At 44.4% G+C, this 144,179-nt stretch overlaps 3 protein-coding genes across 5 annotated transcripts in view; 1 reads left to right on the top strand and 2 right to left on the bottom strand.

Moving 5' to 3' along the window:
* Nucleotides 1-7,086: 7,086 nt before the first annotated feature.
* Nucleotides 7,087-12,451, bottom strand: LOC137419348 (inhibin beta A chain-like). The gene is made up of 2 exons (XM_068105439.2): nt 11,450-12,451; nt 7,087-8,447 (listed from the first exon to the last, which is right to left on the bottom strand). Exons 1-2 carry the CDS (start codon nt 11,829-11,831, stop codon nt 7,705-7,707), a joined length of 1,125 nt encoding a protein of 374 aa, XP_067961540.1. The 5' UTR covers nt 11,832-12,451; the 3' UTR covers nt 7,087-7,704.
* Nucleotides 12,452-46,417: 33,966 nt separating this feature from the next.
* Nucleotides 46,418-122,261, bottom strand: LOC137434969 (tubulin alpha-1A chain-like). Its single transcript, XM_078773463.1, has 3 exons — nt 122,094-122,261; nt 68,438-69,682; nt 46,418-47,327 (listed from the first exon to the last, which is right to left on the bottom strand). The coding sequence occupies exons 1-3, from the start codon at nt 122,259-122,261 to the stop codon at nt 47,028-47,030; spliced, it is 1,713 nt and encodes a 570-aa protein (XP_078629589.1). The 3' UTR covers nt 46,418-47,027.
* Nucleotides 122,262-143,769: 21,508 nt separating this feature from the next.
* The window catches only part of LOC137433904 (uncharacterized), a 13,169-nt gene continuing 12,759 nt past the window's right edge, over nt 143,770-144,179 (top strand). The window contains exon 1 of one of the 3 annotated variants that reach the window (XM_078783436.1): nt 143,770-144,077. The gene's annotated coding sequence lies outside the window, so the exon portion shown is untranslated. Of the gene's footprint in view, nt 144,116-144,179 lie in introns of all 3 variants that reach the window. The other 2 variants (XM_078783448.1, XM_078783440.1) reach the window with 2 other exon arrangements.

Raw genomic sequence — 144,179 nt, 5'->3', positions numbered from 1 at the left:
TGTGTTTGTGGAAGGGAAATACATCCGACATGTTACTTCCTGAAGCTTTCCAAATAGTTCATCAGAGACCTCCCAGGACCTTCCGAACTCTCTGAATGTGTCTTGACAGGTCTTGTTAGTCTTCAGTTGTTTGAACATGGCCGACTTTCCATGCCCAGTGAAAGCACTGACTGTATCACAGCCCGTAAATGAGTGCATTCCAATCAGAGCATCACAGACATTATCTCCTAGTGCATGACTTAGCTTGCTGATGTCAGTGAACCTTGTGCGGTTCTTGGTGCCACATTTCTGGAACATGGGACATGGAATTCTCTTGCTGACTCCAATGCTTATAATCATTACATCTGTGTCCTCTGCTGTGACTACTATACCCTTGTAACCTGATTCAGCTGCATGTAGAGCATGGAGTAGAAGACGGGTGTCTGCTTTTACCTGGGCACTTGATAGCTCCGGAACCTCCTCCCATCGTTCCCTTGTGAGTTTGAAACAGACATCCTCACAGGTAACATACAGATCTTTGTCCTTGATCTTCTCAAGTTGACCTTTCCATTCTCCCACAAAGAACCTGATGAGGTGTGTTTTGTTTTTAGAGCGACACAAAAGCTTCCTCCACTGGTGTATATTGTGGCCAGGCACAATGCTCCATAGCAAAATACCTGAATCTGCGCCTCTCTTTGCTCTCTCCAAATCTTTGATGGACATCTCTCTATATACATCAAAGATAACATCAATGCGCTTGCTCTGACCACCTTCATGGATAACTTGAGCCTATACTGATTCTGCCAGTTGGGAGAACGTTTTGTCTTTCCCCTTCATCTTTTGGACCAGGCTCATTCCATCTATCAGAGTGGCTGAAGGTTGAGGGATTATTTCTGCTGGTGAGTCATGCTTCTCCAACACCCTGGCAAGAACAGCCTTGTTGGTCTTACGAAGAGACCCATCAATGTTGGCTAGGGCCCAAGGCAAAGGTCCAAGCGGGTGGGCTAAAACTTCACCCATGCGCAGCTGCCTGCTTTCTGCAACAAGAATCATCTGCCCAAACAGCTTCCTATCAGCCTTGAGGATAACTTCCTTTCTGTTGCCAAGGGTACGTGATTTCTTGCCAATGTCTGAGAATGTTTTCGGCTTCTTCTTTGTAATCCTGTCATGAAACTTTATGGCTGGACTGTCTGACTCCATCCTCGCTTGTTTGAAATCTTCATAAGCGTCTTTACCTATTTGGTGGGCTTCAATGAGGTTTTCAGCAACATCTGGAGGTGCAGCAATGCCAGTCGACAAACTGACAATGTCTTCATGGTCAGGATCGAAAGGACTGATCCAGCTGGACTCCATCATTTCAACAAGTGACTGAATATAAGCTTCATCCTTCCTGATTCTTGGTAATTGTAGATCAGGATGACTAAAGTTGGAGTCATTCTCACCAATCATGTCCTGATCCTGCAAGATCCTGCAACATCCTGCAAGGAAAGCAAGGCATAAGACATATTTCATTTAGCATTTACTAGTCACAATATTCTTTTAGTATCATAATGCTCTATTTAAAGCAGGTTTCACATTTGTACAGACAATGACAAAAATTTTCGGAAATCGAAGAAATAATGCTTGCATAAAAAGGGTTAACATAGGGTTAATTGTTGAAGTTTTGTGAATGATATGTTATTTTAAATCATCTACAATGTCTTATCTATACAGTATGAAATAATTTCAGCATCTACATATCACGAAATCGTAATCAGATCAGTTGAAAATAAATACACTCTTAATTTTCGATTTTGCAATTGAAACGTTACCTTTTGACCTCTGAGAAAGTCACCTGATAACTAAAGATGAAAATATAATACAGTTGTGTAGATATATGATGTAGCTTCACCATGAATTATGATTTGTTAAAGTATGTTCAGTAGAACTGAAGTTATTCAGCAAAAATGCTACCCCTCTCTCCTAAAATTCAACTTCCAGATTATATGGAGGTGGGTTTGTTTACAGAGTGAAAACTATCATTAAGCTACTAGATAGGCAGGGTTATCATACCAAAATATAAACTAGAGACATGTAGGAAGACAAAAATACCAAAATTATTTGCTGACCTTGGGTGGTACCAAAATCTGTATTGGCCCCTGTACTATTGAGCAGTCTCAGAGAAAATGATGTCAATTTTTTTTCCTTTAATCCAATATGGCTGCCATACCATGTGACCTATGACATCAGAGTTAGCAATAAAATATTCTCCTTGTGGAATCCCTCCTATGTTTCCCTTTAATCCAATATGGCTGCCATACCATGTGACCTACGACATCAGAGTTAGCAATAAAAAATTCTCCATTGGGAGTTCCTCCTATGTTTAAAGTTTCACATCGATCGGACAAGTGGTTGCAGAGAAAACCGTTTTTAGATAAGGATTTAAATTCAACCTATTATGGCTTGAATACCACTTCACCGATGACATAATCTCTATCACCTCACATGGGGACTTCATGACATGTCTTTTTTTTCATTTAAATTTATGAAATTTTTTCAAATGTTTCAATTTTTAGCCGCGTCGCAGACGCTGGTCATAGAGTGCGCTCTGCTGTTGTTGTTCTTCTTGTTGTTGTTGTTCTTCTTCTTCTTCTTGTTCTTGCAGAGAAGACAAAACCTCAAAGCTCCACCCATTCTGGGAACCATAGCTCCACCCATTCTGGGAGAGGCTTCATATAAACAAATATCCACCATTTTATTAACTCGCATAGCTTTGAGGCCTGTTTTGTAGGCCCGTGGTGTCTTCCTCTCTCACACAGTTTTATTTCAAAAATCAAATTCGATATATCATTTCATTTTTCACAGTCGCTAACATAGTTTTAGACTCGGTTGAAAAAAAACGGGAAGAAAATCCGATGAAAGTTGCCCTTTATAGAACGAAATGAATTCTCAAAGGCCTGTAAATTCAAGTCCATTGAGATTTTTTTTTTTTTAATCACGGCATGGTTAGTCATACACCACCCGAAATAACAGACGGGAAAATGCCGAGATATATATATTTTGTTTAAATCGCGGCATGGTCAGTCATACACCGCCCGAAATAACAGACGGGAAAATGCCGAGATATATATATTTTGTTTAAATCGCGGCATGGTCAGTCATACACCGCCCGAAATAACAGACGGGAAAATGCCGAGATATATTAAAAATTGGTCCATTTGATGACAATCGTCACGATGAAATATTTAATTTATACGTCGTCACAATAATGTGGAGAGAGGAGCATAGCTTCGTTCACGTGTCGGCACACACGGGAAATTGCCGAGATATATATTTTTTAAATCGCGGCATGGTCAGTCATACACCGCCTGAAATAACAGACGGGAAAATGCCGAGATATATTAAAAATTCGTCGCCACACACGGGAAATTGCCGAGATATATTTTCACTTTGCACAAAAATAACATCAAGTAATCGAATCAATAGGAATGTCCTGTGCCTATAACATCGACGTTATAGGCACAGCTGCATCTGGGCATTGTGTAACATCGACGCGGCTTTTGTTTTAATTAAAACTTTTTGTACTTGTTTTTCAATGAGTGGTTTCAGAGAAAATGATGTTTATATATTTATGTTTAAACTAATACAGCTGCCATACCATGTGACGGATGACATCATAAATTTAATTCTTCACTCACATCGGGTCATAGATCATGTATGTGAAGTTTCAAATTTTTCGGATAAGGATTTCAATTCCACCAATTATGGCTGGAATACCACTTCACCGAAGATAGCATCATTATCATCCTACTGTATATACCCCATGGGAAGTTGATGACATAATGCCGATTTTAGATTTTATTCATCGAGCGGTTTCGGAGAAAATGACCAATGTTTCCTTTTTTCCAATATGGCTGTCATAACATGTGACCTATGACATCAGAGTTAGCAATAAAATATTCTCCTTGGGGTTCCTTCCTATGTTTAAAGTTTTGCATCGATCAGACAAGTGGTTGCAAAGAAAACCATTTTTAAAGCAAAAATGTATAGACGTGGACACAGACACAGACAGACACACACGGACAGTGGGCACGGCAATTGTCTCGTATCCCCTTTAGTGCGAGACTAATAATAACATGCTATAAAGAATCAAAGTCTGTGTGAAAGCTCTGTCGAATTAACCTTTGTTTTTAATTATGATTTGCCCTGGTAGTGATTTATCTACAAGCTCATCCCCAGGCCTAAGATCAACACAAATAAACAAATAAACAAAAAAAACAAATAAATGGCTGAAGTGATCTAATTCAAACTTGGTACAGGTATGTATAATGATGTAAAGAACTTGGTACATAGTTGGATTTGAACGCAGAACCTCTGGGATGCGGAGTTCACCAACTTCAATTTTCATAACATAACAATGTGCAGAGTTTTTGCATTTTTATGCCTCTACCGACGAGGTCATTATGTTTTCAGGGTGTCCGTCCGGCTGTCCATCCGTCCGTCCAGCCACGATAGGTTTTCGTTACCGTGATAACTTGAGAACGGCTGAATGGATGTGGAATCAAACTTAGTGCAGATATGTAGAATGATGTTCAGATGAACTGATTAAATTTTAGGGTCAAGGAAGCAAAGGTCAAAGGTCAAAGGTCAAAGTCTGTAATAGGTTAAATAACTTGATAACGGCTGAAGTGATCTAATTTAAACTTGGTACACATGTACATGTATGTATAATGATGTAAAGATTAACTGATTAGATTTTTGGTTCAAAGGCCAAAGGTCAAAGTCTGTAATAGGTCTATAGCTTGAGAACGGCTGAAGTGATCTAAGTCAAATTTTGCACAGATATGTATAATGATGTAAAGATTAACTGATTGGAGTTTAGGGTCAAAGGTGAAAGTCTGTAATAGGTGTAACTTGAGAACAGCTGAAGTGATCCAAGTCAAATTTTGTACAGATATGTATAATGATGTAAAGATTAACTGATTAGAGTTTAGGGTCGAAGGTCAAAGTCTGTAATAGGTATAACTTGAGAACAGCTGAATTGATCTAAATCAAATTTTGTACAGATATGTATAATGATGTAAGGATTAACTGATTAGAGTTTAGGGTCAAAGGTCAAAGTCTGTAATAGGTATAACTTGAGAACAGGTGAATTGATCCAAGTCAAATTTTGTACAGATATGTATAATGATGTAAAGATTAACTGATTAGAGTTTAGGGTCAAAGGTCAAAGTCTGTAATAGGTGTAACTTGAGAACAGCTGAATTGATCCAAGTCAAATTTTGTACAGATATGTATAATGATGTAAAGATTAACTGATTAGAATTTAGGGTCAAATGTCAAAGTCTGTAATCTTACTATAATTCACCAAATGTCTGTCCGTCTGTTCGAAGGTACCGCAAAAACAGCTCAACAGATCGAAACGATATTTTGGGTGGGTAATCCTGGGATCTCCAGGAGTAAAATAGGCTATTTAGTTTTTCCAATTTCAGCTTTGGTCTCAAGTATTCTCAGGTTTGGACTCCCGCATAACATTCACGTTCACATTACATCCATTGTTCTCATTGTGACGGTTGTTTTCCTGGGTGCTGCACAAACGGCTGCACCGATCGCTGCACAGCTGCACATATCGAACTCGGTGACCTCGGACAAAGACCTTTTATTATTCCTTTAAACCTTTTATTAAATTTAAATTTAAATTTAAATAATTTGTTTTTAAATATTCCTTTAAACCTTTTATTAATTACTATAATTCACCAAATGTCTGTCTGTCTGTCTGTTCGAAGGGACCGCAAAAACGGCTCAACCGATCGCAAAGATATTTTCGGTGGGTAATCCTGGGATCTCCAGGAGTAAAATAGGCTATTTAGTTTTCCCAATTTCAGCTTTGGTCTCCAGTATTCTCAGGTTTGGACTCCCGCATAACATTCACGTTCGCATAACGTCCATTGTGACGATGTTCTCATTGTGACGATGTATTTGTTCATGGTAGTGTTTGACGTGACGGTGTGAACGTAATTTCGTAATGTTTTTCGTTTCGTATTCCTTTAATGAACGTTTAATGTTTAATGAACGTTCAATGTTTAATGAACGTTTAATGCCCTTCGATGTCCGGGGCCGCACGCGCGCTACACTGGACGGGCCAGCGTGTACCTTGCCTTTCGCCATCAGGCTCGGGTAAACCGCTGAGCCCCATCCGTGATGGGGACTGGGGCTTGAGACAGTGTCCTTCATTAAAAGTATAATAAACGCTGTCTCCATTGATCTTGCCAAGGCCGTAACAGCTATCGGCTCAAAATCATTTTAACTGTTGATCTGGTACAGTTACACGTATCGGGAATTTGGTACACGTATCGGGAGTACATACGACATAGCGATTGTGAACACGATTATCGATCACGATTCACCATCACGATCATCACGATCATAGTGTATCGATCATGATTTGAAACACGATGGAATAATATTTACCGATATGAACAGTGATGTGGCTTTTATTGAAATTCTACAAATACTGTTTAGATTTTGATGATTTGCGTGTGATATGATTTAACGGATGTTTATATAAATCGTTTAAAATAAAAAAAAGCCTTCAATTTCTGATATTTTGCCTTTTCATTTGGGCCTCCCAATCGAAGCCCCGCCCATAGGGCGGGTACCGTTGCTAGTAGGTCTAACTTGAGAACAGCTGAATTGATCTAAGTCAAATTTTGTACAGATATGTATCATGATATAAAGATTAACTGATTAGATTTTGGGGTCCCGAGTTCAAAGGGCAAAGGTCAGAGGTCTTGTCAGGTAAAAATGTGATAACTTGAGAACAGCTGAATGGATTTAAATAAAACTTGGTGCAAGTATTATAATGATGTAATAATGTGGGCGGAGGCATATCAGTTGACGTTGTGACGTCGAAGAGTGTCGTTCTAGTTATTCATTGTCTTTCGATTCCAGTTTAACCATTTGTTCCTGGCAGTCTCTATATTACGATAATAATTAAACTCAATGTCGTCCCAGCAAAGTTTGGAACCCAGCTTTTATTTGGGTGCTACGTGATAGATAGGGTACGAGTTACAAATGTGACAGAGACGTGGCAACCTGTGTGTCAAAATACAAAACAGACACAAAAGGTTAATCTTACCTTCAAGGTGAATATTTAATAGCGAAGGATACAAAAAAAGAAAAATGAATACACAACCATTATTTGAGTATAGTCAAGAAATACAAAATAGTGACAAAGTGTGAGTTTTATGAATAGGTCGTCGAAGAAAACAAAAAAGCACCTGTTAAAACGGATTTTAAAAAGTATCTTTGTATATACAGTACATGTGTTTTACGCTCAAACTTTTGGCACCTGCCTCTCCAACCTGCTCAAGTGCTGCCACTGATCACTCACTCATCCCTGCAAATATATGCACCAAGAAAAAACAAATGAGCAGCCCTGAAGTTAACCCTTAACAAGTCAGGGCAATGTTTAAATATTGCTGTAAAGTGCTCAAGTTGAAATCGCTTCCATCTCGTCTCGTTCGTCATCAAGGAGAACTCGATGTTGAGGGGTTCGCACCGCAGATGAAGCAGGAATAGCTTGAGAAAGAAGTTAGACAGACTTACTTTTTTTTTAGGGGAACGGATATTAAAAGTTGGGACCTGATCCTCATCGAGAAAGTCTACACATTTGAAGAAGTCTGTGGAATGGAGACAAGGAGGGTCGAGAAACAGAGGGAGTGTGGGCGAGTATCGTGTGGGCCATTATGCGCAACCGCAGGCCTCCACTACCATGTCCGGTATGTCCTTCTTTATGACGTTCTGTTGCTCATCGTAGAAAATGATGGACATGGGTTTCAACTTCGTGGGAATGCAGCAAAATGGTTTCGACGAGATAGGTTCGATCCCCTGGACACGGTACTTGTTGAGCACCGCTGTGTGGAAGGACGCAGTAGTCCCGGGCATGCCGGTAAGATGAGTGGGACAATTTCCACGGCAGTAGTTTGCGTAAAAGCCTTCAGGTTTGATGATCCAGTCAAAACCGATCTTGCTAAACTTCACAAAGAATTCCTCAACACAACACGAAGTCAACGATCCATAGCAATTGATTCCGCTTCTTCGCACGCGGTGCCCGGACGTAGATGGTGAGGTGCGCATGGCCAGGTATGCGCGTTTCTCTGCATCCTCAGGCAGTATAGGGGTCTTACCGATTGCAGAACACCCCTCACACTCGATCCAAACTTCGAGATGACTCTCCTCATCATTGTCCATTAACGTCTGCACAGCACCGGCCACCGGGAGGGACAACCAGACAGGACGATCTGGTAATGAAACTTGAAGCTCAGCGAGCTGTTTTCCATCCTTCACATCCCACAATCGCAAAATCACAGGTGATGGGAGTCCCGGCATGCCTTCCGTGGCTCGGGGGAAGAACCAGAGGTCAGCGCTGTGGACTCTAGTGTTTCTGCCTTTCGAGATGTTGAATGAAATGCTTGTTTGTGTGTGTCCTGGGAAAACAGAGGACAGAAAATGTCAGTTTCACTCACTGGCTTACATCAGCCACGGCAGACTTTCGCGACCATTTCAGCATCTGTAAATGATATACCTCTATTTTTTAGTGCAGGCTCATATAATGTCATACTATTGCATTCATTACGCCTTCCCTCCAATCTTTAAAAATAGAATCCTTTATTACTTGTGAAAATCAAAGATTTTCAAGTTTATTGGTTGGTCTTGTACATTATTCTGTCTGTTTGTCTGTCAATTGCCGACAGATCACAATTTTAAACCGATCTTTACAAAACTTTACCAAACGGGAGAGTTGATCATAAGGAAAAAGTGTATTGATTTTGAGGTCAAAAGGTCAACATAAGCCAAAGGTCAACAACTGTGTCGAATTTCTAAAATCCTCAATTTTCATCCGCTTGACTTGAAATTTGAAGAGGATTTGCATATCAGGTCACTGAATTCAACCACCAATTATTTGAGGTCAACATAGGCCGAAACGTCAACATAGGCCAAAGGTCAATGTAGGCCAAAGGTCACAACCTAGGTGGAATTTCTAAAATCTTCAATTTTCATCTGATTTATTTGAAATTTGAAGGGGATTTGCAGGTCAGGTCACTGAATTCAACCACTAATTATATTTGAGGTCAACTTTAACCAAAAGGTCAACATATGCCAAAGGTCAACAACTTGGTGATATTTCTAAAATCATCAATTTTCATCTGATTGACTTGAAATTTGAAGAGGATATGCATATCAGATCACTGAATTCAACCACCAATTATTTTAGAGGTCAACTTAGGCTAAAAGGTCAACATAGGCCAAAGGTCAACAACTTATTTTAGAGATTTCACAAGTATTGTGCTCTGCATGACATATTTCTTGTTTATTTATTTGTTTGTCTTGAACAACTTTTTTTTGCAATATACCTATTGCCATTACTGTAGTGAGTACCAGGAAGCAAGTGTCACACCAGCTATTGCTGCATACATCCTGACCATCAGGAAATGCCTGCCACACTATAACCTGTCATTGGTACACAAACCAGTCTGGGAGCAGCCAGAAAATCTAAATTTAAATAGGTTCTTCTGGCAAAACAGTTGAATGGGCTCCACCTATTGGGCATGAGATTAGCAGAGCTACAGCCCCCTACGTCTCCGTAGGATCGCACTGCAATCTCAACATTATTGTCTCCTCCATTATTCCATAATTATTTTCCTTAGTGTCCAAATTCCAAGGGAGAGATTACACATCTGTACTATAAGAGCCATTTGTCTATGTCTGTGTGGCACCATTTTTTGGCAGAGATGGCCGAACGGATCTTTGTCAAACTTTCAGAGGTTCATCAGTGAGAGCCAGCGAGTGTTTTTGGCAAAATTCTTTGAAAGTTTTGAAAAAAAAAGTTGCATTTTTTTGGATTTTGTTTTAGTTGCTCTCTCATGATTCCGACCCCATTCCTTTGTGTGTGTAGGGAAGTGTTTTTGCCCCCTCCCCTCCCCCAAAAGATAGAAAAAAAACTAAAATTTGATTTCTTCAAAATGCCAACAGGAATAGAACAGCCCGGGCAACGCTCGGTACCCTGCAAGTACTTTTTAATTTTGATATTGCATTCTGGATACAAACATTGTGAGACATCGTCATGCTTTTTCATGACAATAAGGGCATTGGTTGACAATTGACAAATCAATGAAGGGAATTTGACCATGGGATGTGCTCATCCCATGGTCAAATGGTGCTCCTTGGTCATCCCATGGTCATCCCATGGTCATCCCATGGACATTATGGCTAAATGCTCAGATGGGGACGTTGAATAACACAGTTGAACCAGATGAAGAACCTATTCTTATGAAAGGTATATCATGAGACAGTTTGTGTCTGTACTGTTTGCAGGCAGGATAGCTGGCTTAACATCCTACCAGGAACGGTGTGCTCCGTGATGCAGCTTCCATGGCTGGGATTTGACCCTCTGGACATAATCCCAGTTGAAGACGCCTCAAGCATTATACCAACTGAACTATCCTTCCGTGACCACAAGTCATCCAGGAGTTGTGTGTGTGATCTTGTGTGTGAGGGAGGAGGGGAGGTGGGGAAAGAGGGGGTTAAAAAAAATTATTGGCCTAAGAAAACTATCCATCTCGTGTATTGTAAGACTGATAACTTTTTAAAGGCATCATCGTATAGCCTGATGCGTTATCCTTTGTGTTGGCTTTTAATATGAGAAGAAATGACTGTCCAACATTACCTACACATCTATTTTTAAAGCTGTAGAAGCTCATTTGGAATATTTTATATATATTTATTTGTTGTTGTTGGCGTTCAATACTATATATACACATATATATATTTTTTGGTTCAATATTTTAAATTTATTTATTTATTTTTTGTTCAATATAATATATATATATAGTTTTTTATTTATTAGATATTATATATATATATTTATATGGTTCAATATTTTTAATCTATTTATATATTTTTTTGTTCAGTATCATATATACATATATACATATACAGTATATATATATATATATATATATACACGTGTTTAAATTTTTTTTGGGGGGGGTGGGGGGGTTATTTTATATATATATATATATATATATATATATATATATATATATATATATATATATATATATATATATATATATATATATACATATATATATATATTTTCTTTTTGTGTTTTAAACACCACAATCTCTTATCACTACATTGGACAGTCCATGTAATGTGTAATGATCCTAAAGCTGTTGTGCATGTGCAATTTATGGATGTTTTATCGGAATAAACGTCATTGTTTAAACATTAATGATGGCACAGCCTTTGGAGGGCAATGGATGTTCACGAACCGTATGCAGTGATCGGAGGTGCAAAAGCAAGTTCTAGTGGAGGTATATATATAAAACGTACGAGTGTTGGGTATTTATAGTGAGACTTTCACATCGCCGAGAGGCGTCAATGCACGGCCCACAGGAGGGGTCGAAAGAGAGGGACATGTCACCTGACTGCGCGAAGCTGATGATATCTGCGGTTTCGTGCTCAGCTTGCCACGAGCTCGCTATTGGACCTTGGTCGTGCTCCGTCGTCTCGAACCGGCGAAGAGCGTTCAGCACGATGTCCCGGGATAGTGGGTTCGAGTTGGACACGTTGGGCGCTGCACGCAGGTGCAGTTTCTCAAGCACGTATGCCTTGACCGTGGCCACCAGGAGCTCCTCTCGGAGCGCCGTGTCGAGGCAGCTCGGAGCGCAGGAGGAAGAAGAGCGCGGATGACGGATGGGAGAACTTTGCGTACGCTCGGGGAGCAGCACCAGGAAGATGAGCGCGAACGTTGAGAGCAAGAGGAACGTGGAGGTAGTTCTGCGTGAGCGGTCCGGGGGCCCCATGGTGCCTGCGCGATATTGACCTGCAGAAGTTTGTGAGTCCCGCGTGGCGAGAACCACCGGAGTTTGGAGTTGCGCTACTTTATGCTTGGCGATTCCATGGGAGGGAGGTGCTTGCGTCTTGCCAAGTTTTCCCGGTGTTCAATTTCATTGCGAGTCGGATCGGCGACTCTTCAGGCCGGCGATGACATGTTTTACAAGCTGCTGCCGCGAAAAGGAACACTTTGACCCGCGCATTGTTGTTATTGCTTTGTGACGTCACTCCGGCCTCGTGACGTCATTTCGGCCACAGATTTCATGGAAACAGAACGCACGCGCTGATCGATATCTCAATCACGTTGACCCAATGGGTGGGGGGGGGGGGGGGGGGGTTCATTTCATGGAAACCACAAAAGTTTCCAGTTTCAACCACTTGCATCCAAAGTTATTGCGGAATACAGGGAAAGTATGAAGTGTCGACATCGAGACTATACTTTCAATACATCGGAGGATTATAGAAAAGTGAATTTAAATAATTGATAAATATCTTAGAGCGGATTTACACCCTATATATTCCCATATCAATACACTGCCCTTAGATCCTGCTCCTCTTCCCTTTATTCACTTCCAACCCGCCACCTCCCAGGATCGTCATGTGGGGCGTACGTACTATATAGATATCACCCGAGGACACGCCCACTGGTTGATGACAATATGCGTGGTACGTTTCCACGAGTCGTATTGACTAACGCGCCTTGGGACGTTTCCATCGCTGTCCTTGGTGCTGCAGGAAAGCGAAAATACGATGTGAAAGTCGTCAGGATTTACTTTTTAAATTTTGATGAAAAGTTTCTGGGGAAGAGTAAAACCCGGCATCGTCATTCGGAATGAGCTTCTAATTCTATAAATGAGAGGGAAAAGGCGATGGGGAGGGATTCGGCAGCGTAATGGATGGAAGGATCATCCGCTCCGAGTCGCGGGGGTCGACGGATAGAACTCCGAACGAGTCAAATAGACATAGCAAACACTTTTAAAATGGTAAGTGCTGCTTCCGTTGCAACCAAAATGATAATGGGGAATGGTGCGAGCCCCCAGGTGTTTATAAAGACAAAAATGTCTTCGTGCTCTTCACCACACCATGGCGGAGTAGTGCTTTGGCCGAGTATTGCTAATTGAGGACAGCTGTCAATGAAGGAGTCATGTCCCATCGGTCCTGTAAGCCTGAGGGTCCTCCATCTGTGATAAGAACGGCTGATCTTGCTTCAACAGTTTATCAAGTATTGCAAGTGTAAATGGATGAAAAAGACCCCCCCCCCACCCCCGACGACGACGACGACGACGACGACGACGACGACGACGACAGCTGCACGGATATGGAACGACAACGAAATGATCTCACGGTTGTTGTTTTTTGTTATTCCGGCAAGTATGTTGGTTGGCTTGTCTGCTTGCAGTACTACGTCTACATCGTTGCACGGAGAATCACTAAACTTTACACATAGTCCTTGTGCCCACCGTCGAATTTTGAAGTTTGACTACCAAAAAAGAGGGCAAGTCGCCACTATATTTTTCAGTTCGAATTATATATTGCCGGTATGAAAAAATGTGATGGACATTTGAATTCTGTAGCTAAACCCATTTTGGTGGCCATTTTCCAAAATGGCCGCCAATTTCATATTTCATCAATTTTCATATTTCATATCTCATAAATTTGGCCGTAACTTTTAATCGGCTGGTCTGAGGCACATGCTCCGCGACACAAGATATTGTTGCGGATATGAGATTGGCATCCATCCATATCCGCTTGTAAATATTCCCCTATTTCCTCCATACTTCCCAACTATCCCCAATCCCCCATTCCCTAGTCCCATTTCCTGTAAACAACACTCTGTAGACCCGACCTCCCCCTATTTCCCCCATTAAATGTCGCATCCAGGTCCACCGCATCTCACGTAGACAACTATAGGACATCTTGCTAGTTATTCTTAGTCTATGTCAGTTAAGGACTCGTTTCCATTAATTCTGACTCTTCGTTGCACCAGAATGTGATTGTATGGCACCGTTAGGAAGTTTAGGACCTCCCAATACCTCCCCGCAGCTCTTCCTCACGGTTCAACAACAACAACAACAGCGGCGGCGGCGCGGGGAGTGCGCGTCCTCACTCCGGCTTGGTTGGTAGGGGGTGTTGGGAGGGCACCAAGCCTTTCCAACGAGCCGCCATCGACCATGTGCTCGACGGGGTTACCAAGTAGGGGCTCGCTGTCAGCTCCTCGTCAAGGGCGGAGCCCGGTAACCCCCGCACCCAATAGAAGCGGCGGACCGATCCCATCTGGGGCGGAGCCAACGAGCCGAGGGCGTGTCACTCCCTGCTGAGCATGCGCAGGAAGAGGGAGGTGACGTCAGATGCGCGCTGAGCTTGGAGAGAGAAGGACGCCACCAACCGAGCGCTGTGACACCTCCCTGCATCTTTTGGACCGTGCTTTATCCTGTCCCTGAGCCAAGGTGCACCTTGTGCTATCGACTGCCTGTCCTTCCCTGCCATCAATCCCTGTGTAAGTCAGTCTTGTGCCGTTTGTCTGTGGTCTGTCTGGGCTAGATAAGATTGTGTCTAAGTGCCTATCTCTTCTGTGTCTTTACCTCATTACCTTGTAATCTACCCCTTTTCTCCCCCCACTAATTATATCCTCCTCCGGAGGTCTTGAGAACTGTACCCCTTGCATCGTTTCATCTATCCCAGTCGTTGTGTCCTTTCCAATCATTGATTTAGCATAGCGCGATTTGGTCAACGTCGGGTGGAATCGGGTAAGTTGGGGAAGAATCGGGGGAACTGTTAGGTCGCGGCAATACCACCGCTCGGTAAATAACATCCAATCCGCGATCCGTAACAATTGGTGTCGAGGAGTGAGATCGGACCCGAAGCGCGCTTAACGCGCTCAAAATTACAAGCAGTTGGAAATTGTTTTGTTTTACAAAAAAAACCCCCGAATTTTGAAGGTCGCGCTATGGCAGATCAAGACGGCTGGGTTCCGGTAGAGGAGAGTGAGGCAGGGTCGATCCAGGACCAAATTGAGGGACAAGAGGAGAGCGAAGCAGTGAGGGTGGCAGGTTCGCAAAATGGCGTCCTCGCGCACGAGGCTTCAGGCGCGCAAAGTGGCGTCCTCGCGCACGTGGGTGTAGCGGCACCAAATTTTGCCGCGCCCGTGACCGTAGCAGCGGCCGCAGCACCAATGAACTGGGGCCTATTCATGCAGCAGATGCAGGCCTTCATGGTCAAGGCGGATGAGGAGAGGGAAGAGAACAGGGGGATGAGAAACCAAATTTTAGGAATGGGGAATCGGATGGATGCTCAGAGTGAGCAAATGAGGGCTGATAGTGAGCAAATGAGGGCTGATAGTGAGCGATTGGGTGAGCGATTGGAGGGCCAAATGGGGGTAATGAGGGACGAAGCGAGGGGTACCGGTGAGGCGTTAGACAATGGGATAAAAGAGGTAAAGAATGGGTTAACGGGGGTAGAAAACAGAATGGCCGCTCAAGAGAATCAAATGGAAGGGATGAAAAAGGGGTTGGAGGGGTTAGAAAACAGTATGGAAGGCAAATTGAGGGACATGAGGGACCAAGCGGAAAGGGAAGTTTAAAAAATGGGGCAGCAGATAGAGGGGGTCAGAATGGGGGTAGAAACTAAATTGGATGCTCACAGGGAGGAAATGGAGCAGATGAGGGTGGCATCTGGGCAGGAGATGCAGGTGATGGGAGAAGAGATCAGAAGAGGTGTGAGTGAGGAGGTCGGAGGAGTGCGCGAGGAGGTGAGGCACTGTAAGGAGCGCATGGAGAAGGAGGTGAGAAAGGGGACTGTAAAATTGCAAGGTGGTATAGAGGAGTTGACGCTGGGAGTAGAACAACTGACAGTGGGACAAAAGGAGTTGGGGGACCAGGTAAAGAAGAACACAGCGGTAATAGAGGGTTTAAAATCGACACAGAAGGAGATGAAAAAGGACGTAGGGGTAATTAAAAAAGAGTGTCAGACGGTACATGAGGACCTGACGAGGAAAATGAACAAGGTGGTAGAGGTGATGGAGGTTAAAGAGCGGGAGGTGCGGGAGCACATAGAAAAAAATAAGGTGGAGTTAGAGGAAGAACTTAAGGGGGCGCACGAGGAGATGAAGGAGGTGAAGCAGAAATTAGAAGAAGTGGAAGAAGGGGTGAGCGAAATTAAGAAGCGACGGAGAGAGGATAAGAAAGAGATAAAGGAGGAAGTAAAAGAATTGGTCCAAAGTCTGTGTTCGGATCGTGATGATGTGCTCATTAACCGGATGAGGGATTCGCAGGTGATGGAGGAGAAGCGAAGAGAAAGAGGACCCGGTGTAAGTGGTGACCAATATGGTCGTGCGTATGATGCGCCAGGTGATTTAATAAGCTTGGGGGTCGAGATGGACCCGGGTGTTCGTGAGAGGCCGTTGGTGAAGTGTGCGACAGGTCTGGTGTGCTAAAAAGGAGGTGTGCGAGAAAGTCCGACTCTGGGGTGCATGGGGAAAGAGTGCGCTGTCAAAAGTAAGGAAGAGTGTACACCTGTGGTGAGTGTTACAGAGGGTGTAACGGGAGAGTGTGCGCGAGAAAGGTGTGTAACGGACGGGTGCATGAGGAAAGAGTGCGCTGTCGAGAGTAAGGGTGAGTGCGCGACCGAGAGTGGAGGTGAGAGTAGTGAGAGTGACATGGAGCGTGAGTTAGTTGTGACAGGTGAGCGAGGATGTACACCTGGAATGGAAGGATGCACACCTGGAATGGTAGAGCGTGTGTGGGAATGCACACTTGAGTTGGTCGTGAGGCACGTGGTTGGGTGTGCGAGTGAAAGCACACCTGTGATTGTCACAGAGGAGGTGACCGAGGAGAAGCGACGGAGAGAGGATAAGAAAGAGATAAAGGAGGATGAGGATGGCGAAGAGGTGTGTTGGTGAGGTGTGCGAGCGACGAATGTGTGCCAAGGTGTTCGGTGGTCAGGTGTGTGACCAAGTCGGTGAGCGGAATGAGTGTACCGAGGTGTGTAAGGAAAGGTATGAGGAGCATGGGAACAGCTGGAGGTAGTAGCAAGAAAGGGGTAGCGTATGCATGTAAGCATGCAGGTGAGGCATCGACGGTAACCGGGTTAGCGGTTAGAGCGACTTTTAGCCGAATCGGGCCCTCGGTGCGTGCCGGGCTTCGCGTGCCGCGAGAACCAGCGGGGATCCGAGCCACGGCGGGTTTGAAAGGACCGCCGTACGCGATCCACGCTGGGCCTCGCTTGGAACGGCCGCGTCCGGGCTCCACTAGGCGGAGCGGGCAGCCCGATAGGAAGGGTCATCATGGCGACCACTTTTTATTGAGACGTTCCGGCAGGTCGAGATCGGGCAATTGGATGGCTCCGCGCCGAGGTGGTGCGTGGGATCTCGGCACGGGTAAGCCCCCGTCCCTGCACCGAGTGCCGGACGCATCCAGCCGCTGGCACAAAACAACCCGCATTCATTGCTCGGCTGTACGAAGCCGAGCTTTAGAAGGGAATTGGCGCACCGAGAGGATCTAATAAGTAGACGGGTGATGAGGTTAGTGTTTTGGACCCAAAATTAGAAAAAAACGAAATTTGATGATTGGCAAAGGATTGGCAGTAATGATTGGCAGATGATGGGTAGTGATTGGCAAATTTTTGATTTGTTGAAATTTGATGTGCAAAATTGGTAGTGGGAGATGCCCGATGTGGTGGGATGGCAACTCTGTCATCCCTCACAAACAGGGGGCAAATGCGCAATAGTTTATGGGGTTGATGGCAGTGAAAACGAGCCCGGGTGGGTTAGGATATCATGTGTAGGGACCTAGAAGATGACATTAGGTGACGTTAAGGTTTAGTTAGTGACTGATACCTGTAGTGGGGACGCAGGTAGTTTAGTGTGGATGATAATGACGAGGGAGCGCAATAGTTTAAAGGGACGACTGGGAAGCGCAAGTTTCAGAGGGGAGTAGTTAGATGAGATGATGCTGTGTGAGAACTGGACAGGTGTGTGGAGCAGTGTATGAGTAGTGAGTGTTGTGGATCAGCGCAAATGCGCTTGGGGGAGAGAAGGGTGCAGGCGGCACCAAGTATGAGAGCACAGGTGTGCAAGTACAGGTGTGTGGAATACATGGAGTATTGGAATGAGTGGTGTGGAGAGAGTTGGAGTAAGTGGTACGGAGTGGTGTGCATGGTGCGAAGGTGTGGATGGGGGAAGAGTGGACCCCTTTCACGAGTACCCGGGGCGGGTAGTGTAAGTGTTAGGTAGAGGGTATAGGTAAATTGTGGTTGGATATTGGCATTTGTGGTGCGGTTGCAGAATGGTATTGTGGATGGTTGCATTAGTGTTGTGGAAATGGCTGGGCGTGTAGCCTGTTAGTGTGTGTAGTTGGTTTGGGCACTCCACCACTGTGAGGATGTCGGCCAGGTGAGGCCGCAGGTGGGCTCTGGGAGCCGGTAGTTGTGGATGGGGCCCGAGGATCCGGAGGACGGACCCGGGTAGCCCAGTGCCAGAGGGCACCGAGTGGGGTGACAGAGCCAGGAGGGGCCTTCCCAAATTAGATAGGTTAGGTAAGGAGCAGGTAAACTCGGGTGGCAACTACAGTGGTGGGTTATTGAGACGTTCCGGCAGGTCGAGATCGGGCAATTAGAAATTTCGCAGGACATATTTACTAATGTAAAGTTGTTAAAGTCATTTAGGAAATAGTTAGGATTGATGAACCTGTCGCACCATACGCAGCCACTTACCTGAGGTGATGATGATGACTCCACACCTGTGTTTTCTTTGTTCTGTGTTGCAGGAAAGGAGAATTGCTGTGTGGATTTGTGAGACGCATCACGACGTGGATGAGACATTGGGGTGATTCCATCTCTCCCTCCCTAGGAGGGACTGATGATGAATTGGTGATGGCAAATTTTGATGTTGAGTTGGAGATGGCAAATTGAGATGTTGAGTTGGAAATGGCAAATTTGATTGGTTAGGAGGGAGAGAAGAATTTGGTTTATGGGAGGAACGGGGAAGACAGTAGGGACGTTTGTTGATGTGTAAAGTAGATGTTTATGGGTAGTGTTGTGTTTTGTGGATCCAGTAAGGGGTAAGGGAGGGGCAATGTAGGTTACCTGGTGGGGGGGGGGGCGTACGGTAGGAACGTACCTGTCTCACCTGGTTCCCATGTGCCCCCAGTGTGCATTACCTTACATTGCATGCACTTTTGCGCCCTTACCACCTTACTCACTTGTTTTCTTTTGTCTCCCACCTCCGAGGATCTGGCTTTGGGGCAGAGAGAGAGGAGAGAGAGGTGCTGGCTCCGCAGTTGTGGGCCTGCACTTCCGCTGCTTGCTGCCTGGATCGATACACCATATGGACCGCAATTTTGGTGGCCGCCCACAATGGACCGCAGTTCTTTTGCGGTCAAGCACCACCCGTTGATGGACCTCTGGGTCAACGTGGCACCTATGCCATACAGGTGAACCACTTGTAGTTGGCCCCCCTGACGGCCACAATTTAGAAATGGACGCGGTTGGCGCCTTTCTTTATTTCTAAAGAAGCCAGAACACCAAGTGGGCTCCAAGGCAAGACCAGCGGCAGAACATCGGCCGGCTGCGACACCACCGGTGACCATGGACACTTGATTGTGCATTTATTGTTGAACACTTTATTGGTGCACCGGATGGTGCTGACTGTGTGTATGGGGTGGTGCTTTTGGTGCTTGGATGGGGTGCTCTGCACATTATTAAAGGCCGTAGGGCCACAGGGCACTCATGGGTTGGTGTATCGATGCTGGCATGCGTGCTCTCTCTCTATGCATAACATCTGCATGTGTTCCTCAAAGAACAGGTCCTGGATCGTAGTGTAAATATCAGTCTTGTGTAAATAATGCTCCCTACCGGCTGTATGTTTAGTTTGAGGATGCTTTCCGCGATTCGGTTATCCTGTGGGTGTGTTTCTGTGAGGAGAAGGGTGCAACGTCGCAGGGGGACATATTTACTCATTTGTGAACATCTGTAAAACTGTCGCACTCAGGGTTGAGTTAATAGTAGAGGGAACTACATCTGAGTGCCACACTAAAGTAAGTAAAAATTTATCGGGTCGGAACGCCCCGAGGTAGAGAAGGGTGCAATGTTGCGGATATGAGATTGGCATCCATCCATATCCGCTTGTAAATATTCCCCTATTTCCTCCATACTTCCCAACTATCCCCAATCCCCCATTCCCTAGTCCCATTTCCTGTAAACAACACTCTGTAGACCCGACCTCCCCCTATTTCCCCCATTAAATGTCGCATCCAGGTCCACCACATCTCACGTAGACAACTATAGGACATCTTGCTAGTTATTCTTAGTCTATGTCAGTTAAGGACTCGTTTCCATTAATTCTGACTCTTCGTTGCACCAGAATGTGATTGTATGGCACCGTTAGGAAGTTTAGGACCTCCCAATACCTCCCCGCAGCTCTTCCTCATGGTTCAACAACAACAACAACAACAGCGGCGGCGGCGCGGGGAGTGCGCGTCCTCACTCCGGCTTGGTTGGTAGGGGGTGTTGGGAGGGCACCAAGCCTTTCCAACGAGCCGCCATCGACCATGTGCTCGACGGGGTTACCAAGTAGGGGCTCGCTGTCAGCTCCTCGTCAAGGGCGGAGCCCGGTAACCCCCGCACCCAATAGAAGCGGCGGACCGATCCCATCTGGGGCGGAGCCAACGAGCCGAGGGCGTGTCACTCCCCGCTGAGCATGCGCAGGAAGAGGGAGGTGACGTCAGATGCGCGCTGAGCTTGGAGAGAGAAGGACGCCACCAACCGAGCGCTGTGACACCTCCCTGCATCTTTTGGACCGTGCTTTATCCTGTCCCTGAGCCAAGGTGCACCCTGTGCTATCGACTGCCTGTCCTTCCCTGCCATCAATCCCTGTGTAAGTCAGTCTTGTGCCGTTTGTCTGTGGTCTGTCTGGGCTAGATAAGATTGTGTCTAAGTGCCTATCTCTTCTGTGTCTTTACCTCATTACCTTGTAATCTACCCCTTTTCTCCCCCCACTAATTATATCCTCCTCCGGAGGTCTTGAGAACTGTACCCCTTGCGTCGTTTCATCTATCCCAGTCGTTGTGTCCTTTCCAATCATTGATTTAGCATAGCGCGATTTGGTCAACGTCGGGTGGAATCGGGTAAGTTGGGGAAGAATCGGGGGAACTGTTAGGTCGCGGCTATACCACCGCTCGGTAAATAACATCTAATCCGCGATCCGTAACAATATGTTCAGTATGTCATTTGGCATATTTTAAAGTAAACTAAATGGAAATTGGTTAACTAGCTGTCGAGATAATTGAGAAAATATGTCACAAATGTGCAATTTCAACGCAAAAATGCCCAACAAAACCTGATATCATTGCAATATATATTACATTTTTTCATATACAAGCAACATGTAAGACTAGCTGAATAATATAGTGGCGACGTGCCCTCATTTTTGGTAAACAAACTTCAAAATTCGACGGTGGGCACAAGGACTATATCTATATATTTAAATATAAATGCATCTATCAAACCAGCAAAATATAATAGATGTGTTGTTTGTGTATTCTCATGTATTGAGTGAATCCCAAGCCAACAAGACAAACCATGGCTGAAGCAGAATTGAAAGCGAAAAAAAGGAAATTGTCTCTCCAAACATGCATTATATGCACGAAAGCGTCACCACTGCATGAACTATCATCACCACAAGATGAACAATCGTGGGTCGTATTGCAGGCAGCCGCAAGGGTAAGGCAATTTGAACCAATTCTTAATTTGAAACATGATTCAACTGGTATACCCACACTGCATTACCATAGACAATGCAGAGCACAGTTCACCCACAAAAAAAACATTGGCCAGTTTGTCAAAACAGGAAACATCCACAAAAGAAGACAATACCTCAAACCCAAGAGAATCATCACGACAAGTGCGCACCACACATACGAGAGTCGATGACAAAATATGCATTTTTTGTCAGAAGACAACAAAGTATATGAGAGGTTCAAAGAGTCGTGAACCTTTGAAACAAGCTGTGGAACTTAGAGCAGACAAAACACCGCGAACTTGCAACCCAACGCCGAGATGAACGAATTCTTTCGATAACTTCACAGGACATCGTAGCGGCTGAAGCCCAATTCCACAGGACCTGTTACAGGGCATATACACGTCCATAGGAACAAAAACCTGCCCCAGATGAGAACCCTTAACAAGAAATAGAGAAAGCCACCCTTACGTCGCTATTTGCTCATATTCGGGATGATTTGTTTTCCAACCCACGCATTGTTCCTTTCACTGAACTTACTGCGCATGTAGTATCGGTCATAAAAGCACGGGGAATAGGAGAGGTCACAGATGCGACAAGGAACCACCTACGTAGAACTCTTGAGACTGAATTTGGAGAGTCCTTACATTTCTTCACAGTAGGTCGCCGAGTGTATGTTAGACCAGACAATTTGACGGCTGAATCAATCATGATTGACTACATACAATTGAAAAACAAACTGGACGCATGCGACGAACAGCAAACATACAAATCTTTGCTCAAACGCGTTGCCTTGTACCTGCGTGAACAAATGAAACAAGACAAACAAGAACAACCCTGGCCCCCGCACCCTGAAGAACTGAACACTGCATATTATTAATCACCTGATTGTTTAGTACAGTTCTTGAATGTGTTATTCAGTGGTAAGCATGATCCTTCAACCCGTATCTGCAGACTTACTTGGTCTATTGCCCAAGACATTGTCAGTGCCGTGACCCTTGGAGAAGTTTTGACCCCAAAGCACATTCTCCTTCTGTGGGTTATCAAAATGCTCACGGGTAATGTTGAACTAATCAAAACAATGAACAGACTAGGCCATGGGTGTTCATATACTCGTTTAGAGGAGGTAGATACAGCACTATGTATGGAAAAACTCGAATCTGCTGAGGGAGGTGGAGTGCCTCTTCCCAGCAGCATACACCCCTCTGTCCCGACTGTACTCGCCTTCGATAATATCGACAGACAAGAAGAAGTCCTCAGCGGAGAAGGAACTTCCCATCGGGTCAATGGTATCATTGTCCAACCAATGTCCTCGTCCTGTGCCCCACCAACACCAGCCACATCTGTCCATGCAGACCTTGGGAAGGCACGAATAAAGAGAGACGAGTCTGATGTTGCTAGTTTGGTTGATCTCATGGATAACAACTGGACGAATCCCTTTGGCAGAGATCCATCAGATCTTGTTAGTATATCTACTGAGGCAGTTGCTACACCTGAGGTTTCCAGTAGCCTGCTGACGGCACGCAAACAGGGAGAAGAAGCTTACACAGTATTCCAGGAGCAACGGCTTAAAAAGGGAGAGGGCTTCCATGACACGATCAAGAAGCTCAAGTTGAAAACATTCAGTGACATGAAAAATAAAACTGATAAAGGTCCAACTAAAGAAACAGTCTTGAAAGCTGACCGACAGTTGTTCGCGAACATGGTTCTCATTGCCCAAAACCGAAAACTGGAGATGCGTGATGTCCTATGTCATCCTCTTGGCCCATTACCCTGGGCGCTAGCAAACATGGATGGCACTATGAAAAAGACGAATAAAGCTGTTTTGTCGAAACACCTAGAGACCAAAGTATCACCAGTGGAGGAAGTCCCTCACCCATCTGCTACCCTCATCGATGCAATGGGACTCATCCAGAAACTTCATGGTGAGAATCACACATTCAATGAACTCTCTGATCATGTATTTGCACAAATGATCCATGCCAGCGAGGGAAGTGAGAGGATCGATGTGGTATTCGATATCTACCAAGATCAATCAATCAAAGCCGCTGAGCGCGCTAATCGTGGTTCAGAAGATGGGGTTGCCTTCATCAAGATAATGCCAGGCCACAAGATACAAAATTGGAGGCGGCTGTTGTCATGTACCGAGAGCAAAAACCAGCTCACTTCTTTCCTAGCTGAAAACTGGAAAGACCAACAGAAGAGAGAGAAGCTTGGAAACCGAGTGATGTTTGTGACGTGTGGTGATCTCTGCCTGAAGCTTACCCACGACAGTTGGCAAGAAGTTGAAGATCTCAACTCAAGCAAAGAAGAGGCTGTTGCTGCATGCCAAACATGTCGCAGACAGCTATTCATCCCTGATCTGTGTCACCGAAGACACTGATGTCTTCATCATTTGCCTCGCACTGAGTAGAGATATCAACAGCAAACTCTTCATAAGACGTGGAAACAAATCATCAGTCAGGCTTGTCGACATCACAAAACTGGCTGCAGCACTGGGACGAGATGTTTGTACTGCCTTATTGGGACTTCATCCATGGACTGGATGTGATACTGTCAGCTCACTTGCTGGGCAAGGAAAGTTCAAAGCGTTGAAAATTCTCCTACGCGATGAGAAGTTCAGAGAAGCCTTTGCGTCACTTGGCAACAACTGGGACATCTCAAACGAGTTATTCAATGTCATTCAAGATTTCACATGCCAACTTTACTGCCGCAACACTAAAATAAGTGAAGTAAACGAGATACGATACCAAATGTTCCGTAGCAGAAGCGCGGAAATCGAGTCCGGACAACTTCCCCCATGTGAGGACACACTTCGACAACACACACTTCGAGCAAACTACCAGGCTGCTATCTGGGGACGTAGTTTGATTAACTCCCCAGACATTCCCAATCCTATCGCAGGTCATGGATGGACATCAAGTGGAAACGGCATTCCAGTTATAAAGTGGATGACAGGTTCCCCAGCTCCAGAGGTCGTGATAAGTCTCCTGTCTTGCAAGTGTGCTCGATCTTGCCGGCCATCTGACTGCACATGTATTATCAATGCACTCAAATGTACAGAAGCCTGCAGGCTGTTGACATGCTCCAACATGGTGAATGACAAAGAAGAATTTCTACAGGTTGAAAACGTTTCGTCGGATAGCGATGATGACTGAACACACATTATTTACATATAAAGTCTGCAAGAACATCAGAGGCCTATACATATTCATCAATCAAAGGCGTGCCTTCTAGATGGATCTACGTGGGAGATGCAGGTGGACTTGCACCAGAAGCTAGCCTTTCCAGATATTGTGCATACAACCCTTAGGCCAGATGTTGTTATCTGGTCAACTCAGCGAAAGATCATCATCATGATAGTTAGCAGTCCCATGGGAAGAAGGCTGCGAGGAGGCCTATGAGAGGAACAGTGCCAAGTACACCGGGCTGATGGAGATGTGTCAACAGAGGGGCTGGAAGACATGACTATTCCCTGTGGAGGTGGACTGTCACGGATTCCCTGCGCAGTCATTTTAGAGGATGTGCCAAATGCTAGGTATTCGAGGAAGGCAGAGGAGGACAGTGATACGCAGACGAGGAGAGCAAGCAGGGAGGGCGTCATGCTGGTTATGGTATCGTCGCGAAGATCCCCATTGGAAGCCGCATAAAGACAAATGGGTCGAAACGTCCAGTGAGAGTTGGCAACCATCTGATGATGTCAGTGGTGAAACAACAAGGGTAGTACGACGAGCAACTGGGGGCATACAACTCCCAGAAGTCAGACGATACAAGCCTGACCAGAGTACGAACAGACACCATCATCGTTAAGTGGATTATTATATTGTAGCGGTTACCGGAAGCATACACAATCACTTTGCACCGGCCTATGATGCAACCGGCGAGCGGTGACTTGTCCGGACTCGCCCGGACGTGTCCAGACTTGCCTTTCCCGGGCGAACACTTGATTTGTATACCACGCCCCTTTGAGAGGCGTGGCTTACCTATTTGCATACCAGGCCCCGCCTGCGAGGCGTAGCTTTTGTGTGTTGAACTTGACTTATAAATTGCCGCCCGTTCGATCGGCTGATTCAGTGCTTTTGAGTTCTTTCGAGTGAGCTGGAAATAAATAGCTCAGTGAAACTTCATTCCTGGCGTCGTCCATTTTGTCCGGTTTTATCGTGCGAGCATAGCTCCCACAATTGGTGACCCCTTTTCAAGAACACGGCGATGGAGTCATCTGCAGCTTTGAAGCTTCCTGGCTTTTGGGCAGCACACGCAGCCGTCTGGTTCGCCCAGGCGGATTCTCTCTTCGCCCTGCGGAACATTACGGGGGACTCGACGCGCTACCACCATGTGGTCTCCGCGCTCACCGCCTCCACTGCTGCCCGGGTCCTGAACTTCCTACAGAACCCGCCGAACGCCGACAAATACGGCATGCTCAAAGGCCTACTCCTCGGTGCGTTTGGACTCACGGAGACCGAACGCGCGCGACAGCTGCTCGACCTCCCGGACCTGGGTGAGGCCCATCCATCCGATAGCGCTACTCGGCGACCACAGCCCGGATTTCCTCTTCCGCAAGCTGTTCCTCCGGCAGCTACCCGGGCAGGTACGATTAGCTTTGGCTAATTCGCCCATCACGGACCCTCGCGCCCTGGCCAGGGAGGCCGATAAATTTTTCTCGGCCGGGCGACACGTCGGAGCGGCCGCCTGGGACCCTGGGCCGACCGAGGCAACGCCCGCGCCACGACCGGCGCCACCACCGGCCGAGTTAGCGCCACTGGCGGCAGCGGCCGCCGCGACGCCCCGTCGACCGAACCCGACGCGACCTCCGGAGCCTCCACCAGAGGACCATGTGCTACTACCACGCCAGGTTCGGGCAGAAGGCCAGAACGTGCCACCCACCGTGCACTTTCAGCAGGTCCGGAAACGACCAGGCCGGCGCTCCCTGCCTGCCATGAGCGTCGGCCATTCTGGCAGCCTTCTGTTTATTACAGACACAGTGTCCGGGCGGTGTTTTTTGTGCGACACCGGCGCTCAGCTGAGCGTGATACCTGCCTCGGTGCAGGACAAACAGACCGCGCTTTGCGGCCCCGCATTGGTCGCCGCAAACGGCTCCTCCATCCGCACCTTCAGTTTGCGCAGCATCGCATTCTGCTTCGGGGGCCAGCGCTTTAGGTGGGACTTCATCACGGCGAGCGTGCCCATGGCCTTGCTGGATGCAGATTTTCTTTGCGCGCATGGGCTTTTGGTCGACGTCAAATGGCGTCGGCTCATCAACGCGGAGACCTTCAGCTCGCTCGCTTGCTCATTGAGCGGCTCCGCTCCGACCAAGCTAGCCTGCGCGCTCCCGGCCACGGACGATTTCACCCGCCTACTCGCCGAGTTTCCCGCCCTCACGCAGCCGACGTTTTCGGCCGTCGCCGTCAAGCACGGCGTCGAACACCACATCCCGACCACAGGTCCACCAGTCTACGCCAGGGCTCGCCGCCTCGACCCGGCCAAACTCGCTGTGGCGAAGGCGGAATTCGACGCGCTGGAGCGATTGGGCATTGTGCGGCGCTCCAATAGCGCGTGGGCCTCGCCCCTGCACATCGTGCCCAAACCGGGTGGCGGATGGCGACCATGCAGCGATTACCGCCGCCTCAACGACGCCAGCACCCCCGAACGGTACCCGATACCACATATACAGGACTTTTCCGCCCGTTTGGCGGGGCGGGTGATCTTTTCCAAGGTCGACCTCATTCGGGGCTACCACCAGGTACCCGTCCGGCCGGCCGACGTGCCGAAGACGGCGGTAATTACACCTTTTGGCCTCTTTGAGTTCCTTCGCATGCCGTTCGGCCTTAAGAACGTGGCCCAGGCCTTCCAGCGGGTGATGCACAGCGTGCTGCGCGACCTCACCTTCCTTTTCGTCTACTTGGATGACATTCTCATCGCCAGCACTTCCCGGGCGGAGCACCTCATCCACCTGCGCATGCTTTTTGAGTGCCTCGGCCAGCACGGCCTCATCATCAACCCGGCGAAATGCCAGTTTGGCGTAACGGCCATCAACTTCCTGGGGCACCGCATCACGAAGCGCGGGGCCGTTCCGCTGCCGACCAAGGTGGAGGCAGTCACAGGTTTCCCGTGCCCCCGCTCCATCAAGACCCTGCAGGAATTTTTGGGGATGGTAAATTTCTACCACCGGTTCGTGCCTCGCGCCACCCAACTCATGCGCCCCCTGTACGAAGCCCTCCAGGGCACGCCGGCCAAGCAGGACGTCGCCTGGACCAAAGAAATGGACGAGGCGTTCACGGGCGCTAAGCTGGCCCTCGCCAACGCGACCATGCTGGCGCACCCGGCGCTCGACGCACCAATCGCCCTCACCACGGACACTTCCGACTACGCGGTGGGTGCCGTGCATGAACAGTGGGTGAACGGGGCTTGGCAACCGCTGGCCTTCTTCAGCCGGCAGCTTCGCCCTAACGAGCGCAAGTATAGCACTTTCGACCGCGAGCTCCTCGGCCTTTACCTGGCCATTCGCCACTTCCGCCATCTTTTAGAGGGCTGCCCGTTCACGGCGTTTGTGGACCACAAACCCCTGGTCTTCGCCATGGCCATGGTTACGGCGCCGTGGTCGGCCTGCCAGCAGCGCCACCTCTCTGCCGTGTCAGAATTTACGACGGACATCCGGCACGTCGTGGGCAAGGACAACGCTGTGGCCGATTGCCTCTCCCGGTCCGGCGAGAACTCCGTCCACCTGGGTGTGGACTTCGCCCGCATGGCGGCCGACCAGACCGCCGACCCCATGGTGCAAGCCCTCCGGACAGCCGACACAGGCCTGCAGTTGGCCGACGTCCCCTTCGAGGATACAGGCACAGTTCTCCTGTGCGACGTTTCCCTGGGCCAACCTCGCCCCATCGTGCCCACTGGATGGCAGCGGCATATTTTTGACGCCCTCCACGGCCTTTCCCACCCGGGCCGGAAAGCATCACAGAAGCTCGTGGCAGCGAAATTCTTCTGGCACGGGCTCCATAAAGACGTACGTGACTGGGCCAATGCCTGTGTCGCCTGCCAGCGCGTGAAGGTCCACCGGCACACCCAGGCCCCGTTGGCACCATTCGACGTGCCCGTGCGGCGCTTAGACCACGTCAATGTGGACCTGGTGGGACCCCTTCCCTCCTCGCGGGGCTTCACCCACCTCCTCACGATGGTGGACAGGACCACCAGGTGGCCGGAGGCCGTCCCGCTGGCATCAACAACATCCGCCGACATGGCGCAGGCCTTCATTGGCACTTGGATTGCCCGTTTTGGCGCCCCCTCAGACATCTCCTCCGACAGAGGCCCGCAATTCACCTCCGAGCTTTGGGGCGCGGTCGCCCAGGCCTTGGGGGTCAAGCTTCACCGCACCACGGCCTACCACCCCCAAGCCAACGGCTTGTGCGAGCGGTTCCACCGCTCGATGAAGGCCGTTCTCAGGGCCAGCTTCCAGGACGACGGTTGGGCCGACAGACTCCCGTGGGTCCTATTGGGCCTCCGAACGGCCCCTAAAGAGGACCTCCAGGCTTCCACCGCCGAGCTGGTCTATGGCCAGCCACTGCGCGTGCCGGGCGAGTTCATCCCTGACGCCACCGGCCCCTGGTCCGCGGCTCGCCAACGCTCGGTCCTCCAAGAGGCCGCCAGGAGATTCGCCCCCGTGCCCACGTCCCATCACGGCTGCCCCCAACCCCACGTCCCCCCGGCACTTCGCACTGCGGAGTACGTTTTTATCCGCAACGATGCACACCGGGGACCGCTTTGGCCGCCGTACAATGGGCCTTTCCGGGTCCTGAAGAGGGACGACAAGTCGTTCATCGTGGACATCGGCGGCAAACCAGACCACATCTCCGTAGACCGCCTCAAACCGGCCCATTTGGACCTCGACCAACCTCCACGGTTGGCCCTTCCTCCACGGCGGGGCCGTCCCCCGTCAACCAAGCCCCCCCCGCCTGACCATCCACCGCCACGCCACCTACCACACCCACACGAATCACCAGGGGTCTTTTCGGCCGGGTCATCAAGACCCCCCTCAAACTGACTCTCCCGGTGCAAGTTAATTCTGGGGGGGGGGCACATGTAGCGGTTACCGGAAGCATACACAATCACCTTGCACCGGCCGATGACGCAACCGGCGAGCGGTTACTTGTCCGGACTCGCCCGGACGTGTCCAGACTTGCCTTTCCCGGGCGAACACTTGACTTGCATACCACGCCCCGTTGAGAGGCGTGGCTTACCTATTTGCATACCACGCCCCGCCTGAGAGGAGTAGCTTTTGTGTGTTGAACTTGACATAAATTGCCGCCCGTTCGATCGGCTGATTCAGTGCTTTTGAGTTCTTTCGAGTGAGCTGGAAATAAATAGCTCAGTGAAACCGCATTCCTGGCGTCGTCCATTTTGTCCGGTTTCATCGTGCGAGCATAGCTCCCACAATATCATGTATATGAAATGACTGCAATCAAACGTATATCATTCTTCACCTGAAGTAACATAAAATGGCTCTACGTTCAAATTTCTGTTTGCAAATGTCCCTATATATAACACACAACTTATCGATTTTATTCTTCATTCCGTTTTTACGGATTTGAAGAATGTTTTTTGGGTGTAAATTACCCTCAAAATGCACTGGCACAGGGAAACTCTCCACAAGCGCACAGCCTATTAATTAAATAATTAATGACAGCCAGCAATGAAAAATATTCAACCTTCCCCAAGCTGGGCAAGTTGAGCATTTTTGCGTGAAAATTACACATTTTTTACATATTTTCCCAATTATCTCGACAGGTAGTGAACAAATTTCCTTTTAGTTTACTTTGAAATATGGCAAATGACATACTGAACATATCTTATGTAGGGTGCATGTGCCTCAGACCAGCCGATTAAAAGTTACGGCCAAATTTATGAGATATGAAAATTGATGAAATATGAAAATGGCGGCCATTTTGGAAAATGGCCGTCAAAATGGGTTTAGCTACCGAATTCAAATGTCCATCACATTTTTTCATACAGGCAATATGTAAGGCTAACTGAAAAATATAGTGGCGATTTGCCCTCTTTTTTTGGTAGTCAAATTTTATCTGGCTCATGGACTAACACATATTTCTCTTGCCCTGGAATAGACTGCCCAATTTTTAACTCTCTTGAAAAAAAGGTCAACATAAGCCAAAGGTCAACCACCTTTTTCCACATTTCTAAATTCCTCAATTTTCATCCGATTGACTTGAAATCTGAATCGGATTTGCATATCTGCTAGCTGAATTCAACCACCAACTATTTTGGAGATCAGCATAGGCCAAAAGGTCAACATAAGCCAAAGGTCAACCACCTTTTTCCACATTTCTAAATTCCTCAATTTTCATCCGATTGACTTGAAATCTGAATAGGATTTGCATATCAGCTTACTGAATTCAACCACCAACTATTTTTGAGGTCAACATAGGCCAAATTTCTAAAATTGTCAATTTTCATCCGGTTAACTTAAACTTTGAAGACGATTTGCATATCAGATCACTGAATTCAACCACCAATTATTTGTCAGGTCAAAAGGATGCTCTACTGAGTGCCATTCTACTTTGTTCTCTTTTGCCAAGTGTCGATCTATGAGTGATTTCTCATTACTTGGAAAAAAAAGGAAAAATTTTTTTGCAAGCATGTTGATCACTCCGGTTTGTGTGTGTTTGTTTGTGTGTGTGTTTATGTGTTTGTCTGTCTGCTCACTTATACTTGCCTACAGGTCACAATTTTAAACCGAGCTTCACGAAACTTCACCAAATGGTAGAGTTCGTGGTCCTACAAAATCTTATACGTTTTTTTATTTCAAAAGGTCAACATAGGCCAAAGGTCAACCACATTTTTTCAAATTTCTAAGACCCTCAATTTTCATCCGATTGACTTGAAATTTGAATATGATTTACATATCGACGAACTGAATTCAACCACCAACTATTTTTCAGATCAGCTTAGGCCAAAAGGTCAACATAGACCAAAGGTCAACCACATTTTTTCAAATTTCTAAGACCCTCAATTTTCATCCGATTGACTTGAAATTTGAAAAGGATTTTCATAGCAGCGAACTGAATTTAACCACAAACTATTTTTGAGATCAACATCGGCCAATAGGTCAACAAAGGCCAAAGGTCAACAACAATTTCAAATTTCTAAAATCCTCAATTTTCATTCCATTCACTTGAAATTTAAATGTGATTTACAAATCGGCTCACTGAATTCAACCACCAACTATTTTTGAGATCAGCGTAGGCCAAAAGGTCAACATAGGCCAAAGGTCAACAACCATTTCAGATTTCTAAAATTCTCAATTTTCATCCGTTTGACTTGAAATTTGAATAGGATTTTCATATCAGCAAACTGAATTGAACCACCAACTGTTTTTGAGACCAACATAGGTCATAAGGTCAACATAGGCCAAAGGTCAACCACTTTTTTGAGATTCCTATAATCCTCAATTTTCATCTGATTGACTTGAAATCTGAATAGGATTTGCATATCAGCTTACTGAATTCAATCACTAATTATTTTTGAGGTCAAAAGGATGCTCTACTGAGTGCCAATCTACTTTGTTCTGTTTTGCCAAGTGTCGCTCGCTCTATGAGTGATTTTTCATTACTTGCCGGAATAGATTCCGGCAAGTATGTTGGTTGGTTTGTCTGTCTGTTTGTTTGTTTGTGCGCAGTACTACATCTACATCGTGCCCATAGCATCGCCATACTTTACACACATATTTTCCTTGCCCTGGAATAGACTGTGCCCAATTTTTAACTCTCTAGGCCCAAGGTTAAGCTCAAGGTCACCCAAAACGATGGTCACCCAATCATTTGCGCCTCCCAATTGAAGCCCTGCCCTTAGGGCGGGTACCGTTGCTAGTAATATTGTTATGAATTTGGGGTAGGGGGAATATCTAGATTTAGGTAGATCTGCATAGGTAGGTGTCCGGCTGTCGTGCGAGAGAATCTCACCTGTAATAAGTCCTGTGTTTAGCCCGAATGTGGGAGTAAGCTGCGTATCTGTGTCCCCGCCACGAGGAAGCGGGGCTTGGTAATTGGAATGAGGGAATGTGCTAACTCCATTGTGTGTCGTTCCTGCTGTGAACATCCCGGTGTCCCTTATGGCAACGCACTCTTATAGACACTTAGATAGCCTTTAGTAAACCACCTTTAGAGGCCATTTTTCCCCGCAAGCGGGGGTTGGCCTTTTTCGGGAACTGTGGTTGTTGTTGTTTTTCGGTCCCCTTTTTGAAGCAATGTTTTACGGCCGGATGCCCTTCCTGACGCCAACCCTTTTTGCCGCCTTTTACGACAAGCAGGGAATTACCAGTGAACTGGTACTCAATTTGCCGACCTCGGAAGGATGACAGGCTGAGTCAACCCTCCTGGCGTTAATTCAGCGATTGACCGGGATTCGAACCCCCTAGGATCCTAAGCCGGCACCCTAGCCGCCAGCCCAACACCAGGGCTAATGTTGGTTGTTGGTTTGTCTGTAGTCGCCTTTAGTGCCTTTAGTGCACCACATTAATTAACCCCCCCCCCCCCCCCCTTACAATGACTGACCATAAGGACTGACCGGAAAGACGAACATCGTGCCAGGCAGGAGAACTAGTGATTGGCCAGTGGAGGGGCGAGCAACAAGCAGGGCACTGATTGGCAGAGTAGGGGAGGACGTGCGATTGGTCAAAGGAAGGGCAGAGAGCTTCCCCATAATTGGAGAGTAAAGAAGGACTTGTGGTTGGCCACCGACCAATGGCATGGAGCAGGGCGCCAAGCACTCGGCCAATGGGAGGGGACGGAGGAGATCAGAAGATTCGGGAAGGTTAGAAGCGACGCACTGGTTGGAGGGGAAGCGAGCTGACGTCAGAAGATCGCCAGTAAAACCGCTCGCTCGCTGGCATTTTTGCCTCTCTTGTTCCCTTGGCCTTCTCATTCCTGGATTCCTTCCTGCATGAACCTCTTTGCCTTTCTCTCCCGTTTGGACCATTTCCCTTGCGATCCACAAATTGTTGACTATTACGAAGGACGTTGGAGAGGCGGTGGAGCGCCGACTCGTGTATGATCCGCCATAGAATTGGATAACGCCTCATTGAAGCTCGATTCATCCGTGGTGACGCTTGGTGTTAACTGAGCAACCACACGGCAATATATAATGGCGATACAACAATTTTTACAAATTTGCTTTCAAGCACGGGAATGAAGGTGGAGGAGTGTGCTAATATGTCTGGTTGAAGGCTTTGGGTGGTGAGGGGGCTTGAAGCCAGATTTTAATCTTACAGCCGCCATGTTGGTGCTCGCCGTCACTGTGATGCGAAGCGAAAGACGCCTCAGAGCTGTCACATTCACAAAGGCTATGTCGTATGCACTCCCGATACGTGTTTCCTTCATTGTAAAAACTACCAAGTCAACAGTTAAAAGGATTTGGAGCCGATAGGTGTTACGAGGGTAACATCTTGGACAAGATCTTGCCTGGTCAAGATCGATGGAGACAGCGATCTGTTAGCTATTTGGGCGGTGTATAAGCTATGTGGAATTCTCTCATGTAGAGATTAAATCCACGTCGTTTGAACTTTGGCAGAGGTCATTATTTACTTTTAATGATCCAAAATGGCCGATAAAAAAGTACATTCCGGCAAGTCCTTGGTCTCTGATTTGTTTGTTTATTTGTTTTTCCGCACAGAATAAATATGATTTTCTCTGCAACCGTTGGTCCGATTGACAGGAAATTTTCACCATCGATACATCTACACCTGTAGAATTTTAAAAGAATAATTATGACGTCATCAGTCACGTGGTTCGGCCGCCATCTTGGAAAAACCGAAAAAAATTGCACCTCGATATCTCCGAAAGCCCTGCATCGAAAAAATTGATACATGGCTCATTGTGAAGAACTCTCCACGTGGAATAACACATGTTAATTATGGTCATAGGTCCCTCCATTATTACGTCATAATTCGACAAGTACAAAACTTCATCTGATGAAGATGCAATTTCTTGAGCATCATCTCGGGATAAATTGGTGGAGAAAAAAATAATGATGTCATCAGTCACGTGGTTCGGCCGCCATATTTGTTTTAACACAAAAGCCTTAAAACCACTAAAACACGTCCTAGTGAGGGTCTGCAATCACTGATTGCTCTTTCTTGTTACCCTCGCCAGAGAGGGTATTGCATTTGAGTCCGTTTGTCCATTTGTCTGTTTGTCCGCAAAGAATAAATATTATTTTCTCTGCAACCATTGGTCCGATTGACAGGAAATTTTCACCATAGGTGCAACTCAACAACAACAACAACAACAACATGCATTTTAAGGCCATTTTCCCTGCTAGAGCGGGGGTTAGCCTTTCGGTCCCCATGACAATCTTCTCCATTTTGCCCTATTTTCTGCATCTCTCCTTGTTAACCCCCTTGCCCGCATTTCTTCTTCCACCATCTTTAGCCAAGTCTTTCTCGGTCTTCCCCGTCCTCTACTTGCTTCTACATTCATTTCCATCACTCTTCTCAACCAGTCACTTTCATCCTTCCTCAACACATGACCAAACCATCTCAACCTGTTCCTCTTCACAGCATCAATCACAGGGTCTATTCCCATCATCTTTCGCAATTCATCATTTGTCTTCCTCTCTCTCAACGATACTCCGCACATCCACGGAACCATTCGCATTTCCACCCTTTCCAGCCTTCGTTGCTGCTCTACGTTCATTACCCATGTCTCGCTCCCATAAATCATGACACTTCTCACACATGCAGCATACACCTTTCCCTTCAGCTTCAACGACACTCCCCTCCTCAACAGCACGCCACTCAGTTCCCGAAACTTCTTCCATGGACATCTCACTCTAGCAACCGTTGCCGAGTCTGATCCACCTTCTCCATTCAGCATGTCTCCGAGTTAGCAAAATGTTTTCACACCTTCCAGCTTCACGCCGTCTCCAAGATCCAACTCAACATTTCCTCCATCTGCAGCTCCCTCTGTGCACACCTTACATTTGAATGTAGCTGCCACACTGGTTAATGACCCTCTCAGACCACTACATTTTTGATGAACCCACTCAGCGCACATTGTACATTGAATGGAGTTCACTCCGACACCCTTCCTACACACAGCACATGGCCACTTCCCAGTTCTTTCCACCTCACCACATGCTTTACCACTTGCCATTACCTTCGTCTTTCCGATATTCACCTTCAGACCTTTTGTCTCCATACATTCCTTCCACTTGTTCATCTTTTCCTTCAGTCCAACCATACTTTTGTTGCATCGGTGCAACTCCACCTGTATAATTATTTAATGATAATTATGACGTCATATGTCACGTGGTTCGGCCGCCATCTTGCAAAAACCGAAAAACTTTGCACCTTTATATCTCCGAAAGCGCTGAATAGAAAAAAAATTGAGATATGGCTCATTGCAAAGAACTCTCCATGGGGAATAAAATATGTTAATGATGATGTCATAGGTGCCTCCATTATGATGTCATAATTCGACAAGTACAAAAGTTCATCTGATAAAGATGAAATTTCTTGAGCATAATCTAAGAATAAATTAGTTTAGAAAAATAATAATAATGACGTCATTGGTCATGTGGTTCAGTCGCCATATTTGTTTGAACAGAAAAGCCTTAAAAACCACTGAAAATACATCCTGGCGAGGGTTTGCAATCTCTGATTGCTCTTTTTCTTGTTACTTTTGTTATGAGAAGCAGCTTTTGAAAAATGCTACGACAACATGTAACAATGCTCAAACTGCTAATATGCACCTTCATACACCTCAATATGGTGTTTTTCCAAGGTGTAAAAAGGCAATAAAAATTCCTCTGTATTCTTTGCAGTTGAATCGAAAGCAACATTAGATGGGTCAATTTTTGGAAAAGAAAACCATCCTAACCCCAAATAAATTGCTACAAAAGGTTTTTCAACGGTTGTTGGTACTATTGGACATCAGGAATAACATTAAAAATCTCATAAAATCGGACCACTGGAAAGCTGTTATTTTCAAGATGGCGTCCGAGATGGCCGCCAATACTCTAAAATGGCTACAAGTCATTTATAATTCACCCTAGAGTTGTAATTTTGGTGTCCACCCCTGGGTTTTAAGGGGTCAAGAATCCCATTAAGACCATTTAAAGTATCATTGACAAATCAGTTAATCAATAAATTCAAGAAGATAGCATCTAAGATGGCAGTCAGACATTTTATTAATTAGTTCTCATTAGCTACCCATGTGACACTCAGTAGCCAATCAGAGCGTGTGTTCTTACCCACTTTTTGTACATTTCTTTCAGGTTTAACAATGAGTGCAAGTAGCGTCAACCCAGAAGTTTGTCCCATCTGTTCGGAGAAATTGGATGATGGAGGTGATGTAACTCACATTCGTCAAAAGGGTGCTGATGGAACCAACGCAGCAAGTGTGCAAAGAGGTGAAACCATTGTCGTCACGGCTGGCACGAAGGTGCACACACACTGTCGTAAACGGTATACCAACCCACTTGGCATAAAGACTCAACAAAGAAAGAAAAGTGGATCTTCCAACTCAATTAAGAGAAGTGCCAGAGTATCTGAAGGTCCTTTTAAAAGCAAAACTGATTGCATTTTTTGTGGAACTGGTGTTGTGCCAAGAAGTAAGGACCAGTTATGTAAAGACTGATTCCTTCGCAAAGACAATATTGGAATGTTGTGATGATCGTTCTGACAATTGGTCTTTCACCGTGAAAGGGTCTTGCTGGCGAGGGTTCGTTTATTCGCAGCTCTACACGCTCTCCATCGAAATCGAAGTTAAGTAATTGTTCCCATTTGTATTTTCGTTATAACTGTATTTATTTTATGGTGTATGTACATATATTGTCCCGACGAAGATTTTCGGTGCAAATCTTTCATACCTGTATTGAAAATCGTGTTAATTCGTGTCGTGTCTTGAGGCCTTGTACAGTGAACACTGTACAACCTTGAGGCTTTGTTTTTCTCTCAGCGGTCCGTCGTTTGTGATCCAATAACTTTCGTTCTCTGTTTTCGCAGTCTTTTCACCCCATAGCCTACTTCCTTATGTAAATCTCAACTAAAAAAAACCAAAAAAATAAGACATTACCTTCTCTGTGCTCATTCGTTTATTCATTCTTATTCGTTCGTTCGTTCTTCGACCACGTGTTTCTCCCCCATTTCCCCAGATAGATTGTCAAATTTCAACTCGTTATTTTATCGTCCATGCGTTATTGTTTGATTATAGTTAGTTTTGGTTTGAATTTCCTGTAACTCGTAATTAATTAATCGTGTTCTGCTCCTCGTGTGTGGCCTTGTAGTTGTACCCCCGTCGGTGTTTTGTTAACTTAAGCGTGTTTTGCTTGGCTCTTAGTTTTTTCCCTTCTACCCCAAACATAATACTCTGTCTAACGTTCTAAATCCCCACCCCCCCCCCCCCCCCAAAAAACAAACAAACAAAAAAACAAAAAAAACCCCAAAAACATTTATTTTCCTTTCTCCACGTGTACTGTTGTCTCATCCTGTATTTTCTGTCCAGGTGTGCTGTTCGCCCCGCCCCCATTATTTCCTTGCCATCCACCGTTTGCCCTGTTCACGTGACTCGTGGTGGTCCCTCTCGGCTCTCCCCCCGTTGGTATTTTGTGCATAGAAGATTGTTCACAGTTCTGTTTAAATATTATTTAAATATGTTTAACCTTTCCCCTTCTGTGTTTATTTCAGTGGTATATTACAACACGCTGTTTTTCTTCCTATTTAAAAGGCTTTTCTCAATTTCCTCTCCAACGCATTCCACTTAAAAAAAAAGAAATTCAATATCTTATACGTCTCCCTCACTACATGGTCTAAATTCACATTCATTCCATCCCTCCTCCATCGTTCTGAATCGGATTGCTAACTTGAAAATCACAACAATCCCAATTTGTTATCAATGTTCGTCTTTCATTAATCATCCACTTTCTAAACTCCCCTCTTGCCCCTCCCATCCAAATCCCCCCCCTTGCACCTCCCATCCAAATCCCCCCCCTTGCACCTACACTCCTAAACTCCCCCCTTGCCCCTCCACTCCTGAACTCCCCCCTTGCCCTTCCCCTCCTAAACTCCCCCCTTGCCCCTCCCCTCCAAATCCCCCCCCTTGCCCCTCCACTCCTGAACTCCCCCCTTGCCCTTCCCCTCCTAAACTCCCCCCTTGCCCCTCCCCTCCAAATCCCCCCCGTTGTCCCTACACTCCTAAACTCCCCCCTTGTCCCTCCACTTCTAAACTTCCCCCTTCCCTCCAAAACTCCCCCCTTGCGCCTCCCCTCCTAAACTCCCCCCTCACTCCTCCCCTTCAAAACTCCCCCCTAACCCCTCCCATTCAATTCTCCACCCTTACCATTCCTCTCCAATTCTCCCTCCTCCCCCCTCCTCCTCCAAGCTGCCTCCTCCCTACTTCGTCTCCCTTCTATCTCATACCTCCACCCCCCCAAACCTTCTACTTTCCTCTGCCCCCCCTCAAACAACCCCTCACTGTGCCTCATCCCTTCACCATCAAACCTTTCATCCTCCTCATCCTTCCCTTTCTTGGAACTCTTCTGCAATATCTGACACACTATCAACTGCTCTCCCTACCTCCCCCTCTCATCCTTCATCTTACCCTACTCCTCCCCTCCCCTGTCCTGTACCTGATGCTCCCCTCTCTCTTCATTAACGGTATGGACCTCAAACATCCGGGGCCTTCGCTCAAACCTGACTGATCTCTCCATACAGGTTGCTTCTGACAATCCAGACTTGATCTGCTTAACAGAGACTTTCCTCCCTCAAGATGTCTCTGATTCCTTAATATCTCTTCCTGGTTACTCCCTCCTCTGGTATGATAGACCTGAGCCTCGGCCTGGTGGTGGGGTGGCTATCTTTATCAAAAACTCTCTTCCTCACTCTCCTTGCACTGCCCTCTTTCCTCCTCACCCCCAGGAGTACCTCTGGCTACGGCTCCCTCTCCGCTCCCACCTTTTGTTCATAAGTGTTCTGTACCGTCCCCCAAACAGTGATGACTCCATCTACATTTCACTGTCTGACAACATGGACCAACTTCTATCCACTCATCCCAACTCTCTCTTCCTCATATGTGGTGACTTCAACTGTCATCATGCCACCTGGTTGGGTGTGGGTTCCTCTCTCACCAGTCATGGCACCTCAGCGAAGGACTTCTGTGACTCACTGGGATTGACACAATCTGTCAATTTCCCGACCCGGATCTCAGCCAATGGAGTATCTTCTCTTCTAGACTTGATTATGACAAACTTCCCTGCTAATGTCTGCTGCTCTTCTTCTGCTCCAATCGGTTCTTCTGATCATGTGCTTGTCAAAGTGGACATCTCTCTGGCCATTCTCAGAGAGCCTCCTCAGCGTCGACGAGTCTGGCATTTCACTCAGGCCGACTGGGACGGTCTTCAAGCAGCCATCAATCGTCTGGATTGGTCTCCCATCTCCACTGCCTCTGACATCAATTCTTCCTGGGAATTCTTCCAAAGCAAACTGATCTCTCTCATGCACAGATTTATCCCATCTCGCCTTCAGTTGTCTTACCCTTCCTCCCGTCCATGGTACACTGAATCTTGTGGGGAGGCAGTTGCCCTGAAACAACTTGCCTTTGCCTCTTGGAAGGCTAATCCAACTGAAGGCAATCTCAGTTCCTTCCACCAAGCTCGGAACAAGTGTGTGTCTACCCTCAGGAGTGCCAGGAAGCACTATCTCTCCTCACTCAAGAATGAACTCTCAAACCTGTCTCCTTCCTCCAAATCCTGGTGGCGTCTGGTCAAATCCGTTTCTGGTGTTTGTTCCCCCTCCATCCCCTCCCTTACCTCAAATGGCCACACAGTTGACATCGCATGTGACAAAGCCGAATGCCTCAACTCTGTGTTTGCCTCAAAATCCTTAGTCCCAAACCCATCTCTCTCTGTTCCCACCTTTCCCAGTCGAACCCAACTGCTCCTGAACTCTGTGTCCTTATCTCCTGACAAGGTGGAGGAGTTTTTGTCAAACCTCGACTCTGATTCTGCAACTGGACCAGACGGCATCAGCCCACGGCTCCTAAAATCCTGCTCTGCCGCTCTATCTCACCCTCTCTCTGTTCTTTTCACCCTATCTTTTGCTCAAGGTCATCTGCCAGCATCCTGGAAATCAGCTAACATTACCGCTTTACACAAAAAAGGTGCAAAAACAGATCCTTGCAACTACAGACCAATCAGCCTGCTCCCAATTATCAGCAAAGTCATGGAATCCATCATTGCTTCGGATATGAAATCTTTCCTCTTCTCCAATGGCTTGATCTCTGATCATCAATTTGGTTTCAGACCAGGTCACTCTACTCTGGACATGCTGCTTCTGCTGTCTCAACAATGGATGGAGGTCCTCAATGCCAAACAGGAAATCAGAGCTGTCTCCCTTGACATATCACGTGCCTTTGATACGGTCTGGCACCCAGCTCTGCTCACCAAACTCTCCTCCTATGGTATCCATGGAAATCTCCATGCATGGCTTGCGGACTTCCTCTCTGGTCGTAGTCAACGTGTGGCCCTAAATGGATTTCTCTCATCTGTATGTCACATATAGTATCGTCACATATAATCTCCCCTTCCTGTTCAGGCTGGAGTTCCCCAAGGCAGTGTGCTGGGCCCTGTGCTTTTTCTGGTCTTTATCAATGATCTCTCCGACTCTCTGGAAAATCCTCTCTATCTCTTTGCTGATGACTCCACTCTCTGCCGCTCCATTCCTCTTCCCTCAGATCGGCAGTCTGCAGCCTCCTCACTCTCTGAAGACCTGGACAAAATCACAGACTGGTCAAACAAGTGGAACATGTCTTTCAATCCTGACAAATCTCACTCTCTTACTAGGTCTCTCCGAAAAGATCGATTGGACAACCCTCCCATCTACTTTCTCAACAATCCTCTCCAAGAAGTTCTGTCGCTCAAGCGTTTGGGTCTCACTATCTGCCATGATCTTTCTTGGGAAAACCACATTTCCAAGCTGGCCTCCAAAGCCAGTCGCCGACTGGGCATCCTCCGTCGTGCGAAGTCCTTCCTCGGCACACCTGAGCTCCTCACCACATACAAGGCTTTCATCCGCAGCTCAATGGAATACTGTTCTCCCCTATGGGCTGGTGCTCCTGCCTCACACCTGGCCCGGCTTCACGCTGTTGAATCCAAAGCTTTCAAAATCATTGGAATCTCCCGCGATGAATCTACCTCTGAGGGCCTTTCACTCACTCACCGCAGGCAGGTAGGTGGTCTTTCTGTCTTCTACCGACTCCTCTCCGGCCTTGCTCCCCCAGCTCTCTCTGTGCTCTGTCCCCCAAATATTCCTACAGGTCGCACAAGATCTGCCAGCAACCCTCTGATGGTTAAACTGCCGAAATCTCGGCTTTCTGCTCACCTTCACTCTTTCATTCCTCTTTTCTCCTGCCTCTGGAACAAACTCCCACACTCCCTTCAATCCCACTCCTCCCTCCAGGTCTTTAAAACAGCTGTTCACCACCATCTCTTATCTTCCCCCATCCAAAACCTTGATCTTTTCTACCCCCACTAATTCACCCCAGATCCACCTTGTTTGAAATTCCAACTTCTTTCCTGGAAGTCCTGGCAGTGTCCATATGTTTATACCTCTCCCACCCCCCCCCCCTTCACATGCCTCCCCCCCAAAGCCCTCTCCCTCCCACAGATCTCTCGATGTCTCCATGTCTCTCGGTCCCTGCTCTCAAATGTTGTGTTTGTGTCCTGCCCCCTCTCTCCCCATCTTGTCTACCGCTCCCGTCGTTATTTGTTTTTTGTGTCTGTTTGTCTTTCTGTGTGATTAATGTTCGCTCTTTCACGAGCCTCGATCTTGTATACAAAAAAACAAACAAACAAAAACAAAAAAAAGGTCGCATTGAATACTATGGTGGTGATCTACATGCTGCAGACTGTTTGTATCACCATTCATGTAGTGGAAATGTCCGGTCTGGGCTTGACGTACCCCTGCAGTTTCGGAGTGGTCATTAAGCATAGCATAAAAAGTCCGTACGACCCAAAGATCAAGACCAGGAGCAAGCATTCTTCAAAATGTGCTCCTACCTTGAGATCAATGATGAACAACAATTGACTATTTCAGACCTTAGAGATAAAATGAAAGAGTTTCTGACTGGTAAAGATTCAGTTCCAGGTGGCAATCAGTATCTCAAAAGCCAACTGAAGTAACGATATTAAAACTCTATTTATATCGCAGAAGGTGAAGGTCTTCTTGATATAGTGATAATGAAAGAAAAAACATCTCGGATACTTAGGTCGTACTTCAAACGCACATACCAGGAGGGTGATGAAGAATCACAAAAGAAGGCAATCATTTGTTTTCTACCGACTCCTCTCCGGCCTTGCTCCCCCAGCTCTCTCTGGGCTCTGTCCCCCAAATATTCCTACAGGTCGCACAAGATCTGCCTGCAACCCTCTTATGGTTAAACTGCCAAAAGCAAGACTCTCTGCTCACCTTCACTCCTTCGTTCCTCTTTTCTCCCGCCTCTGGAACAAACTCCCACACTCTCTTCAATCCCACTCCTTCCTCCAGGTCTTTAAAACAGCTATTCTCCACCATCTCTTGTCTTCCCCCATCCAAATCCTTGATCTTTTCTACCCCTATTAATTCACCACAGATCCACTTTTTTGAAATTCCGACTTCTTTCCTGGAAGTCCAAGCAGTGTCCATGTTTTTTTTTACCTCTCCCACCCCCCTTCCCACGCATCCTCCCCCAAGCCCTCTCCCTCCCACAGATCTCTCGATGTCCCTGCTCTCAAATGTTGTACTTGTGTGCTTCCTCCTCTCTCCCCATCTTGTCTCCCGCTCCCTTTATTTCCTCTCATGTGTCCGTTTTTTTTTTTTTTTTTTTTTTTTGGCATTAATGTTAGCTCTTATATGAGCCTCGATCTTGTATACAAAACAAAAAAATTGAAACAGCAGCTAGGCTCATAAAAAGTGGCATTAAAACAAATGTGCTGTCCGTCACCAATCAGTACACGAGTACCCAGATGCTAAAACTTGATTCCGCCCAAACCTGCATTCTTGCAACACTTCGTACATTGTTAGATTCCCTGTTTGTGGGTAAAGACAATCGACAAAAAGTTGCCAGTTTTGGGAAGCAATAATTCAGGTCGTTCAAACACGGGCTGTTCTTGCGCCATTGCAGACACATCATTTGTATCGCTCCAAGTTCATTGTAGACACTGTGTGAAGAATAATTGTAATAAACTCGAGGATAAACAATAGGTATTCCTCTGCATGAACCTAATAATAACGATTCTGGGGATAAGACTTGCATTCTTTCCATGTTGAAGTTCCTTTACAATCTGGCAATGAAACACCACGTTTCACCAATAATAACACTTGACCAGCCCCTCTATTGGAAGGTTGCTGAGATCATTAATGATGCACCGCAGAATAGCCACTTGAAAGGGATCGTCTTGCTGCTGGGTTGTTTCCACACATTCATCAATTTGCTCGGAGCGATAGGTACACGAATGCAGGGCACAGGACTTAAAAACATCTTCGAAGCCATTTATGGTGAAAATGCCATGGTGCATATGATGACAGGAAAATCGGTCCAAAGATCATTCCGTGGCCATCTGCTGGTAGACAAATGTCTTAACCACATGATTGTATCAGACATGGTGGGTGAGAGTCGCGAGTTCGCAACACTGGTGGATCAATCTGAGGAAATGTACTCTTCGTTGTTGGCAGGTGAGACGACTTTGGAGAGTATCGTCACATATAATACAATGGCCACAATCAAACTAGAACTTGGCAAAAGGAAGACTGAACTTCAAGCTAGGTCAAAGACGAGTGAATTGTGGCTAAATTATCAGAAGATGTTAAAGAGGACAATCAGTTGGTTCCAATAATGTCAGAAATGAACGCTGCCCCTGATAATCTCTTGAAGATGATACATTGCAACTGCTCAACTGCCTGTAGAACACCCCGTTGTAGCTGTAGACTCTACAGTGTAGAGGATACGGATGACCTTGTCATAGAGTCTGTGGACCGTGCCAACTTGAAACATGTGACAATCCATAAAGCCAGTCTATAGAGGAAGAGCAAGAGTGCAAATGAATCATTGATTACCTGATTACTCAATGGTACTAGGGGTAGACACCAAAATTACAACACTAGGCTGAATAATAAACCACAAACACGTATGCTTAGCTTTTAAACAGTCGCTAATGCTCTTTATAACCCTAAATTAAGAAATTTGGAGGAATCCCAACATCCGTGAAGTAAGGTTTACTTACAGAACTGAGCGAAGAACTACTGTACTCTATATACCCCACAAATGTTGGGTTAATAACATGGCCCTTTCTACCTCTACCATGGCATTTTTCGTAGTGAACTTTTGAAACTCGCTCCTGATGTTTAACACAAAATTGAAAGGGAGGAAGCCCAGTTGTGCTCATTTACCAAGCAGCTAGCTAGCGCTTACCAAGCCAGCCGTTCCTTAACGGTTTTGAATGGAGTGCTTGCTCGAATGCTTAAACCACTTGGCAATCTCTCCACAAGAAACTTTGTAAATGAACACACCCAATGTTCTTGAGACCCGACCATAGATCGACTGTAATCTACATACCCCAAAGAGGAATGACCATTTTTTCCGCTCCCGTAGTGAGCGGGTGTACTAGTCCTGAAAATAACAGCTTTCCGGTGGTTAATTTTATTAGATTTTTAATGTTATTCCTGATGTCAAAGTACCAAAAACCGTTGAAAAACCCTTTGTAGCAAATTTTTTGGGGTGAAACTGTATATTGACCTGACTACATAGGCTAAGGGTCTGTGAAAATAAGGCAAATGCCTCCCTCTACTCGTGATGTAATTAAGGTCTCTGAAGTATCACTTGTAACACCTTCTCCCATCAGCACCAGGAGCGGCGCTACACAGTACACATTTAGGTGGAGAATCTGTGTCAGCCTCACCTTGGGAACTGGGGCAAACCTAGTAGCTTCAACCATTCTCTTTTGACCCTGAGTCCCCCTGGCAAGTTTGGTTGAGATTGGATAAGTGATCAGCCACAGGCATGCAGACAGACAAACAGACACCCAATTGTATATTTTAGTATGATTATACCATGGGAGCTGACAGGATGGCCGAGAGGTACGCACACTCACTTCTAACCTGTCGAGCTGGGTTTGAATCCCGACCCAGCTATAAACAATCATCCTGGTCCTCCACAGGCAGGATGATTCATCAATGTGTGTGCTGTCCCTCGGATGGACTTTAAGCCAGCGTATGGTCTGCCAGCATTCATTGGTGGACGTTAAAGATCCCATGGTGTCCTTCACGAAGAGTATGTGAGCTAACACCGGCACCTTGGCCAAATTCCAAATATCTGCCCTAACTAGTCGGAAGTTCGGCCTGGCCATCCGTTCGTGAAGACTTGGGACAAACTTCCCAAGGCTGACCCCACAAGAAATGTAGGATAATGGCAGCCATTAAGGAAGAAGATGCCATGGGGATGTTTTCTCTTCACACCCTCGGCCTATTCAAAGAGTGGAAGCCGTTACAAAAGCAGGTGAGTTACCATTTTCATGCTCATGGTTTCAAATTCAGCCCATCACCATTTCGCTAACCCCACATGCACAAAGTGGTGTGTGAAAAACGTTTGCACATGGTAATACAATTATCCTAAGACTAAGTGGATTTCCCAAAGCCTAAAGTATGTTCATTTCCTGGCACAGGGCAAATATTTCAGAAGACCATTGGGATGATTGTCCCAATTGGGATATTAAGTCTAACAAATCCAGTACTAAGATGGAGTTACTTACCTTGCCCAATAATAAATTAATAGACCACCAACAGAAATTTGACCACTTTATTCTTTCTTTTAGAAAAAGTATTTAAGTATCATAATTACTGATTAGAAGACATTAAAAAAAACAAATGCCTAATTAAAACAGAATAAGACGTAGGAAATATATGTATCAATGAAGGTTCATTTGCATTGCCCAGTAATGCTAATGAATGATATCGTTACTGCAAAATTAACCTTAAACTAAAATAACCAGATAAAACAACTTTCCAACACAACAACCATTATCTGCATGACCACAAGTTAAGAGAACCAGTGAATCCTCCCAGAATTAAAAACACGATAATCCCACAGATTTACAGCTGGGTCCATTCCCCTAAAATTCCCATATTTTAGCATGAACTGCAATACCCACACCCACCAGGAGTGGTGCTAGAGATACACTTTTACATCGAAATAATTGGGATTTATCGCCCTTTTCTCGACCCCAAACCTCAAAGACTATGTATTTCTGTTATTGCCCAAATGACCTTCATGTGCACACCCCGAGTACAATCACCAGTTTTCAACTAATTCCCTCCAGCAGTTCAGGACTGCATGCAAGTCAAACAAACACACGTACAATTACACCCACAAACACACTTCTCAAATTGTAGTATGATAGATCAGTACTCTTCTCCTTCCTCTTCATCATAATCCTCCACAGAGTGGACCCCAACCTCTTCATAATCCTTCTCCAAGGCGGCAAGGTCTTCTCGTGCCTCTGAGAACTCGCCCTCCTCCATGCCTTCCCCCACGTACCAATGCACAAAGGCACGCTTGGCGTACATGAGGTCAAATTTGTGGTCGAGGCGTGCCCAAGCTTCGGCAATCGCTGTTGTGTTGCTGAGCATGCAGACTGCACGCTGGACTTTAGCCAAATCCCCACCAGGTACCACTGTGGGTGGCTGATAGTTGATGCCAACCTAAAATAAAACGGGTAAAAAACATAAAAAGGCAGTAAAATGGAGCAGAGGAAAAAAGGAGATCGGGTTCTGGTTGGACTTAAAATGCCGCACTGGTGTTTAATATCTCAGTGTGCCACCATCCAGAGGGTACAGCAAGCTTACCATCTTTATTAACTTGATAATCAAGATCTCATGTTATTTTGCCCAACAATCGATTTTCAAGCTTTTTTGTCAATAGTCTTCCAGATAATGCTACAATTATTTGTTGCAATTATCTTCAGAGAATCCATACAAAAGAGATTTTACCAAATAGTCACACTGATAGAGAAAGCAATGATGCTCTGGAATACAATGCTGATGCACCCTCACTTGGAAAGAAAAATTGAAACCCAGAGGTAAAGATACGACATGGTATCTTACAAGGTGACAGCCTTTCCCCCCTCCTGTTTTGTCTGGCTCTGGACCCACTGAGTAACCTCATCAATAAACAAGGACACCGATCCAATTTAACGTGCAACAGAAAAGTGACCAAAGAACCTGGAAAGGTGACACATGTACACATCATGGATGATCTAAAACTCTTCACACCGAATGATAATAAATTGTCAGATCAACTCAAACTAGTAAAGCGGTACTCAGAGGACATTCAAATTGAATTTGGTCTTGATTAATGTGCCAAATATACATTTCTATCTGGTAAAACAAAATAACACACAATATCTCAATCGATGAAAGTACAACAATACAGGAACTAGAAAACGAAGCATCCTATAAATAGCTCGGAATAGAAGAAGGCTCCCAGGTACAACACAAAAAATGCGTAAATCATCAGCAAAGAGTACCCACGCAGAATAAGACTAATGCTGAAATCAGCTCTCTCACCAATGAACAAAATCAAAGCTATAAACCAACTTGCAGTACCGGTATTCCAGTATAGCTGTGCAATTACAAACTGGTCACAATCAGAGATAAACAACTTAGATACCAAAACAAGGAAACTTCTAACTATTCACAAGATATTCAACAAAAACTAACGCATTACGAGGTTTTACTTCCCGAGACGAGCAGTAGGAGGCGGTCTGGAGCTTAACCACGTGCACAGAACTGCATGTGTTGGACCAGTGGAGTATGTGAAAAGCTCAACAGACTATTGAATGAGATTTGTACATGAGCAAGAAAACAACAAATCAGAAAAGGTATCCTTAATCCTTTTAGCAACAACCTTCCAAAAACAGGTGCAAGTGTAGGATACTACACAGGAAAACGAAACAGCAACAAAATACAGCCCCAATTATTGCAAATAAGAAAAAGGAAAACTACAAAAATAAATATCAGCAGATATTTTCTGACAAATGGGGGAATGACAAAAGAGCAGGAAGATTCAAAAAAGAGCTCGACAGACCATGTATCGACAAGGAAGGCTGATTGGAATGGCTAAGAAGAGGTCAAATTAATAGGGACGGAGAGCGAGTCATCACAAATGCGCAAGACCAAGACATTACATTAATGGCTTTAAGAAAATGGTGGGATTGAGCCAATCAGACAAATGCAGGTTTTGTGGTGTAAAAAGAGAAAGTACCACTCACCTCCTTTTGGGATGTAAAAAACTCACGTCAGAACAGTTGTACACAGAAAGACATGACAGCGTATGCAGAGTAATCCACCGGTACTCTACTGTCGAGTAATCTACAGTAAAGTAATCTGCAGTAGATTACTGTAGAGTAATCTGTAAACATTTCGACATTCCGGTTCCAGAACAATCATGGGGACACAAACCAAATCCAATCATGGAAAATGAACATATCGTGGTCACGCATGACAAGCTGATCCCATCACGTGCAGACATTGCAAACACAGCATTGCGACCGGACATGCTCAAACACAAAAAGGAAAAGCAGGCACTGTTGATTGAGGTTTCAGTTCCCAATGACTTTGGACTAATTGCTTCAGAAACCAAGAAAACGCTCAAATACCAGGAGCTGAAAAATGAGGTCTGGAGGACTTGGAAATTGAAGAAAGCTGAAATTTTACCAGTGATAGTTGGAGCAACAGGAATGATCAGGAAACCCCTTACTGGGCACTTAAAAAACATTCCGGGGAATATCACGACAAACGAGCTACAAGTGGAGACTGTCAGAGGTTCAGGGAGGATTTTGAAAAGAGCACTTGGAACAAAGCTATGAGAATGAAGTTTCATAATCTGGTTCATGAATAATGCAGGAGCTGGAGATTTTGAATTCTGGGAGAACTTCCTCCCACCTCCTTAAACCCACAAATGGAGATAACAATTTATAACCATTATTGTCCCCCGCCCCCCCCAAACCCCCCATTGGAAAGGCGAAAGGGTGGAAAAGGCTGGAAAGGGTGCAAATGAAAACCGAGAACGGGGAAGACCGATAAAGACTTGACTAAAGATGGTGGAAGAAGAAATGCGGGCAAGGCGGTTAACAAGGAGAGATGCAGAAAATAGGGCAAAATGGAGAAGATTGTCATGAGGACCGCAAGGCTAACCCCCGCTCTAGCAGGGAAAATGGCCTTAAAATGCATGTTGTGTTGTATTGCCCCCCCCCCACCACCACCACCACCACCACCCACCCACCTAAGTAGTGTAATAATGTTGCTTCTGGGACACCTCCGTTTAACATGGGAAATCCCTATCTAATGTCATTTACCCCCTTGTCTTTTTCAAAAATCATAAACACCTCTATTTCTCCCACCCTCATCTTTATGAACCTTTTGTCTGTAGTACCTATCCTTAATGTTGTTCATTAGACCACTCAAACACTACAAATATTTGTTTTCTCTTATAGACCTATCATCCTTCTTCTACATATCATCTGGCAGATTAATCTTTGACCCATTCACTTCCATATTAATTCTTTCCCTCCCTCATTGCCCCTAAAGACCTCTATTTCTCTCACCCTGTTCTTTACGAACCTTCTAACCTTTTGACATGCTATCCTTATTCATTAGACCACTTAAACACCTGTGATCCTTCTGACCTTATGGACCTTTTAACCTTTTACTCTTAATATCATCTGGTGAATATAACCCACTCAAACAACGACCCTACAAATATTTGTTTATGTGTGGGAAATAATTTAATTCTCTTGCCACTCTCTTCACCATCTAATATATTAACAAAAAATATGTTTGAGTTTGGTTCTTTATCAAGATATTTTAACTGAGATAAAATAAAATGATAAACCTCCCTCAATGTTCTTGTCTGAGCACCTCCAGTGCCACATACCATTTTAAAATTAAAGTATATATTTTCCTGACAACCATCAAAGTTTTCCGTCCACTCAAAAATATTTCCATCTTTTTTACCCAATTCACCGGTATTTAAATTAATTCTCTTATTTGTTTTGTGAATTTTTTTACCAGTTGCCTTTTCAATTATACCTATTTGATATTTTTCACATTCATTATGTTTTCCATTTATATACCAAGGTTGATTACACCTCCACTCTTTAGTCTGGTTGATACTTGGTTCTATCATTTATATAATAGTAAAAAAGGCGGCGGTAGCCCGTTAAAATCCCCAACCCCCCCCCCCCTTTTTAACTTATCACTTATATATATCTTATCACTTATATATATCTTATCACTTATGTATATCTTATCACTTATATATATCTTATCACTTATATATATATCTTATCACTTATATACTTATATAACCATAAGGGAGACTATCAATTCCATTTTCTAAAATAAACCTCTTATCATCAAAAGCCCCCAATGCTTTCTTATTTATCTCTTCTGAATATAATTGATGTTTATAACTTCTTATTCCATTAATCTTTCTAAACTCTTCTTTCTTTGTTGTTAAACAGTTATAATAATCCTTAAAGTTTATTGTTTCTTTAATAACATTTTTCTTTACACCTTTTAACTTCTTATCAGTCTTTTCAACGTTATTCACAATGTATTTATAAGCATAAGCCTTTGACCTCAATCCCACAAATTCACTCATAACATTTCCTCCTAATTCATCCTTGAACTTTCCAATCACCTTTTTATTTTTAGAAGAGAACAACTCACTCTCTGGACTGTAATTACTCGTGTCATAGATATTAATGTCTCTTTTCATGTCTGAATAAACATCGTTGGTATTAATTTTCAAAATAAAACTATCTGTATCCATATAAAGTAGATTAACATCATTTTGATATTTCTTCCTCAAGTTATTATAAAAGTAATCATACATTAATGACTTTGATAAATCAAGAATTGTTGTTCCAATATAAATAGGTTTGTTCATTTCAATACTCTCTTTAATCAAATGGATCGCACAAAAGTTCTCAGTAAAGACCTCAGCTCGAGTAAAACTCGGTCTATTAATTAATTTTGATGCTTGTTCCCAAGATGTTGATAGTCTGATATTTTGTCTTTTCCTCACATTCTCCATAGTCTTACCAAAGACCGCATTATTCATCAATTTATAAAAGTCTTTCTCAAAATCTGTTTTTGACTCTGTTCTTCTTTGTGTATTAAAATCAATGTACCCCTTTAACCAATGACTTTGATTGAACTTTAGAACCCTATGGATCTTCTCTACTCTTAGACCTTTTGATAAATATTGTCGCAAATTTCTTTGGTGTAGAACATAATTTTTCTTGTTATATAATGTAGTAAGTAATTTTTCTGTTGATTCACCTATATCAAACGATCGTTGATAATCACTCAACCATTCTTTCTTTGGACTTTCTTTCTCACAAGCAAATGGGAGATCTTTGTGTAGGTTATGGAGTTCCTCTGGATATTTTAAATCAATTTCAAAATAATAACCAACTTTTTCTTCATCCAATTCTTTTTGTGTAGAGATACATACATCTTGTAAAACGTTTTTGTAGTCTTTTTCCTTTACCCATCTAAGTTTTCCATAAGGAAGAGCCTGAGACATTGCCCAGCCATACAGGTTGTTCGCGTCATAGTACATCAAGTAAGAACTCTCTTTCGTTGGATCATAATTTGGAAGATATTTGTTATTTGCTTTTGCGTATCTACTCGAGCAGACTTGTGAAATTCCACCTCTTTTTGCCTTTTCAATCATCAAAAGCATATCAACATCGGTTATCAAATCCAAATCTTGTTTTGTCATTTTCAACATCGCACTCCAGGCCAATCCAGGTGCTGTGTAGTAGTGAGCAGGATCCAATCCATATCCAGTGCGACAAACAGATCTAAAGGCTTCAAATACATCGGCCAATAAAAGCACATCAGTTTTGAGATACAAATCGTGATACTCGCCAAGATTCTTGATGTTATATTTTTCCCAAACATTTTGTGCGTGTACATAATCTTTATCAGATATATGACTATTATTTAATTTGTTATAGAAATTTTCTTTTGAAGGAAGTTGTGTTTCATTGAATCTCTCAAATGAGTCCATATAGTCATAGGGGTAAATTCCCTTTTGTGTTAGAAAATCTTTATCTAAAAAATACTCTGAAAGACATGGAAACTCTTTTAGATTTTGAACCAAGTTAACCAATGGACTTGCCATGAATTTAAATGTATCAAGAAATCTGATATGAGTAATAGGAGATGTGTGAATTGTTTTTGTGAATGAAATGTATTTCTGATCCGTGTTTGGAATTGCTGAGATACTTCCAGAAGTCTTTGAGAGTTCCTTGATAAATAGATGTGTATCATAATGAGCGTTGTTATGAAGAAAGACAGGAATGAAAGAGGGGAGTTGATAATTAATATTACAACTTTGATGAGCCGGACCTCTATATTTACCAGTGAGATGACAATGGTCTCTAACCTTTAGACCTTTACCAATTTTCTCCTCACAAATATGACAGACATTGTTTTTTATAAATTCCCTTTTTTCTTTACTTGTTAAGGACATTGGTTTATTGGTTTCTCTCATTATCTTGGTTAATCGAACACAGTCTTTTTCTAGTCGTTTCACAAACTCCTCTGGGGTATTTGAGCCTCTATACATCTCTAACTTGTTATATTTATCACCAACGGATGATTTGATATAATAACAAAAACCACAAGGAGTATGTTTTTGATATTTATTTGTGTATGATTCTTTTGGATCTTGAGAAGCAGTATCAATTTTTTCTAAAATACTTTCAAAATCAGCATATATAACAAATGGATGTTTGATCTTTTTATTTTCATCTTTGAATGTGATCTTTGAGCCTTCTTTAGGCATATTGATTACCGTTGATTTATGTTCGCCACAATAATTTGAATGTTTATCTAATCTTTCTTGTGAATTGAAGAAGTTAAGACAACGCAAACAAATATATATTTTATTTGTTCTCTTACAGACTTGTGGTTTTATTAATTTAGCAATATCTTTGATGTATGTATAATGTGAATTTTCGTCTGAATTAAAATATAGAAGATTAATATGAGTTTGTTTACAATTGTCAGAAAGCTTTAAAACCTGAATGTTGTTTGTTTCTGTTAGACCATAAACATTAACTGATAAATTATTCATCTTTTCAAATTTAGGAATATCATTTAAAGTCATCGGAAACTTTAGATCTTTCGTATTTAATGTATTCTCATATTTTTTATAATGAGATACTCTTTCATCATGAAAATGTGGAGGATGTAAGTGTGCTAAAATAGACCAGAGAAAACATTTATTGTCTTTATTTTTGATATTGATAACTGCTTTTCTATTTTTGATAACACTGGGTAAATCAATGTAAGAAGAAGCTTTTAGAGGATCTGATTTAAGAATATGAATGTCTATGTAAATAATTTTTCCTATATTGAATCCACTTCCTACGATTGAATTATCCACATCTTGCTCTTGTTTAATAAGTTCATCATAGACTCCTGATGTTTTAAAATCTTGATATGAAGATATAAAGTGTGGCTCAGTTCTCATGTATGGTGCATCTATAACTCCTTCATCCTTTGTCATTTCTAATTTTACTCCCATATAAAATTTAAGTGGTTTCATTTCCTTTAGTGTTTTTTCAATCAACGTTTGAACAGCAGGTTTAACTATTTCTACAGCATCAACTATAGACTCTGGTTCAGGAGGTTTGAAGTTAAAGACTCTTATTTTAATATGTCCTTTGAATGCTCCATCAGAGTTTTTAGTTGTGATAAAATTTGATAAATGTAGATTTGTTTTAAGATGTATTTTGAAGCCTTTCTTGAGGATATTTTTATTACATGTAGAACAGTGTTTTGTTTCAGGTGGAAGAGGGGAAAGTTTGTTTAAAATGTTGTATGTATGTTTTGCGGTGAGAATATGTTGTTTATAATATTTTACTTCCTTCTCGCAAGTATCACAATAAACCATATTTATAGCGTGAGAAAACGTGGTGTTTTATATATATCACTGTGCTTAAAATAAAACACTTTTGAGCTTTACAGCTCCGTTTTATATATATCACTGTGCTTAAACTAAAACACTTTTTCACTCAGAATCATCTAAGTCATAACTATCACATGAATACTCAGAATCATACTCAGAGTCATCAATAAAGCTACTCTCATAACTATCATTTGAGCACAAACTATTAGTATCATAACTATCATCTGTGTTCAATGAAATACTATCATCACCATCATCCAAGTTCAATGAAATACTATCATCACTATCGTCCGAGTTCAATGAAATAGTAAAATCTTCACTGCTGTATTGACTCATATTTAATTAGCAAGAAAAATATTCCCATCAATATCTATATACTTTCTTTCATTAACAGATTCAATCTCTACAATTTTTATATCAAAAGTTATCTTTAAATAATCTCTAACTATCATAGAACGAAATGACATTTCACCAGAAATATTAACATCATTCATTTTACTTAGATCTACACCCTTTGGATTATTAAAGAAAATACAAATGTCTCCTCTAGAATTATTAATGGTCTTATCATTCTTTTTCAAAGTATCGTGGTCAATCACTTTTTCAAGCTTTGAATAAATTGCCAGGAGTAGAGGAGAAACTTTTGTTAGATTTACTTTAATGGATGTCTTTCCAGGTATAGTTAGAGCTCTTCCTTTAAATGAAATAGAGGGGCTCATGTTATTTTCCATAACTGGTTTTACCCAAAAATTTCCATATTTATCTTTGTTGAATTTAACATCTTTGACATATTTTTCTATATCTTCCACAGAAGTAGAGATTGATTGAAATTTGTCTTTTGTGCTTTGAAACATTGTATTTATTAATGAATAAACTTGCGTTTAGTTTAAGTAAAAATTTACCACATAAATATGATAAGTTCTGAAGGATATTTAGAATTTCCAGACTCTCCATATGATAAATTAGAGAATTGTCCGGCTTGTGATAGAGTGGGGCTTAATGATGAGGATTCATATAAACAATGTTTATTCTGTGATTATATTCTAATTAATGATAATAAGAAATATAAAAAAACATATAACTCTTTTAAATTAGAACCAAAAATGAATTACTTTACAAGATTAATAAGAGAGATGAATGTTAAGCATTATGGTGATAATACACCATTTCTTACAAGGAAAGAGACTCTTTGTATTGAGGAAATGTATAAGGGTTTAATGATATTTATTATTCAAAATAATTTTAATGGAAATGTTAATACAAGATACTACATAAATAAAATAATGAATTATTTTGAAATTAAACCAGAACTCAGGATAAAATATAGAGTTTCTAAAATAGCTCAAAAAAAGTTGGATGACTTGTTTTCCAAATATATAAATGAATGATTTTTTACCCGTTTGGGAAAATAAGATAAAATTTAATAACCATAAAAACATTCCAAATTCATTGAGATGTCTAATAGTTGGTTCAAGCGGATGTGGGAAAACCTGTTTACTTTTAAAGATGCTCCTTGGTCCTAATTTTTTAGATTATGATAATTTAATAATTTTTACAAAGTCAAGTTTTCAACCCGAGTATCAACTACTCTCACAAGGTTTTAATGCAGGTCTTAAAAAGGAAGACATTATCGGTTTATTTAAACTTCAAAACAAACTGAATGATTATAATATTGAAGATATAATACAATTATTTTGTGATACACAGAAATCAAAATCGAAACCCATAACTTGTATTCTCAGTGATAATACGGATGATATACCTTCACCTCAAGATTTAGATAAATCAAAAAAGAACCTCGTCATCTTTGATGATTGTGTTAATGAGAGAAACCAAACAGTAATGGATAGCTACTATACAAGAGGGAGACATTCTTCTTGTAATTGTATATATCTTAGTCAATCATATTTTCAACTCCCTCGACGCTCAATAAGAAACAATGCCAATACTTTTATTTTATTTAAGTTAAATTCAATAGATGTAAATAATTTTTGGAGAGATAATTGCTCTACGTTATGTAGTAAAAAAGAATTTGAAAATTATATGAAACACACGATTGGAAAATATAAATATATTGTTGTGAAACAAGATGAGATACTAAATGATATTTTTCAATAAATAAATACAGAAAATGAATACTGAAGAAAGAGAAAGAAAGTTTAAGGAACATCAACAATTAGTTTCAAAAGTTGTTAAACAACAGGAAGAGATAAAGAAGAAACGGAGACAGAAACTAACTGGTGAAGAAGCCTTTGAAAGAAAACAAGAGAAATTCTTTAAACCACTTTTGAAAACTCAACACTCACCTACAGTACCCACGGTAGAATTTACTCCGAAAAAACTTCAAATGCTCAAAGATTTTAGTCAGATAACAAAACAAGAACTTGGTGAATTAGAATATGATGACGAGGGATTATTTCGGAAACTTGAGGAGGTAAATCAACCCCCTAATTATGTTGTGGAAGCTCTTCAAAACAATGAATATTCGGCGGGTTCAAAAACCAGAGCAGGTCTCATTCCAACAGAAGAACCAGCAGTGTTTCATCTTGTGGAAGAAAAGGTATTGATATTTAATGATGAATTGATGTTCTTGAGTTCTACTCAACCAAATGTTAAATTAACTCCAAGATTAATGTTTCTTCTAACAAACCCCGGATTCAGCGGTTCAAAATATTTTGAGGAACCACTTGATATGGAAAGAGAGGAAGATAGGGTATATATTGAGTTGTTAAATGCACTTGATTATGGAGTTTCTGTTGCTGGTAAAAGTAAGAAGAATGAGAAGGAGAAACATATTATTGATGCTTTAAGTAAACTTGGTTCAGGTGTTAGTTTTCTTCCAAATGACCCATCACAATTAGTTAATAGGCTATTATTGTTGTTAGGTAGTAAGAAGGCTGGAAACAACAATTGTTTTAATGAATCCTCAGCCATTTTAGATCAGTTGATGAATATGAAAATAATTAATAAATGTCAATACAAAGATATTTTATTAGATATTAAATAAGATGAGAAGCACAATTCTTAGTTTTAATTTCACAACGAGCGATTACACAGCTTCATTCCCTTACCCACTACAACTTGACCCCCTTACCTCATATGAGGCATCTTTATTGTCGATGGAAACTTATAATACCTTGTTTAATATCACAGAGAAAAACAGCAAGTTTAGTTATAATCCAGGAAGTGGATATAAAACTATAACTGTTTCACCTGGAGCTTACGAGATTTCTCAAATATCTTCAGAAGTCTCTCGCCTTATGAAAGAAAAAGGTGATGAACCAAAAAATATTGTAATAGATATTCAAAAACACACTTCAAAATCAACTATTAAACTTAAAAATAATTATAAAGTTGATTTCACGATTGAAAATTCGTTTAGAGAGCTATTGGGTTTCTCTTCAAAAAAGATTGAAAATAACGGGACGTTTTACAGTGATAATGTTATCCAAATATCCTCCGGTATAAATTCAGTATTAATTCATTGTGATTTGATTGATGGTGCTTATAACGATGGAATAAGAACAAATACAATATTTTCATTCAGTGCATACTCAACCCCGATTGGTTATAAATTTAATATGGAACCAAAAAATCTTGTCTATTTACCTGTGTCAGGAAAAACCATATACAGAGTAAATTTTAGGATAACCGACCAAGATAATCGTATGATATCCTTTAATGATGAAATTATATCCATCAGAATTCACCTACGTGAAGTTTTTCAATAAATAAATAATGGTTATTGTGAGAAAACACGAGTTGGGAAAATATAAAATAATTACAGGGGAGGGCATGTTCCTTTCACCAGACTATACAAGGTATGTGGGTAGAGGATACTATAAACCTAAGAGACAACGAGGTGTAGGTCATCAATTTCGAAATAAAGGAGATGGGATAATTGATACTCTAATGGGTATTGGTTCAACCATCCTTAAACATAAAGACCTAATTGGTTCAACTGCTTCTGCCGTGGGCTCCGTTGCGGGTGCTATAAAGAGTATAAAAGATGCTCAAAAGGAGTCTCATAAATTACAAGCAATCAAAGAAATAAAAAAAGGTAAAACTCAACTATCTTCACAAGAACGACAAAAAATCATTAAAATACTTGGGTCAGGGTTTCAACAATTTTAATGCTATATAAATACAAGTATGGAAGCGATTGATAGTATCTATGATTTGGATGATACGATTATCATTTCAAACTCCACTAAAAAGGAAGACTATTTTAAGGTAAATGCTATAACAGGAACAGACTGGAATTCAAACGGAACAAAAAGTTTTGAAATAAATAATCAACAAACTTACTTGAATATAGCTGATAGTTTCTTGCTGTGTAAATTTAAATTCACTAAGGCTGCGAATAATACTAATGCTACACTCGTAAATGATTTCTTCTGGAAAATGTTTGACAGTGTCCGCCTGTATATTGGAACACAAGAGGTTGAAGCGGTTGATTATGTCTCTGCTACATCTGAAATGATGAAATTTACACTATATTCGTTTAGTGATAGAATGGGTAAGGGAGCTGTTGAAGGTTTTATTCCTGATATGTCAACGGGTACAAACGCAGACCCTGGTTATAGTCAAAGGAAGTCAATGTATAATGATGAAACAAAAGCAGTGAATAGTTTTACCGTAGCAGTACCTCTTAAAGGTATATTTGGATTTTGCGATTATGATAAAGTTTTGTATGGTCTTAAAATTAGATTTCAACTACAAAGGAATGATAATGTAAATAGGTTGCTTTTTGGGGATGAAAATGCTTTTGGAGACAACAATAAATTTGTTATTAATGATTTGTGTTGGTATATCAGTGAATATACTCCTAATCTTAAAACGGAAGAGATGTTAAATAGAAGACTTAACTCAAAGAAACCGCTAAATGTATCATACCTTAAAAGAAGATGTCAACACGTTAAACTGGAACACACTACCTACACTTGGAATTTGGGTGTTCTTCAAGGAAAGCCACGATACCTCTGGCTCATTTTTAAAAAACCAGATGGAGAGGACGGTACTAATAAGAATAATGCGCTGAGTGATAATGCTAAGGTGAAACAACTTCGGGTTTCTCTTGATGGCACATTTTATCCGCGAGATAGATTGGAAATTGATTGGGAAAAAAATGATTATGCGGAAGCCTACAAGTCCTACCAAAAGGTGTGTGAAAGTAATGGTAATAATGATCCTATTTTGGATATGGTTGCGTTTCAAAAACTTTATACAATCTACGCAATTGACCTGAGTTCTCAAAAGGAAACTATAAAGTCTAATCGAGTGGATACTTCTCTATACATTGAAAGAGGGGAGAGTGAAGAGGTTAATGCATATTGTTTGCTTTTGGAGGAAACAGAATTACAGATTAATACAGATAATGGTGTTATGATTAATATCACATAGGTTTTTTCTCATAAATAAATGGTTGGGGTATATGTTAATCAAATCAATCTTAATAAATTAACATCTTGTATTCAAAATCAAAAGCCTTGTATTATTAATGTTAATACAATTCAAAGAAAAGGAGCTGTAAGAATTGATGTTTTACTCACACACACACAAGTAAAAACACTAAATGATGTTGGATCACTTAAAATTAAAATGACGAAACCTATGTTAAAGAAATATTCAATAGATGAGTCAAGAGGAGGATTTCTCCCGTTTCTAATTCCTTTATTTGCTGGTTTAAGTGCGGCGGGAGCATTGACTGGTGGTATTTCAGCAGCGGTAAAAACTGCTAACGAAAGGAAGGCACAACTAAAAGCTCAAAAAGAATTGGAAAGACATAACAAGGAGTTGGAGAAACAAATTAGTGGAAGTGGTGTAATTGTAGATTTTGCTCAAAAACTTGAAAGTCTACCTGATAAAGCTAGATTGTTGGTTGGAGATATGCTTTCCTCTATCGCTCAAGCGGGTGTTAAACTAACTAAACGGGGTAATGGATTGTATCTTTCTCATAAATAAATGGATAAATGGTTTAAACAATTTGGAAAGAATACAACGTCAAATATAGAACTAGCTAAGTATTGTAAAACACTAAAAATTGATAATGTGGTTATTTGTATGAGAGATGAATTAACACATATAAATAAGAATACAAAGAATATTATTATGAATTTAGACACACAGAATGGTTCTCATTGGGTTTGTATTCATAATAGTCAGGATAAATATTATTTTGATAGTTATGGTATGCCACCACCTGTTGAAGTAATACAATTCTTACAGAATGGTGTTTATCAAACATTCCAAGTTCAAGAAATTAATTCTAAATGTTGTGGCCAATTATGTTTATATGTATTATTTCAACTCAACAATAATGAAAATTTTTATGATATCATTTTTTATCTAATATAAATGACCTATGTTGGAAAAGATGGTTCTATCTTTGGAAAATCCTCTCAGGATATTGATTTATCAAATTATTATACAAAGGCACAGGCTGAACGACAAAAATATAGTGTAAGTAAAAATATTAATATGAAGAATACTTATAAATTAATCAATTATCCAAACCCTACAGATGCGAATGACTTGATTAGATTCAGTGATTTATCACAATATATATCTTTAAAGAAAACAGCACGTTTTGTGAAACAAGTAAAATTTACAACCACAACACCTGGTTATACTGACCATACACCTTTCCTCATTGAATTTAACTACCTGCTTACAATTAAATTTTATAAAGAAGGACATTTAGTTAATATGCGAATTAATAAATGGGGGTATGATATGCCTGATTTAGGGTATAATTGGTCTTTTTCAATAAACATAGAAGACCTACATGATTTAAATCAGTCTCGTAAAGAAGAATATTATCCACTTGGTGAAGATAAGGATTTATGTGGAAGTACAATTAGTAAACAACAAATACGTGATTTTAAGAAAATAAAAATATATGATAGTATAGCGATGGTTCGCATGACAAAGAAGGAAGGTAATGAGATAAGGATAGAAAGCCGAGGAATACAAACCGATTTGGTAGTGGGAAGATGGGGTGGTATTACCTGTCATAATATTAATCTCACATATATTTCTGATACATAAATGGCAGGAAGAAGACTACAAGAGAATTATAATTTTTGTATTCAAGGATACCTACAAGAAAAGGGTGCTCGGTATTACATACCTTATGATTTGGAGCATATACATGGGAATTTTGTCATAAAAAACTGGCCTTATACTGATATTGTTAAACCCACAAATAGAGACTTGTTTAAAATATTAAATAAAAATGAACTTCTCAAAGTTATGAAATATAAAACTCTTTTAGAAATCGTCAACAAATCTTATTGGTATCCTATTATGAGAAAAATAATTATAGATACAAGAATATCTCAAAATCCAGATGAGTATATGTATAATATTCTTTGGGGTTCAAACTCAAGGGTAGCAAGGGATGAGGAAGGAGTTGAAGAAGAGAAGGAGGAAAGAGAGAAAAAGGAGAAGGAGGAAAGGGAGAGGGAGGAGAAGGAGGAGAGGGAGAAAAAGGAGGAGAAGGAGGAGAGGGAGAAAAAGGAGAAGGAGGAAAGGGAGAAAAGGGAGAAGGAGGAAAGGGAGAAAAGGGAGAAAAAGGAGAAGGAGGAGAGGGAGAAAATGGAGGAGGAGGAGAGGGAGCAAAGAGAGAGGGAGGAAAAATATAAAAAGATGGAAATCACTGAGATTCATAAAAGATTGAGTGTATTAAAGCAAATAAATCAATCTCAACGCACCGAAGAGGAAATTAAAGAATTAACAACTCTTATGAAGATAATGGTTTCAAAAATAAGAACGTCAATGTCTTCAATTTCAGAGATTTAAACGAGAAAGTGGTGAAGAAGAAGAAGAAGAAGAAGGAAAAGATTATGTGATTGATGATGTTGGTGTCATTGACTTTAGTTAGTTTTTATTTGTAAATAAATGGAGGAGAGAGTGAAGGCATTCCTTAGGATTCTTTATGTTTTAAAAATAAAGATTGAAATGTATATGTTGAAAACCAAAAAGGTTTTGATACTCTGTCGGAATTTTTCTGATAAATAAATATGAGTTATTGTCTCAAATGTAAAAAGAAAACTAAATCTAAAAATATCTCTTATGTTAAAGCTAAAAATAATAGAGTTTATCAAAAAGGAATATGTCAAGTATGTGGCTCTAAAAAGTGCCAATTCATCTCTCCTAAAAGAGGAGGAGACATACAAAAGTTTCTGTCAGGAAGTAAATTTACAACAACTGGAATTCCAGGGGAATTACACCTTCCAGGGTATTCTTTCTGTGGTCCAGGAACAAACTTGGATAAAAGATTAGATGAGGCTGACAATCCTAAACCTTGGTCTAAACCTACAAATAGGGTTGACGAAGTGTGTATGAAGCATGATATTGCTTATGGGAAAACCACTACGTTGACTGAAAAACATAAAGCCGACAGCGAAATGTTGTATAATTTGTCTTTGATACAAAATCCAACGTTGAGAGAGAAAGTTGATAGGTTTATTGTGAGAAATTTGATAAATGCTAAATTGAAACTTGGTCTTGGTTATTCCTCAAAAAACTATTAGGCTCTAATGATGCCATCAAGACTGAGGAGCTTTTGGCTGAAGAATTACACAAACCTATAATCACAAAGTTTAAAAGAAGGAAGGTTTATTCTAAATACACTGACCACATATGGTCCGCTGATTTAATTGAATTGAATAATGACAGGGGATACAGGTATGCTTTAACCGTTATTGATTTGAGGAGTAGATTTGCCTGGGTTGTCCCTTTAAAAAATAAAAGGGGTGATACTTTAATGTTAGCCTTTAAGCTAATATTTGATCGGGATAAAAGGAAACCAAAGAAGTTATGGACTGATGAGGGAACAGAGTTCTATAACAAAATATTCATGAAATTTCTTAAGGGGAAGGGTATTAAATTATACAGCACCTTTAATGAAGGAAAGGCAGTTGTTATTGAGCGTTTTAATCGTACTTTAAAAGAGAAATTATATAAAAAATTCACACAACTCGGTTCTCAAAAATGGGTGTATTTAATTCAGGATATTGTAGATAATTACAATAATACAGTTCATTCATCAACACAATCAAAACCATCAGAAACATTTACAAAATTAGAATATGAAAAGGAGATTAATTTGAGAAAGCCCAAGTTTAAAGTTGGTGATATTGTAAGAATATACAAATGGAAAAGTCATTTTGAGAAAGGTTATACACAAAAATGGACTCGTGAATTATTTAAAATCATTGATGTAATGGATACAGTCCCTTGGACCTACAAATTATATGATTTAAATGGAGAAGAAATCTTGGGTTCATTTTACTCACAAGAATTACAAAAAACACAAGTAAGCAGATAATACCCTTGAAAATAATAAATAAATAAATAAAATGTAATGGGGATACGTTTTTAAATCTGTGAACCCCAAACACAGAATCCCACAACTTTTTAGTTGGGGCTTAACTTTTGTGTGTGTATAATGGGGATACGTTTTTAAATCTGTGAACCCCAAACACAGAATCCCACAACTTTTTAGTTGGGGCTTAACTTTTGTGTGTGTATAATGGGGATACGTTTTTAAATCTGTGAACCCCAAACACAGAATCCCACAACTTTTTAGTTGGGGCTTAACTTTTGTGTGTGTATAATGGGGATACGTTTTTAAATCTGTGAACCCCAAACACAGAATCCCACAACTTTTTAGTTGGGGCTTAACTTTTGTGTGTGTGTGTATGTGCGAGTGAGTCATAATAATATACAAACCCTAACCCAACCCCATCCCTAACCCAAACCCATCCCTAACCCAACCCATCCCTAACCCAACCCCATCCCTAACCCAACCCCATCCCCAACCCAACCCCATCCCTAACCCAACCCCATCCCTAACCCAACCCCATCCCTAACCCAACCCCATCCCCAACCCAACCCCATCCCTAACCCAACCCCATCCCTAACCCTCACATTCAAAATCCCAACCTTAACCCAATCCCATCCCTAACCCAACCCCAACCCTAACCCTCACATTCAAAATCCCAACCCTAACCCAACCCATCCCTAACCCAACCCCATCCCTAACCCAACCCCATCCCTAACCCAACCCCAACCCTAACCCTCACATTCAAAATCCCAACCCTAACCCAACCCCATCCCTAACCCTCACATTCAAAATCCCACCCAAACCCTAACATAATCTTTCTTTTCTTCTTTTTTAAATACGTATTTTTTTTTTTTTTTCCTCTTCCTCCAATTCTGTCTTTCAAGGCTTTTAAGTTTGAAGAAGTAGAAATGGGAAGAAAGAATTTTCCAGCATTTTCTTCCTCGAACTTTCTTGATATTGCTTAAATCAAGCGTCATTAAATAAAGAACATTGTTCATTGCTTTAGAATCCAAAGAGTCTCCAAGAGGAACCCCACAGGTAGAGTCTCCAAAATAAAACCAACTTTCCAAGTTCCCAAGGTATAACCACATTCCTGTTGAGCCTCCAAGATAGGTATCACATTCCGAGTCATCAAAACAAAACCCCCATTCCGAGTCTCCAAAACGAAACCAGTTTTCAAAGTCTCCAAGGTAAAACTCTTTTCCTAATTTTATGAAATTTAGTGAGTCTCCAAGGTAGGCTCCACAGTTAGAACCATCTAGGCAAACCTCATAATTTGTTTTTCCCAAATTTAGTGAGTCTCCAAGGTAGGCTCCACAGTTAGAACCATCTAGGCAAACCTCATAATTTGTTTTTCCCAAATTTAGTGAGTCTCCAAGGTAGGCTCCACAGTTAGAACCATCTAGGCAGACCTCATAATTAGTTTTTCCCAAATTTAGTGAGTCTCCAAGGTAGGCTCCACAGTTAGAACCATCTAGGCAGACCTCATAATTTGTTTTTCCCAAATTTAGTGAGTCTCCAAGGTAGGCTCCACAGTTAGAACCATCTAGGCAAACCTCATAATTTGTTTTTCCCAAATTTAGTGAGTCTCCAAGGTAGGCTCCACAGTTAGAACCATCTAGGCAGACCTCATAATTTGTTTTTCCCAAATTTAGTGAGTCTCCAAGGTAGGCTCCACAGTTAGAACCATCTAGGCAGACCTCATAATTAGTTTTTCCCAAATTTAGTGAGTCTCCAAGGTAGGCTCCACAGTTAGAACCATCTAGGCAAACCTCATAATTTGTTTTTCCCAAATTTAGTGAGTCTCCAAGGTAGGCTCCACAGTTAGAACCATCTAGGCAGACCTCATAATTTGTTTTTCCCAAATTTAGTGAGTCTCCAAGGTAGGCTCCACAGTTAGAACCATCTAGGCAAACCTCATAATTTGTTTTTCCCAAATTTAGTGAGTCTCCAAGGTAGGCTCCACAGTTAGAACCATCTAGGCAGACCTCATAATTTGTTTTTCCCAAATTTAGTGAGTCTCCAAGGTAGGCTCCACAGTTAGAACCATCTAGGCAAACCTCATAATTTGTTTTTCCCAAATTTAGTGAGTCTCCAAGGTAGGCTCCACAGTTAGAACCATCTAGGCAGACCTCATAATTTGTTTTTCCCAAATTTAGTGAGTCTCCAAGGTATAACTCTTTGGCTGGGTCATCAAGGTAGAACTCGTTCAGTGGGTTTTGTTTTGATAACTCACAATAAGTATCATCATGGTAGAACTCTTTTTCAGGATTTTGTGGATCTCCAAGGTATAACTCTTTGGCTGGGTCATCAAGGTAGAACTCGTTCTGTGGGTCTTGGTTGTTCAAAAGATCTTCAAACAAAAAAATAACTTTATCCCAAGTTGTGTTAAAAGTAGAATTTTCATTTCGTAGCTCAGATACAATTTCCTCCATCGACAAGAGGTTCGAGTCCAGTTCATCAATCTGAAGGTTGAGCGCTACACAGGTAGTAGGACTCCAAGGAATAGCAAAGTTATCCCATTCCATTTCGGCATAGGAGTCCATTCTCAAGTGAAGCAGAAAGCGTGTTTGAAAAAGCCTGTGTGGTCGGTGCCTTTTATAAGAAGGGCTGGGTGTGTGTCATTTCCTGTGGAAATTCCCTGGGCGTGTCTTAACTGGAAATGATGTGATGGAAATTCCCTGAAAATGATGTTATGTATTACCTGGAAATGATACAATGCTGAAGAGTTTATAAAGTGGGTGGGACTTAGCAAAAGTGGGCGGAGCTTAGCAAAAGTGGGCGGGGTATAGCAAAAAGTGGGCGTGGCTTAACAAAAAGTGGGCGGGGCTTAGTAAAAGGTGGGCGTGGCTTACCAAAAAGTGGGCGGGGTTTTTCCAAAAAGTGGACGGAGCTTAACAAAAGGTGGGCAGAGCCTACCAAAAAGTGTGTGGCACTGGAGGCGCTCAAACAAGAACATTGAGGGAGGTTTACCATTTTATCTTAGCTCAGTTAAAATATCTTAATAAAGAACCAAACTCAAACATATTTTTTGTTAATATATTAGATGGTGAAGAGAGTGGCAAGAGAATTAAATTATTTCCCACGCATAAACAAATATTTGTAGGGTCGTTGTTTGAGTGGGTTATATTCACCAGATGATATTAAGAGTAAAAGGTTAAAAGGTCCATAAGGTCAGAAGGATCACAGGTGTTTAAGTGGTCTAATGAATAAGGATAGCATGTCAAAAGGTTAGAAGGTTCGTAAAGAACAGGGTGAGAGAAATAGAGGTCTTTAGGGGCAATGAGGGAGGGAAAGAATTAATATGGAAGTGAATGGGTCAAAGATTAATCTGCCAGATGATATGTAGAAGAAGGATGATAGGTCTATAAGAGAAAACAAATATTTGTAGTGTTTGAGTGGTCTAATGAACAACATTAAGGATAGGTACTACAGACAAAAGGTTCATAAAGATGAGGGTGGGAGAAATAGAGGTGTTTATGATTTTTGAAAAAGACAAGGGGGTAAATGACATTAGATAGGGATTTCCCATGTTAAACGGAGGTGTCCCAGAAGCAACATTATTACACTACTCACCTATTAGCCAAGGATAAGTAATCAAATGCACTAATTATAACTTGTTACAAAAAAGGGACACACTCTCTAAGGTGGAAAGGTCTTCACCTGCCTCTAATAACTCTCCCTCCTCTATGCCTGCCCCCACCTAACAATGCAGTAACATGTGCATGACCCCAAAGGGTAAGCCTGGTGTTGGCTTAACGGTTAAATTGGCTGGCTTGAGATCTTAGGGTCTTGAATTTGAGCCTCTGACGTGCATGGAATTAGCACCAAATGGGTCGACACAGACTGTCATCATTCCAAGGTTGGCAAAATGCGTACTGGCTTACTGGTAATAGGGGGCACTGCATCAGCGGCACAGAAGAGACACCAGAAAATGATGCAGCCAAGCAGCCACATGCTCTATACGAACCACCCCTAGGGGTCAAATACATGTTACTGTACATGTGCCACACCCCATTGTTATATTTAGCGCGTCTTATACCCTCTCTTCCCGTATCCTATCAACAACCCTTATCATCTGCCCAACCTACATTCATTTGCTCTCCCATTCTTCCTTATTCCCTCCATTTTCTCAATTTAACTACCTTCCCCTCCCTAACCAATGACATGTTAATTGATTATCCTTAATTTCCATAATTTGTGTCCATACCAATTCGCATGAAGATGTGAAAAGTGATTACCAACAAATCACCTGTGACCTCCCGAGCACAGATGCATACATGTATAGAAATTTTAATCGAACAAATATGGCTGCTAATAAACAATGCATTTAATTTTCCAAAAACTCCTTGTCCTTGTTTCTGGAGGTAAAACTGGATCTTTCAGCATTCACAGAGAAAGAAAGAAAAGAATGTTGTAATGGATATGTGAAGTGACTTTAAAATATTTCTCTGATGTACATATCGATACCTTAAAGCCGGTTGGACACCAGTCGACAAACTGAATAGTTCGATGTGTCTTGATGGCAGCGATGGCGGAATTTACATCCTCGGGGACTACATCCCCACGATACAGCATACAGCAAGCCATGTACTTCCCGTGGCGAGGGGCACACTTCACCATGTGGTTGGCAGGCTCAAAGCATGCTTTGGTGATCTCGGCTATGGACAGCTGCTCATGATAGGCCTTCTCAGCTGAAATAGCAGGTGCGTAGGTAGCTAAGGGAAAGTGGATGCGAGGGTAAGGCACCAGGTTAGTTTGGAACTCCGTCAGATCCACATTTGGTGCACCATCAAAGCGTAGTGAAGCCGTGATAGAAGAGACAATCTGCCCAATGAGACGATTGACGTTTGTGTGGGTAGGTCGCCCGATGTCCAGGTTGCGGTGGCAAATGTCGTATATCGCCTCGTTGTCCACCATGAAGGCACAGTCGGAGTGCTCAAGAGTGGTACGAGTTGTGAGAATCGAGTTGTATGGTTCCACCACGGAAGTAGACACCCGTGGAGCCGGGACCACACTCGGCTCAAACGGGACCACACTCGGCTCAGACGGGACCACACTCGGCTCACACGGGACCACACTCGGCTCAGACGGGACCACACTGGGCTCAGACGGGACCACACTGGGCTCAGACGGGACCACACTCGGCTCAGACGGGACCACACTCGGCTCAGACGGGACCACACTCGGCTCAGACGGGACCACACTCGGCTCAGACGGGACCACACTTGGCTCAGACGGGACCACACTCGGCTCAGACGGCACCACACTCGGCTCAGACGGCACCACACTCGGCTCAGACGGGACCACACTCGGCTCAGACGGGACCACACTCGGCTCAGACGGGACCACACTCGGCTCAGACGGGACCACACTCGGCTCAGACGGGACCACACTCGGCTCAGACGGGACCACACTCGGCTCAGATGGGACCACACTCGGCTCAGACGGGACCACACTCGGCTCAGACGGGACCACACTCGGCTCAGACGGGACCACACTCGGCTCAGACGGGACCACACTCGGCTCAGACGGGACCACACTCGGCTCAGACGGGACCACACTCGGCTCAGATGGGACCACACTCGGCTCAGACGGGACCACACTGGGCTCAGACGGGACCACACTGGGCTCAGACGGGACCACACTGGGCTCAGACGGGACCACACTCGGCTCAGACAGGACCACACTAGGCCCAAACGGGACCACACTCGGCTTCACCCCTCATATACTGAAAGATTGCCTTATTATGTTTAATAAAATGGAATGCATGGAAGGAAAAAACAAAAACAAAAACAAAATAACCATTGAAACATATTATATTAGTATTAGTACATAATCATAATAATAATAATAATAATAATAGTAATAATAAGAAGAAGAAATGTTATCGTACAATTCATAACTATATACATGATCACTGTGAAGAGCCATGCTTTTAAGACAATTTGTGTGTACCAAGTGAACCAGGAAGTGTTATTACACAATGAACACTCTTGGTCACATCCTATTGTGCACCTGCTTGAAGATATCACATCGCACTAGACATTCTATCGTGGACAGGCATGAGCCATCTCATCTGCAACAATGCAATGTGATCTCCCCTAGACAGGTTACCCTTTACCACACCCTACTCTTATTCTGATCCATTACAAAAACCTTTTCTCTCTGTGAAATAGTAATCCAGGCACAAAGAGAAAAAGAGAAGTACGTGTGTAAGGAAGTGATACAGCAGGGAGTGATGGGAGAGAGCATTGGAAACTGATGGGGTCTGGGTGGCCAGGGGAGGGCTTGGGGGCTTTGTAGCTCCCACTTTATGCCAAACAAACATTCTTCATCTTTTGCAACAAAACTACAGATGCAAAATTAACAAGGAGTAGAGGGAATAAACGAGTGAGATAAAAAAAATTAGCCAAGGAGGAATATCAGTGAAGCAGAGCACACAGACTATCCCTTTGCATGGTGAAAAGTAGTTGGTGGTATGGCCGAGAGGTACGCATACATCCACAGGATTATCTTATTTATTTATAATAATAATAATAATAATTCATTTATTTTGTATAGCGCTTTTCCAGAAGCCCAAAGGCGCTTTGACAGAGTGGCAAACATAATGCATAACAATACATGAAAACAACAATTGCAAAAAGACAAGAATCAATAGGGAAATATTTAAAGCAAAAGGAGGGAGAAGGAGAAGAGATAGTCAGGGGTTAATTTATTTACAGAGATAGAAGTTCACGGAAGAGCTGAGATTAGGAAGAGGAAGAAAAAAGAAAAATATGTGAGAAAACAAAGAACTTGGTGAAACAATGGTCAAAGCTATCTCCCAAGGACTACACCCTAGGCCTAGATCATCATACCCACCTGACCGTGTAATGGTCAAGTGGGCTTGATATAAATTTTTTAAAGGGCACAACATTTTTTCAGGACATGCATGTAAAGCAAAGTTGGAGACAAATTATTGTCCAAATGAAACAACCCCAAAGAGGAAGTGTGCAACCTCAGCAATTTAATCATCAGCCTTGGACACATTTCTACTTTCAGGCATCATGGGCAAAACAAAATAGGGTTAAAAACGCAGAACCGACAGGTGCGCACACCGTTTGATAGAACGTATAGCCCATTTGATACCAGGAAGCAAAGTGAAGGAGGATGTCTCATTTGCATAACCAATAATATCACAAGGGGCATCGTTTGCATCAATTTGAATTGACCAGTCAATAGAAAAGTAAAACCAGATGGGAGAAAACATCAACCAAGCTGCTTTCACCATCCTGAGGCAGATCTTTCAAAAGGCAACAACCACTAAAAGGGAAGTGTGCAAGCTGAGCATTTTAATTATCACACTGGGACACATGTTGATTCCTTCTGGTGTAAAATGCAACAAAATAAGTCATCACAGTATACTTGCGCTCAAATTAATTGGCAAAATTTATTCGCTCTAGAATCAGGTTTTGTGACAGAGCTAACAACTCAAATAACCAAATACACATACAACACATAATAAATACTCTTATTACTCCTTGTCACAAGCTTGTTGGTCCATGGTGATTCCAAAAAGACAAAATTTACGACGAAAACGAAGAGTAAACTCACCAAAATCAAAAGATTAATGATTTGGCAAAAGCAAAAGAATGTGCAACGAGACAGTCGACGAGCGCACAAAGGATATAATGGAGAATGCATTCAATTGGAGGATGAGAATGTCGAAAATGAACGAATACAAATAAAACAAGAAAAAGAGCAATCAGAGATTGCAAACCCTCACTAGGGTGTATTTTCAGTGGTTTTTAAGGCTTTTGTGTTAAAACAAATAAGGCGGCTGAACCACGTGACCGATGGCGTTATCATTATTTTTTGTTCACCAATTTATGCCTACATGACGCTCAATAAATTGCATCTTGATCGGATGAAGTTTTGTACTTGTCGAATTATGACGTCATAATGGAGGCACCTATGACATCATCATTAACATATTTTATTCCCCATGGAGAGTTCTTTATAATGAGCCATGTATCAAATTTTTTCCATGCAGCGCTTTTGGAGATATAGAGGTGCAACGTTTTTCAGTTTTTCCAAGATGGTGGCCTAACCACGTGACCTATGACGTCATGATTATCATTAAAAATTCTCCAGGTGGAGTTGCACCTATGGTGAAAATTTTCTGTCAATCGGACCAACGGGTGCAGAGAAAATCATATTTATTCTGTGCAGACAAACAGACAAACAGACAAATGAAAAATCGGTCAGAGACCGAGGACTTGCCGGAATGTTCTTTTTTTAAATCGGCCATGTTGGACAAATATAGCGGCCGAACCACGTGACCGATGACGTCATCATTATTTGTTTTCTAAACTAATTTATTCCTACATTATGCTCAATAAATTTAATCTTGATCGGATGAAGTTTTGTACTTGTCGAATTATGACGTCATAATGGAGGCCTTGGGCCGAGAGAGTAAAAAATTGGGCACAGTCTATTCCAGGGCAAGACAAATGTGTGTAAAGTTTGGCGATTCTACGTGCAACAGTGTAGACGTAGTACTGCGAACAAACAGACAGACAAACAGACAAACCAACCGTTCAACATACTTGCCGGAAAATTCCGGCAAGTAACAAACGGACTCAAATGCAATACCCTCTCCTCTGGGGAGGGTAATAATTCACAAAATGTAAATAGAATACACAATTTATTAAGGACAACCAAGTTGCCCGTGCCCGTACACGATTCTAACCGGGGTAGGGTTGGAGAAAACAAAAATGCAAATGACGTCTTGTGTCATCAAGCCGGCAAGCTGGGAATGACAATTCACATTTATTGCCACATCTGATGCAATTTAAATGCTCTAATGGTGGTGAGGTGCTCCATTTAAAAGTGTTTATTTGATACATGTAGGTTTTCGATGCCCAGGGTCTGTAATAGAAATTGGTAATGGTGTCAAACATGGTGACCAATTCCAAATTAATAGTAGGATAATGTTTTTCAAAAATGGAAGACATAGTCAGGTTCAGTATGTCCAGATTTAAAGTTTCGTTGGATTTTTTGGGGGATTTGGAAAACTATATATTTTTGGAAACTATATTGTATAGTCAGTCAGAAAACCAATGTTGCTATTTGCACAGACTCCTGTATGGCGGCCATCTTGGATTTTCAAAATTTCCGCCGTATAACTAATTTTTCTCAATATCTCAGCTTCTAAATAACATAGAGCTTTGATTCTAACGGCTAAACATACATTTTCAAGGGCCCCGAATCCAATGGTAACAAGTTCGATAAGCTAGACATGACCATAGAGCTCCTATGTGGCGGCCATCTTGGATTTTTCAAACTGGCCGCCGTAAAATTGATGTTTCTCAATATCTCAGCTTCTAAACAACATAAAGCTTTGATTCTAACGGCTAAACATACATTTTCAAGGGCCCCGAATCCAATGGTAACAAGTTCGATAAGCTAGACATGACCATAGAGCTCCTATGTGGCGGCCATCTTGGATTTTTCAAACTGGCCGCCGTAAAATTGATGTTTCTCAGGATCTCATCTTCTAAATAAGACGGAGCTTTGATTTTTCTAAATCCCAAAAACAATCCAACGAAATCTAAAATCTGGACATGCTGAACCTGACTGTGTTGACTGTAATGAGAAATACTATTCTACTGCGAGTGTTTTGCCCTTTGTGGGCCTTTGTGGCATACTGCCAAATAACACACAGAGACTCCTAATGTTCATGAGAACTTAAAATCTGTTTACGGGTGGACAAGCTACTAAAGTAATAAGTTTGATCCCCAGGGTACAGCTGAGGAAAATAATTAGTTTACAGCGTGTGTTTTTGTATTATTTATATACTGAGCAATATACCTGATATTGTGGTGATGGTGGTTGTGTATTTGTAGCCTATTATACATCAATATGTCTGTGGTGGTGGTTGTATATATCGGTGACGGTTCCCTTTGCTTTGCTGTCTTTGCAGGTTCTACATGTCACATTATGAGTGAGATGCAACAAGATGGTGAAGGGGCGGGGCAAGCCCAGGAGTCCACGAACTGTAAGCAGTGCATTTTATGCAAGGCTGATGATGTCAAGAAAGGATCCTTGGTGTTAAACCCCAGAATAGATTCCTACCAACATTTATTGAAGACAATAGAAGAAAGGGCCAGTTTGCATGATGGCATCTACGTTCAAGTCCATAAACGACTCCAAAACAGCACAAAAGAAACACTCTCTACAGAGAAGGCAGTTTGGCATCGCACTTGTTACTCCAGTGCAACTAACAAGAGCGAGATACAACGTGCCAGAGACCGCCATGCGCATGCAGTAACAACTGGACACTATACTGCAAAAAAACGCGGACAGAAGAGAGAAAGCACAGAAATGGACGAGCCAGGCTCATCAACATCTGATGCAACATCCCCGTTCACACGCTCGTGTACAGTGCCACTGGATAAAGAGCAGTGTTTCTTCTGCCAAAAAGATGATGGCCAACTACTCTACCAGGTTAGGACTGAAAATGCTGGTCAAGAGCTTAGAGAGGCTGTAGAGAAGTCCCAAGATGCATTATTGAAAACACGATTCAACACATGTATCTCACCAGGTGATGCACACGCAATTGACCTTCGGTACCACAAATCTTGTTGGAGAAGACATGTGTTCCATGTAGTATGAGACAGACCTAGCGCAAACAGAAGCAGCGCAGACAAAGAACTATTGCTGCAACGGGCAAGTCTGATTGAGATGATCAACCTGATAGATGTCAAAACACAAAACCAAGCTTATCTCTCCATGGATGACATTGAAACCACTTATGTCAATATGATTGGCGCAGAACACTTGGAAAAGCATGTACCTACATTCAATAGAAAGTGGCTGAAAGAAAGAAGCGGTCTCTCCGTGCCCATATATATTCATATGTAGCACTTTATGAAATGGTTCTGGAAGAGTTCTTGAAAGACAACCCACAAGTAAAGGATGTGTGTTTCGAGACAACAGAGGGAGTAGAAGCTGCCTGTGCTGAGACGAACAAGTGCACGAAAGCTGAATCTGTAAAACAAGCAAACACCAAACTCCTTCAAGTCTTGACATCTGATGGGGTGGTGACGGCACTCGAGGAGTGGGAAGCACGGAGATCCAAGAATGCAATGTTCAAGTCAATGATGAACTATCTACATCGGGTGGAGACAATCCTGTTATTCGTGGCAGCATCACGGAGTGCTGACCTGGTGCTTCACCTCCAAGCTGGAGAAGAACTGAGCAAGTTATTCTTTGCCATGGACCGGATCAAATACAAGCGGCTCTGGCCCCGATACATCGCAGACATGTATGACCTAAGAACCAATCACCCTAGGACCTGGGAAGAACTAGGAGCTGGCAATCTATCAGTAACCAAGAATGACATCCCGTTTGTATCCATTGGACCAGATCATGCATGTGAACATCTGAACAAGCTGATGAAGATTCACTCTGGACTGATTGGCATCTCTAACAATGCCAATGCTAGACAGAGATTCTTCATGGTTACACCAGAATTATCACGCCTGTCAAAAGACTTCAAGAGTCAGTTTGGCCTGGAAGGTGACAAGATCACAGAACATCATGACCTTGGTCCAAGTGCAGTCAAGAGGGAGCATGAAGCAATCAACAAGATCAAGGCTGCGATACGGAGTCACGGGAATCCATTTGACACTGAAGGTGACAAGCTGCACAATGTGATAACGAATGCTTACATCCCAGACGAGTATGTACCACAGATCTTGAACATTGATGTCACTGGTCAGAAGTTGTATGAAGACTACGTGTCAGAGCGTATCAATGGAGATGTTAGCCTCTGGGCACCAGTCAAGAAGGAGAACAACAAGATGTTCACGTCTGGGAACAAGAGAACCACAGTGAAACTCAGAGACAGGACTGTGGATCTGAAGGAGACTAAGGAACTGTATGGAAGGCTCATGGTCCTTGCCAAGTCAAACAGAGACGTCAACCAGAAATATGCCATCGGAAATTACGAGTTCACTGTGACACCAAGAGCACTACCAGATGGGACAATTCTTCCATGCACTGACAAGTCGAAGTTAATTCATCTCCTCGACAAGTTAGCAAGAGCAGAAATTCACCCCGAAGATCAGCAGCAGACACCAGCTGCAAGTGTTCTACAAGAAGATCCAATGGACACAAGAACTATGGCATCCACATCTAGTAAACCTACAAGTCGGAAGATTGCACTGGTGGATGGGATGGTACTTGTGCATAAGCTGACAAAGAAACCAGCCACTGTAGTGAAAGTCAACGATCTGGGTGAATGCTTCAATGACAGACTCATGTCTCTAACAAAAGATTGTGATGAGATCATACTGGTCTTTGACACATACAAAAACGATTCTCTGAAGAGTGCTACCAGGGCTAAAAGAAGGCAAGGAAAGGATGCAGTACAGTATCAAGTCAGAGATGACACCAACATCAAACACATCCCAATGAGCAGATTCCTTTCTCATGACAAAACAAAGGCTGATCTGACTGACTATCTGGCAGCGAAAACTCTAGAATACAACAGTCACTCATCCAAGTTGATCATCACGTCTGCTTCAGGGCGTACTAGGAGCAACAGTGACCTGCTCTTCGAGGACAACAACCATGAAGAAGCTGACACCCTGTTGATCCACCAGGCCGTGCTGGCATCCCAGCGAAACCCACATGATGCGCAGTTGGTGTTCTTCTCTCCCGACACAGATGTCCTGGTACTAGTCATAGCAAACTATGACCTACTGCTGAGGAATACATCCATTTCCATGGCCTCTGGAATACTTCAAATAGAGCCACTGTGGACAGCTCTAGGGGTCGAAAGAGCAAAGGTGTTGCCAGCCTTTCATGCTTTCACAGGGGCAGACAACACTGGGAGGTTCTCTCGAATAGGCAAAGCAACCTGGCTGCATGTCTACCTCAAAGCAAGTGAAGATGTCATAGACACCGTGCGAATGCTTTCAGATGCAACTGAAGTGACGGAGGTCATGTTGTCCACACTAGCTAACTTTGTATGCGCTGCTTACTCTCCAAATGGCATCCACATCGACAGCATCCCCGAACTACGATGGTATCTCTTTTGCAAACACATGGCAGAAAGTGACAGGCTTCCTCCTACTCTTGGAGCTCTCAAGCAGCACATCCTTAGAGTCCATATCCAAGCCAGAGTGTGTGGTCAGGCAAGCATTGCTCAACAGGATCCTCAGCTGAATCCCCTGCAAAACGGCTTTTACAAAGACACGGATGGACAAGTGAAACCAACCACAACTGAGGAGCTTCCAGCCCCCCAAGGCCATCATTCAAATGGTTAGATGTCAGTCAAAACAGACTGTTCTTCATCTAGATGTTCCTGCAGAACAAACAACTTGGCTTGTACAGACCTTTGTCAGTGTGACATCCAGTGCCAAAATGATGAGGACTCTCAAGATGTGATGAACGAAAGCGATGATGAGGATGATGATGACTTTACTCAATGATGAATCAAAGCTCTGTGCTCTTTAGAAGGTGAGTTACATCAGTTTTATGGCGGCCAGTTTGAAAAATCCAAGATGGCCGCCACATAGGAGCTCTATGGTCATGTCTAGCTTATCGAACTTGTTACCATTGGATTCGGGGCCCTTGAAAATGTATGTTTAGCCGTTAGAATCAAAGCTTTATGTTGTTTAGAAGCTGAGATATTGAGAAACATCAAGTTTACGGCGGCCAGTTTGAAAAATCCAAGATGGCCGCCACATAGGAGCTCTATGGTCATGTCTAGCTTATCGAACTTGTTACCATTGGATTCGGGGCCCTTGAAAATGTATGTTTAGCCGTTAGAATCAAAGCTTTATGTTGTTTAGAAGCTGAGATATTGAGAAACATCAAGTTTATGGTGGCCAGTTTGAAAAATCCAAGATGGCCGCCACATAGGAGCTCTATGGTCATGTCTAGCTTATCGAACTTGTTACCATTGGATTCGGAGCCCTTGAAAATGTATGTTTAGCCATTAGAATCAAAGCTCTATGTTATTTAGAAGCTGAGATATTGAGAAAAATTAGTTAAACGGCGGCAATTTTGAAAATCCAAGATGGCCGCCATACAGGAGCCTGTGCAAATAGCAACATTGGTTTTCTGACTGACTATACAATATAGTTTCCAAAAATATATAGTTTTCCAAATCCCCCAAAAATTCCAACGAAATTACATAGTGAACCTGACTAACATGTTACTCACAGAGTTATGGACAATCAGTGGTTGGAATTTTTTTTTCACTTTTCTCACTTTACCAATATGCAGTATATGTAATATATATATATATATATATATATATATATATATATATATATATATATACATATCTATAATTCCAGTAATCTCTGTGTGTGTGTCTGTGTGTGTGTCTGTGTGTGTGTCTGTGTGTGTGTCTGTGTGTTTGTTTGTCTGTGACCGCTGTTTCTCGACAACCACGGGTCCGATATACTTGAAACTTGCCAGGTATATTGCTGGGGACCTGAGGATGTGCCTTTTCAAGGTTTCATATTAATCGGAGAAGTAGTTACCGAGCTATGGCGATTTAGCCGTTCGCCGTTCGCTTTGGCTTTGCGAATGGACCAAACCATTTCATGTAAATAGAGGGGGGGGGGGGGGGTTCTACCGTACTCGCAAGCCGTTCGCTTTGGCTTTGCGAATGGACCAAACCATTTCATGTAAATAGAGGGGGGGGGGGTTCTGTGGTCGTTACTGCCACGTGGTAAAAGTTTTTTTTTGTTGTTGTTGTTTGCACGCATGTTTTTTTGCACCCACGTACGGGCACGCCCTAGTATATATAAAAATAAATAAATAAATAAATAAATAAATAAATAAATAAATATGTATATATATATGTATGTATATATATATATATATATAGATGTTCAAAACACACCTGGTCACAAGTGTGCCGCACTGACCCAGGTCCTCAGTCGAGGTCCTCAGCATCATCCCGTTTCGGCCCTTCAACCTCGATACGGTCAGCTAAGGTGGGCCAGCAGGGGCACATACACATCCACATCCACATGCAGCAACTACACCTGGATGCGTACATACCCCCACCCCCAGCCAGTGCGAGCAAAGACTACAACAACAACACCTCCACATCCAGAATCCACAGCACCAAACAAGCATGGTGGAACACTCCTTTATACCCTTCACCACTCACTAACAAAACACACCAGATCATTCATACACACATACACACCCACAAAAATATATATATATATATATATACTGTATATACAGACTTGGCATTTAATATGGAATATTTTTTTGTGGGGGTGAACTTACTTTTCAAGATGTCTTAGAACCAAAAGTTCATTGGAATTATGTTGAAATTATTCTAGATTTTGTTAATGTGACCTTTAAAAGAAACAAAAACCACATTTGACATTTCGAAACAAATAAATTGATCCTTGAAAGTGATGTAAACTGAGATCGAACTCAATTCACGGACAGTACTGTGTTAAACTTCTGTACGTTTTCCAGAAGTATCTCTTTATTTTGCACATTAGCCAATTTTTTTTTAACCAAAACAAAAGTTAAATTACGACTGGGATTACGGACAGTAAAATTACAGTTCAGTACTTCGTGTGACCCACACGAGCATTCAGGAGAGCACGTACACGTTGAGGCATGCTGTTCACGAGATTTGCCAAGGTTTGGACAGGAATCGCTTGCCATGCAGTGACAATAGCTTGCTGCAATTCACGCACAGAGGTCGGCTGCTGGTCCAAGTGGTCGATTTGACGCGTTAATTCTGCCCACAAGTTCTCTATCGGATTCATATCCGGGGACATGGCAGGCCACTCCATATGCTCTACACCACGGTCAGCAAGAAAGTGTTGGATCATGTGAGCACGATGAGGCCGTACATTGTCATCTTGGAAGACAAAGTTTCCTCGAAAGGCTGCACGAGCAAATGGAAGCAATGTTTCTTCCAGAATGGCCCTGTACTTGAACTGGTTCAGGTTTCCATTCAGAACAACCAGGTCAGTTTTGCCCCCTGCATGAAAAGCAGCCCATACTGTCACCCCACCACCTCCAGCTTGGACTCTTGGCACTATACAATCTTTGTTGTAGGCTCCATGCACTTGTCTGCGCATTCGGACGCGGCCATCTTGACGACAGACCAGAAATCTAGACTCGTCACTGAAGATCACGTGATTCCAGTGTCCTGGCTGCCATTGGCGGTGCTCTCTGGCCCACTGCAATCGGCGCTGGCGATGTTGTCTGGTCAAGCGTGGCTTTCTCAGGGGACGCCTGGCACGACAGCCTGCTTGAAGCAGTCGTTGGTTGACTAGCCATCTGGATACAGGCACATTTGTCAGTTGCTGCCACTCAGCCCTAAGCCGATTAGCTGACTTGGTACGGCCATTGCGGACTAACCGGTGCAGCTGGCGATCATCCCTCCTTGTGGTTCTGCGGGGACGTCCTGGCCTCGGTATTGGAGTAGGGACACCCCTCTGAGCATTTCGTTTCAGGATCTTTGACACCTGACCTTGAGTGATGCCATACTGCCGAGCAATAGCACGCTGTTTCATGTCGTAATTTCGTAAAGCCACCACTCCATGACAAACAGCATTGTCGAGTTGACGGACCATCTCCAGAGGAAGCGGCAATAACTTTTGGAGACGTGCAGCAGTTGTTTTCCACTAATACAGAACGCAACAACCCTTGTATACCCGACTGTGAAGCCAATCATCAAATGCACCTGTCCGTACATTTTGCCACGCCACATGTGATATAATCCTGTTGTTGACTTCTTGCTGCGACAGACAATCAGTGACATGGTTCTTTGAACGAATAAATCACCAAAGTGTAAAAGAAACTCACCAGATTGATACACTGAGTTAAGAAAGTAAACCCAAGTCAAAAAAAAAAAAAATTCCATATTAAATGCCAAGTCCGTATGTGTGTGTATTGTTGCGGATATGAGGACTGTATATTTTTTTGATTGTGTGAAGTATTATTATTGTTTATTCTGCGCCCTCTGCCTCCGGAGCTGTGTAAAGGTGAAAGGGCATCCCATAATTAGTCCACAAGCATACACGTCAGCCAATAATAGAATACCCCTGTTTGATAGTTATATCTTATTCTGTGTTTTAGGGTAAGGCTGTGTCTCCCATTAATTGAAGTACTCCATTGCACCAGTGAAAGAGAATAGATCCCCTTTCATTCCCATCCCCAAAATCTCCATTTCCTTTCACATCCCCTTTCGTCATTGCCAAGCCTCGATTGCCAATTACCTCCCCTCCAAAACCACCATTGAACATGTGCTCGGGTCGGGGAAGAGGGGCGTGCCTGCCCGTCGTCATCAAGGGCGGAGCCAGAGGGTCGCGTGACCAACCAGGGCCGAGGTGAGCACACCGATGGGCGTGTCCTGAAGGCCGGCGGCTTGATCGCCGGAGGCGCTATAAAGGCGCGCGCGCAAGAAGCAGGAGTCAGTGGTTGCGTTGGTTGCGGTCAGGAAAGTCGGTGGTGAAGGGTCGGTGGTCAGTGGTTGCGTTGGTTGCGTTGAGTCGGTGGTCAGTGGTTGCGTTGGTTGCGTTGGGAAGTCGGTGGTGAGTGGTCAGTGGTTGCGTTGGTTGCGTTGAAGAGTCAGTGGTGTGTGGTCAGTGGTTGCATTGGTTGCGGTGAGGAGTCGGTGGTGAGGAGTGAGTGGACCAAGAAAGAGTTGAGGGTTTGGACCAGACGAGTCAGACAAGTCCTGGGAAAGCAGCGGAGGCCACAGCAGCAACAACACCCAACAGCCACTTGGGGCCTGGACGGTGGTTTTGAGCAAGGCCGTGAAGGAACGGCGGCTGCTAAACACGCCGATCGTGCTGCAGGACCCCCTTGGACCTTCCTCTCCCTCCAGCCATCCACCTCCTGCCTTTCCACCCTTCTTGTGTACGTGAGTTTGTTTTGTTTGTTCTGTCCCTGGGTTAATTAAGTCTGTATAAGCTAGTATTTGCACTGTGTCACCTGCGTCTTATGTGTTGTAAATAAATGTGACTGCTTTCTTTTTGCTTGTGTGTACAATAAATCCAATTACTCTTCTGTCCGTCTTCTCGTTTTATTCCTTTTCCTCTTTGCATTTCGTCGTTTTAGAGTTTTCCAGATTGGGCAGCTGCGGTGCGATACGGCCAAAGTTCTGGGAGAATCGGGTGAGTCGGGGAACAACTGTTCGGTCGCGGAGCCTTCGCTCGGCAAACAACATCCTAAACCGCAATCAGTAACAATTGGTTGTCAGGAGTTGGGATTCGGACCTGGGACTAAATTTGTTAGGCCCAAATTTTGGAACACCAATTGTGTTATTAAGTAACAATTGGTGTCGGGAAGTGGGATTGGACCCGAAGCGCGCTTAACGCGCTCAAAATTACAAAATACCGAAATTGCTTTTGTTTTACAAAACCCGAATTTTGAAATCGCGCCATGGCTGGTCAAGGCGACGGGATGCCGGTGGGAGAGATAGACGGGGTAGAATCGACCCAGGACCTCGGGGAAATGTATGTGGAGGAAGGAGAGGAGGAGAACATTGGCAATGTGGTTGAGGGGGTATCAGGTGCACAAAATGGCGCTCTCGCGCACGAGGTTTCAGGCGCGCAAAATGGCGCCTTTGCGCACGCGGTTACAGCGGCACCAAATAGAGCCGCGCCCTTTGTACCAACGATGGAAGACATGCAATTAATTATGGCTGAAATGAAGGCTCTTTTGGACAGGAACAGTGAGCGATTGGGAAACCAAATTGAAGAAATAACGAACGGAATGAAGGCCGATATGGAGAGAATGGAGCAGAGGGACAGAGACCGCAGGCTGGGCGAAAGGGTCCCAGGGGTGCACGAGGAGGTAACGCGGGTCGAAAAGCGCTGGTTGAGCGAAGCGGAGGAAAGCGCGGGTACAATGACAGGGGTAGAAATCGCGACCCGGGGTTTGGAAAAGCCGGCGACCGCTGAGGTAGAGGAGGGTGTTTTATTAAAGCCAGCGGTCGCCGAGGTTAATAAAGAAAAAGCAGTGCTGGGAATTAAAATTGAAGAGATGACGGAGGTAGCCCGGGAATTGCAGGGAGAAATGGATTATGTACAAAGTCCCTGCTCACATCACGATGCTGTGCTTAACCCGAATGGAAGTTTACAGGTTCGCGTGGAGAAAAGGATCCCCCAGGTGAGTCGTGCTGTTGTGTATTGTGCTGGGAGATTTTGTAAGAGGATGTTTAGCGACAAAAGAATTGTCGCGCGCTTGGGATCGAGGAAGCATCCGGGCGTTGGTGAAGGGTCCCGTGTGAGTGGAAATGGCACGCGTGTGAGGAAAAAGTGTGCGTCGGCGAGTGGGTGTGTTATAAAGTGTGGGAGTGAAACCGAGTGCGAGCGAGAATGCACGTCGGGGTGTACGGAGTGTGACACGGAGAGTAATGTGGTGGTGGAACGCGTGCGAGGAAGCACACCTGAGTTGGTGGTAGCGCGGGTGTGGGAGAGCCCATGTGAGCGCGTTAGTGGGTGGATGCAAGAGTGCACGCCCATGGTGAGTGTTACGGAGGACGTAACGGAGAAGAGGTGTGGACCAAAGTGTGCGCAAGAGTGTGCGCGAGAGGTGTGGTGTGTAACAGGGAGAGCGTTGGTAGAATGTACGGACGGCGTTGGAACGCCAGGTTTTGTGAGGGTGAAAGGGGTAGCGTATGCATGTGAGCATGCAAGTGAAGCATCGACGGTAACCGGGTTAGCGGTTAGGGCGACGGATAGCCGATGCGAGCACTCGGGGCGCGGTGTGCTTTGTTGGGTGCGAGGTCCGGCGCGGATCGATGCTGCGTCGCTTCTCTTCGAAGCGTCTTTGCCGATTCAGGCTTGGCCCCGCCCCGCACGGTCGAGTCCGGGCCTTGTCGGGCCAGGCGACCGGTCCGGTTCAAGGGCGAGTGGGAGGAAGCGGAACGGTGCCCCCTCGCGGGGGCGGGGTTCCGACCGGGGGAGATTGAGCCATCGGGCCCGGGACCGCAAGGTGCCGCGCCGAGATGGTGCGTGGAATCTCGGTCCAACCAAACCACCTCCCTTGAACCGAAAGCTGGACGGATTCAACCTGCAGGCGACCAAACCACCCGAATTCATTGCTCGGCTTTACGAACCGAGTTTAATGATGTCACGACGCACCGAGGCTAGGATATAGTGGACTGTGATGATGGTAGTGATTTGATACGAAATTTATAATAGTGGGTAGAATTGGCAGTAAATGCAAAATTTTTGATTGGCTGAAATTTGGTGTGCCAAATTGATAGTAGGACCTCCCCGATGTGGTGGGATGGCAACTCTGTCATCCCTCACAAACGGGGGGGCAAATGCACTAGATTATGGGGTGTATGGCAGTGAAAACTAGCCCGGGTGGGTTAGGATATTGTGTGTAGGGACCTAGAAGATGACATTAGGTGACGTTAAGGTTAGTTAGTGACAAGGATACCTGTAGTGGGGACGCAGGTAGATTAGCGTGGATGATAATGACGTGGGAGCGCAATAGTTTAAAGGGACGACTGGGAAGCGCAAGTTTCAGAGGGGAGTAGTTAGCTGAGATGATGCCGTGTGGTTGAAGATTGAACAGGTGTGATTGAACAGGTGTGATTGCACAGGTGTGCAACTGAACAGGTGTGTGGAGCAGTGTATGAGTGAGTGATGGTGATGTGTGTTGTGTTGACCAACTGGTCCAGGAAGAGGAGGAGGGTGCAGGTGGCACCAGGTATGATTGCACAGGTGAGCAACGACAGGTGAATGGAGGACAGGTGTATGGAATAAATGGTATGGAGTATTGGAATGGATGGTCGTGGAGTGAGCATGGTGGAAACAATGGAGTGGAGTGGATGGTGCGAAGGTGTGAATCTGGGGAAGGATGGACCTCCATCACGAATACCCGGGGCGGGTAGTGTAAGTGTTAGGTAGAGGGTACAGGTAAATTGTGGTTGAATATTGGCATCTGTGGTGCGGGTGACAGAATGGTATTTGGATGGGTGCATTAGTGTTGTGGAAATGGCTGGGCGTGTAGCCTGTTAGTGTGTGTAGTTGGTTTGGGCACTCCACCACTGTGAGGATGTCGGCCAGGTGAGGCCGCAGGTGGGCTCTGGGAGCCGGTAGTTGTGGATGGGGCCCGAGGATCCGGAGTACGGACCCGGGTAGCCCAGTGCCAGAGGGCACCAAGGGGTGACAGAGCCAGGAGGGGCCTTCCCAAATTAGATAGGTTAGGTAAGGAGCAGGTAAGCTCGGGTGGCAACTACAGTGGTGGAGGTGTGCAGGTGGGTAGACCTGCTGGGAGAGCTACACGTCGCAGCCCAGAAATTGTGCAAGGGCACCGGGAGATGAATCGGGGGAGTGAGACCCCAAATTGAGAAGCACCACAGTTTGGTCAATGGGAATTGGTTTTTAGAACCCATAGTGTAAGTTGGCCAATGGATTGGCGGGGAAAGACCCCGGGTAGTGTAAAGTGTGTTAATGTCATTTAGAAAGTAGTTAGGATGAAGTCTCCTCGCACCATCTGCATCCACTCACCTGAGGTGACAGGTACTCCACACCATGCCATGTTTTGATTATTTTTTATGATGCAAATGTTGGGATTGTGAGACGCATCATGACGTGGGTGTGACATTGTGCTTTGTTGTTCCATCTCTTCCTCCTTATGAGGATTGATGACGAATTGGGTGATGGCAAATTTTGGATAGTGGGGGAGTGAAGACGAATTTGGTATAAGGGAAATAAGGGGAAGACGTGACAGTAGTGACGAATTGGTAAATGGGTAGATTTTGTGAATACTAGGGCATGCCCGTACTATATATAAGCTAGGACGTGCCCGTACGTGGGTGCCCGTTCCTTGCCAAAAAAAAAAAAAAAAAAAAATTTGTGTAGGGGTGTGTGTGTGTAAACATCCTAGGGCGTGCCCGTACGTGGGTGCAAAAAAACATGCGTGCAAACAACAACAAAAAAAAACTTTGAAACCACGTGGCAGTAACGACCACAGAACCCCCCCCCCCCTCTATTTACATGAATGGTTTGGTCCATTCGCAACGACCACAGAACCCCCCCCTCTATTTACATGAAATGGTTTGGTCCAAAGCGAACGGCTTGCGGTGTTTGGTAAAGAAATCGCCATAGCTCGGTAACTACTTGTCCGATTAATTTCAAACCTTGAAAAGGCACATCCTCGGGTCCCCAGAAATATACCTGGCAAGTTTCAAGTATATCGGACCGGTAGTTGTCGAGAAACAGCGGTCACAGACAAACATACACACATACACACATACACACAGAGATTAATGGAATTATAGAGAGATGTGGTAAGGGCAAGGGTAGTGTAGGTGACAGGGGGGTGACGTACGGTAGGGACGAGCTTTCTCACTTCGCCCTCCGTACGCATTTCGCCTTGCATTGCCTTATTGATGTGTACCCTTGTGACCTTACCCCTCGCTCAATTGTCTCTTTTGTCTCCCACATGACCTGTGCGCCATTGGGCACCGAGGGGAGCGTGCGTGGGTCGGCCATTGTGCGCCCGAAATTCCCAGAACCAGCTGTCTGCATCGATGCACCACATTATGGACCACATGCCTGTGGCCGAGCACCACTGATGGACCCCATGGGTTGGGGCATGGCCCCTCTGCTGGAACCGGCCATGAGGGCCCGAAATCTTGCTGGCGGACCTTGGCCACAGGGCACCGATGCCACACAGGTGAAGCACACGTAGTCGACCCTGTGGGCCATAAATAAAAGAAAATAAAAAGGACACATTGGGCACACTTTATTGCAAATAGGCCGCCAGTAAGACAATGAAAGAATGACAACATCTGGAAGAACAAATAATAATAACCAGCAGAGGGAGCCGAAGAGCAAGAGATCACCTGCAGGGTTAGGGGTTGTTGATTAATTTTTTTATTGTTAAACATTGATGAACAATGGTGACTGCACCGATTGGTGCTTGAGGGTGCTTGTATTGGTGCGTTTTTGGGTGCTTTAATGGTGCGTCGATGCAGAGCAGACTGTCTCCCCCCCCAGAAAGAACAATCACAGGTCCTGGGTTAGTTTTGTAAATAAAAATAGCGTCATTGTAAATAATGCTCCCCACCGTCAGTGTATAGTTTGAAGACCATTCCGCAATTCGGTTAACTGTGGGCGTAAGTCTGTTAGGCAGGGTGCAATGGAGCAGCGGGACACATTTATTTATGTTTTAAAACTGTCGCACTCAGGGTCAGGTTAAAAGTAGAGGGAACTACACCTACGTGTCACACTAAATAAAAGTTGTAGGCCCGGGCCGTGCCTAAGAGGAGGAGGGTGCAGTGTTGCGGATATGAGGACTGTATATTTTTTTGATTGTGTGAAGTATTATTATTGTTTATTCTGCGCCCCCTGCCTCCGGAGCTGTGTAAAGGTGAAAGGGCATCCCATAATTAGTCCACAAGCATACACGTCAGCCAATAATAGAATACCCCTGTTTGATAGTTATATCTTATTCTGTGTTTTAGGGTAAGGCTGTGTCTCCCATTAATTGAAGTACTCCATTGCACCAGTGAAAGAGAATAGATCCCCTTTCATTCCCATCCCCAAAATCTCCATTTCCTTTCACATCCCCTTTCGTCATTGCCAAGCCTCGATTGCCAATTACCTCCCCTCCAAAACCACCATTGAACATGTGCTCGGGTCGGGGAAGAGGGGCGTGCCCGCCCGTCGTCATCAAGGGCAGAGCCAGAGGGTCGTGTGACCAACCAGGGCCGAGGTGAGCACACCGATGGGCGTGTCCTGAAGGCCAGCGGCTTGATCGCCGGAGGTGCTATAAAGGCGCGCGCGCAAGAAGCAGGAGTCAGTGGTTGCGTTGGTTGCGGTCAGGAAAGTCGGTGGTGAAGGGTCGGTGGTCAGTGGTTGCGTTGGTTGCGTTGAGGAGTCGGTGGTCAGTGGTTGCGTTGGTTGCGTTGGGAAGTCGGTGGTGAGTGGTCAGTGGTTGCGTTGGTTGCGTTGAAGAGTCAGTGGTGTGTGGTCAGTGGTTGCATTGGTTGCGGTGAGGAGTCGGTGGTGAGGAGTGAGTGGACCAAGAAAGAGTTGAGGGTTTGGACCAGACGAGTCAGACAAGTCCTGGGAAAGCAGCGGAGGCCACAGCAGCAACAACACCCAACAGCCACTTGGGGCCTGGACGGCGGTTTTAAGCAAGGCCGTGAAGGAACGGCGGCTGCTAAACGCGCCGATCGTGCTGCAGGACCCCCTTGGACCTTCCTCTCCCTCCAGCCATCCACCTCCTGCCTTTCCACCCTTCTTGTGTATGTGAGTTTGTTTTGTTTGTTCTGTCCCTGGGTTAATTAAGTCTGTATAAGCTAGTATTTGCACTGTGTCACCTGCGTCTTATGTGTTGTAAATAAACGTGACTGCTTTCTTTTTGCTTGTGTGTACAATAAATCCAATTACTCTTCTGTCCGTCTTCTCGTTTTATTCCTTTTCCTCTTTGCATTTCGTCGTTTTAGAGTTTTCCAGATTGGGCAGCTGCGGTGCGATACGGCCAAAGTTCTGGGTGAATCGGGTGAGTCGGGGAACAACTGTTCGGTCGCGGAGCCTTCGCTCGGCAAACAACATCCTAAACCGCGATCAGTAACAGTATATATATATATATAAATATATATAAAATATATATTATATATATATGAATATGAATATGTATATATTGTAACGATTTTGAGAAGTGTAACGGGTTTTGAGAAGTGTAACGGGTTTTGAGGAGTGTAACAATTTTGGAGGAAGGGTAACGGATGTGAAGAGTATGGTTTTGGTATGGTAACATCCTGGTAATGTAAATAATGGTCGCAGCCGTCCTCCTAATTAATTTCATAGAACATACACGCAGGTCACGATATATCTTTTAAATAGTGTATTTCCTTATTCCATGTAGGCTAAGTATGTGTTTTCCACTAGATTGACTTTGCATTGTATCAAACAAAATAAGCGTAGGCCCTTCCAATTTCCCCAAAACCTCCCTTCCAATTGCCTTCCGCATTTTGGCTGGTTTTCTTCAAACCACCATTGGCCACGAGGTAAGGTTGGAGAAGAAAGGCGTGTCTCCACCTCGTCAGAAGAGGGCAGGAGTGAACCGGCCCTAACAGCCAATCAACACCGCGGTGAGTGACCCGGTAGGTGTGCCCTCGGAGCCGGCGGCTTGATTTCGCTGGAGGTGATAAAAGCGACTGCAGGGGACTGCTTTAAGAGTCCAGATGAGAGATGACTGGAGAGGAGCAACGAGGCTGCACCAAGGAGAGGGCTTGAGAGATACGCTGGGGGATGACCTGGAAGAGGAGCGCAATCCACCGCAATACCTACCTGCCTGCCTGCATGCAATATCCCCTGCCGTTGGAGAGACGCGCTGAACGGAGGGAGACGGCTCCACCCCAGGAAGAGGAGCAGGTGTGCCGAGCCAGCGCGTGACGGCCGCGGATACGCGACGGAGGTTTTCCCGCCAAAACCGCGAGGGGTGCTGCGGCCTCCGACCTTGCCTTCCTCCACACGTCCACCTCAGCTATTCCTTCCTGCAATATCCACCGTGTGAGTGTGAACGTCCTGTCCTACTCGTTTGTCTTGGGAATTAAGTAAATGAAATAGAATAAGTTAACGATGCACTGTGTGACTGCTCTTTTCCATCTATTGCTGTAAATAATATTGGTCGCTCTAAAATATTGCTTGTGTGTGTATAATAAATCTGTTCTTCCTCCGTATTCTTCTTCTTCTTTTTCATTCTCTTGCGATCGCTTTAGAGATTTCCCGATTGAATATCCGTGGGGCGATCTGGTCAACGTCGGGTGAAATCGGGTTTTAATCGGGGAGTAACTGTTCGGACGCGGTTAAATACACCACCGCTCGGTCCATATAACATCTAAAAGCCGCGTCTGTAACAATTGGTGTCGAGGAGTTGGATTCGAACCTGGGACTAAATTTGTTAGGCCCAAATTTTGGAACACCAATTGTACTATTAGAGTAACAATTGGTGTCGAGGAGGGAGATCGGACCCGAAATCGGACCCGAAGCGCGCTTAACGCGCTCAAAATTACAAGCTGCCGAAATTTATTTTGTTTTATAAAGCAAAACCCGAATTTTGAGATCGCGCCATGGACAATCAAGGCGATCGGATGTCGGTGGGAGAGATAGACGGGTTAGGGGTAACCCAGGAACCAGGGGAAATGTATGTGGAAGAAAGGGAGGAGGAGAGCAATGAGGAGGCGGTTGAGGGGGTGTCAGACGCGCAAAATGGCGCTCTCGCGCACGTGGTATCAGACGCACAAAGGGGCGGCTCGCACGAGCGCGGGGTAGCCGCGCCCGCTGCGCAAATAGCGGGAATTGATGTGCGGGACCTCATGGCGCAGATTAATGCAACCATACTAATGGCAAATATGGGGCTAGAAGCAAAAATGGATGCTCAGAGTGAGCGATTAGAGGGCCAAATGAGGGCTCAGGGTGAGCGATTAGAGGGCCAAATGGGGGTAATGAGGGACGAAGCGAGGGGTACTGGTGAGGGGTTAGACAAGAAATTTGGGAAGTTAGACAATAATTTTGAGGAGTTAGACAAGAAATTTGGGAAGTTAGACAATAATTTTGAGGGGTTAGACAACGGGATAAAAGAGGTGAGAAATGGGTTAATGGGGGTAGAAAACAGAATGGCCGCTCAAGAGAATCAGTTAGAGGGGGTGAAAAATGGGTTAATGGGGTTAGAAAATAGGATGGAGGACAAATTGCGGGAAATAGGGGAACAATCCGCCCGGGAAATCGAACAGATGGGGAACCAGATGGAGGAAATACGACGAGGGGTGAGTGAGGAGGTCTCGGGGCTGCGCGAGGAGGTAAAGCGAGGCGAAAAGCGTATAGAGAAAGAGGTGAGAAATAATACGGCAAAGTTACAGGGGGGAATAGAAGATCTGACGGAGGAGGTGGAGCAGCTGACAGAGGGACAAACTAAGTTAGTGGAGCAGGTTCAAAAGAACACTGCGGTACTAGGAGGTTTAAAGGCGACACAAAAAGAAATTAAAAACGAATTAATAGCGACGCAGAGGCAATGTCAGATGGTACGGGAGGAACTGACAATGAGGGTGGAAGAGGTGACAGAAGCAATGGAGACGAAGGACCGGGAGGTAAGGACGCACGTAGAAACGGTCACGGTAGCCTTAGAGGACGAACTTGAGGAGACGCACCGAGAAATAAAAGAGGTTAAACAAAAATTAGAGGAAGTGGGAGAAGAGGTGAGTGAAATTAAGAAGGGACGGACAGAAACTAAGAGAGAAATCCGGGAGGAGGTGATGGAATGTGTACAAGGTCTGTGTTCAAATCATGATGCGGTGCTCACTAACCAAATAAAAAGTTTGCAGGTGGCAGAGGAGGTGCGGAGACGAAGTACGGAGGTGAGTGGCAATGTATATGATGTGAGGAAAGCTTCAGTCGGCTTGGGGATTGGTTTGGATCCGGGTGTTCGTGAAAGGCCGTTGGTGAAGTGTGTGACAGGTCAGGTGTGCGAAAAAAGAGGTGTGCGAGAATGTCCGACCATGGGGTGTGTGAGGAAAAAGTGCACGCCGAGGAGTGAGTGTGCCGTCAGGAGTGAGCCGGTCGAAGCGCGTGTGCGAGGGGGTACATGGAAGCGCGGTGTGGTGAGTGTTACAGAGGATGTAACGAGAAAGTGTACGTCTGTGGTGAGTGTTACGGAGGAAGTAACGAGAGAGTGTACACCTGTGGTGAGTGTTACGGAGGAAGTAACGAGAGAGTGTGCACCTGTGGTGAGTGTTACGGAGGAAGTAACGAGAGAGTGTACACCTGTGGTGAGTGTTACGGAGGAAGTAACGAGAGAGTGTACACCTGTGGTGAGTGTTACGGAGGAAGTAACGAGAGAGTGTACACCTGTGGTGAGTGTTACAGAGGATGTAACGGGAGGGTGTGCGCGAGAAAGGTGTGTAACGGACGGGTGCATGAGGAAAGAGTGTGCGGTCGAGAGTAAGGGTGAGTGCGCGACCGAGAGTGGAGGTGAGAGTAGTGAGAGTGAAACGGAGCGTGAGTTGGTTATGACAGGTGAGCGAGGATGTACACCTGGGATGGAAGGATGCACACCTGGAATGGTAGAGCGTGTGTGGGAAGGCACATTTGAGTTGGTAGTGAGACACGTGGTTGGGTGTGCGAATGAGAGCACACCTGTGATTGTCACAGAGGAGGTGACCGAGGAGGGGGCGCGAAGCGGTGTATTGGTGAGGTGTGCGAGCAACGAATGTGTGCCAAAGTGTTCGGTGGTCAGGTGTGTGACCAAGTCGGTGAGCGGAGTGAGTGTACCGAGGTGTGAAAGAAAAGGTACGAGGAGAATGGGAACGGCTGCATGTATGAGCAAGAAAGAAGTAGCGTATGCATGTAAGCCTGCAGGTGAAGCGTCGACGGTAACCGGGTTAAAGGTTAGGTCGACTTTTAGCCGGATCGGGCCCTCGGTGCGTGCCGGGCTTCGCGTGCCGCGAGAACCAGCGGAGATCCGAGCCACGGCGGGTTCGAAAGGACCGCCGTGCGCGATCCACGCTGGGCCTCGCGTGGAGCGGCCGCGTCCGGGCTCCACAAGGCGGAGCGGGCAGCTCGATAGGAAGGGTCGTCATGGCGACCACTTTCTATTGAGACGTGCCGGCAGGTCGAGATCGGGACATTGGATGGCTCCACGCCGAAGTGGTGCATGGGATCTCGGCCCGGGTAAGCCTCCGTCCCTGCCCCGAATGCGGGACGTATCCAGCCGCTGGAAAAAAAAACGACCCGCGTTCATTGCTCGGCTGTACGAAGCCGGGCTGTAGATGTGAATTGGCGCACCGAGAGGATGTAATAAGTAGACGGGTGATGTGAATTGGCGCACCGAGAGGATGTAATAAGTAGACGGGTGATGGTGATAGTGATAGTGATTTAAAACGAAATTTAGAAAAGTGAATAGAATTGGCAGTAAATGGAAAATTTTTGAATTGTTGGATTTGGACGAGCGAAATTGGTAGTGAGAGACCCCCGATGTGGTGGGATGGCAAATCCACCATCCCTCACAGGTGGGGGCAAAGGAGCTATAGTTTATGGGGTGTATGGCAGTGAAAACTAGCCCGGGAGGGCTTGGATAATGATAGGGATCTAGCGAAGATGACCTTAGGTAACGATAAGATTAGTTAGTGACTGATACCTGTAGTGGGGACGCAGGTAGATTAGTGTGGATTATAATGACGTGGGAGCGCAATAGTTTAAAGGGACGACTGGGAAGCGCAAGTTTCAGAGGGGAGAAGTTAGCTGAGATGATGCCGTGCGTGTGAGGATTGAACAGGTGAGAATGGAACAGGTGTGATTGCACAGGTGTGCAACTGAACAGGTGTGTGGAGCAGTGTATGAGGGAGTAGTGGTGATTGCGTGTTGTGTTGACCAAATGGTCCAGGAAGAAAGGAGGGTGCAGGTGGCACCAGGTATGATTGCACAGGTGTGCAACGACAGGTGAATGAAGAACAGGTGTATGTGGCTGTATGGAATAAATGGTATGGAGTAGTGAAATGGATGGTCGTGGAGTGAGAATGGTGGAAATTGTGGAGTGGAGTGGATGGTGCGAAGGTGTGAATGGGGGAAGAGTGGACCCCCATCACGGATACCCGGGGCGGGTAGTGTAAGTGTTAGGTAGAGGGTATAGGTAAATTGTGGTTGGATATTGGCATCTGTGGTGCGAGTGGAAGAATGGTCTTTGGATGGGTGCATTAGTGTTGTGGAAATGGCTGGGCGTGTAGCCTGTTAGTGTGTGTAGTTGGTTTGGGCACTCCACCACTGTGAGGATGTCGGCCAGGTGAGGCCGCAGGTGGGCTCTGGGAGCCGGTAGTAGTTGTTGTGGATGGGGCCCGAGGATCCGGAGGACGGACCCGGGTAGCCCAGTGCCAGAGGGCACCAGTGGGGTGACAGAGCCAGGAGAGGGGCTGTCCCCAGGTAGTTAGGTTAGGGTGAGGAGCTAGGTAAGCTCGGGTGGCAACTACAGTGGTGGAGGTGTGCAGGTGGGTAGACCTGTTGGGAGAGGTACACGTCGCAGCCCAGAAATTGTGCGAGGGCACCGGGAGATGAATCGGGGGAGTGAGACCCCAAATTGAAAAGCACCACAGTTTGGACAATGGGAATTGGTTTTTAGAACCCATAGTGTAAGAGGGCCAATGGTTTGGCCGAAGAAAGACCCCGGGTAGTGTAAAGTGTGTTAAAATCATTTAGAGGATAGTTAGGATGAAGGATCTCCTCACACCATCTGCATCCACTCACCTGAGGTGACAGGTACTCCACACCATGCCATGTTTGATTATTTTTTTTACTGTGCAAATGTTTGGGTTGTGAGACGCATCATGACGTGGGTGTGACATTGTGCTTTGATGTTCCATCTCTGCCTCCTTATGAGGATTGATGATGAATTTGATGATGGCAAATTTTGAAGTAGAGGGATTGTGGTGACGAATTTGGTATAAGGGAAATATGGGGAAGACGTGACAGTAGTGACGAATTTGTAAATGGGTAGATTTTGTAAATATGGGGTAAGAGCAAGGGTAGTGTAGGTGACAGGGGGGTGACGTACGGTAGGGACGAGCTTTCTCACTTCGCCCTCCGTACGCATTTCACCTTGCATTGCCTTGTTTGACGTGTACCCTTGTGACCTTACCCCTCGCTCAATTGTCTTTCTTTTGTCTCCCACATGACCTGTGCGCCATTGGGTGCCGAGGGGAGCGTGCGTGAGGTGGCCATTGTGCGCCCGAGATTCCCAGAACCAGCACGCATTGCGTTGATGTACCACTTTATGGACCGCTGTTCGGCGGCCAAGTACCACTTGATGGACCCCAGGTTCTGGGGCAGGGCACCTCTGTTGGAAACCGGCCATAGTGGCCAGGGAATCTTGCTTGCGGACCTCGGTAAGGTGGCACCTATGCCAAACAGGTGGACCACCCTTAGTTGGCCCTTGAGGCCCTAAATAAAAATGGACACAAGTTGTGTTTTTTTTAGTATGTCCAAATAGGCCGCATGAAGCCAGAAGACGTCGGGAAGAACATCGGCCCAGCAGAGAAGGAGAAGACCACCACCAGTTGTTTTGTTGTGTTTATTATGAACCATGGTAACCGCACCGGATGGTGTTTTTGGGTGCTTTGTGGTGTTTGGGTGCTTTGGTGGTATTGGTACTGGTGCATCGATGCAATGCGTGCTGTCTCCTCCCTCCCAACAGGAATTTCTTTCTCTTGTTCCCTAAAAAGAAAAAGAAAAAAACACAGGTCCTGGGTTGCGTTGTAAATAAGAAATCACGTCATTGTAAATAATGCTCCCCACCGTAAATGTATAGTTTCAGAATAATTCCGTAATTCGGTTAGCTGTGGGCTTGAGTCTGTTAGACAGGATGCAATGCAATAGGGGGACATACTTATTTGTGTTTTAAAATTGTCACACTCAGGGTCAGGTTAATTGTAGAGGGAATTACACCTACATGTCACACTCAGTTAAGTCTAGTAGGCCCGAGGACGTGCCTGAAGAAAGGAGGGTGCAGTGTAACGATTTTGAGAAGTGTAACGGGTTTTGAGAAGTGTAACGGGTTTTGAGGAGTGTAACAATTTTGGAGGAAGGGTAACGGATGTGAAGAGTATGGTTTTGGTATGGTAACATCCTGGTAATGTAAATAATGGTCGCAGCCGTCCTCCTAATTAATTTCATAGAACATACACGCAGGTCACGATATATCTTTTAAATAGTGTATTTCCTTATTCCATGTAGGCTAAGTATGTGTTTTCCACTAGATTGACTTTGCATTGTATCAAACAAAATAAGCGTAGGCCCTTCCAATTTCCCCAAAACCTCCCTTCCAATTGCCTTCCGCATTTTGGCTGGTTTTCTTCAAACCACCATTGGCCACGAGGTAAGGTTGGAGAAGAAAGGCGTGTCTCCACCTCGTCAGAAGAGGGCAGGAGTGAACCGGCCCTAACAGCCAATCAACACCGCGGTGAGTGACCCGGTAGGTGTGCCCTCGGAGCCGGCGGCTTGATTTCGCTGGAGGTGATAAAAGCGACTGCAGGGGACTGCTTTAAGAGTCCAGATGAGAGATGACTGGAGAGGAGCAACGAGGCTGCACCAAGGAGAGGGCTTGAGAGATACGCTGGGGGATGACCTGGAAGAGGAGCGCAATCCACCGCAATACCTACCTGCCTGCCTGCATGCAATATCCCCTGCCGTTGGAGAGACGCGCTGAACGGAGGGAGACGGCTCCACCCCAGGAAGAGGAGCAGGTGTGCCGAGCCAGCGCGTGACGGCCGCGGATACGCGACGGAGGTTTTCCCGCCAAAACCGCGAGGGGTGCTGCGGCCTCCGACCTTGCCTTCCTCCACACGTCCACCTCAGCTATTCCTTCCTGCAATATCCACCGTGTGAGTGTGAACGTCCTGTCCTACTCGTTTGTCTTGGGAATTAAGTAAATGAAATAGAATAAGTTAACGATGCACTGTGTGACTGCTCTTTTCCATCTATTGCTGTAAATAATATTGGTCGCTCTAAAATATTGCTTGTGTGTGTATAATAAATCTGTTCTTCCTCCGTATTCTTCTTCTTCTTTTTCATTCTCTTGCGATCGCTTTAGAGATTTCCCGATTGAATATCCGTGGGGCGATCTGGTCAACGTCGGGTGAAATCGGGTTTTAATCGGGGAGTAACTGTTCGGACGCGGTTAAATACACCACCGCTCGGTCCATATAACATCTAAAAGCCGCGTCTGTAACAATATATATATATATATATATATATATATATATATATATATATATATATATATATATATATATATATATATATATATGTATATATATATATATATATATATATATATATATATATATATATATATATATATATATATATAGTCATGCGTCGCTTAACGTCCTAGATACGTTCATGGAAACGTGACTTTAACCGAATTGGACGTTGTCCGAACATAGGACTTGAAAGCTGCAATATCCCCTTGATCCATAGGCTGAATCAAAGAGGTAGTATTTGTGCCGAAAAACATGCCGAAATCACGTGCGATAGCATTCACAGATGTGCCGCCCTCACGCTGTCTTATTATTTTCCGCTTCTCCTCCAAATCAATGCTCTTGCGTTGTTTCTTGCTGCTGCTACCATTAGGGCTGGGTGCGCTGCGTTTGGGACCCATGATTAACTTTCGGGTGCTTTGATTTTAATAAAATCAAAATGAAAAGACAATGGAATAACGCTCACGATACGCAGGGGTAATCGAGACTGGATGCTGATGATGCTGCGGCGCTGCCGACGAGGCAAAACCAAGCATACACTGTTACACAGTTTGTAAACTTTTGATTTCGTAAGTAAGGAAATCAAATTAAAAGTACTGTACACTACAATAGCCAAAAACCATAAACCAGTAACATAGGCATTTCTGATGTCTATCAAAACATATTGTTGCAGTTGTGCCATAAAGGCAAAACCCTATAGTCAATTGCACAACAACATGTAGCCTGCATTAGTCAGTTATGTCTTATTGAATGTAAAGATTAGCCCTTTCCCATTGTGTAGTAATAAAGACCAAATATGCGTTGAGTTCGGCAGTATGTCAAGCCTTCGTGGCTGGGGGAAGCCATTACTAATGTGCAGGAAGGCGTGGCCAGAAGCACAGGCCCACATGACCAGTGAGGAGGCGGGAACACCGAGCCAGGATGCGACAAGCCTCAGCCAATGGGAGGCTGTGGAACATTTTGAAGGGCGTGGGCGGGTCTGGTAAAAGCCCATGCGGAGCGTATTATCTCTCTCTTTGCTCTTGGATTTTGCTGCGCTACACCACCTGTTCTGAACTCTTGTTGTGGATTTCGCCATGCCGACGACCTCCTGCTCTGTTCTCTCTTTGCCTCGTGGATGACACGATTCTCTTTGCCTGGGATTTTCCCACGTGGACGACACCCTCCTCTGGAATCTCTTGTTTTGGCTCCACCAGACGACACGTGTTTTGGCCTTTGTTCTTCGTCGACACCCATCGCTTCTGCGCCGATCTTTTGCACCATCCGGCTGACCTGCAAGCGTTGGCCTTTCGACACGACTCACCTGAGCTGAAGTTGTCTGCCTGCGTGGCAGCTCATCCCACCTGCGCTGAATCTAGCTCAACCTGCACTGGAGTTCGTCCTTCGGACCTGACCTCACGAGCCGCGAACTGCGCATACCAGACCACGTGGACAATTGCGAGGAATCCCAGCACCTACATCGGTATGCCCTTAACCAGTGTCTTTTCCCCTGTGTAAGAGTGAGTGTGTCAGAGTGTGAAGGCGCCAAGTCGGGGTTATTATTAAGTAAGAATTGGTAAGCCGTATCTTCGTCTGTTTCTCTGTGCCTTCAAAATAAAAGGCTGTACATTCTGTTGTTACTTTCCAACCTGTTCGGTACGTCTTTTCTCCATTGGCCTAGCATCATCCGGGACCGAATTTGGCTAGACTCAGGTCCATAAATCTCGTGGGGTAACGCCGCTTTCCACACCGTGCAAATCCGCTCGGCACCCATAAGGTGTGGGAAAGTGAGGGTTCGATTGCGCGGTTCTTCGGCACGCGCGTGCACCTTGATCCGTGCACCTTGAAGGTATTCGTGATTCTCCGGTATTAACCGAGGGGAATCACGTAACAAAATTGTTGCAAAGGGGGATTTTTGAACCGGCCCCCACAACAAATTGTTGTCAGGAGTGGGGATTTGAACCACCGCAACAATATTATGGATATATAGTTACTGTACTGTATCATCATATGCCTGGCAGCACAATCTATTTTGTTTCAGAACACGTGATGCATGCGTGAGCGCGCCCGCTCTACTATGTCCCGTTGTCTGAACGGGTTTTTTTAAAATCCCCATTATTTTCTTATTATTTTTATGGGCCATGGACGTATAAGCGATCGGACGTTGTTCGGACAGATGTAAAGCGACACATGACTGTATATATCTATACAGTCACGTGAAAAAGTAAGTACACCCCATGTAAAGTTTTGACTTTTTCAACATATTTCAACATACAGCTATTTGATCTTCATGTCAACAATATTGAAAGATAAAGGTGATATAATATAACAAATATCATGAAACATTTACATTTTGTCGTCCATTGTATAATTTAAATAAACATAAATGCAAATTTCGCATGTGGAAAAAGTCAGTACACCCCTACATTTATCACTACTTCAAATACCTAAAATAGAATCAGGTGCACCAGCTCAGGTGCAAATGATTAGAATATCGTTAGAGAGGATCTTGGAGGAACCTGTCTTATTTAAACCTCAGACATTTAGTTTGGTTTGCTCTTTGTTGTTGAAGTGTGCGGCATCACCATGCCTAGATCAAAAGAGCTCTCTGAGGCCTTCAGGAAGAAGGTTATAGATGCCTACGAGTCTGGAAAGGGATTTAAAAAGATCTCCAAACAATTTGAAATCAATCATTCGACTGTCCGGAAGATCATCTACAAGTGGAGAAGATTCCAAACAACTGCCAACTTGTTGAGGCCAGGCCGCCCCAGCAAGTTCAGCCCAAGAGCAGACTGCAAGATGCTGAAAGAAGTCTCTAAGAACCCCAGAATGTCATCACGGGACCTATAGGTAGCTCTTGCCACTGTTTATGTAAAAGTGCACGAGTCTACCATAAGAAAGAGGCTGCACAAATTTGATCTACATGGCAGGTGTGCCAGGAGGAAACCTTTGCTGTCCAGAAAGAACATCAGGGCAAGACTAAAGTTTGCCAATGAACACCTAGGCAAAGACTAGCACTTCTGGAACAATGTGCTCTAGACAGATGAGTCAAAGGTAGAGCTATTTGGCCACAGTACCAGAAGACATGTTTGGCGAAAACCAAAGACAGCATTTGACCACAAGAACCTGATACCAACTGTAAAGCATGGTGGATGTTAATATTATGGTTTGGGGCAGCTTTGCTGCATCAGGGCCTGGGCAGCTCACCATCATAGAATCCACTATGAATTCTTAATTGTACCAGAGGGTGCTTGAGGATAATGTGAGGCCATCTGTCGGAAAGTTGAAGCTCAACCGAAGGTGGACCTTGCAACATGACAATGACCCTAAACATTCCAGTAAATCCACCAAGGAATGGCTGAAAATAAAGAAATGGAGGGTTCTAGAATGGCCAAGTCAAAGCTCGGATCTAAATCCCATCGATATGTTGTGGGGGGATTTGAAACGAGCTGTGCATGCAAGAAACCCCTCAAACATCGCACAGCTGAAAGAATTCTGCATGGAGGAGTGGGCAAAAATTTCTCCCAGTCGATGTCAGAGACTGGTAGACAGTTATAAGAAACGCCTACTTGAGGTTGTTTCTGCCAAAGGGGGCAATACCACCTATTAGAGCCAATGGTGTACTTACTTTTTCCACATGCGAAATTTGCATTTATGTTTATTTAAATTATACAATGGACTACAAAATGTAAATGTTTCATGATATTTGTTATATTATATCACCTTTATCTATCAATATTGTTGAAATGAAGATCAAATAGCTGTATGTTGAAATATGTTGAAAAAGTCAAAACTTTACATGGGGTGTACTTACTTTTTCATGCGACTGTACATATACACACAGGGTGGTCCAGAAACCCTGGGCACATTTTGAAGAATGGTACCTGAAACAAACAACTAAGTTTATCATTGTTCTTTGGTGCAAAACAAAACATGATTACTCGTAAATGAATGTGACCGCTTCAACACACACAGGCATCACGTGATACGCAACAGGGTAAGGTGCATCACTTGATGTGGATCGGGGTGAGCTTTGCTTACTGTGCTGCATGCGTTTGGCTTTGCATTAGTTCAGTTCATTGTGAATTAGACGCCCTAATATGACGAACGATATTGTGAGATAGAAAATTCATGCTGTATGATTGTATTCTGTATCTGGTAATTCGGCTGAAGTTCACAGACAACTTGTCAAAGAATGTGGTGCCGACGCAATTGACAGAGGAACCATCGGCAGAATAAACAAGCAGTTTGATGAAACCGGCAGCATTCTTCCAAAACAGTCACCAGGTAGGCCTCATACTCTTCGAACTGAGGAAAGCAGAGCAGTCATTCAACAACAACTCGACAATAACACACCATTATCAACTCGTCGTTTATCAAACGTCACCAACATAAGCCGATCATCGATTCAAAGAATACTAAAAGACCTTAATGCGAAGCCAGACATGCCCAGATTAATTCACCAACTATCTGAGGATGATTTTGACAGGTGCATTGAGACATGTGAGACATTGCTTGGGTTCATGGATATGGACAATGATTTGCAGAACAGGATCTTGTGGTCAGATGAATCCAAGTTTACTTTATCTGGTTCTGTGAATCGTCATAACAGCGTGATATGGGCAGTAGAAAACACCATGATTTGCTGTTGAGTATAACGTCCAGTATCAAGCTCGTGTGTCCGTCTGCACAGGCATTTCTTCTGGAGGCATTGTTGGACCAATATTTTTTGAAGAACATGTGAATGCTGCAAATTACCTTCTAACGTTGGAGCAGCATGTATTTCCACTCAATGATGGCCAAATGTGGTTCATGCATGATGGTGCGCCATCTCATTATGCTGCCAGTGTACGCCAGGCCCTTAATTTGAACTTTACAGACAAATGGATTGGCCGTCGTGGCGGTCTTGTGATTTAACACTCTTTCCTTTGGGGTTTCTTCAAACACAAAGTGTATGCGAGGAATCCTACGACCCTTAGAGACCTCAGAGAAACAATTCATCCGTAATGAGACTGCTGCCTTAACGACTGAAACATGCACAACTGTGTGTCAGAGTGTTTCGTCACGGCTACAGCTGTGCATAGACAATGAAGGAAAGCAGTTTGAACATTTGAACTGATTTGTTTCATGTATATTAGACTGTTTAACGAGTAATCATGTTTTGTAATCATGGACCACCCTGTATATATATATATATATATATATATATATATATATATATATATATATATATATATATATATATATATATTGTTGCGGATATGGGATTTGCATCCATCCATATCCGCTTGTAAATATTCCCCTATTTCCTCAATACTTCCCAACTATCCCCAATCCCCCATTCCCTAGTCCCATTTTCTGTAAACAACACTCTGTAGACCCGACCTCCCCCTATTTCCCCCCATTAAATGTCGCATCCAGGTCCACCGCATCTCACGTAGACAACTATAGGACATCTTGCTAGTTATTCTTAGTCTATGTCAGTTAAGGACTCGTTTCCATTAATTCTGACTCTTCGTTGCACCAGAATGTGATTGTATGGCACCGTTAGGAAGTTTAGGACCTCCCAATACCTCCCCGCAGCTCTTCCTCACGGTTCAGCAACAACAACACCAACAACAACAGCAGCGGCGAGCGCGGGGAGTGCGCGTCCTCACTCCGGCTTGGTTGGTAGGGGGTGTTGGGAGGGCACCAGGCCTTTCCAACGAGCCGCCATCGAACATGTGCTCGACGGGGTTACCAAATAGGGGCTCCCTGTCAGCTCCTCGTCAAGGGCGGAGCCCGGTAACCCCCGCACCCAATGGGAGCGGCGGACCGGTCCCATCTGGGGCGGAGCCAACCAGCCGAGGGCGTGTGACTCCCCGCTGAGCATGCGCAGGAAGAGGGAGGTGACGTCAGATGCGCGCTGAGCTTGGAGAAAGAAAGACGCCACCTCCGAGCGCTGTGAGGCCTCCCTGCATCTCTTGGACCGTGCTTGATCCTGTCCCCGAGCCAAGGTGCACCTTGTGCTATCAACCTACCTGTCCTTCCCTGCCATCAATCCCTGTGTAAGTCAGCCTTGTTCCGTTTGTCTGTGGTCTGTCTGGGATAGATAAGATTGTATCTAAGTGCCTATCTCTTCTGTGTCTTTTACCTCACTCTACCTTGTAATCTACCCCTTTTCTCCACCACTAATTATACCCTCCTCCGGAGGTCTTGAGAACTGTACCCCTGGCGTCGTTTCATTTATCCCAGTCGTTGTGTCCTTTCCATCATTGATTTAGCGTAGCGCGATTTGGCTAACGTCTGGGTGAATCGGGTGAGTTGGGGAAGAATCGGGGGAACTGTTAGGTCGCGGTGGACCATCCGCTCGGCCCATCATAACATCTAAACCGCGATCGGTAACAATTGGTGTCAGGAGTGGGATACGAGGCCCGAAGCACGCTTAACGCGCTCAAAATTACAAGCAGTTGGAAATTGTTTTGTTTTACAAAAAAAAAAACCCGAATTTTGAAAGTCGCGCTATGGCAGATCAAGACGGCTGGGTTCCGGTGGAGGAGAGTGAGGCAGGGTCGATCCAGGACCAAATTGAGGGACAAGAGGAGAGCGAAGCAGTGAGGGCAGCAGGTTCGCAAAATGGCGTCCTCGCGCACGAGGCTTCAGGCGCGCAAAATGGCGTCCTCGCGCATGTGGGTGTAGCGGCACCAAATTTTGCCGCGCCCGTGACCGTAGCAGCGGCCGCAGCACCAATGAACTGGGGCCTATTCATGCAGCAGATGCAGGCCTTCATGGTCAAGGCGGATGAGGAGAGGGAAGAGAACAGGGGGATGAGAAACCAAATTTTAAGAATGGGGAACCGGATGGATGCTCAGAGTGAGCAATTGGGGGTAATGAGGGACGAAGCGAGGGGTACCGGTGAGGGATTAGACAAGAAATTAGAGGGGTTAGACAATGGGATAGAAGGGGTGAAACATGGGTTAATGGGGGTAGAAAACAGAATGGCCGCTCAAGAGAATCAAATGGAAGGGATGAAAAAGGGGTTAGAGGGGTTAGAAAACAGTATGGAAGGCAAATTGAGGGACATGAGGGACCAAGTGGAAAGGGAAGTTTAAAAAATGGGGCAGCAGATAGAGGGGGTCAGAATGGGGGTAGAAACTAAATTGGATGCTCACAGGGAGGAAATGGAGCAGATGAGGGTGGCATCTGGGCAGGAGATGCAAGTGATGGGAGAAGAGATCAGAAGAGGTGTGAGTGAGGAGGTCGGAGGAGTGCGCGAGGAGGTGAGGCACTGTAAGGAGCGCATGGAGAAGGAGGTGAGAAAGGGGACTGTAAAATTGCAAGGTGGTATAGAGGAGTTGACGCTGGGAGTAGAACAACTGACAGTGGGACAAAAGGAGTTGGGGGCCCAGGTAAAGAAGAACACAGCGGTAATAGAGGGTTTAAAATCGACACAGAAGGAGATGAAAAAGGACGTAGGGGTAATTAAAAAAGAGTGTCAGAAGGTACATGAGGACCTGACGAGGAAAATGAACAAGGTGGTAGAGGTGATGGAGGTTAAAGAGCGGGAGGTGCGGGAGCACATAGAAAAAAATAAGGTGGAGTTAGAGGAAGAACTTAAGGGGGCGCACGAGGAGATGAAGGAGGTGAAGCAGAAATTAGAAGAAGTGGAAGAAGGGGTGAGCGAAATTAAGAAGCGACGGAGAGAGGATAAGAAAGAGATAAAGGAGGAAGTAAAAGAATTGGTCCAAAGTCTGTGTTCGGATCGTGATGATGTGCTCATTAACCGGATGAGGGATTCGCAGGTGATGGAGGAGAAGCGAAGAGAAAGAGGACCCGGTGTAAGTGGTGACCAATATGGTCGTGCGTATGATGCGCCAGGTGATTTAATAAGCTTGGGGGTCGAGATGGACCCGGATGTTCGTGAGAGGCCAAGAGTGAGGTGTATGGCTGGTCCGGAGGGTATGGAACGAGGGTGCGAGCGAGAGGGTCCGGTGATGGGAGAGGTGCGAGGTGTGAGTGAGCAAGGTTGTGGTGGTATGGAATGGGTAGCGGGTTGCGGAAGTGTGACCCATGCATCGACACCAACAGGGGTAGTTTTTAGAGGGACAGGGGAGGCACGGGAGCCCCTTGGGGGTAATGTACTGTGGGGGCCCGGCCGGTTCGGCCCCGCGCTGACCCCGCAAGGGGCGACGCACGGGGTCCGGCAGGCGGGCAACGACTCACATACGAGGTGGTCCCACAAGGTCCCACTCGCGCCGTATGACGGTGGGTAAGGGTGGCATCCCTGCCACCCTTCCCATGAATGGGGCAAAGGCGCTATAGATTATGGGGTGTATGGCAGTGAAAACTAGCCCGGGTGGGTTAGGATATTGTGTGTAGGGATCTAGCGAAGATGACATTAGGTAACGTTAAGGTTAGTTAGTGACAAGGATACCTGTAGAGGGGACGCAGGTAGATTAGAGTGGATGATAATGACGAGGGAGCGCAATAGTTTAAAGGGACGACTGGGAAGCGCAAGTTTCAGAGGGGAGTAGTTAGATGAGATGATGCTGTGTGAGAACTGGACAGGTGTGTGGAGCAGTGTATGAGTAGTGAGTGTTGTGGATCAGCGCGAATGCGCTTGGGGGAGAGAAGGGTGCAGGCGGCACCAAGTAGGAGAGCACAGGTGTGCAAGCACAGGTAGTGTGGAATATCTGGAGTATTGGAATGGATGGTCCTGGAGTGAGTAGGATGGAAACTATGGAGTGGTGTGCATGGTGCGAAGGTGTGGATGGGGGAAGAGTGGACCCCTTTCACGAGTACCCGGGGCGGGTAGTGTAAGTGTTAGGTAGAGGGTATAGGTAAATTGTGGTTGGATATTGGCATTTGTGGTGCGGTTGCAGAATGGTATTGTGGATGGGTGCATTGGTGTGGTGAAATTGGCTGGTCGTGTGGCCTGTTAGTATGAGTGTGAATGGTTGGGCACTCCGCCACTGTTAGATGTCGGCCAGGTGAGGCCGCAGGTGGGCTCTGGGAGCCGTTAGTGTCAGTGGGTGCCTGAGGATCCCGGGTGTGGATCGGGCAGCCCGTGCCAGAGAGGGCACTGAGGGGGTGAGAGTGCGAGAGGGCCTTCCCCAGTTAGTTAGGTTAGGGTGAGGAGCAGGTGAGCTCGGTAGGCAACAACAGTGGTGGAGGTGTGCAGGTGGGCGGACCAGCTGGGAGCGTCACACGACCCAGCCACCGAAATTGTGCGGGGGCACCGAGTGATGAATCGGGGGAGTGAGACCCCAACTTGAGAAGCACCACAGTTTGGTCAATGGGAATTGGTTTTTAGAACCCATAGTGTAAGTTGGCCAATGGATTGGCAGGGAAAGACCCCGGGTATTGTAAAGTTGTTAAAGTCATTTAGGAAATAGTTAGGATTGATGAACCTGTCGCACCATACGCAGCCACTTACCTGAGGTGATGATGATGACTCCACACCTGTGTTCCTTTGTTCTGTGTTGCAGGAAAGGAGAATTGCTGTGTGGATTTGTGAGACGCATCACGACGTGGATGAGACATTGGGGTGATTCCATCTCTCCCTCCTTAGGAGGGACTGATGATGAATTGGTGATGGCAAATTTTGATGTTGAGTTGGAGATGGCAAATTTTGATGAGAGTTGGAAATGGCAAATTTGATTGGTTAGGAGGGAGAGAAGAGGAATTTGGTTTATGGGAGGAACGGGGAAGACGGTAGGGACGTTTGTTGATGTGTAAAGTAGATGTTTATGGGTAGTGTTGTGTTTTGTGGATACAGTAAGGGGTAAGGGAGGGGCAATGTAGGTTACCTGGTGGGGGGGGGGGGGGCGTACGGTAGGAACGTACCTGTCTCACCTGGTTCCCATGTGCCCCCAGTGTGCATTACCTTATATTGCATGCACTTTTGCGCCCTTACCACCTTACTCACTTGTCTTCTTTTGTCTCCCACCTCCGAGGATCTGGCTTTGGGGCAGAGAGAGAGGAGAGAGAGGTGCTGGCTCTGCAGTTGTGGGCCTGTACTTCCGCTGCTTGCTGCCTGGATCGATACACCATATGGACCGCAATTTTGGTGGCCGCCCACAATGGACCGCAGTTCTTTTGCGGGCAAGCACCACCCGTTGATGGACCTGGGTCAACGTGGCACCTATGCCATACAGGTGAACCACTTTTAGTTGGCCCCCCTGACGGCCACAATTTAGAAATGGACGCGGTTGGCGCCTTTCTTTATTTCTAAAGAAGCCAGAAGGCCAAGTGCACTCCATGAAGGCAAGACCAGCGGCAGAACATCGGCCGGCTGCGACACCACCGGTGACCATGGACACTTGATTGTGCCTTTTTTTTTATTGAACACTTTATTGGTGCACCGGATGGTGCTGACTGTACATAATGGGGTGGTGCTTTTGGTGCTTGGATGGGGTGCTCTGCACATTATTAAAGGCCGTAGGGCCACAGGGCACTCGTGGGTTGGTGTATCGATGCTGGCATGCGTGCTCTCCCTATGCATAACATCTGCATGTGTTCCTCAAAGAACAGGTCCTGGATCGTAGTGTAAATATCAGTGTAGTCTTGTATAAATGATGCTCCCTACCGGCTGTATGTTTAGTTTGAGGATGCTTTCCGCGATTCGGTTATCCTGTGGGTGTGTTTCTGTTAGGAGAAGGGTGAAACGTCGCAGGGGGACATATTTACTCATTTGTGAACATCTGTAAAACTGTCGCACTCAGGGTTGAGTTAATAGTAGAGGGAACTACATCTGAGTGCCACACTAAAGTAGGTAAAAATTTATCGGGTCGGGACGCCCCGAGGTAGAGAAGGGTGCAATGTTGCGGATATGGGATTTGCATCCATCCATATCCGCTTGTAAATATTCCCCTATTTCCTCAATACTTCCCAACTATCCCCAATCCCCCATTCCCTAGTCCCATTTTCTGTAAACAACACTCTGTAGACCCGACCTCCCCCTATTTCCCCCCATTAAATGTCGCATCCAGGTCCACCGCATCTCACCTAGACAACTATAGGACATCTTGCTAGTTATTCTTAGTCTATGTCAGTTAAGGACTCGTTTCCATTAATTCTGACTCTTCGTTGCACCAGAATGTGATTGTATGGCACCGTTAGGAAGTTTAGGACCTCCCAATACCTCCCCGCAGCTCTTCCTCACGGTTCAGCAACAACAACACCAACAACAACAGCAGCGGCGAGCGCGGGGAGTGCGCGTCCTCACTCCGGCTTGGTTGGTAGGGGGTGTTGGGAGGGCACCAGGCCTTTCCAACGAGCCACCATCGAACATGTGCTCGACGGGGTTACCAAATAGGGGCTCCCTGTCAGCTCCTCGTCAAGGGCGGAGCCCGGTAACCCCCGCACCCATTGGGAGCGGCGGACCGGTCCCATCTGGGGCGGAGCCAACCAGCCGAGGGCGTGTGACTCCCCGCTGAGCATGCGCAGGAAGAGGGAGGTGACGTCAGATGCGCGCTGAGCTTGGAGAAAGAAAGACGCCACCTCCGAGCGCTGTGAGGCCTCCCTGCATCTCTTGGACCGTGCTTGATCCTGTCCCCGAGCCAAGGTGCACCTTGTGCTATCAACCTACCTGTCCTTCCCTGCCATCAATCCCTGTGTAAGTCAGCCTTGTTCCGTTTGTCTGTGGTCTGTCTGGGAGAGATAAGATTGTATCTAAGTGCCTATCTCTTCTGTGGCTTTTACCTCACTCTACCTGTAATCTACCCCTTTTCTCCACCACTAATTATACCCTCCTCCGGAGGTCTTGAGAACTGTACCCCTGGCATCGTTTCATTTATCCCAGTCGTTGTGTCCATTCCATCATTGATTTAGCGTAGCGCGATTTGGCCAACGTCTGGGTGAATCGGGTGAGTTGGGGAAGAATCGGGGGAACTGTTAGGTCGCGGTGGACCATCCGCTCGGCCCATCATAACATCTAAACCGCGATCGGTAACAATATATATATATATATATATATATATATATATATATATATATATATATATAATGATATATATATATATAATGATATGTAGCATGCAGCTATATATATATTGTTGCGGTTTTGTGTTTTTACAAATAAAGGTTAATTTTCCCCCTCATAGTTTAGTCACACTACAACACGTAACCTCGCGATAGTTCAGTTATTTCATAGTAAATGTAAGCATAGTCCTTTTCCTGTGTTAGTTTTGCGTTGAGTAGAATAATGAGAGTTAGGTCCCCTTCCAATCCTTTATGCCGCCTCGATGCTTTGGTTTTTGGCGCAAATTACCACGAGGCCGGCCTCACAAGTCGATCCAGGCCAAAGGAAGGCGGGACAGAAGGAGTGGGGAGTGACCGGTAAGCACGAGCCGCCAATCAGGGCTCGAAGGGAGTGGCTTAGCACTGCGTCAAAAGGCGTGGTTTGGAACATTCGATGCGGGCTAAGGGCGTGGCAATATAACCCTTTGCGCAAAGCCCCCACCTCAGTTATGGGGAGAGGCGCTTATGAGTTATGGGGAGAGGCGCTTGAGAGTTCTCAGTTCTGAGGAGAGGTGTGCTGAACTAAGTTTGAGGAGGACCTGCGCTGAGTGATGAGCTTGAGTTATCAGTTCGAAGCGCTGTGTTGAATCGAGTTACAAGTTAAATGCTCGGTTGAGCTTGAAGCAGATCCTCTGTTGAGTTACGAGGGTGAAAGCGCGCCGTTATATAAATCGCGCTATGAGGGACCGCCGCGCCGGGCGAGAGACGCGCATATCTTCCAGCCTGCCTTTGTTCGAGATACGTGCCGCAAGAATCCCTCCCGCCTGCCTGCCTGCCTTCGTCGAGGGACGTGCTGTGACCGCAGAGGGCTACGCCGGGCGAGCTTTCCCTGAACAACAAAGCCGGCGCGTTCAGCGCATGAACCATCCTTCCTTCATTCCCCCTGTGAGTGTGAATGGGCCCGTTGTCTGGATAAATAAACTAAGACTGTATAAGATCTGCCCTGTGTCTCTGCTTCTACCAATCATTGTAAATAATAATTATTAAACGTGTTATTTCTTTGATTCGACCGTTTCGTCCTTTCCATCTATTGACTAAGCGTGGTACGAACTATCGCTCTAATCGGGTTCCAATACAAAGGTAATAGCACGGACCACGTGGTGCGCCATCCGTCCGGGTGCACTCAAATTACGCGTGGTTCGTGCGAGACTTGATCCCCGCTTCCGCGGCAGCGTAGGTATTTAGGTACGTGCGAGTATTGTCCCGAAATCCTGTCCTGTGTCTGCCCGGGAGTGGCGATTCAAATCTCGCAGTTGCGACGACCCAAAAAGAACAAGGGGCTTAATCTCCCCTTAGTAAGGGCAGGAGGGTAACGGCAAAACCATATCATTTGGTGTCCGGGAGTGGGATTGGACCTGGAGTGCGCTTCACGCACTCGAAATTACGAGCGAACGAAATTTAGTATAAAATCCAAATTTTATTCGTACCATGGCTGGCCAAGATGGTCGAATGCCGGTGGGAGTAATAGAAGATGAAGTAGAGCTAGAATTGATAACCCAGGACTGAGAGGGACAGTTGGCAATGGAGGAAGCCGAAGAGGGGCGGTAGCTGGCGAGGAACATGGCGGCACCTCGCACGTGGCGGCGAGGGCCGAGCCCGCAGCGCCAGTCGATATGGGCCTATTGATGGTGCAACTTGGGGCATGCTTCAGTGTATTGAATGAAAAAATAGATACCAAGAGCGAGGAAACAAATTGCAAGATGGAAAATATGGCTAATCGAATGGATGCCCAGGGAGACAATTCCACCCAGGAAATGAAAGAAATGAGGGACGAAGCAAGGTGTAACAAGGGCGAATTGACTGCAAAAATGGACGCCCAAGGTGACAAATCCACCCGGGAATTGGAAAAAATGATGGCAGAGTCAAAGAGGGACATAAAAAAGCGGGGAAGGACATTAGGCGCAGGTTGAGCGAGGAGGTCGCAATGGCGTGCGACGAGGTGAAGCAGGGTGAGGAACGCGTGGGGAGCGAGCTTGGGCAGAGCACAGCCAAATTGATGGGGCAATGGAAATCGCGACGTGGGGTGTAGAAGAGCCGACGGTCACCGAATTGGACGAGCAAATTTCATGGGTGCCGGCCATCGTCGAAGGAAAATAAATAATTGGGGCCGAAGAGACGGTAGAATCAGAGAACAAATCACGGGAGAAGGTAATGGAAGGCACACAAAGTTTGTATTCACACCGTGATGCCGTGCGTGCTAACCCCAATAAAGGTTTACAGGTGTTGGCGGAGAAGCCGGGGGAAGGAGGACCCCGAGGTGAGAAATAATGGCGCGAATGTGTTTGGCTGCGAACGGGTTTTTGGCGCGCTTGGGACAGAGACGAAACCCAGGCGGTCGCGGAAGGTCCATTGTGCAGTGTACGAGGGCGACTGGTGCGCGGTACGAGAGAGTGCGCGCCGAAGCATGAGTGAGGAAAGTGTGTGCCGGAGTGTGCGATGATTGGGTGTGTAACAGGAGAGTGCACACCCGAGGGTGTTACGGAGTGTGTAATGGAAGAGTGTGTGCCGAAGCGTGAGCGAGAAAAGTGTGTGCCAGGGTGTGCGATGATTGGGTGTGTAACAGGAGAGTGCACACCCGAGGGTGTTACGGAGTGTGTAATGGGAGAGTGTGTGCAGGAGTGCACACCAGAGCATGTTGCAGAGTGTGTGCAAGAGTGAACACCCGAGTGTAGAAAAAGAGTGTGCGATGGCCGAGTATGTAAAGGAGTGTGTTACAGATTGTGTGCAGGAGTGCACACCAGAGCATGTTGCAGAGTGTGTGCAGGAGTGCACACCCGAGTGTGTTACGGAATACGTACGAGAGGAGTGCGTGGAGGAAAAGTGTGCACCAGAAGGCACACTGGACTGTGTGCGAGAGAAGTGTGCGCCAGGGTTTGCGATGATGGGGCGCGTGAAAGGTGCGAGTGTGCCTGGGTGGTGTGCACCTGAGTGTATAAGAGAAGGGTGTCCACTGGAGAGTTCAGTAACGGAATGTATGAGAGGCACGGAGATGCCTGGGTGTGCGAGTGCGAAGTGCGTCGCGAGTAGTGAGGACACAGCTCATGCATCGACATAGACCGGGGGGGGGGGGGTAGCGCGTAGTGGGACGAGTAGCGTACGCGAGCCCTCGGTGAGTTGTGTGCAGCAGGGACCGGCGGGGATCGGTGCCACGGCGGTTTCACAAGGGCCGACGCACACGATTTGTGCCGCCCCCCGCACTGTATGGTTGGTGCCGTGCCGTGGCAGCAAAGGCAATTGGCGAGGTTCAAGGGGAGGTATGAGATTTCGGAGCCGCGCACCCTGGCGGGTGCGGTGCTCTGACCGTGGGCGGTTGGGTCACCGTGCGTGGGACCCTGAGGCCCGCGCCGGGATGGGGCCCTGCACCTCAGCCTGTCCATCCCTCCTCCCCTGGATCGTAAATGCCGGACAGACACCCAGTACAGGAGACCAACCACCCGCATGGATCGCTCGGCCCTCCGAGGCCAAGCCGTGATGACAATGTACATCCACTTGGTGAGGCTCGAGTGTAGCGGACTGGTGAGAGTAGTGTACCCTACATGGAGGAATGGTAGTCTGACCATTCCTCACACGGCCAGGCCCATGAGTATTAGTTTAGGGGGATGGCAGTGATAGGCACATGGGGTGCCAGCAATGGTTACCTCCATGGGGCACCAAAGCTAGCCGAGGGAGGGCTAGGATAATGTTAGGGAATTAGCAGACAGTAGAGACGAGATTTAAGTAGTGACACTGTACTGTAGAGGGGAGGTAGGTAGATTAGATGGTTGATAATGACAAGGGTGTGCTTAGTTTAAAGGGACGACAGGGAAGCACGAGTTTTAGGGGAAAACCAGGTAGATAGATGATGCTGTGTGTGTGTGGAAATAAATGGAATTGTGTCGAGGTATATGGAAAGTAGTAGTGTGAATTGACTTGCATGGTGTGCAAGACGAAAGGCGTGGAAGTAATTGGTGTGTGACATAAATGGTGTGTGAGAATAAAAGGTGTGGAATGCATGTTGCGAAGGATTGAATGGGGGAAGAGTGGAACCCATTCGCGAAAGCCCGGGGGGAGGGGGGGGGTAGTGTAAAGCCAGGTAGAGGGCGTAGGCAAAATTTGCATGGATATTGACACCTGTGGTGCGAGTAGTGGAAAGAAGTGTTTTGTTGGGTGCATGAGTATGTGGAATGGCTGGACGTGTGGCTCAATTGGTGCGTATGGTTATTGGGGCAATCCGCCACAGGTAGTTTGTCAGCCAGGTGAGGCTGCAGGTAGGCTCTGGGAGCCGGTTAGGTTAGTTGTGAATCTAAATCTTCCAGCCTGCCTTTGTTCGAGATACGTGCCGCAAGAATCCCTCCTGCCTGTCTGCCTGCCTGCCTTCGTCGAGGGACATGCTGTGACCGCAGAGGGCCACGCCGGGCGAGCTGTTCCTTAACAACAAAGCCGGCACGTTCAGCGCATGAACCATCCTTCCTTCATTCCCCCTGTGAGTGTGAATGGGCCCGTTGTCTGGGTAATAAGCTAAGACTGTATAAGATCTGCCATGTGTCTCTGCTTCTACCAATCATTCTAAATAATAATTATTAAACGTGTTATTTCTTTGATTCGACCATTTCGTCCTTTCCATCTATTGACTCAGCATGGTACGAACTATCGCTCTAATCGGGTTCCAATACAAAGGTAATAGCACGGACCACGTGGTGCGCCATCCGCACGGGTGCACTCAAATTACGCGTGGTTCGTGCGAGACTTGATATTCCCTTCCGTGGCAGCGTAGGTATGTAGGTACGTGCGAGAATTGTCCCGAAACCCTGTCCTGCGTCTGCCCGGGAGTGGTGATTCAAATCTCGCGGTTGCGATGACCCAAAAACAACAAGGGGCTTAATCTCCCCTTGGTCAGGGCAGGAGGGTCGCGGCAAAACCGTAGCAATATATATACTGTATATATATATATTATATATATATATATATATATATATATATATATATATATATATATATATATATATATATATATATATATATATATATATATATATATATATTGATAATGATATATAATGATATATATAATGATATATATAATGATATATAATGATATATATATATAGTTGGTGTTATATAGTTATATAGTTATAGTTATGTTATATAGTTATATAGTTGGTGGTATATAGTTAGCTCTTTCATGAGCCTCGAACTTGTATACAAAAAAAAAAGAAAAAAAAAAAAGGTCATTTATTTTCTTTTTCTTTTTTTGTATACAAGATCGAGGCTCGTGAAAGAGCTAACATTAATCACACAAAAAGTCAAACCGACACATAAAACACAAAATAAGGGGAGCGGTCGACAAGATGGGGAGAGAGGGGGAAGTACACAAACACAACATTTGAGAGCAGGGACATCGAGAGAACTGTGGGAGGGAGAGGGCTTGGAGGGAGGTGGGAGAGGTATAAAACATATGGACACTGCAAGGACTTCCAGGAAAGAAGTTGGAATTTCAAAAACGTGGATCTGGGGTGAATTAGGGGGTAGAAAAGATCAAGGTTTTGGATGGGGGAAGATAAGACACTGTGGTAAACAGCTGTTTTAAAGACCTGGAGGGAGGAGATGGATTGAAGGGAGTGGGGGAGTTTGTTCCAGAGGCGGGAGAAAAGGGGAATGAAAGAGTGAAGGTGAGCAGAGAGCCTAGATTTTGGCAGTTTAACCATAAGAGGGTTGCTGGCACATCTTGTGAGACGTGTAGGAATATTTGGGGGACAGAGCAGAGAGAGAGCTGGGGGAGCAAGCCTGGAGAGGAGTCGGTAGAAGACAGAAAGACCACCAACCAGCCTGCGGTGAGTGAGTGAAAGGCCCTCGGAGTTAGCTTTATTGCAGGAGATTCCAATGATTCTGAAAGCTTTGGTTTCAACAGCATGAAGCCAAGCTAGGTGTGAGATAGGAGCACCGGCCCAGAGGGGGGAACAGTATTCCATTGAGCTGCGGATGAAAGCCTTGTATGTGGTGAGATCGAGGCTCGTGAAAGCCTCGTGTTGCCAAGGTGTGCCAAGGAAGGACTTCGCACGACGGAGGATGCCCAGCCGGCGACTGGCTTTGGAGGACAGCTTGGAAATGTGGTTTTCCCAAGAAAGATCATTGCAGATAGTGAGACCCAAAAGCTTGAGCGACAAAACTTATTGGAGAGGATTGTTGAGAAAGTAGATGGGAGGGTTTTCCAGTCGGTCTTTTCGGAGAGACATAGTAAGAATGTGAGATTTGTCAGGATTGAAAGACATGTTCCACTTGTTTGCCCAGTCTGTGATTTTGTCCAGGTCTGCAGAGATTAAGGATGCTGCAGACTGCTGATCTGAGGGATGAGGAATGGAGCGACAGAGAGTGGAGTCATCAGCAAAGAGATAGAGAGGATTTTCCAGAGAGTCGGAGAGATCATTGATGAAGACCAGAAAAAGCACAGGGCCCAGAACACTACCTTGGGGAACTCCAGCCAGAACAGGAAGGGGAGATGAGAGAAATCCATTCAGGGCCACACATTGACTACGACCAGAGAGGAAGTCCGCAAGGATGCGTGGAGATTTCCATGGATACCATAGGAGAGTTTGGTGAGCAGACCTGGGTGCCAGACCACATCGAAGGCACGTGATATGTCAAGGGAGACAGCTCTGATTTCCTGTTTGGCATTGAGGACCTCCATCCATTGTTGAGACAGCAGAAGCAACATGTCCAGAGTAGAATGACTTGGTCTGAATCCAAATTGATGATCGGAGATCAAGCCATTGGAGAAGAAGGATTTGATATCCGAAGCAATGATGGATTCCATGACTTTGCTGATAATTTGGAGCAGGCTGATTGGTCTGTAGTTGCAAGGATCTGTTTTTGCACATTTTTTGTGTAAAGCGGTAATGTTTGCTGATTTCCAAGATGCGAAAAGATGACCTTGAGCAAAAGAGAGGGTGAAAAGAACAGAGAGAGGGTGAGTTAGAGCGGCAGAGCAGGATTTTAGGACCAGTGGGCTGATGCCGTCTGGTCCAGTTGCAGAATCAGAGTCGAGGTTTGACAACAACTTCTCCACCTTGTCAGGAGAGAAGGACACAGAGTCCAGGAGCAGTTGGGTTTGACTGGGTAAGGTGGGAGCAGAGAGAGATGGGTTTGGAACACAAGATTTTGAGGCAAACACAGAGTTGAGGCATTCGGCTTTGTTACGTGCGGTGTCATCTGTGTAGCCATTTGAGGTAAGGGAGAGGATGGAGGGGGAACAAACACCAGAAACGGATTTGACCAGACGCCACCAGGATTTGGAGGAAGGAGACAGGTTTGAGAGTTCATTCTTGAGTGAGGAGAGACAGTGCTTCCTGGCCGAGCTTGCTGGAAGGAACTGAGATTTCCTTCAGTTGGATTAGCCTTCCAAGAGTCCATGTTGTCAGACAGCGAAATGTAAATGGAGTCATCACTGTTTGGAGGACGGTCCAGAACACATATGAACAAAAGGTGAGAGCGGAGAGGAAGCCGTAGCCAGAGGTACTCCTGGGGGTGGGGTGGAGAGAGGGCAGTGGAAGGAGAATGAGGAAGAGGGTTTTTGATAAAGATAGCAACCCCACCACCAGGACGAGGCTCAGGTCTATCATACCGGAGGAGGGAGTAACCAGGAAGAGATATTAAGGAATCAGAGACATCTTGAAGGAGGAAAGTTTCTGTTAAGCAGATCAAGTCTGGATTGTCAGAAGCAACCTGAATGGAGAGATCAATCAGGTTTGAGCGAAGGCCCGGATGTTTAAGGTCCATACCGTTAATGAGGAGAGAGGAGGAGCATCGGGTGCAGGACAGGGGAGGGGAGGTGTAGGGTCAGATGACGGATGAGAGGGGGAAGTAGGGAGAGCAGTTGATAGTGTGTCAGAGATTACAGAAGAATTACAAGGAAGGGAAGGGTGAGGACGAAAGGTTTGATGGTGATGGGATGAGGCACAGTGAGGAGTTGTTTGAGGGGGGGCAGAGGAAAGTGGAAGGTTGGGGGAGGTGGAGGTATGAGATAGAAGGGAGACAAAGTGGGGAGGAGGCAGCTTTGAGGAGGAGGGGGAGGGGGGAGAATTGGAGAGGGATGGTAGGGGGGGGAGATTTGAAGGGGAGGGGTGAGGGAGGAGTTTAGGAGGGGATGGGCAAGGGGGGATATTTGGAGGGGAGGGGCAAGGGGGGAGTTTAGAAAGTGGATGATTAATGAAAGACGAATATTTATAACAAATTGGGTTTGTCCATACAAAAATTGGGCACTGGGATGACCTTTGCAGCACGGACGTAGTGGACTACTTCCGCTAGCTCGTTTGCGCCTGAGTGAAGAGACTCGAGGGTATACAAGGTCAACAAACTTTCGTGAGCTATTCCTCAGCTCGCAGGGTACATATAGACATGATTATAAAGGAGAAGAAATTTGATTGCATGCACGATAAGCAGTGTCCCCGAGAGGTGGGGACAACGTGTAAACGGAGAGAGAGAAAGAGAAAGAGAAGAATATGGGGTCCAATCGTTCCCCAGCAACACCTTTCATCAGTTTGGCTGAGCTGATTCCCCCAATGACTCGCACAACATCTCTTTATCCTTGGTCCTTCTCAACTTGGTGCTGGCTCCGGTCTGCGTACCTCCAAACCGTCGTGTCGTACGGCGGACTTCATACCAGAAAATCTCTTTCTCGTCTCTTTCTCGTCTCTTTCTCGTCTCTTTCTCGTCTCTTTCTCGTCTCTTTCTCGTCTCTTTCTCGTCTCTTTCTCGTCTCTTTCTCGTCTCTTTCTCGTCTCTTTCTCATCTCTTTCTCCTCTCTCACACACTCTCTCACACACTCTCTCAGGCCCCATCGTTTTCCCTGGAAGGAGTTGCGGTGGGTTGGTGGTTCTCTCCTCTCGCCTGATTGGTGGGTCCATGCTCGATCTATGGTGGCATCCAGTGTTTGGCACTGTGGGGTGAGGTTGGAATACCGGATTTTGACGAGCTGTCGGAGTTAATAATGATCGATTGACCATATGCCATGCAGTACCAATGGGATGCACCCCTGACTGGTTTAAACCAGTTAGAAAGGTTTTGATAGCAGAGGTGAAGGAGTGTCTGTACTATGATGTGTGTGAAAGTGGTTAAAAAAGAGTTATTGGTAAAATTTGCAACGCATATCTATTTACATGCAATACAATACACTTAAGGCCCCAGTCACACCGGGCCTGCAACCAGGTTACGACCTAGCTGCGACCGAAAAATGTTGTAATCGCGGGCAAATCGTAGAAAGAACACGCGACTGGTCGCAGAGGTCGTGGGTGATCGCCAGAGCAAAATCAGTCGCAGCAAGGTCGATGGTCATGTTCAAAACTTCTGACCTGCGATTCCAAATCATAAGAGGTCGCAGAGAGGTCTTACATGATCGTACCACCAGTCGTGCATGGATGCACCACCAGTCGTGCATGATCGCAGGTCAAGTAGTCGCACGATTGCTCGTGCTACTGGTCCTGCCACCTGACGATTGGTGGTGCCACCTGTCGTACGACCTCACGATCGGTAGTGCGACCAGTCACGACTGGTTGCACGACCTTACGATTGGTGGTAACACCAGTCTTTAGCTCGCAGCTCGTAGTCTTTAGCTCGCCAAGGCTGTGCGCGTTTACCTCAAGCACTACTACAACAACGTCGGCAGTGTCCCATGGCAGGATAACATGATCTGGGAACTGTTGTGTGAATGTTGGAATTTTGATATTTTTTTTGAGATATGTGTATCATATTGTTGCGGATTTGAGAATCCTGTTTGTAAATATCACCCTGTGTAAATGTAATGATCCTTGTAAATACCTCCATTAATTGTAAAGGTCAAAGGTCGTCCCCTTAGTTAGTCCATCGCATGCACGTAGAAAATCACAAGCCCTTCTCTATAGTTACTTCTTATTCTATGTTAGTTTAAGGCTCTGTTTCCCATTAGTTGACTCTGCATTGCATCGAATCGGATAAGATAGATCCCCTTGTTCAAATTCCCCCAAAACCTCCATTTCCAACTGCGTCATTGCCATTCGCATTGCCAACTACATTTGCCGCCATTATGGCGAGGTCATCTCGGAGAAGAAGGTGGGAGGAGTCAACCAAGCGCCAGGAACAAGGCGTGGCTTTGCCAACGCCTCATCAAGGGGGCGGGATCGGTGAGCCCTCGCGACCAATCTAGGCTGAGGATGGGCGTTTCTCACCGAGGCCGAGGATGAGCTCACCGATGGGCATTTCTAAAAGGCCGGTGGCTTGATCGCCATGCGCCTTATAAAAGGAAGTTGGGAGGGACTGCTTAAGCAGATGACCGAGGAAGCCCCCACGAGCAGATGACCGAGGAAGCCCCCACGAGCAGATGAGAGGAGTCCACCGCAGCTGAATCCACCGCAGCTGGGTTGAGTTGAGAAGGAGTTGAGCTTTAACGGCAGTTCGACCCGCGGCCGCGAAGCAACGCCGCCGTACGAACGAGTGTGGAGAGTCGGCAGCTGCTCACTCCCGGCCCGGCCGTTCTCCTGCGTCCAGCTGAACCTTCCAGCCCTGTGGTCCCACCTCCTCATCCGTCCAGCCATCCACCTCCTGCCATTCCTGTCATCATCCCCCGTGTAAGTCTGACTGTCGTCTGTTTGTCTGTGTTGTCCCTGGGTATAAGTAAGACCGTATAGATAAGTAGAATTGCACTGTGTCTTCCTCTTCTGTAAATTATTTTCGTTTCTTTCCTTCTCCTTGGTTTCTTTGGTTTTGTACAATAGTTAGTAATAAATTCCTGTTCTTCCTTACTCTGCCTTCTTTTCTTCACATCCGTTCGTTTTAGAGGTTTCCATCATTGAACACCTGTGGCACAATTTGGCCAACGTTTAGGATCGGGTTTAGTACTGCTAATGGTTCGAGCCGCGGGCTGCTAATCCGCTCGGCAAAATAACATCTTGTCCGCGGTCTCTAACGGGGTTGCCCCCCTGCCTCTCTGGAGGGAGCGGGGTGGCTTCAGGAGCGGAGATGGCCAGTGAAAATAAAGGGGGATTAACCCCCCTCTTGCCAAGGGGAAGAGCCGTACTCCGTTTCCGTAACAATATATTATATGCTATGTGTATGATCTATTTTTGCATATCTATTTTGCAATGAACATGTACAATAAACATGCTATTTCATGGTATGTCAGGAGAAAAAGTAATAATTAGTTGTCTTTATTGTGTGTGTATGGTCTGAGTAATAAATGACTGGTTTATATTACAATGGAAAAAATTATTATTTTAAATACACATTAAATCAATACATGTATACACAAACAAAATTCTTTGTCAAAGTAAAATCTTTAACACAATAAAGTAATGTGCAGAACTAAGCTGCCAGGCCACAGCTCCCTTCTTGGGAGGCATAGCGAATTATAGTTTCAGTTGAAATGTTCGACGAAGTGTACTCCTTGAGAGGTAGGTGACTACTGATGCTGACGCACGATCGCGAGCCTTTAGATCTGATCGAGCGACCCATCTCATGACTGGCTGCGATTGGCTGTGATCGATCGTGCGAGTGGTCGCAGTTCGCCACCATTGATCGTACGATCGGTCGCTGATTGCCACCACTAGTCGCACGATTACCTACAATTGATCTTGCGATCGATCTTCTCCAATCGTTGGTGATCGCACGACCACGCGTACCACCAATCGTACGATGACCTACCACCAGTCTTAAGAGCAATCACAGTATGCGATCACAAATGGAGATCGTAGCAAACATTGCCGATTGGTCGTACCTCGGCCAAATTGCCACCAATCGCACGATCCAGAAAACGTACGATCCAGTGTGACTGAGGCTTAACTGAACAAATACGATGAAATAACTATTGTTTATACTAAAGATTGATTATTTTAACTGCTAGAAAACAAAACCACAACAATACATTATAATCTATATGTCATGACATAATGTAGAGTAATTATATTCAGTGATCTAAATTGCATCTCATAATTTACACATCATTATATATTTTGAATATTCATGTGTAAATATTGTTCTTAATTACATACAATTTTAAAAAAGGAAAAGCAAAAAAGAAAAAACAATGACGACGGGAACGGCACTCAGCAGAGCGCCTACCTCTGCCAGGCTGAACAGTTTACGTTTTGTATCCCACTGATAGGCCGGATCTGGACAATATAATTTGTCTACAAGACAAATATGCATTCGGACCTGAACCAAAATCTAATCGGGTTGTTCTTGTCACCTAACCAAATCCTCCACCAAGTTTTGTCAAAAGTCGTCCAAAACTTTTTGAAATACCATGCTATATATCGTTTTTGACCCTATCACTCAATGGTGAAGAATCACTTAAAAATAAATAAATAAAAGCGATTGTATCTCTATCCGGATTCGGATCTTCACCAAAATCGAATCATTTCGTCCATATCACATACCCAACCTGTCCAACAAATTTCACCGAATCCATCCACAACATTTTGAGATATCCTGCTCACAGACAAACAAACAAAGAGACAGTCAGACAAGGGTGAAAACATAACCTCCGTCCACCTTAGGTGGTGGAGGTAAAAAAATAATGATTGTTTTTTTCCCCATCAATAAACATATATTTTAGATATCTTGGGGTCCAAAGTGATCCCGTTTCCATCTTCCAAAGGTTAGAAAGTTATGCCTTAACCTAACCACGATATCGATACATTAAGGTTCTTTTATTGACATTTTTATGTGGAGCCAGACTCGTATACGTGTGATACCCACTCCAAAAACAAACAAACATTTTAAACCTCATTTTGATCATGAGTTGTCAAAAGTTTGTTTATTGTTAAATGTGAAGTGGGCACAATTGTAGAGGTGGTGTCAGTAGAAAGTGATGCTGACACAAGGAGAAAGCAAAAGGAAAACACAGGGCAATCTTGGCACAGGAGGAGTCCAATAGTCCCAACATGCCTCTCCCACATCCACACCCTCCCCCCGACTCCAACGCAATCACCCAATCACCCAATCCACGAGCACAGGAACGCTCCACAACACTAAACACACCCATACCACAAACCCAATCCAACCCGACATATGCTCAATGGGGAAGGGACCTTAAAAAAAGGACCTCAGCATTTTAAAAATGTGACGAGGAATCATTTAAATTGATCAAGAAAATAAAATCAGAATTCGCACAAAACAAGAAAAAGTAACTTCTTGTGATATGTTCAGGTACAATATGTTAGAGGTGCTGCCCTCAAAAGCAAACACCACAGGATTGAATCCTGAGCTTTACGTCGATATATTCTTCTGAAGTAGTTTCACGTAATGTACGTCATGTATTTTACCTCTTCCATCCAAATCAACGCAATATGTCAGGAAAATAATTAATGGGGAAGTGAGGAATGCATTGAGGTTAAAGAACATGATGTGCCCTGTCTCTACTGTCCACTATACCAGCTTTTGGATGCGCTCGAGCACCAGATCCATGATCTCCTTCCCGATGGTGTAATGTCCACGTGCGTAGTTGTTCGCAGCATCTTCCTTGCCAGTTATCAGCTGCTCGGGGTGGAAGAGTTGTCGGTATGTCCCTGTTTGGACCTCGTCTGCAAAAAGGCAGGACATTGTGCTGAAAAGCAATAAATCGATCGGGTTTCATGGCAATGATGATACAATTATTATACTGCAGGTGCATTTGCAAAATTTGTTTGCGTTTGTCTGCAAATAATTACGAGAAACTTTCATTTCAATCTCAGTCGAGATCATCGAGCTCAGTGTTGCGTTGAGTGGTTAAAGATTGGGATCTTCGGGGTGGCAGTTTGATCCAGTGGTCAGACTTGTTTCTTTCTCCACTCGCTTGCGCGTGCTCGAATTCCACGACTGCTCCCTCTCGCCGTGATGAGACGCGACACCAGTTGAGGGAGGTCTTTTATCCCTCAGTGGGCCGAAATAGGCTGCTTTACAGTTTGGTAAAGGTGTATTGATGATTTTCTCGAGACAATATGCCAAGTTAAATGGCATATTTTCATAGCAGAGGTGAAAGAACGTATTTCATACATAGCGCTGTGAGATTCGCGTGCGATAACTGTCATGCATGAGAAGGTCGATCTGACAACACAGAAACAGGAAAACGAGCAGTTACTACCATTACTGACCTCGAAATAGAGAAACATGGAACAACTTAAAAAAACTAGAACTGAACTCAATAGAGAACATACCTCCGCCTGGTTGAACATATCACTCAATGGTGAAGAATCACTTAAAAATTCTACTAGCTGGATCCCGATCCATATCTTCACCAAAATTGAATCGATTCTTCCTTGTCACACACACAACCTGTCCAACAAGTTTCGTCCAAATCCATCCATAACTCGAGATATCCTGCTATGTATCGCTTTTGCCCCTATCTCCCAATGGTGAAGAATCACTTAAATAATTAAATAATTATCATATCCGAATCCATATTGAGATCTTCACCAAAATGAATCTATTTGTCCTTGTCAGACACCCAACCTCCCCACCAAGTTTCGTCCAAATCCGTCCACAACTTTTTGAGGTATCCCGCTATGTATCGATTTTGGCCACATCTCCCAACGTTTTTTTGTTTGTTTTTTTGTACACAGAATCGAGGCTCGTGAAAGAGCTAACATTTATTTCACAAACAAATCAAACAGACAAACAAAATATATAAAAAGAGGGAGCGGAAGACAAGATGGGGAGAGAAGGGGAAGCACACAAACACAACATTTGAGAGCAGGGGCATCGGGAGATGTGTGGGAGGGAGAGGGCTTGGGGGGGAGGAGGCATGGGAAGGGGGGGGGGGGAGGAGGCGTGGGAAGAGGGGGGGGGGGGTGGGAGAAGTATAAAACACAAGGACACCAAGGACTTCCCGGACAGAAGTTGGTATTTCCAAAAAGTGGATTTGGGGTGAAATTAGCAGGGGTAGAAAAGATCAAGGTTTTGGATGGGGGAAGATAAGAGATGGTGGTGAACAGCTGTTTTAAAGACCTGGAGGGTGGAGTGGGATTGGAGAGAGTGAGGGAGTTTGTTCCAGAGGCGGGAGAAAAGAGGAATCAAAGAGTGAAGGTGAGCAGAGAGTCTTGATTTTGGCAGTTTGGCAGACGGTGAAGAATCACTTTAAAAAAATTCTAGTAGCCGGATCCGAATCCGGATCTTCAACAAAATCTAATCATGTCGTCCTTGTGACATACACTACCTCTCTGCCAAATTTAGTCCAAATCCGTTCACAACTTTTTGAGATATTTTGTTCACAAAAGGACAGACAAACGGACAGACAGACAGAGGTGAAAACATCCCTCCATCCACCTTTGGTGGCGGAGGCAACAAGGATGATAGGAATAACAAATGTATTATTTTGCCAGACCCAGACCTAAAAGGTGTGTGAGGGTTACTGTAAAGTATCTCGACAAACTGCGATCAATTGTTGTACGCGTTTATTCACTCTGCCGATCAAGGCCCGATTCACAGCAGCGCCATCCGAGGTCTGGCGTAGCGTAGGGATCCAACCCGGTCCCGGTGTAGGGATACAACGGTGAATATTTGCACTGCATACATGACATCCTCCCCTTTAAGTCCAAAATTACCACGAGCAATACGTGCTAGATTTCCAGAATTGACATTTCAAAAGCAACATTTCCAAACCATGTGAAAATATGTGTGCAAACGGTTATGGGAATAATGAAAATACATGAAAATAGAACATGTGTCAACGTGAAAAAAAAACATCTTCAAAGATTCAACCGGTCGGGTGCTTTTCTCTCACGCATTGAGCGTCGCGGTGTACCAGTGGATACAGAGTCCGTGGTGATCCCTTTGGGTCGCGGTGTACCAGTGGATATAGAGTCCGAGGTGATTCCTTTGGTCTCCACGAAGGGTGTAGCGTTTGCAGAGGTTTTCGGGGCATCCGAGCCGGCTGGAGCGGCCACGACGATCTCCGGCAGTGGCGGGTCGAACTGTTGTCCTGACTGTGACGATGCTACAGGCTCCATCGACTCACAGTGACGGTAGGTTAATGTGGTCCTGATGTCGACGAATTTCGCGGCCGTCCTGCAGGCGAATCACACAGGACAGTGGACCTGGCTTCTCGATGATGTCCCCCGGTAGCCACGTCGCACCTGCACCAAAATTTCGGGCAAACACTGGATCTCCAATGTTGATACATCGACTGTTGGACGTCTTATCGTGCACCAACTTTTGATTAAGCTGGCTCTGATAAACATTTGATGATATGTCTGGTTTGAGATTGTCAAGTGTCGATCTCAAGTGTCGTTTCATCAATAACTCAGACGGAGCTGCACCGGTTGTTGATTGTGGCGTGATGCGGTATTTGAACAGGAGACTAGACAGCTTTGTTTCCAGGGTTCCCTCCTGAAGTTTCTGCAATCCGGATTTGATGATTCCCATGGATCGTTCGGCCAAGCCATTTGAAGCCTGGTGATGTGGGCTGACAAACTTATGTTTGATGCCGTTCCGACGTGTGAACTTGGCAAACTCGGTACTGGAAAAACACGAACCGTTATCACTCACGATCATCCTGGGCAGACCATGAGTGGCGAAACAGCGTCTGAGTCTTTCGATGACAATGGCTGACGTAGTACCACGCGTCACATAGGCATCAATCCATTTTGTGTGCGCGTCCGTAATTATTAGAATCATGCTGCCGTTAATAGGCCCGGCATAATCGAGATGTAGGCGATGCCATGGTTCACTGGAGCATTCCCAGGGATGCAGTGGCGCTTTCGCAGGTGTATTCCGGGTGCTCTGGCAGGGGTAACAATGTCGAACATGATGTTCGATATCAGCATCAAGATTCGGCCACCACACATAGTTTCTGGCGAGTGACTTCATCTTCACAATCCCGGGGTGACAGTCATGGATTTCATCCATGACCCTGGACCGCAGATTTTTCGGGATCACGACACGACATCCCCAGAGTAGGCAACCATTTTCCACGCTGAGTTCGTTTTTACGTGCTTTAAAAGCCGCAAAATCTGGGTCACCCTCAGGTAGCAAATGCCATCCAAGCTGTACAGCCTGGACAGTTCTGGACAGAACGGGGTCTCGTCGAGTATGAGTGGGGATCTGGCCGGAATCGACAGCACAATCTTCCAGATGATCCATCAGTGCGATAATGGATCCTGGTGTAGGCGAATCATCAACGGATTCTGGAAGGGGTAACCGACTCATGGCATCTGCATTTATGATAGACGAACCGGGCTTATAACATATGGTGTAGTCATAAGCAGCGAGAAACAGGGACCAGCGGATGATCCTGGGCGGTAGTGTGTCAGATGTCGCCTTAGTTGGACCAAACAGACTGATCAGCGGCTTGTGATCAGTGCGAATCGTGAAATGATGTCCAAGAAGGTACTGGCGAAATTTGCCGACGCCGAAAACGATTCCCAATCCTTCCTTGTCAAGTTGGGAATAGTTTTTCTCTGCCGGGGACAACGTTCTGGATGCAAATGCAACCGGTCTTTCCGTACCGTCAGGCATCACGTGTGATAATACACTCCCCACTCCATACCGACAGGCATCGCATGTCAGCACAAGATCCTTCTCTGGATCAAAATGAACGAGAACATTGGACGATTTGAGCAGATCCTTAGAGGTCTGGAATGCTGATTGTTCAGTAAACCCCCAGCTCCAGGAGACTCCTTTCCTCAAAAGCCGATAAAGGGGGCCCAAAACGTCGGTCACATTCGGGATGTAACGACCATAGAACTGAAGCAAACCGAGGTATGACTTCAATTCGGTCACATCTCGTGGAGCAGGACCATCCTTGATAGCTCGGACTTTCTCATCTGTCGGGTGTAGACCCTCGGCATCAATCGTATGACCCAGGTACGTGACTGATGGCACCATAAACTTGCACTTGTCTCGACGCAAACGTAGGCCGGAGTCCGAAATCTTCTTCAGAACTCTCTCCAGGTTCTGTAGATGTTCCGCGTCCGTACGACCAGTAACCAGAATATCATCCTGGTAACAAACGACGTTGCGTTTGGCGGCAAACAAACTGTCCATGACACGCTGATAAATTCCAGGTGCAGATTTCACTCCAAAACTAAGTCGGTGGTACCTGTACAACCCACGATGCGTGTTGATGGTAAGATACTGTTTCGAATTCTCGTCCAAGCAGAGCTGTAGATAGGTGGATTTGAGATCGAGTTTCGTAAAAGTCTTGCCTCCCGTGAGACGAGCATAGAGGTCTTCGATCCTCGGGATTGGATATTTATCCAATGAAGAACACCTGTTCACGGTCATTTTATAATCTCCACATATGCGGATGGACTGGTCCGATTTTATGACCGGAACGATGGGCGCCGCCCATTCGGCATACTGGATTTGCTCGATGATTCCCAGATTTTCAAGATGATCCAGTTCCTTGTCAATCCGCTCACGCAGGGCGAAAGGGACTGGGCGAGCCCTGCAAAATATAGGATTGGCATCCTGGTCAACCCTGAGTTTAGCCGTATGTCCTTTCAAGGTTCCAAGCTCATCCTTGAAGACATCCGGGTATCCAGCACATTTTTGAGTGTGTATGCTGCGGTAGGAGAAACGTTGGCTGCCCGGATAGTAAGGGAAACATATGAAAATCTGTTAACTAAATTGTTACCAAAACATTTCTTCACCAATATGTTTGTAAAGGTGTGTAATAACATGTGTTAAAATGTTGAAGGTCAACTCCCGTGGGAAACCCAGAAAAAAAGCTGTTGAATTCGGGTACCGAAAAATTATTTTCGAGAATTTTAATTTTTTTAAATCGGCCCTTAAGTAACTTATGAGGGGTCAAATAAGGGTTTTTCATGATTCTGAGTTGATTGTTAACATTTATATTTCACCACAGACACTCCTTTGTGGAAAAATAATTTCTAAATATATCTCATTTTCTACTTTGCAGGACATGGAGTCTAGCAATATGGATGAAGACGTTACTCCACCTGTGCTCAATTGCTTCATCTGTGCACGCTCGGATACACCAGCTGAAAGGCTCATACAGGCAACTCCAAAGGAATACTCAACTTTATTGAAACAAGCAGAAACTGTCGAAAATGTTACTGTTGTGGAACGTATGAAGGAGGCTCAAAAGGAAGGAAAACTGAGGTACCACCAGAAGTGTAAAAATGATCTGTACAACAACTTTGTTGCAACCACCAAGAAGTCAGCTCAAGCATCAAAGCAGAGAAAGAGTCATCAAAGTTGAAGAGAAGACGCACTACTTGTGAGTTCAGTTCATCAACTGGCTGCAGTTCTAGAAGATCACAGTCAGTTGACCTCCTGTATAAGGATGTATGCATTCTTTGCAACCAACCAGCCCAGCTCTACAAAAATAATCCAGCACAAGCTAGAAAGAAATACAGAGTGCCAGATAATTTGACTGCAGATACACTGAAGGCAAGCTTGCTGAAGACAGCACGGAGTCGCGGGGATGACTGGGGCACTGAAGTCACTGGACGCCTGGAAGGGATCAACGACTTGGTAGCAGAAGAAACACTGTACCATTTGCGATGCAAACTTATGTTTGCGAGAGGTGACAGTTTGTCCAAGACTGATGAGGAAGGAAAAAGGAAGAGAGGACAGAGGAGTATTGATGAGGAGCGAGAGGCAGTTTTTATTGAATTTTGCGAATGGTTAGACTCAGAATTAGAGCATGGGGTAATGAACATGGACCAAGTCCATGAAAAGCTGCAGGAGTTTGATCAGTCACCAGAGAAGAGCCTTTCTTATTCAAAGCATTGGCTAAAGATAAAACTTCTAGAGAAATACGAAGACACCTTATATTTCACAACACAGGAAAGAAGGGCAGATGTACTCTGTCCCAAGATGGCACCGACAATATTCTGCGAGTGCATCATGCTAATCTTGACCATGGAGATGAGAAGACTCAGATCATAAAGACGGCACTCAAGTTCATATCCAATGATATTGCCTTGATTGATTTAGGTCCAAAGTCATACCCCACCACACACAGTATGACTGACATCGATAGTCAGCTGACACTTGTTCCTGCAAGCCTTCAGATGTTCTTGAGACCGATTGTCAAGACAGACGAAAGAGTTGCCTTTTGGGGGCAGAATTTTATTAAGGCCTGTCGACCTCGGTCTGGAGTATTGCCACACCAAATGGGGCTTGCCATACAACTTGATCATAGATTTGGTTCAAAATGGATGCTCAACAAGTTCCACCGGCTGGGATACACTGAGTCTTACACGGAGACACAAAACTACAAATACTGCTTCCTTAATAGTAGGAGTGGAGATGATGTTCCAGATACTTCTGGCACTCTTGACACCATTGTGGAGGAAACCGATGAACAGAGGATCCAGATCAGAGCCATCATTGGGAATGGTGGAATACAAAATATAAAGTCTTCAGCCTGGCGGAGGTGTGCGCTCTCTATTGTCGTTGTGTTGAAATTGTGCACAAAGTTACCTGTAGAGGGCGCGAAGGGGCTGATCTGGCAGGTTCATAAGATAATTACATTAACAGGTAAAAACTTCCTGCACACGAATTGAAAGTTTATCGATCACGATCAGGAAGGAATGGCGACGAAGTGGGTGGGGTTAGAGGGGTGTATAAACGGGTGGGGATTTATTCATTTCATTCTTTAACGGCCACAATTATTTCCACCTTGTCGTGGAGATGACAAGGTAACGTTTTTGGCCCAAGTCTTTCACGAACCGGACGGCCAGGCCTGACGTTCGACCATGTCAATCAGGGCAGCAATTCGGAATTTGTTCAGGATGCGGACGATAGCTCTCCTACTCTTCATGAAGCACAACGTGGATTCTTTAATGCCCACCAACTCATGCCGACAGACGGGACAGTCGTTTAACGTTGATCCAGAGACGGCACACACGAATGGATCACCCTGCCTGCGAAACACCGGACCGACAGTTTATAGGTGGGTCTGGATTCGAACCAAGGATGACAGGTCAGACCTGTGTGTGCTACCTCAAGTCCATCCTGCCAAACCACATATACGATTAGTGAGAAAAATTAATTAATTTCCCTACTTTCGTTAATTAAAAGATGCATGCTGTTAATTATAAATTAATTAAAATATATATGCTGATAATTACAATTTAAATAAATCGGTTATACTGATTGTTACAATTAAATTAAATAGTTTATGCTGATAATAAGAATTTAATTTGACATGTTTTTTTTCTTCTTTTTAAAAAAATGTACACCACACTCGGTGACGTAATGGTTAGAGAATCGGCTCTGAGTCTGGGGGGTCAGCGGTTCGAATCCTCGCCAAGTCATCCCAAAGACTTTTAAAATGGTACGTGCTGATTCCTTGGTTAACGCTCAACATTTGAATGGACAGAGCACTAACAAACAAGGCTGCGAAGGCAAACCACCCCTTATAACCTGAGCAAAGAAACTGCTTCGGCAGCTCCAATGCTCTGTACCGTGAACTGTACATGTTCATGATCAAAATGAACCAAAATGAACCTAATTAACCATAAAATGAACCAAATTAACCATTAAATGAACCAAGTGAACCAAAATGAACCTAATTAACCATAAAATGAACCAAATTAACCATTAAATGAACCTAATTAACCATTAAATGAACCAAGTGAACCAAAATGAACCTAATTAACCATAAAATTAACCAAATTAACCATTAAATGAACCAAGTGAACCAAAATGAACCTAATTAACCATAAAATGAACCAAATTAACCATTAAATGAACCTAATTAACCATTAAATGAACCAAGTGAACTAAAGTGAAACAAATGAACCAAATTAAACAAATGGACCAAGTGAACCAAAATGAACCAAATGAAACAAATGGACCAAGTGAACCAAGTGAACCAAAATGAACCAAATGAAACAATATGAACCAAATGAAACAAAATTAGCCAAAGTAACCATTAAATGGACAAAATGAACCAAAATGAAACAAATGAACCAAAATGAACCAAATTAACCATTAAATGATCCAAAATGAAACAAATGAAACAAAATGAACCAAGTGAACCAAAATTAACCAAAATTACCCAAATTAACCTTATGAACCAATTGAACCTAAATGAGACAAAATGAACCAATTGAACCTAAATGAACCAAAATTACCCAAGTGAACCAAAATTAACCAAATGAAACAAATGAACCAAAATGAACCAATTGAACCTAAATGAGACAAAATGAACCAATTGAACCTAAATGAACCAAAATGAATCAAGTGAACCAAATGAATCAAAATGAACCAAAATGAACCAAAATGAACCATTAAATCAACCAAGTAAACCAAAAGGAACCAAGTGAACCAAAATTAACCGAATTAACCATTAAATGAACCAAATGAACCAAATGAAACAACTGAACCAAAACGAACCAAATTAAACATTAAATGAACCAAAATGAACCAAATGAAACAAAATGAACCAAGTGAACCAAAATTAACCAAATGAACCAAATGAAACAAAATGAACCAAATTAACCATTAAATGATCCAAAATGAAACAAATGGACCAAGTGAACCAAATTAACCATTAAATGAACCAAATGAACCTAATTAACCAATTGAACCTAAATGAAACAAAATGAACCAAGTGAACCAAAATGAACCAAAATGAACCAAGTGAACCCAATGCACCAATTTAACCTAAATGAAACAAAAATTAACCAAGTGAACCAAAATGAACGAAAAATAAACCAAGTGAACAAAAAGGAATCAAAATGAAACAATTGAACCAAATGAAACAAAATTAACCAAATGAATCAAAATGAACCAAATGGAACCATGCAATCAACCAAGTGAACCAAAAGGAACCAAGTGAACCAAAATGAACCAAATTAACCATTAAATGAACCAAATGAACCATTAAATGAAACAAATGAACCAAAATGAACCAAATTAATCATGAAATGAACCAAAATGAACCAAATGATCCAAAATGAAACAAATGGACCAAGTGAACCATGATAGCCATTAAATGAACCAAAATGAACCAAATGAAACAAAATGAACCATGTGAACCAAAATTAACCAAATTAACCAAATGAAACAAAATGAACATAATTAACCATCAAATGAACCAAATTAACCAAAATAAACCAAATTAACCATTAAATGAAACAAAATTAACCAAATGAACCAAAATGAACCAAATGAAACAAAATGAACCAAATTAACCATTAAATGATCCAAAATGAAACAAATGGACCAAGTGAACCAAATTAACCATTAAATGAACCAAATTAACCTGATGAACCAATTGAACCTAAATTAAACAAAATGAACCAAGTGAACCAAAATTAACCAAATGAACATAATGAACCAATTGAACCTAAATGAAACAAAATGAACCAAGTGAACGAAAATGAACCAAGTGAACCAAAATTAACCAAAATGAACCAAGTGAACCAAATGGAACAAAATGAACCAAATGAACCAAAATGAACCATGAAATCAACCAAGTGAACCAAAAGGAACCAAGTGAACCAAAATGAACCTACTTAACCATGAAATGAACCAAATTAACCATTTAATGAACCAAAATGAACCAAGTGAACCAAAATTACCAAATTAACCAAATGAAATAAAATGAACCAAATTAACTAAGTGAACCAAAATGATCCTAATTAACCATCAAACAAACCAAAATGAACCAAATTAACCATTAAATGAAGCAAAATTAACCAAATGAACCAAAATCAACCAAAATGAACCATGAAATCAACCAAGTGAACCAAAAGGAACCAAGTGAACCAAAATGAACCTACTTAACCATTAAATGAACCAAATTAACCATTAAATGAACCAAATGAAACAAACAAACCAAAATGAACCAAATTAACCATTAAATGAAACAAAATTAACCAAGTGAACCAATTGAACCAAAATGAACCAAAATGAACCATGAAATCAATCAAGTGAACCAAAATGAACCTACTTAACCATTAAATGAACCAAATTAACCATTAAATGAAACAAATGAAACAAACAAACCAAAATGAACCTAATTAACCATTAAATGAACCAAATGAACCAAATTAACCATTAAATGAACCAAATGAAACATGTACCAAAATGAACCAAATTAACCATTAAATGAACCAATTGATCCAAAATGAAACAAATGGACCAAATGAACCAAATGAACCATTAAATGAACCAAAATGAACCAAATGAAACAAAATGAATCAAGTGAACCAAAATTAACCAAATGAACCAAATGAAACAAAATTAACCAAATTAACCATTGAATGATCCAAAATGAAACAAATGGACCAAGTGAACCAAATTAACCATTAAATGAACCAAATGAACCTAATTAACCAATTTAACCAAAATGAACCAAAATTTACCGAAAGAGCCAAAATTAACCAAATGAACCTAATGAACCAACTGAACCTAAATGAAGCAAAATGAACCAAATGAACCAAAATGAACCAAAATGAACCAAGTGAACCAAAATGAACCAAATGAAACAAAATTAACAAAATTCACCAAATGAACCAAAATGAACCAAAATGAACCATGAAATCAACCAAGTGAACCAAAAGTAAACAAGTGAACCAAAATGAACCTAATTAACAATTAAATGAACCAAATTAACCAAATTAACCATTAAATGAACCAAAATGAACCAAGTGATCCAAAATGAAACAAATGGGCCAAGTGAACCAAATGAACCATTAAATGAACCAAAATGAACCAAATGAAACAAAATGAACCAAGTGAACCAAAATGAACCTAGTTAACCAAATTAACTTAATGAAACAAAATGAACCAAATGAACCAAGTGATCCAAAATGAACCAAATTAACCATCAAACAAACCAAAATGAACCAAATTAACCAAAATGAACCAAATTAACCATTAAATAAACCAAAATGAACCAAGTGAACCAAAATGAACGAACATGAACCTAGTGAACCAAATGGAAAAAAAATTAACCAAATGAAACAAAATGAACCAAAATGTCCCAAAATGCACCATTAAACCAACCAAGTGAATCAAAAGGAACCAAATGAACCAAAATGAACCGAATTAACCATTAAATGAACCAAATGGACCAAGTGTACCAAAATGAACCAAATTAACCATTAAATGAACCTAATGAAACAAATGAACCAAAATGAACCAAACTAACTATTAAATGAACCAAAATTAACGAAATGAACCAAAATGAACCTAATTAACCATCAAATGAACCAAAATGAACCAAATTAACCAAAATGAACCAAATTAACCATTAAATGAACCAAAATGAACCAAGTGAACCAAAATGAACCAAAATGGAACAAATGAACCAAAATGAACCAAATGAAACAAAATGAACCAAGTGAACCAAAATTCACCAAATTAACCAAATGAAACAAAATGAACCAAAATTACCGATTAAATGAACCAAATGAAACAAATGAACCAAATGAAAAAATATGAATCAAGTGAACCATTAAATGAGCCATTAAATGAACCAAATGGACAAAGTGAACTAAAATAAACCAAATTAACCATTAAATGAACCAAGTGAACCAAATTGAACCAAATTAAACAAATGAAACAAATGAACCAAGTGAAAAAAATGAACCAAGTGAAAAAAATGAACCAAGTGAACCAAAATGAACCAAGTGAACCATAAAATGAACCAAAATGAACCATTAAATGAACCATTAAATGAACCAAGTGAACTAAAATGAACCAAATGAAAGAAGTGAACCATTAAATGAACCAAATAAACCATTAAACAAACCAAAATGAACTAAGTGAACTTGAACCAAATGAACCATTAAATGAACCAAATGAACCAAAATGAAACAAAATTAACCAAATAAACCATTAAATGAACCATAAATGAATCAAATGAACCATTAAATGAACCAAAATGAACCTAAAAGAAACAAAATGAACCAAGTGAACCATTAAATGAACCAAATAAACCATTAAATGAACCAAAAATGAATCAAATGAACCATTAAATGAACCAAAATGAACCTAAAAGAAACAAAATGAACCAAATAAACCATTAAATGAACCAAATAAACCATTAAATGAACCAAATAAACCATTAAATGAACCAAATAAACCATTAAATGAACCAAATAAACCATTAAATGAACCAAAATGAACCAAGTGAACTTGAACCAAATGAACCAAATGAACCATTAAATGAACCAAAATGAACCTAAATGGAACAAAATGAACCAAGTGAACCATTAAATGGAACAAATAAACCATTAAATTAACCAAAAATGAACGAAGTTGTTACGTGGTCCCCTCGGTGAATACCTGGTCTCGGTGACCCCCGGACCGTGAGAGGAACTTCGCCAGAAAGTTGTATTATATAGGCGCTTTCGCCACGCAATCCATATGAATTCCACCCAAGAGAAAACTGATGTTCAAGGATATATTTCAATGGTAATGACACCATACAATTTCAATGATACAACCACGGAGATTTTCCCCGAGCAATCAATAGCAAACAACCATCCACAATTCCCAATCCACAATCAATCCCCTATATGATTAAGATGGCCATCTTATATATGTGTGTTCACTTCGGTACTCACGACCCCCTTTTGGTCTCTGCTCCTCACAATGTCTCTGGGCCCCTCCTGACCAAGATACTGGTCGGCGTCGCCGCACTCGGGCGGTTGAACGAACCCCGGGTGGACGTCTTTCCACCGGGCAGGTATCGTACCAGGCACCGTGGCTGCAGCCCCTCGTGGCCACGCGAAGCGGGTACGGTAGAGCAAGCCAAAAGCCCCACGCCGCTTGCAAGGCGCGTTAGGCCCCAACGTGCGACCCGCACGCGTCTGTTTAGACGGTGCCGCGAACAGTGCCAGACGCGGGGTCGATGCACGGCCCCACGTCAACTTGACGTCTCCACCGGGCAGGTACACGTCCCGGTAATTCCTCTCGCCAGACGGGCTGCGGAACGCCGCTTTTCCACGCAGCGCAAGGTTGATCCCACCTTTCGTCGGAGCGGGGCGAGGAAGAATAATAATCGTCGCTTTTTCTTCCTCGTGTCTTTTTTTCTTCCGTTTCCGGTCACTTCCGTTTCCGGACACTTTTTCAGAAGGGCTCCTGACCCTCCAACCACAACAACCCTTACTCTATTACACATGGATAAGCAAAGACCTGAATGGTAATTCACATACATTCACATAAATATGTAACACTCCCCCCCTTCAAGAAAGAAAGTTTGAACCCAGCGAAAACTTTCTTTGCCAGCCAATTTGGATAAACAAACCAGATAACTCAACCCCCCCACCTTATCAGTTCCCCCCAGGCACAGTTATCACTTAACAATAAAGCAACAAAATTTCACACAACCCCCAGAGATTTTCAAAGGTAATTCCTTCTGGACAAAGCACCAGCCACGACATTGTCCCTGCCCTTTACATGTTCAATTTCCCCTTGGACTCCTGCCAAGCCAAACTCCATCTCATGACCCTCTGACTTTGACTGTCAGTTTCTTGTGAATGAAGGTTAAGGGGTTGATCAAAGATCCAAAGTTAAGCAACTCGATAGCACTTTTTCCGGGAGGCCAAGCCGAGTATTCACTACATGGATGCCTTTAGGAACGTGGAGTTCACGGTTAGTCCGTGCAGGAAAGTTCTCTACATGGGCGCCTTGAGGAACGTGGAGTTCACGGTTAGTCCGTGCATGAAAGTTCACTACCTGGACGCCTTTAGGAACGGCGTTCACGGTTAATCCGTGTAGGAATCTTGGCTCGGCGGCTCCGCCGCCTTCAGTGCTTCAACTTCTCAGAACTTCCCTAATAATTATGGTGGGACCGCTTGTCCCTGTAGTCCCATGAATAGCGGTCTCCTTCTCGGCCACTACTTTGATCATCCTTCCTTCGGGAGCTGCCGTAACTCAGGGAGCCTCCATAATAATATTGATTGCGGCCACCACCAACACTACCGCCCAGTTGTCCTCTCCTGTAGACCTCTCGACGCCTACGAAATGCCTTCCCTACTGTTATGGTCCGACCCTCCAAATCCTTGCCATTCCAATTCTTCTCTGCCTCTCTGGCGTCTTTTGTGCTTGCAAACGTGACAAAGCCGAACCCTCTTGACTGTTGCGTTTCCCTGTCTCTTACCAACCGCACTTCCACCAGCGGCCCATATCTGTTGAAGACAGAGGTCAGAACTTCTTCCTCTGTTTTGAAGTTCAGTCCCCCTACAAATAACTTGGTACTTTTGTCGCCCTCCCGAGCTGGTGTGGTGTTATTTTCCCTGCTGGGCTCTTTACCAACCCTCAGGTTACCATAAACTTGACCCCCGGCCAAATCATTCCCGATAACCACAGATACACCCTCTACAGGAAGCGTGGCTTGTAAACCGACGGTGACCGGTCCTGACACCAAATCGGACTCCAGATGGATGACATGAAGTGGAGCACTAACACCGCCCCCGATCCCCTGTAAACGAACACTATCCCCCGTTGCCGTCTCCTCGGACCATGGCAAAATGCCTTCAAGCATTAAAGATTGATGTGCTCCTGTGTCCCTCAATATCCTAACCGGTCTCCGGTTAGTCGAGGCTCCATCCAGTGACACAAACCCCTCTGAAATAAATGGTTGGTAACCCTTTTGATGGCGATTTCTCACAATGGCCATTGCATTTGGAGTCGTAATAGTCGGACTCCGCTCTGGGTCTTCCCTTTTCATGCGGTAACAACTGGACATCAAGTGTCCAGGTTTTTTGCAAAAAGCGCAAGTAGGCCCGGAGGAAAAACTCGTGGTCTGCCTCGGGCCCCCCGAAATATAAGTTTGTCTTGGGCCCGCATCCCTCTGATTTCGAACAGGTGGGGTATCCGCGTTGTCCCCATACTCCTCTCGAGGCCGCCGCCAGGTATTGTCGTTCTCCGCACCTGCTGTTCCCCACCTCCCCTGCGGAGATCTAGGCGAGGAGTTAGGTTCGTGGACCCCTATTCGGTGGGTTAAAGCATAATCGTCTGCCATGGTGGCTGCGTCCCACAAATTTGGTACTTTCTTTTCCTGCAGGTACACTTTGATGTCCTCGTGGACACACTGCTGAAATTCCTCCACCAGGATCAAGTCACGCAATGTTTCGAAGTCTTTCCCGACTCCTTTTGACTCACACCACCGATCAAACATGTTTTCTTTCACTCTGGCAAACTCCACATGGGTCTCACTCTCCCTCTTCCTGGCATTCCTGAATTTTTGCCTGTAAGCTTCCGGAACCAACTCATAGGCTTTGAGGATGTGCTTCTTCAGTACCTCATAATCTGCACATTGGTCCATTGGTAGCGCCGAATAAATTTCCTGAGCTTTCCCCACCAGCACACTTTGCACGAGTATGGTCCAGGCCTCCTCCGGCCAGTTTAATTGTCGAGCCACTTTCTCAAAGTGTGGAAAAAATTTCGCGACTTCCTTTTCACTGAACGGTGGAACCAGCCTCACATGTCTGCCCACATCCCAGGTTTTCTGGTTAGGTGTCGACCCCGTCAGCAAGGGTGGTGCCTCTCCCCGTTCTCTCATTAACTCCAGCTCCTTGAATTTGATTTCTTGCTGAAGCTCCATGTCACGTTCCTTTAATTCCCTTTCCGCTTTTCTCTCCTCTGCTTCGAGTTCCCTTGCAGCTCTCCTCTCCTCTGCTTCTGCTTTCCTTTCCTCTGTTTTCATCCTTTCCTGGAGTTCTCGTTCCACTCTCCTTTCCTCTGCTTGTTTCTCTTCTCTCCTCTCTTCTGCTTTCCTTTCCTCTTCTGATCTTTCCTTTTCTGCTTTCCTTTCTTCTTCTGCTCTTTCCTTTTCTGCTTTCCTTTCTTCTTCTGCTCTTTCCTTTTCTGCTTTCCTTTCTTCTTCTGCTCTTTCCTTTTCTGCTTTCCTTTCTTCTTCTGCTCTTTCCTTTTCTGCTTTCCTTTCTTCTTCTTTAATCCGTTCCTGGCTCCGTAATTGCAACTCCAGTTTCCAGAGCTCAACATCTTCTGGTTCTTCGGGTAGCCACTCCCAGGCTAACTCGTCCCATGTTCCTAATCCCACCATAGATTGTATCACTGTGGCCTGCAACTCTGCCTTCCTCAAATTAGTTCGGACCTCCAAGTTAAAATGTTTGGCCAATTTCAAGAGGTCCGACTTTAGTAACGCTCGGAACTGTGCCTCACTCGGTGTTACCGCAAAGTTCTGTGCCACAAACGCCATGGTGACTATCGTTAACACCTGTTAACCTTCACCCAAGACTTTACCCCAATTTCCCCAAAAATTTTCAAATTAATACTTAATTAATAAATTTTAATTAATAAAAATATTATTTTATTATTTTATACAATTTTAGATCCCGGACGAGCCCCCAATTCTGTTACGTGGTCCCCTCGGTGAATACCTGGTCTCGGTGACCCCCGGACCGTGAGAGGAACTTCGCCAGAAAGTTGTATTATATAGGCGCTTTCGCCACGCAATCCATATGAATTCCACCCAAGAGAAAACTGATGTTCAAGGATATATTTCAATGGTAATGACACCATACAATTTCAATGATACAACCACGGAGATTTTCCCCGAGCAATCAATAGCAAACAACCATCCACAATTCCCAATCCACAATCAATCCCCTATATGATTAAGATGGCCATCTTATATATGTGTGTTCACTTCGGTACTCACGACCCCCTTTTGGTCTCTGCTCCTCACAATGTCTCTGGGCCCCTCCTGACGAAGATACTGGTCGGCGTCGCCGCACTCGGGCGGTTGAACGAACCCCGGGTGGACGTCTTTCCACCGGGCAGGTATCGTACCAGGCACCGTGGCTGCAGCCCCTCGTGGCCACGCGAAGCGGGTACGGTAGAGCAAGCCAAAAGCCCCACGCCGCTTGCAAGGCGCGTTAGGCCCCAACGTGCGACCCGCACGCGTCTGTTTAGACGGTGCCGCGAACAGTGCCAGACGCGGGGTCGATGCACGGCCCCACGTCAACTTGACGTCTCCACCGGGCAGGTACACGTCCCGGTAATTCCTCTCGCCAGACGGGCTGCGGAACGCCGCTTTTCCACGCAGCGCAAGGTCGATCCCACCTTTCGTCGGAGCGGGGCGAGGAAGAATAATAATCGTCGCTTTTTCTTCCTCGTGTCTTTTTTTCTTCCGTTTCTGGTCACTTCCGTTTCCGGACACTTTTTCAGAAGGGCTCCTGACCCTCCAACCACAACAACCCTTACTCTATTACACATGGATAAGCAAAGACCTGAATGGTAATTCACATACATTCACATAAATATGTAACACATTCACATAAAATGAAACAAATGGACCAAGTGAACCAAATTAACCATTAAATGAACCAAATGAACCTAATTAACCAATTTAACCAAAATGAACCAAAATTTACCGAAAGAGCCAAAATTAACCAAATGAACCTAATGAACCAACTGAACCTAAATGAAGCAAAATGAACCAAATGAACCAAAATGAATCAAAATGAACCAAGTGAACCAAAATGAACCAAATGAAACAAAATTAACAAAATTCACCAAATGAACCAAAATGAACCAAAATGAACCATGAAATCAACCAAGTGAACCAAAAGTAAACAAGTGAACCAAAATGAACCTAATTAACAATTAAATGAACCAAATTAACCAAATTAACCATTAAATGAACCAAAATGAACCAAGTGATCCAAAATGAACCAAGTGAACCAAAATGAACCTAGTTAACCAAATTAACTTAATGAAACATAATGAACCAAATGAACCAAGTGATCCAAAATGAACCAAATTAACCATCAAACAAACCAAAATGAACCAAATTAACCAAAATGAACCAAATTAACCATTAAATAAACCAAAATGAACCAAGTGAACCAAAATGAACGAACATGAACCAAGTGAACCAAATGGAAAAAAAATTAACCAAATGAAACAAAATGAACCAAAATGTCCCAAAATGCACCATTAAATCAACCAAGTGAATCAAAAGGAACCAAATGAACCAAAATGAACCGAATTAACCATTAAATGAACCAAATGGACCAAGTGTACCAAAATGAACCAAATTAACCATTAAATGAACCTAATGAAACAAATGAACCAAAATGAACCAAATTAACTATTAAATGAACCAAAATTAACGAAATGAACCAAAATGAACCTAATTAACCATCAAATGAACCAAAATGAACCAAATTAACCAAAATGAACCAAATTAACCATTAAATGAACCAAAATGAACCAAGTGAACCAAAATGAACCAAAATGGAACAAATGAACCAAAATGAACCAAATAAAACAAAATGAACCAAGTGAACCAAAATTAACCAAATTAACCAAATGAAACAAAATGAACCAAAATTACCGATTAAATGAACCAAATGAAACAAATGAACCAAATGAAAAAATATGAATCAAGTGAACCATTAAATGAGCCATTAAATGAACCAAATGGACAAAGTGAACTAAAATAAACCAAATTAACCATTAAATGAACCAAGTGAACCAAATTGAACCAAATTAAACAAATGAAACAAATGAACCAAGTGAAAAAAATGAACCAAGTGAAAAAAATGAACCAAGTGAACCAAAATGAACCAAGTGAACCATAAAATGAACCAAAATGAACCATTAAATGAACCATTAAATGAACCATTAAATGAACCAAGTGAACTAAAATGAACCAAATGAAAGAAGTGAACCATTAAATGAACCAAATAAACCATTAAACAAACCAAAATGAACTAAGTGAACTTGAACCAAATGAACCATTAAATGAACCAAATGAACCAAAATGAAACAAAATTAACCAAATAAACCATTAAATGAACCATAAATGAATCAAATGAACCATTAAATGAACCAAAATGAACCTAAAAGAAACAAAATGAACCAAGTGAACCATTAAATGAACCAAATAAACCATTAAATGAACCAAAAATGAATCAAATGAACCATTAAATGAACCAAAATGAACCTAAAAGAAACAAAATGAACCAAATAAACCATTAAATGAACCAAATAAACCATTAAATGAACCAAATAAACCATTAAATGAACCAAATAAACCATTAAATGAACCAAATAAACCATTAAATGAACCAAAATGAACCAAGTGAACTTGAACCAAATGAACCAAATGAACCATTAAATGAACCAAAATGAACCTAAATGGAACAAAATGAACCAAGTGAACCATTAAATGGAACAAATAAACCATTAAATTAACCAAAAATGAACCAAGTGATCTTGAACCAAAATGAACCAAGTGAACTTGAACCAAATGAACCATTAAATGAACCAAATGAACCATTACATGAACCAAAATGAACCAAGTGAACCAAAATGAACCAAATGAATTAAATGAAACAAATGAACCAAATGAAAATAATGAACTAAGTGAACCAAAATGAACCAAATGAACCAATAAATGAACCCAAATGAACCAAATGGACCAAGTGAACCAAAATGAACCAAATTTACCATTAAATAAACCAAAATGAGCCAAATGAAAAAAATGCAAAAAATGAACCAAATGAACCATTACATGAACCAAAATGAACCTAAATGAAACAAAATGAACCAAAATAAACCATTAAATGAACCAAATGAACCAAGTAAACCAAAATGAACCAAATGGACCAAGTGAACCATTAAATGAACCAAAATGAACCATTAAATGAACCAAGTGAATCCAAATTAACCAAATGAAACAAAATGAAGCAAGTGAACCATTAAATGAACCAAATAAACCATTAAATGAACCAAATAAACCGTTAAATGAACCAAATGAGCCATTAAATGAACCAAAATGAACCTAATTGAAACAAAATGAACCAAATGGACCAAGTGAACCATTAAATGAACCAAAACGAACCATTAAATGAATCAAGTGAACCAAAATGAACCGAATGACACAAAATAAACCAAGCGAACCATTAAATGAACCAAATAAACCATTATATGAACCAAAATGAACCAAGTGAACTTGAACCAAATGAACCATTAAATGAACCAAAATGAACCTTTAAATGAACCAAAATGAACCAAAATGAACCAACGTAAGTGTTACAAGAAACTAAATGAGCGAAATGAACCAAATTAACCATGACGTGTCTCAGACTGTTTGTGAATATGTTGCGCCGAGAACGTTTTCACTGCCGCTCACTCGTCGATGTTGCATTATTTGGGGGTGGTGGGTGTGGGAGAGAGAGTGGTGGGGTTGGTGGATGACGAGAGGTTAGGTGGAGGTGGAGTGCGGTAAGGAAGGGTAAATGAGGTGTAGTGTAGGGTTGATATTCGTTGTTGGGATACATTGTGTTGTAAAGTTTGTCGGTTCAGCGATCATCTGAGCAATCGTCATTAAAACGTCCCAAACCGAATGACACGTTTGACATCAAATAAAATCACTCTCATCGAACCGATTCCGATCTCCAAGCTTGAACTGATACAAACGATCAATAAATGATCAAAACAGAACTATACTGCCCCACGTGCTTCCCTCGTGCCGTGAGCATCAGCAGGCATGCGGATTGTGCGCTGGTGTCGGGTGGAGAGCTGGTACGCGATGAGCATGGTAAGAGGGTCTGCGGACCGGGGGTCGAAAGGATAGAGTGGGGGGTGAAGGGGGGCGGGGGGCGGCTTACAGAAGCCGCGGGACGGGACAGCTGCGTCCTCACGTTCGAGGAGCAACCCAATTGTACGGAGATCCGTCACTATGGAATCCTGCGGAGCGCAATAATGCAGGCATATTTGGGGCGCATTCTGGGAAAGGCAATGGCAAACCACCCAATGTAAATCGTCGTCACGAGACTCCTTATTAATCGGAGGCAGTCTCCGCAGAGCGGGTTGAAGCACCACCACCACCATTGGGTTATTCGGGTCTGCGTCCTAAGACCGAGAGGGTTAAGGCGGAAAACAAGGGAAAGATGTTGGGATTTGAAGGACCGAAGACCAATAATTGCTGCTTCGAAGGTTCAGATCCCGAATTCCCTATAATCCTCGACATGGAAAAACCATGTTTATTGCGCATTCCTCGCGAATATTCCCTCGCAACTTCCTTTTTATCTCTATTAAAGCTTCGTCTCAATCATTTGGAAACTTTTGAACGCATCGTTTTCATCCCCCTTCCCGAAGCGACGTGTAGCCCCCTCCCCCCTTCCCGGGGACCTCCCCCCGAGTGGCCCCATAGACCTTTATCGGAGACATGCAGAGGCGGCGCAGCGCACCGCCAGGAAACCCAGCTGGGGGCTGCGGTCCTTGTGGTCGCACGGAGCCCCCCGTTGCTTGGGGTCGCGGTTTGGGGAGGGGGTGCTTCGAAGGGTCTCTCTCTCTCTCTCGATCCGTGGCAGCACCGTCGTACGTGGCTCAGCATCGGCATTGAGAACGTCGTCCATTGTCCGTGCCCGACTCAAAAGGGGATCCGCCCTTGCTTAAAGGTCCTGGTCGCTATCTTCATCTTCTTCATCATAATTGGTGCGCGGCTCATCCTGAGCATCCAGACCGGTAACTGTGCTCGACTCGTGCTGTTACCGTCTCCACCGGTAATCATGATCACGGCCGTTGCAATCGCCCTTCCCGCGCCCGTGTTCGTTCCACCTGACCCCC

The sequence above is a fragment of the Myxine glutinosa genome, chromosome 1 (assembly GCF_964187855.1).
Source record: "Myxine glutinosa chromosome 1, kmMyxGlut1.1, whole genome shotgun sequence".
Taxonomy (NCBI): Eukaryota; Metazoa; Chordata; class Myxini; order Myxiniformes; family Myxinidae; genus Myxine; species Myxine glutinosa.
Note: the sequence above shows the minus strand (reverse complement) of the source record. Positions and strands in the feature narration are given on the sequence as shown.

Coding starts and splice junctions, on each gene's coding strand:
- LOC137419348 (XM_068105439.2), bottom strand. CDS start 11,831: ATGGGGCCCCCGGACCGCTCACGCAGAACTACCTCCACGTTCCTCTTG. Junction 8,448..11,449: donor CATCAGCTTCGCGCAGTCAG/GTGACATGTCCC, acceptor CTGTTTTCCCAG/GACACACACAAACAAGCATT.
- LOC137434969 (XM_078773463.1), bottom strand. CDS start 122,261: ATGTCCTGCCTTTTTGCAGACGAGGTCCAAACAGGGACATACCGACAA. Junction 69,683..122,093: donor TCGAGCGCATCCAAAAGCTG/GTATAGTGGACA, acceptor TGAGGGGTGAAG/CCGAGTGTGGTCCCGTTTGG. Junction 47,328..68,437: donor GGTGTCCAACCGGCTTTAAG/GTATCGATATGT, acceptor GTTTTATTTTAG/GTTGGCATCAACTATCAGCC.